Source organism: Maylandia zebra, linkage group LG7 (genome assembly GCF_041146795.1).
Source record: "Maylandia zebra isolate NMK-2024a linkage group LG7, Mzebra_GT3a, whole genome shotgun sequence".
Taxonomy (NCBI): domain Eukaryota; kingdom Metazoa; phylum Chordata; class Actinopteri; order Cichliformes; family Cichlidae; genus Maylandia; species Maylandia zebra.
The window spans coordinates 47,263,991-47,371,252 of NC_135173.1; the positions used below are offsets into that span (position 1 = coordinate 47,263,991).

The window sequence follows — 107,262 nt, forward strand, 5'->3', positions numbered from 1 at the left end:
AGATCACTTAAATTACACAATTGAAAGCATGAAAGCATATGTGTATTGTTTGTGTATTTATACACAGGCACTCGCATATATATATATATATATATATATATATATATTACACACACACACACACACAATTTAAAAAAAAAAAGTTAATTTACCTGTTACTACCACACACCAAATCCGGTCGTTGGTACTTGCTGAAGCTGCACTGAAAAAACACGAACGTGATAATATACATAATTATACAGCTGGCTGCTGTGTCTGTGTTGTCCTTGCCACACTCAAATGCTGAAGTTGAGAGAGTATTCAGCCAGATGAGTGTGGTAAAAAGCAAACTTAGAAATTGGGTGTCTTTGCAGAGCCTTAACTCCATCCTGTGCATCCGATATGGACTGAAGCTGTCTGGTGAGGCTTGCTATGAGGACCAGCTCATAATGTTTTGCAGATTTTGGGAACATCAGCTGCTTACTCATTTAAGTCCACAGGACTTTGCCATGACAAGAGTGCCACAGGGTTCTGTATTAGGTCCCCTCTATTTAACATTTACATAAACAATCTTGGTCTAAATGTGCCAGATGCAAACTTGCACTTCTATGCTGATGATACAGTTTTTTACAGCTGTGGTTCAACTCTTGTTCCTTGCAGAAAGCCTTTTTTGCTGTCCAGCACTCATTAGTTCAGCCTAAACTTGTTGTCAATGCAGACAAAACAAAGCTCATGTTGTTTTTTAAATCAAGGAAATGGGCCCAAACAATCCCATCAGTAACCACTCTTGAAGGTATTGGTTCACACGTATAAATATCTGGGAATCTTGATTGATGACTCACTCACCTTCAAACCACATGTAGAGAATCTTGTGAAAAATCTGAAGTTAAAACTGAGATTTTATTTTCAAAATAAGTTGTGTTTGTCTTTTAATATAAAGAAGCGGCTTGTTGCTGCAACATTTTTGCCTCCAGATACAGGTAGAAAAACTGTGCTGGATTATGGAGATATTCTATATATGAATGCTTCTGCTCAATGTCTTTGAATGGTTGATAATGTGTATCATGCTTCTCTGAGGTTCATCACTAACCGTAAAGCTCAGACTCACCACTGTGAGTTATACTCTCAGGTAGTGTAGGATGGCCTGCTTTGGCAAGTCGGAGGAACTCTCATTTATACAGTTTCATATATAAAGCAATACTTGGGTTGCTGCCTTCTTATACATGTTTCCTGCTTGCAATGAAACATGCTGGTCGGTATTCTGTTTGTTCACATGGTTACTTGTTGCTTTCTGTTCCATTTGCCCAAACTGAATTTGGTAAAAGAGCTTTTGTCCATTTAGCAGCTTTGGCTTGGAAAAACTGCAGAACGAATGGAAAATGACTGAATTCATTTCATTAAGTGCTTTTAAATCTAAACTACGAATCCTTGAGGCCATGTCCATAACATGTAACTGTTTCAATTAGATTGATTGTCATTTTAACTGATTTTTTATTTTTATTTGAGTTTCATTGAATTTTACTGAATTTTATTTATTTATCATTTATTTTTGCATGTGTGTTGTTGCTGCCTGTGTTTAATTGAGTAATTTCTGTAACTGTGAGACACTTACTGCTGCCTATTTTGGCCAGGTCTCCCTTGAAAAGAGGTTTTTAATCTCAATGGGATCTTCCTGGTTAAATAAAGGTTAAATAAAATAAAGTTTTAAAAAAGTCAAGTGCTACAGTTGCTGAACTTGGCATAGAGAATCTTGACGAAAATGAGGATGACCCACTCTTTCTGTGAGCCAGCACAGCCTATGTGTGTGTGGAGGGATGTCCGAAAAAACAATTGTGTTTTAATTGTGGCTTCAATAGCCAGGTTTTGCAAGTGACAAACCTTGAGGGGTTTTTTTTTTAATTTCTAACTTCTTTTTCTTTTTTTTGTTTAATGAAGCATGGACACTTGGTTTTATGGGTTTTTTTTTTTTGGGGGGGGGGGGGGGGGGGGGGGGGGTTGTTGTTTTGTTTTTTTTACTTCAACCCAACTACAGACTAGACAGCCGCCACTCATGGCATGAGCTTCTTCCAGTTGCTGTCATTCAGGGCATTCCAAGTTTTCTCCTAGAGCTGTATTTTTGTAGTTGCCATCTTTGGTACAATAGTAGTCCAAATGTAACAAGGTAGGGGAAAAAGGTAAACCAATTCCCAAAAAAGGAGCTGCCTCATTACCATTGAACAGCGCATAACGAACTGGCGAGAAGTGGCAGGTTGGCCTAGTTTAAGAAGCCCTCCTGCTGATTGCTTGTAGATGAGGCCCAGGTGAGACGCAGGAAGCTCCACCCCTAAGGGGTGGACAAGAGGCTGGCAGATGCAGGTGGAAAAACCCCAGACACTCCCGCGGACCATCACATTTATTTGTTCCCGCATTACCTGTCTTTTACATTGCACCTGTATTTCTAACTGCTCTTTTTCGTCGAGTTCCAAGTTTTCCACTGGTATTCTGCTACATTGCTTTTTCTTAGCAGTCTTTGGTGAGAGTACTGGACATTTTGTGGTTTGCCATGAGCCATGCTTCAATGGCTAATGTTTTGCGCACGAGAAACCTGGATTTTTTTTTCTCTTTAATGTCTATCATTTTTTTTTCTCTTTTTTTTGTGTGAATGTTCACCCGTGGTTAATGAAGCCTGGATGCTTAAAATACTTTAAGTACCTCTCATATATGTGTTGTATATTTTGCGGTTTGTTTGGTTTTCTTACTACTAATTTTTTTTTCAACCCAGCTACAGATTACATGGCTGATGTGAGCTATAGTGGCAGACCTCACTTTTTGAATTTCTATTTTTTGTCTCTTAGTGCTACAATGAGTAGTAGTGCTAATATCTTATACAGCGGTCCCTTGTTTACCGCGGTTGCCTTTCACGGTGCAAAATGTTTCGTCGGCATTGTTGTGTTTGTTAGGGAGAAAACATACAAACATACAGTACAGCACTTCAGAGTCACACTGCTAGTAATCGAAGATTTATGTATTTATTTATTTATGTAAATTTGACAAGACATTCTGTACTGTACAGGAGACATGGCACGAGATTGATTGACAATTGGTCTACAGCCAATCAGGACGCAGAACACAATGCACTGTAAGGGGGGGAAGTATGCAAAAGTGCACCCAAAAAAAATCCATGAAACGGCGAGGCTGCGAAGGGTGAACCGCGTTATAGCCACGGACCACTGTACTTCTAAAAGTTGTTTTGTTTTTCTGAAAAGGCAGTTACTTTTGCGTTACTTGTCAAGTGCCTTCATCATTTCAAATGTTAATAACCAAAGACAGTATTTTGGCTTTTGTGTGGACTCACAACTTAGAAATGAACAAAACGCAATAAGCATACATAAATTTAATTAAAAAAACAAAGTTATTCAAAACTGACGACCACGTCACAGATTTGGGTTGTGAGAGCGTCTGTGTTGAATGGAGAAGTTCACACTAACGCCTCTGTCTTTCTAAACGGAGGGACAGTAACTGCGTGTGTACATGCAAGCATCTAAAAACTGCAGATAGTAAGATTAACAGCCACAGTATTTTATCTATATCTGCAATTGTAGAAATTTATCTCATGTAAACGATAACGTTGCAGACAGCGTGACGTCAAAAAAAGGTGCACACCTTTGACATTGCATGACTAAATCTCCGTTTTCGAAAATCAACACCCTGGCAGGAGCTTTTAAAAACCTCAGTTTTCAGTGATGGAAAATACTGTTTACGTGTGGACGAAAGGCTCAAACGCATAGAAAAAGCTGCGTTTTCAAAAATACCCGTGTACGTGTGGACGCAGCCCAAGTCTTCTGTCAGATCTGTATATTTTGTAGACACTTTCTGTGGTTCTACAATACTCCAAATGTGACTTGCTGCACAGAAGTTTAAGTTACAAATTCAAAATGATGAGGACCATCCATTTCTATGATTTTCCAATTTTAAATCTTTAATAATACATTTAATTGTTGCACATGACCTTCTCAAACATGACCTTCGGTGTTGTGTTGCCAAAATTAGAAATAGAATCTTTTCGCTTGGCGATCAGGATTTTTGAGCGGTGGTTCTTGTGGCGTTGCATGGAATTATCCTGAACCCTCATATCTTCATCCAAAACAACAATACTGTGTTTGCCAATGTGGCCTTTTAAAATGGGTACATTTTTACGTTCTGCTTTTAGATACCGTGGGTTGTGTTGGTTCTCAGTAGGGCTGGGTATTGTCACTGATTTCCAGAATCGGTTCAATTCCAATTCACAAGGTCCTGAATCGATTCAATCCACGATTCGATTCGGGGAAATTTTGCCTCAGACAGTCAGCAATATTATAATTCTGATCACTTATCAATACATATCTATATTTTTATATCTATAAAAAGAAACCTGACACTTGTGAGACTTTATCAAAGGTGTAAGCATTACAGCAGATTCCTTTGTGGCAAAGTAACTTGAGGATAAAACACAGAAAAACATGAAGGCAGTTTTCCTGGTCTGGGTTTTTATAGCAGATGACCTTAAAAATATTGTGCAGTCAACAACGAAGTGAAGCAGAGCAAAGTTACAGAGGTTTGATTAGAGACACCGCGAAGCATTTTGCAGTTTTGCATATTTTAAAAAGTTTTAATTTGTTCAGTATTGAACAGCGGAAATGAGGCTTTCTTGTCGGAAGTAAGAAAAAACGACAACAACAAAAAACAGCTGCCGACACTGTAGACTGGTGGGTAATAAGTAGTGGTGGGTTTTTTATTATCGACTTAGAGAGAGAGAGCGTGCTCTACATGAAGTGTGATTTTATCGTGGTGGAAGCAAACAGCAAAAGTAAGAGGAAATTCGTGATGATGTTTATGATAAGCGCAGTTTGGATCATCTTTTGCTGCTGGTTCAGTCAATATTGTTTGGAGAGAGATAAAAAAAGACGTAAACACAAAGCGTGGACCTGCCGACGCTTTAAAATCAGTGAGCTGTTGGCTTTCAGCCCCGAAGGAGTGTCCCTGTACGTGCTGTCGGGTGAGAAAGGCGACATCTCGCTCATTCAGATGCGTTGGGTCCGCGTTTTGTGTTTACGTCTTTGTGCAGAATCCGTGTACCTGCTCTCATTTACTGTCTTAACTGTTTGGTGGTTCTTGAAATTTTGTGAGATGTCACCAGAGATTCTGGCATTTCGGGCAAAATAAATTTATATTAAAAAAATCAATTCTGGATTTTAATGAATCAATATCACGTTATCCAGACCAGAATCGATTTTACTCAATAAATCGATAATCAAAACCCACCCCTAGTTGTCAGCTTCCTGGTGACGAGATCTTAAAGGCCTTCCTTTTTTTGGGATATTTTCTCAAGGTCAGCAGGTGCATGCTTTTCTTCCCCAACTTCCCCAAATATTTCAGTTACTTAAACTTGTGAAATTTGATTTTATGTACTGTGTAGCCTGTATAATAAATACATAAATAAGTATGTAGCCCAATAAGTATAAAAAATCCAGAAAGCTACACGGTGGGTCATTTACAAACACAAGTCTAACTTAACTTCCACTCTTTTTTTTGTTAGAAAAAAAATGTAATTGTTACATGCTTAAATTTACACAACACATCAGAAATCTGGAGTCATGAACAAAAGCTGAAACCTAAATTTTCAGGATTTGTTGGGTTAACCCTCTGAGGTCCAAAATATAATTGGCCATTTTTCACTACTTTTGATTTTACCTTTGTATTTCATCTTTAAATTGTTTCATTTATGTTGGTTTTTTTTTTTTTTTTTGGGGGGGGGGGGGGGGGGTTGCCTCGCCTTGCTTGGTATCATTCTTTTTAACTCAACTTCACATTTTTTCATTGACATACTGTATTAACACAACTGATTTTAAATCCCACAAAAAACATAAAATCCTAGTACTAGTTATATTTTTTTACTGTAAAAACCACAAACATGTTAATTATTTTCATAAATTGAAATGCAAATATAAATTGTAAATTTTGAAAACTTGCGCACAAATTTTGTAACGGCTAAAGTTATATACAACTATTTATTTAAAAATGCAGCCAATGCATCTGGTGTTTGTTTTTTTTGGGTTTTTTTTTTTTTGTACAACCATTTCAAATTACTACTGAAACTAAAATGACAGAACAAATCGGGTGTCACAAAAAGATGTCCCACAAATTATTTGTTACAGTAAAAAAAAAATGTCCACCACAAGACAGAGGAGACCACCTATGGGCAGAAATCTGTGCCATCAGAAACTGAATTTGAATAAGTTCAATTTGAATTTGAATTGCTCCGATTGAATCTGAATTGTAACTTGAATAAATGCTTTTGAAAACTGAATTTGAATTAGTCTAATTTGAAATTGAATTTATGGTTTGAAAATGATCATCACTAAATTGAAATTGAATTTATTTTTTGAAAATGAATTGATTTGCTTTGAAACTGCATTTTATCCTTTAAAAATTCAGCTCTCGAATAATTTCAGTTTCACTTCTCACCATTCAGTTTCAGTTCTACAATTCAATTTCAGTTCCAAAATTCAGTTTTCTGGAACTTACATCCGGTTCCGGTTCAAGCGCAGATTAATAGAACTACGTTTTACTAGCGGACCGAAAGTGTTACCGACGGGAATCTACAGCGTCTTGAGCTGAATTAAGACTTCAGAAGTCATTCTTCATGTCGAATGACCAGCGGATAAACTCTCAGGTTGGTAATAAATGTATTACATGTATAAGAACAAGCGTCATGTTAACAAAAGATAGCCGTAAGGTAACTGTTATGCTTATTGTAGCTGTTAGCTAAAAACGCTAATTTAGCGTAGTTTGCCCTGAATTCAGCTTTGACAAACAAATATGATCGACTGTTTCTAGTAGAATTCCAAAGTTGTCATCTTGGACCCTCTCAGAGTACCCCCTCTGTATGCTTGCAGAGACCCCTACAGTAGGGAAACATGCAAAACTGTGCCCAAACCTTTGTGTTTTAGCTTTATTTATGTCTTACACAGCATCCCAACTCTTTAGCTAACTTAATAACTTTAGCTAAAGTGAATAGTTAGTCTAATTCATTAGTGCAGCATTACTGGATCACCTCTGTTTGAAGTGATATAATATGATATACAACTATCACTGAAACAGCAAACTTTGTAAATAAACAAACAACACTTCTCATTCTCTAAACGTTTGGCCACAGCTGTAGATTACACTATCAGTACTTGTTCACTCTTGACAATAATTACATTTCTAAATTCTCTTTGTGCATTTACAGGTAAACAATATCTAATATTTTATCTAAATGACTGCTTTGTCTTTGAAAAGGGTGAAGAGCCTGAGGCCGGTGACAGTCCAGTTCTACTCTAAGTACATCCTTACTGTGGCTCACAGGACAAGGCCACATTCCTGTCCTGCCAGAAGAGAAGAGAAACTTCAGAGTCTTCATGCAGTTCAACCACACCTGTCATATTCCATATGACAGGGGTCTCAAACTCCAGTCCTCAAGGGTGGACTGGAGTCATGCAACTTTTCCATGCCCTCGAGGACTGGAGTTTGAGACCCCTGCCGTATGGTGTTCATGCTGTTTTCTACCCCACAGTTACAGCATGTCTGACTGCCTGTTCAGCATATGCAAAAATATATGATGAGTTTAAGCATGTGATGACTAAGGCCTTCCATTATGGTGTTTGTCATCACATGTCACAGACATCTGGATGATCATTTGGAATAAACAAAACTAAAAACTTGTTACTTCATCTTTTATCTTTAGTATTATTATTATTATTATTGTTGTTCTTATTTTACACTTTTCATTGTTAGGCATTAGGTTTATTTGTAGTAGTCCTTTCCAACGTCTTTCCCTCTTCCATGTTACTGTGTCAGCTTGTCAGCATCTATTTGGGTTTGGAAGTGGAACAGAAAGTCAGGAAATCCAAAGTGCCATTAAAACCAGAAGAGGTTCTTATATTTCAGAAGAAGGGATTAATTCAAAAGAAATGACCTCAATGCCATATTTTATTTAGGAACACTAGAGAGCACTTTGCAAAATAACACATTCTTATAATTTCACCCTCAGATGAGCCAAGCTACGACTGTCAGGGAATGTGATGTAGGTACAGAGCATATGAGAGTGGTTAAGTTAATGTCTCTTGTCTAGATGAAGGCACAATAGGGATCAATGGCAAGGCGTAGAGATTCAGTATCTTCAGTCTTCAGTGGACACTCCATTTCTGGCACAAAACACCTGTAAAAGATGGTCGATTTAGGAGGTGACCCGACAACTTCAGCCTGTCAAACATAGTAATGGAGCAGTATGTTTAAAAAATATATCTAATTAAGCATGCACTCAGTACCCTAAGAATTATTATGGTAGTTAAACACAGTGATAGTTGTATATCATATTATATCACTTCAAACAGAGATGATCCAGTAATGCTGCACTAATGAATTAGACTAACTATTCACTTTAGCTAAAGTTATTAAGTTAGCTAAAGAGTTGGGATGCTGTGTAAGACATAAATAAAGCTAAAACACAAAGGTTTGGGCACAGTTTTGCATGTTTCCCTACTGTAGGGGTCTCTGCAAGCATACAGAGGGGTACTCTGAGAGGGTCCAAGATGACAACTTTGGAATTCTACTAGAAACAGTCGATCATATTTGTTTGTCAAAGCTGAATTCAGGGCAAACTACGCTAAATTAGCGTTTTTAGCTAACAGCTACAATAAGCATAACAGTTACCTTACGGCTATCTTTTGTTAACATGACGCTTGTTCTTATACATGTAATACATTTATTACCAACCTGAGAGTTTATCCGCTGGTCATTCGACATGACGAATGACTTCTGAAGTCTTAATTCAGCTCAAGACGCTGTAGATTCCCGTAGGTAACACTTTCGGTCCGCTAGTAAAACGTAGTTCTATTAATCTGCGCTTGAACCGGAACCGGATGTAAGTTCCAAAAAACTGAATTTTGGAACTGAAATTGAATTGTAGAACTGAAACTGAATGGTGAGAAGTGAAACTGAAATTATTCGAGAGCTGAATTTTTAAAGGATAAAATGCAGTTTCAAAGCAAATCAATTCATTTTCAAAAAATAAATTCAATTTCAATTTAGTGATGATCATTTTCAAACCATAAATTCAATTTCAAATTAGACTAATTCAAATTCAGTTTTCAAAAGCATTTATTCAAGTTACAATTCAGATTCAATCGGAGCAATTCAAATTCAAATTGAACTTATTCAAATTCAGTTTCTGATGGCACAGATTTCTGCCCATAACCACCACAGCGATAAAACCTGCAGGTCTGACAGCAGCAAGCGCATCACTTGTCTGGTTTTCCACCTCAAGACCGTGTTTACATTGTGTTCTGCCTTTGTGACATTCATTAGTACCCTCACTGGCATACAAAACAAAACAACGTCTACACAACACACTAACTATACACGCCACACTAAACATCACAAATCTCTCACATCTCAAGTGAGATCATCGCCTAATTTGCATAATTGGTCATGCTAATGTAATTGTAACCTACGTTGCTGGAAAGAGAAATAACCTGCCTGCACCAGTTACCAGTCACTTTGTGGAGCATTGGACTGCCATTACCTCATAAGACTTTGTTGTTACACTTTCTCTTACCGTACATTACTAAATCTCCATTTGCACTATTTGCCTATTTGCACTACTCTGCCTGGTTTACACTCAATGTCACTTACCCATTATATTGTATATTGTATAGCTTTCTTGTTATATGTAAAATTGTATTTATTTAAATTTTTACTTTTTAATTATTTTACTTGCATTTTTAATCACTTTTATATTTAAATATATTTAAATGTTCATTTGCTATTTATCTAGGGATTGAGAGTAACGCAATTTCTATTCTCTGTATGTCTGTAGGAGCAGTGGCTTCGCTCATGCTTGATTCAAACCGTGAAAAAAGCCACAGAAAAATTAAATGAACGATTGCTAGTAAGGGCGTCTTTATATTAGTATTTACGAAGGGTATGTTGTGACTTATCTTCAAAATTACAGTGGTCCCTTTTGCGTAGGGGTGGGTTTTTATAATCGATTCATGGATTAAAATCGATTCATTAAAATCCTGAATCGATTTTTTTAATATAAATTTATTTTGCCTGAAATGCCAGAATCTCTGGTGACATCTCACAAAATTTCAAGAACCACCAAACAGTTAAGACAGTAAATGAGAGCAGGTACACGGATTCTGCACATAGACTTAAACACACAGCCGCGGATCAGAATCAGTTAGATGTCGCCTTTCTCACGGTCGGGGCTGAAAGCAGACAGCTCGCTGATTCTGATCTGTCGGCGGGTCCGCGCCCTTTATGAGCCGATTCTAAAGCTGTTAGTTTGATCTCTCTCCAAACAATATTGACCGAACCAGCAGCAAAAGAAGATCCAAACGCTTCACATAAACATCGTCATGAATTCACTCTGACTTTTACTGTTTTGCTTCCACCGCGATGCACAGCTCTCTCTCTCTCTCTCTGTACTTCAAAAACAGTTTCCCTTTCTTCATTATTTGCTTGCTTGTTACGCACCAGTCTACTGTTGTTTACAGCGCTGTCAGCCGCTGTTTTTTTCTCTTTTACATTCTTCCAAAAAGAAAACCTCATTTCTGCTGTTCAATACTGAACAAATTTAAACTTTTTAAAATTATTCAAAATGCAAAACGCTTAACCGTGTCTCTAATAAAACCGCTGTAACTTCAGAGGTAATGTTCATATGTTGATTAATGGTTTTCTTTCGTTTTTGATGTACTGCAGAATATTTTTATAAAATCCCAGGCCAGGAAAATCACCTTCATGTTTTTCTGTGTTTTATCTTCAGCTACTTTGACACAAAGGCATCTGCTGTGACGCTCACACCTTTGATAAAGTCTTGCGTGTGTCAGCTTCCTTTTTATTGATACAAAAATATGTAAATGTACTGATCTGAATTATAATATTTCTGACTGTCAAAATTTCCCAGATTTAAATCGAATCGAATTAAATCGAATCGTGGATCGAATCGATTCAGGACCTTGTGAATCGGAATTGAATAGATTCTAGAAATCAGTGACGATACCCAGCTCTACTTTTGCGGGGTTTTTTAGTGCAATTTTGCATGCTGTTTTTTTTTTTTTTACACCGCACTGTGTTCTGCATCCTGATCGGCTGTAGACCTTTGTTGATCTCCTCCGTACCATCTCTCCTGTGCCGTACAGAAACGCCAAATCAATTGCTAGCAGTGTGACTCTGAAGTGCTGTACTTTTCTTCCCAACAAAAACAATGTCGACAAAATGTTTTGCACCGTCAAAGGCAGAGGAAGATAACCATCGCACAAAAAGTTGGACTTCTGATTCATTAATGATTCATTGATGTTGAATTCTCTCGCAGCTGCTCTATTCCCGTGTTCTGGACCTGAAAACAGGGTTTGATCTTTGGTTTCATTCTGTAATACTGGACTTATTTTACCTTATTAAGGTTTGAACTTTGAGGGTGTTTAAACTAGAGAGAAAAGTGTGAAAATGTTCATGTCTGTATGAAAAAAGTATGTAGTGAGGGGTTTTACAGTTTTACAGCCTTTATGCGATTTCACCTATCGCAGGTTATTTTTAGAACTTAACACCCGTGACAAACAAGGGACCACTGTATACAAATACTGAGAAATCCTTTCTTTGAATCCTTTCTCTGTTTTGCTCTGAGGCGCGGGGGAAAAATATCGACAAGTTGATGAACATCATCTACAGATATATTTGGTAAATGGCCAAGACATCTTGAGAAATGTAAATCGCCTCTTGATTCATCCATTTGGTTGACTTGTTTTGGAAAACCTGACCATAAACAAAGAGCGAATATCACACTGGAAACGAAGTGCTATACAGGAGTTTCCCCACCGGAAGTAGCATATGCACATAGTTTATTGGTTGATATGGTACATTTTCACCAATCACCAAGAGGGAGCTGAGTGTAAAAGCGAAGCTCTCAATTTACCGGTCGATCTACGTCCCTACCCTCACCTATGGCCACGAGCTGTGGGTAGTGACCGAAAGAACGAGATCACGGATACAAGCGGCAGAAATGAGCTTCCTCCGAAGGGTGGCTGGCCTCTCCCTTAGAGATAGGGTGAGAAGTTCGGCCATCCGGGAGGGGCTCAGAGTAGAGCAGCTGCTGCTCCACATCGAAAGGAGCCAGCTGAGGTGGTTCGGGCATCTGACAAGGATGCCCCCTGGGCGCCTCCTGGGTGAGGTGTTCCAGGCATGTCCCACCAGGAGGAGGCCCCGGGGCAGACCCAGGACACGCTGGAGAGATTATATCTCTCGGCTGGCCTGGGAACGCCTTGGTATTCCCCCGGATAAGCTGGAGGAGGTGGCTGGGGAGAGGGAGGTCTGGGCCTCTTTGCTTAGGCTGCTGCCCCCGCGACCCGGCCCCGGACAAAGCGGATGAAAATGGATGGATGGATGGATGGATGGTACATTTTTCCACCAATAGGAAAGAGGTGGCGTCTTTCTTTTCTTTACTGTTTTTGCGCTGTCCTTAGAAGATGCTTTTTTTTTTAGCTTTCTTCCTGCACAAACGTGACAATAGTATTCAGAAAAAAGCATTGCTTATTTTTTTAAATCATAACTCTGGATTTAGTGGCCTGTTATTACAATTTAGAAACGTGTGTATATTTTCAAGTTCAAACTTTCAACACAAGCGGAAATGGAGACTCAGCATGGCTGCAGCTTTTTGCTGTCAGCTTAAATCGGTCATGTGATTTTGAGGTGCAGCATGTCCCAGAGGGTTAATAACACTCACCTTCATTCCATTTCCAGAGTGTAGCAACCAACTGTCAGCCAACTATCTGTTTTAGTGTAACCTGTTTTATTGTGAAAGGTTTAACAAGGCGTGAACATTGGATAAACCGGCAGCTTGCTAAGGAGAAAAATGGTTTGGGGAGCCTTTTGACAATAAAGTACGAGTTTGAGTTACTCTACAAACTGTTGCTTTAATCCTTAAGCCTCAAAACATGGTGTCAGACGGGGAGCAACGAGCACTAACTGAGCTTCCACCCAGAATCCAGTGGTTCCAACTTAGGCTTATGAGGTACAGTTATACTATCTCACACACTCCAGGCAAAGCACTCCTCACAGCGGACACACTGCGGTTAATGAAGACCCTGATTCTAAGGCTATAGCTGAACTGCTGGATTACACAAATATATATGTGGATGAAATAAGCAAAAGCATGCCTGCTAGCTCGACTTACATCACAAAGTTAGCCCTTTATACCCTATAATATTAAACAGGCTGCCTGGAATTATTTTGTTGTTTTAGCTGTAAAAGTCTCATAACATCTGCTGTAACTGTGTGCCTTTGTCACTTTTTTTCAGGACTACTACTTCTTTCAACATTTGGTAGTTTTTTTGTTTTGTTTTGTTTTACTGTATGCTATCCGGTTGTTCAGTCTGACGTCACTAGCCGTGTCTGGACCTAAACTCCGCTGCAGGTCCATATATCAAACGATCACTGTGGCATTACTGAGAGTTGAAAAACTGTCTAAAGTCTTTCATCTTTAATAAAATGATCAGCGTTCTGCTCTACCAGGTGTAACAATTGAGTTTAACATCCAGGCATCCATAAAAACGGAATTTATGACATTTAACAGAGTTAGAAGTTAGCTCGCTAACTTCTATCTAAATACAATATAGCATGTCCTGACTGCAGGGTTTTGGAAGCAAATTAAAACGTACAGCTCTGTTATCACTTCCAGCATAAATGAAGACAGGAAACTAAACAGCAGTGACGTTTGTAGGTAGAGCTGGGCGATATGAGATTTTTTCATATCACGATATGTTTTTTTCATTTCAGGCGATAACGATATCTATCACGATATAAGCCAAATAACTATATTTGTAAGATTTAAATGTGCCGTTGCTCACAAGTAAAATGTGAAATAATCAGCAGCTTGTTTTTAAATATTTATTTCCCATAATAAGTTCAACAGGGTAGATGTACTTAAGGAACATGAGACTTTTTCAGATAAATAAAGGCAAATATTGCAAACTACACAAAAGGCAGCCGCTAAAGCGTTTAAGTTTCAAAATAGAACAAATGAAACAGACTAAATTGTCAATTCCACTTAGAAACAAAATATTAATTCTAAAAATAAATCTTAGTTTGTTTTACAGAAGAACAGACAAAAATGACTAACTTTTGTCAATATCAAATAAACTGAGAACTAAAAGGAAATTCTCAATCTCTCCTTGTTGTATAGCTTAGCTTTTCAAACAGTTTTAACAGTTACTTTAGTCTGACAAAAGCCGAATGACGAATTAGCGCTTCCAGTCAGAGACTGAGGCTACGTCCACACGTACACGGGTATTTTTGAAAACGGAGATTTTCCGTTTTCGTTTTAAAAAATAATCCCGTCCACACATAAAGGCAGAAATGAAGGAAAACGCTGCTATGAACATGCCAAAGCAGCAGGTGGCGCTAGATTCCTAACCGTGCAGAAATGTTGGCCAATCAGAAGTCTAGAAGCCTCGGTGGGAAAAAGTAAACAAAGCTGCGGCATAGAAGCAGAACCGAGTCGTATGTGTGGAGGGACAGTAACTTTGTGTATATGTAAGCATTTAAACACTGCAGAGAGTAGAATTAACAGTAACAGTATTGTAGAAATTCATTTCACCGAAACAATAACGCGGCGCACAGTGTGACGCATGCACCAGTTTATTGTATTTCCAGACTTGCTTTCGGCACAATTTACAGTGCACGCTACTCTGTTTTTTGTCAGACTTGAAATAGCCGAAATACCTTCACACTACGGAACTTCTATGGCTCTTCCGTTCGACAATCTCTCCGGCATTGGAACCATCATCGGTTTTCTCTTCGGTCACGCTCGGTTGATTTTTCTAGTCGGCACACTCATTTCCTCCATTATGCGCTGGCTGCTTCCCAAACAAACACACGTGCGGCTTGGCACTTGTGCTGTACGTAGCAAGTCACGCGTCGTGACGCTGCGGCTGTGATTGGTTCAGCTCTGCGCTACTGAATTTGGATCGGCTGACCTTTTTTTTTTTTTTTTCTTTTTTCTTAAGAGGACAAGAGCGGCGAGGTCTATCGCGATAGCTTAATTTCTCTATCGAGTAAAAGTTATATCGCGATACATATCGTTATCGTTCTATCGCCCAGCTCTATTTGTAGGGTTACTGAAGTTGGGCTAGCTGGTATATAATGATGTGCTACGTGACCGCTAGCGACACAGCTATGTTAGCATAATATAAACAAGCTAACTTTTTTTCCACTCGATAAAAGTTAACATGAGTGTTCTCGATGGTCAGGAACAAATGTAATCACATGGCAGGATGCTGTAAAAGGACCAAACTTCAGCCAGGAGAACAACTGAGATAATCCATCCACAATACGAGGTAGTCATTCATATACTGCTGCATGGGCTGGGCTGTAGTTACATCCTAAGGTTTTAAAAACTGAGCTTAAATAAATGATTAGCGGTAATAAAAGCCGAGGGAGGTCAACAGTGATCACTGACTGTTTTAGGAGCTTTTTGAGATTAAATAGAAGAAAATACATAAAATTAAACATGTTAACAACACAAAAGCCATATTAAATGCAGACTACTTTAGGCCCGGAAGTAGGATTCGTCACGTCATCACTTAACAATCGGATTGATGTGTAACAAGGGAATAATAACGGGAAAACACAAAAAACGAATTTAAATTCAATCTTACAGATTTTTACTGAATAAGAACTCAAAGTGTACATGAATAAAATATTTAGAATTTGCAATTTAAACTTTAAAACACTAAACAACAACAAATATGTGAACTTTGGGACTATAGTTTGTTTCTGGGGGTCTCTGTTTTCTATGCAAGTCCAGGTATTTTTGGTCCCTGGTGGAACTCGAAAAAGCAGTTCCTCTCAAGCTGCAGGCAAAGGCCTATATTGCACTGTTGGCATTTCCAAGGAGTGCTTCTCTTACAGACAGTGCACTGCTTCCTTCCTATGCTTGCCCTCTGCCTCTTTCCTATATCCACAGTGCTTGTAGGGACAGGAAAGTGTCCTTGACTTGGGGACTCGGGCCTGGTATCCAAGAAAACACCTAGGAGATGTGCAGGGAGCTCCTCCTGGAAGGCCTGGTGAGTCTTGTGCTTCTGTTGCTTGCTGATGCACAACTCTTTGTGAATGATGAAGCTGTTTGTAACTGCAACGTCCAGAAGATGCTGGAAAACTGTCATGTCCCATCTTCTAGTTTTGCGATGGACTAAATTTGTTCCCAGCATCTGGTCTGATGTGTCCACTCCTCCCATGTATTTATTGTACTCAGTCACAGCTGTCGATCTGGGGACAGAAACCCTCTCAAAATGTCCATCTTCCTTTCTCTGCCAGCGTAACACTATGTCCCCACTGGACACAGGGTGAACGGTAGTACAGACAGAGACTTCTCGACCGTCCATCCACTTTACAAATAAAAGCTCACCGTCCCTGATCCACCAAGAGGCCCCCTCTTGGTGATCTTTTATGTAGAGCATTTTCCTGAGTGGATGGAACACCCAGCCTGCCCAGCCTGTATGTACCACAAGCCCCAAAACCCTGCTTATTCAAGTGTTGAAAGAGAGCTGGGCTGGTGTAGAAGTTGTCACAGTAAAAAATGTAACCCGATCCCAGATCGTCAAAAGAGAGTTCTTTCCCTGATGAAAACTTTGATTTCCCTGTATACAGCTTGAAGTCTATTGTGTAGCCATTGACATCAGCAACAACAAATTTTTTTAGCCCCCACTTGGTGGGTTTGGCCTTCATGCATTGCTTGATGGCTAATATTGGCTTTGAAGAAACCATCCTGTCATCAACTGAAATATGCTGCTCTGAGTGGTAATTACTTATGCAACGATTTCTCATCATCTCAAGGAGAGGTCTGACTCGGTGAAGTATGTCATAGTCCTCTGTGCCCTTTTTCTGTCATTGGCCGCATCTTCTTCTGGATCACTGATCCCAAGATTAGAAGTGATGGCCATAAAACAGTCTCTGGACATTACAGTGGCAGGAAAAGGAACATGAAAAATTGTGTTTCTCCTCCAAAAGTCTGACATTTTTGGAAAATTGCAGACTGTAAAGTGTAAAGTAAACAAGCCCAGGTACCTTTGTAGCTCTTCTGGTGTTATTTCATTCCAGTAAAATTTTTCACCCTTTTCGTTATTTTTTGCAGCATTTTTGTTTGTGTTTGCACACAAGCATTTTAGCACTTCATCAACAAAAAACTCTGACAGGTCAACTCCTCCCATGAGGTTGTAATCCTTTACAGCTGATGGTTATGGCACCTCAACTGCTCTGTGTCATCCTTCAACCTTGCAGATCCTTTTCATAGTGTCCCCAGAGATTTTTCTGTCAGAGCGTTAACTTTGGTTTTTGGTACTCCAACTCTTGTGTCCCAAAATGTGCCATATGCTCCAACCCCCAGGCCATGAAGGTGGTGAAAAAGTGCTGGACTGGTATAAAAGTTATTACAATAAATGTGATATCCCGTTCCCAGGTAGTTTTTGTTTATAAGTGCCATCCCAGCAAATGACGGCCCCTTCTCAGTTACCACAGTTGACCCCCCTGTATAAATGTTAGTCCATTGTGTAGCCTGTGTTGTCAGACAGCACAAAAAGTGTTATCCCCCGCTTTGTTGGCTTGATTTTTATGTATTGCTTCAGGAAAACTCTGGCTTGTTATAGACCATGAGCTCACCCACAGAGAGGTTTTGCTGTGGGTAGTATACAGCTTTGCAGGCGACACGCTAACGTCATACAGGGAACGTACTCTGTGCAGGCAGTCATAATCACCAGTGCCTGTTTTTCTGTCATTGAGAGTATCTTCCGCAGGATCACTCATATGAACATTCCAAGTGATGGTGAGGAACCGGTGTCTGGACATGACCTCGGAAAGATATTCCACATGAAAAATCAAATTCACATGCCAAAAATCTCTCATTGTGGGCAGCTTTAGAACCCCCATGTAGAGTGTTAGGCCAAAGTAATGGTACATTTCAGCCTCTGTGAGGAGCTCAGTCCACGTGAAGTTTTTGCCTGCAGCAATATTTTTAGCTGCATTTTTGTTTGTGTTGGCACACAGTGTTTTTTTTATAGCAGCATGGTCAAAGTAAATCTTGAACAGTTCAGATGGAGATGGACTGTCCACACATACTGAAAATGGCGGCTCCACATCTGGCATTCTTTTTGGAAAGAAATTCGGTAGACAGGTTGAGGCAAGTTGTTTGGGTCCTTATCACTCTTCCAGGTAGCTGTGCATCACTGGAGAGTGACTCTGACCTGAAGCTCTTTCCTCTTTTTGCCAGAGGACAACTCATCCGACTCCTTCCTCTACTTCTCTCCGGAGTAGAGGCTGCTTCAGTCGAGCAGGACACTTCAGTTCCGTTCCCTCCTCTTCAATATTATCAACACTATACACAAAAGAATTTAACACCGTGTTCGATTTGTCCAGCACGAAAGTAATATAATGATGTGTAATTCGCACAAAAATGTTTTGCGGTGCGAAATTCCTCTCCGCACGAAATTCTTCTTACTTTTCTCTAACATAAAACTATTTTTTCAAACAATATACATACTTGTTTTGGCAAGGGTCAATCCCTTCGATGAAGTCTGTTTCATCCCCACTGTCGGCAGAATCAGGATCTGACAAATGGCCACCGTCTTCAGGTGGGGCGGTAATGAGATCCGAAGCTTCACGCAAGGTGAAGTGTTTGGCGTGTCCGGATTTTGACTGCATAATAATGTCATGTGTGGAGGTGTAGAAAGTGTGTATTGAGTGTCTGTTGTGTATAGAGTGTAAGTTTCCAAGAAAGCGATTGCAACATTACGAATGAGAGCAAATACTAGTGTAGAGAGAAAAAAAAACAAACATCACTTCCTGTTGTTGGACAGGTCCATGTGATAGGTCACGCTGACAACATGATGAGATATAATCCACCGTAGGAAGTGACAAGAACAGCTGATCAGATCGATAAAGAGTCTGGCTTCGGATCATAGGTGTTTTTTTTTTAGGGTTTTTTTTTGTATTTGTCCACTGTTCCTGCCGGCTGTAGTGAGCCTCGACCTCCCAGTCAGATATCGAGCTGGTGGGTAACAGACATCTGAAAATAACTTTAAAAGTTTATTTTGTGATCCAGAAAGAGTAATATTTAAAAGTTTTTGGTGGCGCTCCTCCACCATTGCCAGATTTGAGTTTTGGACAAAATGCATTCTGGGATATTTGGCTGTACCAAGTCCACACAAGTCACCACTGATGCATGTTTGACAAAATGGGAGGAGCAAGAACACATCCAGGAATTTTTAGCATACTCGGCTTGATGCATACTTTGAATTGGAACAGTACTTGGTCTCCGACTAATGATGTATCACAAGTCCACGAGAACGCAAGTACACACAAGCACGCATACTGAGACATGGCCAGGCTTAAAGTTTGTATTTTTTTTTTATTTATTTAACCTTTATTTAACCAGGAATGTCCCGTTGAGATCAAAAACCTCTTTTTCAAGGGAGTCCTGATTTGTATTGAACAGCTTGCCCTGACACTGACTGGCAAATTAAACATTCATCTGAGCCGATCGCTTTTACAGTGCCTACAGAATAGTGATGGGATTTCCGGCTCTTTTTAGAGAACTGGCTCTTTCGGCTCGGCTCACTAAAAAGATCCAGCTCTTTCGGTTGTTTTGTTGCTTTAATTAATTTATCATTAATAACAATATAAAATTATGTACAAAGGAATTACTAATGTTAAAAAAGAGTGGATTTATTTATATATGTTTATATATAAATATATGCGGTGGCCCCTAGAGACAAAGCACGTACAAACTCCAAAACACATTTCTAGCGTTAACTGAAATCGCTGGCTTGTGTAGCCACTACGTAACAAAAACTCAACACTGCGCCTAGCATTTACATTCTTCTGAGTTTTTACGTGCGTCTGAATTTTTACGTGTTTTGGAGTTTGTACGTGCTTCGGGGTTTGTACGTGTTGTGGAGTTTTTATGTGTTGTGGAGTTTTTACGTGTTTTGGAGTTTTTACGTGCTTCGGGGTTTGTACGTATTGTGGAGTTTTTGCGTGTGGAGTTTGTACGTGTTTTGGAGTTTTTATGTGTTGTGGAGTTTTTACGTGCTTCAGGGTTTGTACGTGCTTCAGAGTTCGGATGTGTTTTGATGTTTGCACGTGCTTTGTCTCTAGGAGCCACCGTAAATATACTTTTATTTATTCACTCCACATAAAATCTAATAAATAAATAAATAATATAATACAAAAGCCAACTATTCACATTTCAACTTTTAACCATTTAGCTTTCAGCTTTTTCCTTTTAAACAAATTTAAAGTGAAACAACACAAAACACTTCAAATCACAACACAATTAAATATAAATTAAAATATGAAAACAAAAAGAACATGCACATTCTCTGTCATGGGCCTGCATGAATAAACGTTCTGAATCCTTTATCATCTGCAACTGAAAATAGTTGTGGATGATCACTATACCTTTCTAATGTGACGTTTTTGTCCCTGGCTCTCTGTCTCTCCCTCCTGCTCTATTCCTGTGCTACTGCGACTGTAACTACCGCCCCTCCCCCCTCCTCCCAGCGCAAGCACAAGGCTCGCATGCAGAGTGAAGCGGAAAAAAAGTGCGAGAGAGAGAGAGAGAGAGAGAGGGTAAGAGCAGAGGCGGAGCCAGACATTGTATACACCCGGGGCTTAGCCCTAAAGGGTAATACGTGCACGGGGGGTTGGAAATGACAAAAAAACCTGCTATGAAGTTGAAGATTTATTAGGCTGTGTTGTAAGCTTTAAAGAAAAAAAAAACTTAATATGAGAAAAAAATATCACATATGTAGCTTAAAAACAGTTTTTTACTTAAACAGCAAGGCAGAACAAAATTAGGGCTGTTTCAAGATACGGGGACTAAACCCCATTTCAACCACACCCAGAACTGATCCGGAATGAAAACAGGACTACTTTAGTAAAGTAAAGTGTGCGTGTTAGTCCCCATAGGGAAATAGTTCCTCTGCATTTAACCCATTCACCCAGTGAAGCAGTGGGCAGCCACCAGTGCAGCGCCCGGGGAGCAGTGTGTAGGGACGGTACCTTGCTCAGGGGTACCTCAGGGTAGCCGTTCAGTGGAGTCGAACCCCCGACCTTCCGATCATGGGGCCACCACTCTACCTACTGAGCTATCCCTGCCCGTTAGGACTTAACCAACAAAGAACCAAAATCAAAACTAGATGACAGTAGCACTGAAAATCATCACAGATCTGCACTACACTGACAACACCTCTTTATTGTGGTAACATGAGATTGTATCTTCGAGGCTTGAGTTTTGCAAACCTATCAATGACATTTTCAGGGTCAACATTATCCAAGTACTCCTTTTCAATAGATAATATGGCCAAATCATTCAGCCTCTCTTGTCCCATGGTTCTCCTTAGCCACATGTGGAGATGACGCAAGGCACTAAAAGAGTGCTCACAGCTGCAGCTACTGACAGGAATGGTTAGTGCAATTCTAAAGATGACCTTCAGAGTTGGGAACATGTCCTCGTCAAGCAAGTGGAAGGCAGTTGTGATGTCGCAAATGTCCTCTTTTTCCATTTTTCTTTTCATGAAGTTTTTTGCCACAACAAGTTCTTCAGGCTTTATCATCACATGGTAGTGTGCCACAATGGGTTTTAAGGAACCTTCGGAAAGGAATGTTGAGGAGGATGGATTGCATGCCTGAATGCCCTCCATTATTTTCTGTCCTGCCCCAGAAAATCTGTCTGCTAGCTCCTGCAACATTCGGTCCAAACAAGGAAAGAATATCTCGTACCTAAACTCTGCTGAGCTTGTGAGATTTGGTGTTGCACCACAGCTGGACTCAAGTACAAATCCTTCAAGTCTTTTCTGTTTGTGTCGTGCCCCCTGAGGAATCTGGATGTTGTAGCTTCCACAAATGTCCATGGCCTTCTCAAATATTTCCTCAGTAGCAGCCTCTGTGCGCAATTTACTTAGTGTATCAACTACCGACATCTTGTACTCCACAGCTTTGCCCATGTCTAGCCTTTCTCCCTGCAGGTAGCGGTGCAGGCCTTCGGTGATCCCAAGCAGCTGTGAGAACATGATTAACATGTACACAGTCTTGGGTTTTGAAAGCTTGGACAAGATCCCTTTAGCAATAGGAGTGTTTGTGGCTTCGAGAGTTGCTAAAACTGCAGAAATGTTGTTGAGAAGGGCTTTGATGGAATTTACTTGGCAGGCCCATCTTGTGTTAGAGAGCTGAACAAGCTCAGATGCAAACAGTCCAAGGTCCTTTTGCAGTTCCTTAAACTTTGTGTGGTTTACCAGGGAGGTGTTAAAAAAATGTGTAGACATTTTCCAAAAGTCCAAAGAAGTCAGAAGCAGCTGGAATAGCCTTGCATGTATGGCAAAGGACAAGGTTGAGCTCATGTGCATAGCAGTGCACATATACTGCTTCAGGGTGTCTCTGTCTGAAACGGGACTGCACACCACCCACAGCACCACTCATAACAGATGCCCCATCATAGGATTGAGCAACACAAAGTAAGTCACTGAGCGTGTGATACTGCAACAGCTCCTCAATAGTGTCTGTAATGCACTGTGCACCAAACCTTTCTAGTTTCCGTAGACCAAGAAAACATTCTTTGACATGGCCTTTACATGACACAAAACGTACACACACTGCAAGCTGTTCCGTGTGCCCATCTCTAGCCTCATCAGCCATAACAGAGTACATCTTAGCTTTCTTCATCTCTTTAACTATATTTCCAGTTATTTCATGTGAAATACTGATTATCATCTCATTTTGTGAAAAATGAGTCAGATAGGTAGCATGTGAGACAGGACTGTAATTTTTCAAAAATGGATCAAATGTTTTCAGCAGCTTCATGCACTCAAGGAAGTTCCCTTGATTATGACTGGTGGATTCCTGCTCATCGTGGCCACGGAATGGTATTCCTTGTTTTCCAAGGAAACTTGTTACAGCTAAGATCCTGTGGAGATATTGTCGTCTCTCTGAAATCTCTGCTGCGCTTGCTGATCTAAGTTGCTCAACAACGTCACCTTGGTTTTTTGTGGTCTTAAAGCTGTGCCAGCAGATCATAGAAGACGAATGGCTGGAACTCTTTTCGTGCTCCCTAAAGGCATTTAAAGCCCTCTTCCAATTGCAGAACCCTGAATGACTGAGGCCATCTTTTTTTAAAGTATTCTGCTTCCCAAAAATGCGACATGAAAAACAGAAAGCCAAGTTCCTCACAACAGAATACTCCAGCCATGTAAACTGTTCAAACCAACTCTTATTAAACGCCCTCTGCTGGCCTCCAAACTGGCTCAGCGGATATTGTGGGAGGACATTTTGTCTTGGACCACTTTCTAGAGTTCCTTCCAGTAAACCTCCTTCAGCTGTCCTTAACGATCCACCTGCTGCTTCCTGCTGTGATGCTGTTGTGTTTTGGTTTTCTCTTGCTTTCCTGATTTCCCCTGACCTCTCTGAATGATCAGAAAGAGAATCATTACTAATTAATGATCCCTCTGTATTTGTCTTTGTGAGTCACAAGTTTGTGCCATATTATTTTTAATTCTACCAAAGTACTCTATTTAGATTCAGAAAAGTTTATATAACTAATTAGCCTTGTGGTGCAAATAAGTTTGCATAACTTAATAAATATAGAATTTGAAAAATAACAAACCTAAAAAGATACACTAGGTACTAGATATGTGTTCTGATGTTTTGGCAAACAACCATTTGACTAACGTCTCACCTGGTTCTTGTTCCATTTCTCTTCTGTCCTCATTCTCCTCTCCATCTCCCTCTCTCACCCTCTCTCTCCCTCTTTGTGCTGACAATCAAACCAAAACCAACATCATCAAATATACAGTTGAAACCAGATATTTACATGCTCTTCAGATAAAAACACAAACACTTATTTAAGGTAAAACCTCAAATTAGACTAAATGTTTAATTTATATTTGTTAAATTTAAGAGTAAAGAGAGAAACTGTCATGGTCCTGGGCCATGTTGGCCCAGTGTTCTTAGTTTTCTTGTATGTTTGTATTTTGTTCCTTATTTAGGCCATGTTTTCTGAGTTGCCCTGTTGTGTTGTTCCCTAAGTGTTTTCCCTTCATGGCTTTACCCCCTGTGTGCCCCTCTGTGTATCTGTGAGCCCTCGTCTCTCCTTATGTTTTATTCCATGTTTCCCCTGCCCATTATGTCCAAGTTCTCCCCGTGCTCTCTCTCTCCCCCCTGTGTGCCCTGTGTATTTATGAGCCCTCGTCTCCCTTTGTGGTTGTTTCATGTTTCCCCAGCCCGTTATGTCTGTGTTTTCCCCGTGCTCTCTCTCCTCCTGTCTGAACCTCTGTGCACTTCCTGTTTACTTTGTGACTCTCACGCCCGTACATGTCATGTTCAGTTCACCCCGCCCTGTCTCGTTATGATTATCAGTGTCACCTGTGTTCCCCGTGTGTTCCCACTTTCCTCGTTTACCCTCTGTGTATTTCTGTCTGCGTCTCCCTCTGTTCGGCGTGACGTCGTCCCTCATGCTGTGTGTGGATCTCCCTGTGAGTTCTTAGTTTATGGTTTCCCAGTTTAGTCTAGTTTGTATGTTTGTTCTCCCAGCAAATAAAGCTGTGTTTTGAGTTCACCTCCCCGAGTCTGTGAGTCCTGCATTTTGGGTCCAACTCCTGCCTGCCGCACAGCGATTCCTGACAGAAACTATCTGTATTTCTTAATTGCAAATGACACCCAAATTGTATTCAAACTTGAGCCACACTTATGGAGCTCCACAATTCTTTTCCTGGTGTTTTGGTTGACATCTCTTGATTTTCCCATTTCAAAGAAACAGGCTCTTTTGCCTTATATGCATCCACAGGTGTGCCACCAGTTTACTCACATGGACTGTACTAACCTATCAGAAGCTTCTTCAGCTCAGAATGGAATCATCTGGAGTTTTCTTATTATTTAACAATAAACTTAGTGTACATGTACTCCTAAATTTGATGAAAGTGATAATAAATAGACCGATCTCTCTCTCTTTATTCTGACGTTTAACTAATTCAGAATATATTTCAATATTTATCTAAAACAAAAGTTTACTCTAAATTGATGTTGTACAGTAAAAATGTTTTATGTTTTCTCCCTAAAGTGTATGTAAATATCTGGTTACAAATGTGAATATCCTGCTGTGTACTGAAATCCCTCTTGTTTTGCATAGAAATATACTGAACAACATACAAAGCATAATATATAAAATAACATTTACCTGAGTTTTTTCTTTGAAAGAACCCTCTAATGTCCATTCTTATATTTCAGTACATAACTGAAACCGAATTAGTCGGGGAGGGTAAGAACTGAAAATATGAAATAAACACACGTAAGCTAAGACTCTCTAAAAAAATAGCATTTGTTCGGCTTTTCATTTCGCCATTTGTTGATTCACTTGAAGAGCAAGTAACGTAATATTGGTCAAGTGATCAGTTTGATATCAATCTTTCGTGATACACCGTCATATTCACATTATTTTTACGGTACGAATGATTTGCTTTGGTACCTGGTCAAACTTAAGCTCTCCTTAGTATGGCTGGCTCCGTTTCTCCAACAGTGCACTCACAGGCAGCAGCTGCCCCACCCTCTCGCTCAGTTGATTAGTGCCTGAGCTCGGATCATACCAATATCAGGGGGGGATTCACGCACAGTCGTAAATTCCCACAGTGTGCACTATGTGCTTCGAATATTGTGTGTACTTTTTGTTTTATACAGTTGTCAGCCAGGCATCTAACTATGAAAAAATTACACTCCAAAATACCCCGGGCTTCTGACAAAACAACCCGGGCTTAAGCCCAGTAAGCCACCCCCACGCTCCGCCCCTGGGTGAGAGAAAGGAAAAAAAACAACAACCCATGGCTTGCGATAAGGAGCCGGCTCGCGTCGTTCATGTCAAAGACCCGGCTCTAAGAGCCATTTCGTTTGCGACCGACACATCACTACTACAGAAGGAATCATCAGCCCTCATTTGTGTTTGGTGTGAACAAGTCATAACCCAATCAAATGATGCAGGTACAGCATCAGTCACCAAACGACAATGACAAAACCTGAAATGTAAATGTAATGAGGCCAAAGGAGAAGGAAGAGGGAGGTCTTTTTTCCATCGGATGGAGAGCAGCTAAAAGAATAAAATAAAGGGGTCAATGCACCCAAGAAATACAAAACTCAAGAGTAGCAGATAACATTTGTCTCAATCATCCAGGCAAGGAAATTCCCCAAAGTTAATTCTGTTCATCTGGACGTAGCGTTTTGTGGGAGAAACGTTTTGTCACTGATCCAAGTGACTTCTTCAGTCTCAGCTGACTGCAGGTTTCCCAGATCTTATAAACAGTACATTTGCATAATGACTGAAACTATCACAACTTAAGTGTACCGGAGGCTGATGCGTACTGGAAACCTATGCATAGGATCAGTATTTAAGGTTTGACTCTCATCATCCACTCAGTCTTGCTATATTTAACGAGTTTTCAGACCCCTTAGCGACTTTTTTTCTAAAAAAAAGTCGCTAAAAAAAGACGTGAAAGCACCTATCGCTTTTACTCTCAACAAGCAGCGGGTGCTGTAACGCAGTCAGTTCTTTTACTCTTTTACTCTTATGCTGTTTTGTGGATCACAAGGTTTAAAACTACTTATAAACACACACACACAAAGTAACTCCACCAGAGGGCCTATTTCGGGTCACTTTTGCCGGTCCAAGCCCGGATAAAGGAGCAGGGTTGGAATTGTGACATTAAAAAAAAACAATAATTGCTAAAAGAAATTTAATTTGTAGTTCTAAATAAACTCTAAATGCATTTAGGACGTTTTATACTCACTTTATGTCTCTTCCACGATGTTATTTCTCTCTCCAACAACATAGGTTACAATTAGATTAGCATGACCAATTATGCAAATTAGGCGATGACGTCATTTAGCGACTTCTAGCGACTTTTAGGACAGCCAATAGCGATTTTCCTTACTGAGGAGTTGGCAACACTGCATCCACTGGAGCATAAATTGGGTGTCATCAGGACGCTACAACACAGAGCAAACACCATCCCCACAGACACACCGGCCAGGGAAGCAGAAGAACATCACATCAAGAAGGCCCTGAGTAAATGTGGTTATCCCAGCTGGACATTTGCCAAAGCTGCAGTATTCATGCTTGTGCCACTTTTGTGCATACTGTGCCACTTTTGTGCATACTCTGTCACTCCTCTCCCAACTGCCCATGCTCTGTGACTCTTCTTGACTGCCCTCACCTCCCATCTTTTATGCATTGTGAACAGGTGTGGAGAATTGCTTTGATTATGGTGTGGGTAGGAAGAAAAAAACCCTTAAAAATAAAAGCATGCAAAATATATATAAACATGCATAAAACCATACTATAACACCAAAACAGTAAAATACAGAATATAATATTAAAACTACTTCTACCCCCGTAACATAAACAAGGACACCCAAGTGGGTTGGTAGATAGCTATGGTCACACATAGTTTCAGGAATGGAAGTTCCCCATTTTCTTCTCCAGCTGGAGAAAGGGACAGCTCAGAAGCAGACAGGGACACAGGCTACGTCCACACGTACCCGGGTATTTTTGAAAACGCAGATTTTTCTATGCGTTTGCACCTTTCGCCCACACGTAAACCGCGTTTTCGGTCACTGAAAACGGAGATTTTTAAAAACTCCTGCCAGGGTGGATATTTTTGAAAACTCAGTTTTTGCATTTACGTGTGGACGAGAAAAACTGAGAAAATGCAGAAAACGCAGCGTCAAAGGTGTGCACCTTTTTTGACGTGACACTGTGCGCCACGTTATTGTTTCGGTGAAATTAATTTCTACAATACTGTTACTGTTAATTGTACTCTCTGCAGTGCTTAAAGGCTTACATATACACACACAGTTACTGTCCCTCCTCACATACGACTCGGTTCTGCTTCTATGCCCCATCTTTATTTACTATTTCCCACCGAGGCTTCTAGACTTCTGATTGGCCAACATTTCTGCACGGTTAGGAATATATCGCCACCTGTTGCTTTGGCATGTTCCTAGCAGCGTTTTCCTTCATTTCTGCGTTTACGTGTGGATGGGATTACTTTTTTAAAACGAAAACTGAAAATCTCTGTTTTCAAAAATACCCGTGTACGTGTGGACGTAGCCACAGTCTCATCCTGTGTTGCCACATTTCCTGATGTGTTTAGTAGCACAGCGGTCCCCAACCTTTTTTGCGCCACGGACCGGTTTATGCCCGACAATATTTTCACGGACCGGCCTTTAAGGTGTCGCGGATAAATACAACAAAATAAAACTAGTACTGGTACCAAAAAAAAGAAGATTTATTCATAACACACGTGAAAAGACCCAGGAAAACCGAGTTAACGATAAAAACGATGACAAAATAACGCTGAAAACCGATAAAAACCCTGAAAACCACACATTTCGGACCTGAGCCTCAACTCTCGCGGGCCGGTACCGGTCCGAAGCCCGGAGGTTGGGGACCGCCGTAGTAGCACACCACACCGCACAATGAGACATTTGAAAGTGGCCTTGAACTGGCCTGGTGAGGGGTTGTTATTCCAGCCCCCTAAAAAAGCATACACACATAAACAACAAACAGATACCAAAAATCCTTTGTTAAGCTCACTCAAATAAGAAACATTGAAGAAAAATAAATGTATTATTTTTGTCTGGTTTGTTCAGTTGGCTAACCTTTATCTAGGTTTTGGACTGGTGTAAAAATCAGAGGGGGAAAGAAGCTGAATGGCTGGATGTCATAATGACAACATAGTTACCATAGAAAAACCCATTGGTGAGTTTAGACCCTTTGGGTATGGAACGCCAGGACTGCCATAATGAATTAATTAAATACACCATTAAATAATTAATTAAATGCGGCAATAATTAATTAAAATTGGAATTAATTAATTAAATAAATAGTTATGACACGTGTAATTAATTAATTATTGACACATTTAATTAATTATTTATGTATTTCACATTTTAATTAATTATTGACACATTTAATTAATTATTGACACATTTAATTAATTATTTAATGATATATTTATTTATTTCATTTTGGCAGTCCTGACGCCTGGCTCTCATCTTGAAATAATTTTATCTGTCAGCCTCACCCATCAAACTCAGGGGGCGGGGTTAACGCTGCCCATGCAGCTTCTCTAACATTTGATTGGTTGCCGTGCAAAGTAAGTCAAAACAGGTCGATCCTAGAAAATCGATTGCTTGTGTAGACTTGGGGCAGCCAGGTATCCCAGAATGCAGATCAAATCACAGGCAGCAATGGTGGTGGTGTAGTTTTAAAATACCCCGTTTTTCTGTCACCAGCTACACTTTTAACAGTGTTTTAGCCGCGAATGTCGCGCCATATGTCTGGTCAGGTTGTCAACATAGAACATGTTTGCAAAAGTGCTCAGATGTTTTCAGAGATTTCACTAGCTCTGCTAACAATTAGCATGCAGAGTGCGCCGAGGGGGTACGTTAACCGGTTTGTTTACATATTCCACTCTCCGTGTTCCACATGTTGCATTCGCAGATTCTCATTTTCACCGAACGATCGTCTCTTTCCGCCTGGTCTTGTGTCTCTGTGCTTCTGTAACATAAAGAACGAGCTGACATTTTTCTCACGAAACCAGCGATCAGCTCAACAGACCCTCAGTTTACCTGCATGCATCCTCCTCCTCATCTGTCAGCTGTTTAACACCTGCTGCTAATTCAAGAAACACGCCTACGTTTCCTGGTGATTGTCACAGTTTAACTGGGCAGCCGGTGCTCGATATAAAGCAATGTCAGCGCATTTTTCTGCACAAGATAAGTAAATATAGTGTTTTCCCCGAGCGCAGAGCTGCTGGAGCTCGTTTCCTTACAGAGCACTTTATAGGCGAAACAGCTTCATCAGCGGCTGATGTCCAATCACCGGCACACAGCTTTGAAACCTCAGCTGAGTTTTAGCTCTCAGTGGTTAAACGCTGGACTTCATTCACTCAGGTTCTGTCTGTCGGGTCACGTTTACTTCGCTGTTTTATTTACAACTGAGCAAATCGGTTTGGCTGAGGTTAAAGTTACGTTTCATAACTGCATAGTTTCACAGACGTTTAATGGTTCACTGGCACATGTGTTAGACTGAACTATTCGCTTTTCTTTATCTGGTGTGTTTTGGATTTAACAGTGAATTTTGAGATTAAACTGACTTTTAAAATGTTTTTATACAAAGAGGAAAGAGAAGGCGCATTTCCACCAAGAGGAGCAGAGTTTGCAACAGCATGCTCATCATGAAGTCTGCAACCTGGACAGAAATATTATATCATCTGTTTTTTAATAGTTATTCAACTGTATTCTAAGCACCAGCTGTCTGTTAGAATGTGATTTTTTTTCTCTCTCTGTTGGCAGAGGTATAAAAATGCGCAGGAAAATCTGACGTGCATGGCAAACTTCACCGACGATTAGGGAGGAATAAACACGCATCAAACATAAATGAACCATTTGCCTGTCTCCATAATTGAGAGCATTTTCTCTTATGTCAACACTCTCTCTCTCTTTTTTTTTTTTTTTTGCTTTTTCGGTCATGTTATGTTTACCTGTCAAAGGCTTGTTACAAACTATGAAACACATCGTGCAGACTTCTGGATGTTAGAAGAAAACTAATACTGCTCATGAAGGAGACTAAAGGCAGGAAGGTGTCCTTTAAAACTAAACATGTTAATAGGACCTCCCTATTTATATCATAGTTTATGATATAGCACGTGTATTTCAGTAATAGCCTGCTGATTTCAGTGTAGTGGTGAACAGTCACACAGCTCACGTAGGCGTTATCTGTGATACTCCTTAACTATAATTTATCCAAGTTAACTTCAGTTAACCATTCAGACAGTTCTTTTGCAATGAAAAACACAAACACCCATGCTGCCGGTAGGTTTTCTCAGTGCCAGCTGTTAACATTATAGCTGCTTATGCAGTAACCATGGTAACCACGGACTCTGAGTGGCTGGATCGACGGAGGTCAGACAACAATTTTACATGTATGATCTTAAAACAGGACACAGCCACTATACGTGCTGGCCTCATATCAAATGTGAAGGCAGACTGAGTCTATGTTTGACGTTTTTTATATCTAATCTTTCTTTTCAAACATTTAAACAGCAGCGAGTCTGCAGCTGAGGGAATACAAACTCAAATTGTCGGAACAGGTTTGCTCGTTTCTTGGATTCATTTGGTGATTTATTAAATGTATAACTGTTATTCTAATCTGCTGCTGAGTCTCTTACACTTTTCTTTATGCTGTATATTTTCACGTCTCTGGAATAGTTGGCAGTTAGATAGTCAGCTGGGAAACTCTGTGTTAACTCATGGAGCTGAGGATATCGTGGATATGCTGACCTCGCTCCGTGGTGTACAGGGCCGTTTACCCTCATGATTAATATTCACAATAAAAATATTAGCCGAACATCATGAAGTCTGTATGTGTTTCATAGTGTCGAACAACCTTTGTACAGTTAAAGCCAGCAGTTACTACATGACGGAAACACCAACGTTATCTCTTTTATGCGTTTATACACAGGTCACGCTGATTACTGAACAAAAACCCAAAGATCAGATGTTAAACAGATTTATTTGCTCTCTCTCCTCCTTAATCACCCCTGTAGATGACTGTTAACCATGTCACACGCTGGTCTAATGCTGAACATTAAACATAATATAAATTATTTTTAAAAAGCTAATTTAAAAACATTGATAGAGGACATTTTTCTGCAGAATAATATTTTTACTTTGATACTTTGTGCACAATTTTACAATTATATAATTTTATGTTTGGTGAGGTGTTTTCATAGTGTTTTATTGCTTCTTTTTGTAAAGGATTGGTTTGAAAAATGTCTCCACGACTTGTAATTGTCAGCCAATAAATAGCAAATAATTTGGTATAAAAACACAGTCACTCACACTAAATGACTGTTCTAAATGTTCATCAGAGTCACAGCCTGTGGAAAGAAACTGTACTTGAAGCTGCTTGTTTTGGTGTACTCTGCAGCGCCTCCCAGAGGAGAGAAGTTGGAACAGGTTGTGCCCAATTTCTGATGCGACAAATGTGGCATCATTTAAGAGGAAAAAACAGACTGTTAAACAGTATAAGAGTTATTGCCAAAAAGCATCGTCACAACAAATAAATAATCGATCACACACAAATTTCCTTATTTTTTTGTGCTAACTTGTAGCTGCTGCATGCTGGGTGTGCTATGTTTTTATGCTTTGTGGTCGTCTCTGTGTAGCCAGAAGATTAGCTATGTTGTTATGTCTGTCCATCACTCAGGTCTCCTGCCTTGGGCTTGCAGATTACAGGGAAATGCCACACATCTGTCTGTTGTCACTGCTAGAATATTTCTTTTACAATTTTCTTTACATTTTTAAAAATTTAGTTAGATATTTTTCTATATTTGCTTATTTTCCAGTCTTAATAGTGTTCATAAAGAGACTAGCAAGAACAATATTAAAGAGCTGTTTCAATAAACAGTGCACAAATGCTGTGATGAAATACTGATGATCAGCTTTTTAAAGCTGTGGAAGTAGTATCGAATCCTAAATTCTATACTTTATACAGATGTCTTTGTGGACCTTTATGGGAGCATTAAATTGTCTAAAATATAGTATCCTATACTTTATATTTATGTTCTATAAGTTGTAACACCACAGTATATGTAGAGTCTATAAAAACAGACTTTTACTGAAAGTACAAATGTTCTGGAGTAAAATATACGTCAAACTCTATATAACTATTGAGTCTTTAAAGTGGGAATACAGTTGGATCTAATTCACTGTAACTGAATCACACCATAATTTATTTGTTGATTTATATTAACCTAAAGAAAGTTCAGTGAATAAATAAATCAAAAATCAATATGAAAGAAGTGTATGTATGTGTGATGTATGTGGTGTGGTCTTATACATAAACCCTGAGAAATCCATTAATACTTCATTTTTGATGCAATTATTTATGTATCCCTGCTCCTAACCTGCTACAGTGTGCAACTTGGCATCTTCATAAACCAGTGCGTGATCTGAAATGACAAAGCCGCTATGAAAAGTGCAGAGAGGTTTGAATATGGACAGGGGTGTGAAACACATCTGAGCCACACACACGAGCGAGTGCCATCAGTCATGTAAACAAGTGACACATGCAAAAAATAAATAAATAAATAAAAATACACAAAAGCAACCTGATATGAGACAGGCCAACACAACCAGAAGCAGATACACACAAAACAGGTCCGAAGAGTAGATCTGTCAGTATGGGTGGGGAATTGGCAGTAATAATGTTGGGTGAAGTCTGAAATGTTATTGTTTGCCAGAGAGCGTCACTGGATTATATTCCAGTGTTTGTTGAGCTGTCTAATTCATCCAGATTTGCTTTCGGCCTTTTCTAATATGAATAAATATATTTCTACAGTCAAATAATGCACAAAGTAAGCACTTTAATGCATAAAGGTCTCCCGAATGCTGTGAAGTCTTGTGAAGTGAAGTCTTTGAAGCTTAAATGTGACGATCAGAATAATATTTCCACAGTATACGATCCCGTTAATTATTTAAAACAACTGTATAGTCCTATAGCGTGTCAAAACCATTTCTTTTGATTGACAGCTAAACCGAGCAATGGTCACGAGCCATGCAACCCAGCGGACCAATGGGAGTGAAGGTGACGGTTCAGTGGGCTGGGTTTAGAGCAACGATGGCCGCCGCCAGCAGCAGCAGTCTCTACAGTGGCTCCAAATTACTGCTCGGTTTTACATGCAAAGGGAAGAAAATGCCTTTGAAATTTCGCTGGACAATCGCTTTTCTGGTTGTTACTCTAAGCCTGTGTTTTGCCGACGATGACCACGAAATGGAGGAGTTCCTGAAGCGGGAGCATTCCCTTTCCAAGCCTTACCAAGGTACCTGTGGTACAGGAGGGGGCGCGGGCTGAGGGGCGAGGACAGATATTTCCAGAATAATGTACTCACTCATGAACTCGTGCACGCACTAGCCGCTTTTCTGAGATGAAATCACTCTATTTCTCACGCAACTCGTCTAGTGGCATTGTCATAGTGACATACTCGGTATATATTTTGTGCTTTCTTATCTTTCATGCGCGTGTCCCCCTCCCACTCACTGACAAAGCACTTTGATCTCAGGCTCAGTGAGCTGTGTTTTGCTGTCATTATAATGGGTGCTGATTGTTTTACCAGGTGTGGGCTCCTCAAGCTCCTCCCACTGGGAGCTGATGGGCGATGCCATGGTAACCACCGAGCAGGTGCGCCTGACACCTGACATGCAGAGCAGACAGGGGGCGATATGGAGCCGCATTGTGAGTAAAGGCTGCACTGTGTACACGTTTGCATACTCCCAGTATACTGCATGAGCAGCAAGTCTGGTGACTGAGTTATTTCCTTGACTTAACTGCTTTAGGTGCTTAAAAAAAAGTTACAATCACTTTTCATCATCTAACTCGATGCTAAGTGTCGGATGCAGTGGTGTAAAGCACGCTGCCACTGGACTCCAGAACAGTGGAGTCTGGTAATCCGATGGTAATCCGATTCTGGGTTTGGCTGTTTCCAGGAGAACGGTGATTGTCGGACTGTATTGGGCCAGGTATAAAGGTTGGTGGAGGGGCGATTATGGTGTGGGGTTGTTTTTCAGGAGTTATTTCCAGTGAAAGGAACTCTTAATGCTTCATCATACCAATCCATTTTGAACTATATCATGCTCCCAGCTTTGTGGGAACGTGACTGCACACCAGTGGATAAAGCGAGGTCCATGAAGACGAACGAGTGTGGTCTGGATGAACTTGACTGGCCTGCGCAGAGTCCTGACCTCAACCCAGTAGATGACCTTTGGGGTGAATTAGAGGGGGAACTGTGAGCCAGGCCTTCTTGTGCAAAAATCAGTGTCTGAGCTCACAAATGAGCTTCTGGACGAATGACCAGAAATTCCCATAAACACTCCTAAACCTTGTAGAAAACCTTCACAGAAGAGTAAAGGCTGTTAAAGCTGCAACAGCTGGGCCGAAATCATATTAAACCCCTATGGATTAAAAATGGGATGTCACCCAAGTTCATATGTGTGTGAAGACAGACGACCCAATACCTTTGGCAATATATTGTGTCGTTTCAGCTGTACTTGTAACAGCAGGTTCAAATAAAAAAGAGTAGAGCTACCTCTGTATTTACATTTACAGTAAGAGCCAGAGACACAAGCTGCAGATGGAGAGGTGAGGGTTAGTTTGAAATCCTGCAGGGTAATTTCCACTGTGTTGCCTGATGAAGTTAAACAGACTCGTGCACTCTGTTTCCTGTTTATAAGGTTTACTTAGCTACAGCAACGCAGGCTAACACCCCAGCCCTGCAGTAAATCCTGATTATTACTACATGGTAAATAAGCAAGATATACTAGGGTTAGAAATGAGAGATGTGTGAGAGCTAATGATTGTCATACTGTCATGCCAATATGCAGATCCATACTTTGTGGTGAAGTAAGGGAGCATCCAAAAGTACCCAGTCATGAAAATGTTTTGCTAGATTTGTCTAAAGCAGGGATGTCAAACTCATTTTACACCAGAGGCCACCTACAGTGCACTGTGATCTTAAGTGGGCCGGACTAGTAAAAATCGCTATATCTCGCTATAAGAAAAAGAAGTGTAATTTCAACATCCGCTCTCACGTATTACTATTATTATTTTATTGTGAAGACATTGTAAAAACATAAATTTCTGTTGTCTATTCTGTTGTTTAATTGTTTTTCTCTTACTTGTGTGTAGTATGAAAGACTTTGGGTGCAGTTTTCATCAGCTGTAAAATTTACGAAAATACAGTTAAATGTATGCCCTCCTTTACATTTTCCAAAGAGTGGGCCAGATTGGAGTCATTGCTGGGCCAATTCTGACCCGTGGGCCTTATGTTTCACACCCCTGCTCCATAGTAAAGCACAAATGTTTCTTCCACTTTCAGTAGTTGCTGCAAGAAACATTGAAGGTTTAGACCTATAGTTATTGTACAAATGCATGCAATGACTGTGTGGTCGTGATAAGAGCTGCTGTACACTGACACGAACTGGCTGATAACCACAGCCTGTCTTCAGTGAGCGAGGCTTTACTACGTTTTCAGTTTAAGTTGTTTTGTTCTGGAACTGTTTTGACTTTAAAAAATGGGCTTTTGACATTGTTATGCTCAGTCACAATATGATGGTAATATTTGGTTTTAAGAATTGGTTAGATGTGGTTCATTACAGTAAGAAGCTTGACTGCTTGCCCACTATCATCTTTACTTTAACCTTGCTGATTTTATCTCACACTGGTAAACAAACATCCTCACCGTCTGCTGCTTGTGACTGTGGTTGGGTTAAAAACCTCATGCAGCTACCTCAATCTTAGTAGACTCGCTAAAATGATGAAGTCTGCTTCTATTTTCCTTTCCTCTTAGCTTGACCTCAACCCATCCTTAAGTGTTGTCCATGCAGTCACCTCACCTACACCTAATAAAGCTCTATATCAAATGTAGCAGGCAGTGAAACATTATTTACTCAAAAGGAAACCAGACTGTGGAACAGTACTAGGCCTACCAAAGACTTTTAACTTATACTTCTGTAGCTTATTGGACTTGTTGTGTTTTAGCCCTGCCATCTGAAGGACTGGGAGGTGCAGGTGCACTTTAAAATTCACGGGCAAGGAAAGAAGAACCTGAACGGTGACGGGTTGGCCATTTGGTACACGAAGGAACGCATGCAGAAAGGTAAGCACTACAGGATGTAATTTAAACCCAACCATGGTGCTAAATAAACTACAAGAACTAGTGTTTATATGTTACCAGCACTGTCTTTAAATCCTTTTCCAGGGCCTGTTTTTGGAAATAAGGACAACTTCACCGGCTTGGGCGTTTTTGTGGACACATACCCCAATGAGGAGAAACACATAGAGGTGCGCTGCTGTGGTTCTGATTACTGTGTGGGTGCACTGTGGGATTAACAGTTTATGTAAAAGGGGCTGTATTTTTCTTCTTTTGTGCACACAATTGGATACAGGCGCAGAAGAAGAGATACACTCCTCGCACACAGGTAACCAGTGTTTTTAACATCTGACCCTCTCCCTATGATCCGGCCTCCACTCTCGTTTAACCTTTTTTCTCCCCTCCCCCCGTGGTTTGTTTGTGGTTACAGCTGGGTCATACTTAATAAAATGTTATGAAATTACACAAAACAATCACATAATAGGAAGTGAGCCTGCATGTCCTAATTGTTCTCCATTTTATTATTTTTTCTTCTCCTTTAGCCCTTTTTCTTTTTCCCAGCTTGCTGCTGTCACTGTAGTCATACTAATGTGGATTCACTCTTGCTAAAATGCCCTGTTCCCTCTCTGCTTTTCCTCCTGTGACCACAAGAGGATCTTCCCCTTCGTCCTGGCAATGGTGGGGAATGGCACCATCAGCTACGACCACGAGCGGGATGGCCGGCCCACAGAGCTGGGTGGCTGCAACGCCATGGTGCGCAACCTCAAGCACGATAGCTTCCTCTTCATCCGATACGTCCGCCGCAGGCTCACGGTGAGAGACACAGCCTTTAAATCATTTTGGCGTGCAGGAAAAAGCAGCTTGTATCATATAAGTTCATTCTAAGTGGTGAACCTTAGAAGTAAATGGAAATGTGTCGCCCAGGTGATGATAGATATCGACGGGCAGCATGAATGGAGGGACTGCCTGGACCTACCTGGCGTGCGGTTGCCACAAGGCTATTATTTTGGCGCTTCAGCAATCACTGGAGATCTCTCAGGTAAACAAGTGCAGAGTAATGCAATGGCTGGTTTTAGCTTTATCTTTTAAAACTGTTGTTGTGTGCTTTAGAGGTCATGTGTGGCGTTGAGCCAACTGCAAGACGCAGAAACAATGGAATGAAGTGAAATCGAGCCTTTATTTAATAAAGGAAAAACATAGGGAGAGACAGACAGAAAAAACTCAGTGAACACTCTGAGAATAATGGATTCAAAAAAGAGACGGAAACACAAAAAAACAGACACCACAGAGGAGGTTAACGGATGCAGTGAAGGCCGACATGCAGAGGGTTGGTGTGTGAGGAGAGGATGGTAGAGATGGAGACAGATCTGCTGTGGTGAACTATAAAGGGAGCAGCTGGAAAAAGAAGAAGTTTAAATGTGAAAATCCACTTCTGCAAAGAATTAGGGAAACATTTGATCATCACAGTCTAACACCAAGTAGCAGACCTGTCAGTTCTCACGCCACCATCATGCAGACAAGAGTATATTTTGTAAAACTGTAGTAAAAATGAGATTAGGAAACGTAAAAATATGAAGAAAAAAGAAACTAGATGCTGTTTATTGTCGTTATCTGGCCTTGTGTAACAGGACACTCTACTCAGATATTAAAACTCTAAATTATGGCCTCAGGGCTGTGAATATTTAGCGCTGCGAGCTGGGATTTTAACCTTTAAGTCAGCAGTTTAGTCGTGAAAATAATGATCTCACCATCGATTCACAACGCCAGCTTCACTTGAGCTGAATTATAGTGCAAGAAGATTCCTAGAACTCCATATTAGCTTCTAATCTCTGGGTTTCTGTTTAACTTTTTCACATTTCCATTTGCTGATTCTTACTTAATAGATAACCATGATATAATTTCTATGAAACTCTACCAACTGACGGTGCTGCGGAGCAAAAAGGAAGAAGAGGAGGAAGAAGACGTAATAACCATACCCAGTGTAGACAACATGGAGCTCATCAGATGTGAGATAACACAGTCACGCATCACTTAGTGGAGTTTCCATCAGAGGGTGTGCTTTTCGCTCACTGCTGTGCTCTCTTTCAGTGGGTCAGAGTGATGAGGGGATGAGCGGAATAGCCATTTTCTTCACCGTGCTCTTCTCCATGCTGGGGTGCATCTTCCTCATCGTTATCGGCCTGGTGGTGTACAGCCACTGGAACGAGAACAGACGCAAGCGCTTCTACTGAGGACAACAACAAAGCAGACAGCGATTGTAAAAGCTATCGTGGTCCGCGGACACAACTGCACTGAAAGTGAGACGCTGCTGTCAGCTGGCACTGGTTTGTTTTTGTTTAGTTTTTTTTAAATCCCGAGGACAACTCAGTTTGACAGGAAGTGGAGTGGATGTATTCCCTGCTACACAAAAAGCCATACTACAACTTTGCCATCAGTAGCCATGAACCAATAGGAGGATCTCAATTCACACTTTGTCGTCGCCCCCCCCCCGTTGACGCGCACCAACTCGGCCTTACCATCTCCACCTCTGTACCTGATACAAAGCAGATGTGCGACACCGTCACTGACTTCTCATGAGCAGCTATTTTTTTGTGTTTTGGTACTGTTTGCTGGATTTGGAGGATATTTTTTTCACTGGTTTTCACATCACTGATGTTGATTTTGCAGCTTTAAGAAATCTACTTAAGTAAGCTGATGTGTTCCTGCTTGCAAGTCCATTAACTACCTGCAGTACAAGGCGCTAACCAAATTAGCAAAAGCCACTGATCCGCTTCTTTGCATTAGAAAAGCCTCTCAGTTTATACTGTGCTGTATTATGTGCTCTTTATTCTTATTGTTGTTTTAGCATGCATGGCGTTTGTGTGGGTTAGTCTGTGATCTGCTTTGTTAACATCATGTGTGAGCTTTTAGCCGTTCTAGCTACACATAGCATGTGTCAATGGCAGCGATCGGTGTGTTTCAGGGAAATTATCAATTTAAGTCAGTTGCTTTGTCACAACGTTTATTTATATTTCATACCTTTACCCTAGTCTGTGTGCGCATTTAAAAAAATGTTTTTTTATTTTCACTACTGCTATTTTATGTTTGTTTTCTTTTATAAGAAGATGGTTCTTTCAGCCACTTCTCTTTTTCTATTTAGCACGTCACACCCTTCCTGACTCCACCCTCTCATTTACACCACACGTCATCATATCTCTTAGGTGGTGCTTTTTATTTATTGTGCAGTCTTTGGAAACTTCATTTGTTTCTGTAACCCAGCGGTCCCCAACCTTTTTTGCGCCACGGACCGGTTTATGCCCGAGAATATTTTCACGGACCGGCCTTTAAGGTGTCGCGGATAAATACAACAAAATAAAACTAGTACCGGTACCGAAAAAAAGATTTATTCATAACACACGTGAAAAGACCCAGGAAAACCGAGTTAACGATAAAAACAATAACAAAATAACGCTGAAAACCGATAAAAACCCTGAAAACCACACATTTCACACCTGAGCTTCAACTCTCGCGGCCCGGTACCAAACGACTCCGAGGCCCGGGGGTTGAGGACCGCTGCTGTAACCACTTTATCCACCGCACTACCTTATTTATGTTTTTTAAATGTTTTTTTATGAAACTGTGCCTCATGTATGCAGTCAGTGACTTAGGATTTACAATAAATTTAGGAGTTTTTATCTTGCTTCTGTGTCCTGAACTGTTTGATGTATTTAATGTCATGGAGGGTAGTGAGCACTGTTACGATGGCTCACTGCATTTTAAGGTTTTTACACATTTATGAATAGAGCCCTACTATTGTCATTGTTTACGGCTATGCCACCCTGAACACGCCCAATCTCAGAAGCTAAATGATAAATGAAGTGGTTCTTGTATAGTGCTTTCTAAGAGCTTTCTAACATTCACACTCCAGTGGATGCATCAGATAGCAGGATACCCAAGGATACTTTGGGACGCGGCACAATTTTCCAGTGTTAGCAGATGACTCGCTGTACCTCCCCAACCAGATTTAGGCCTGGTTTGTACTTTGATGGGAGACTGCCTAGGAGTACCAGGTGCGGTAAGCTTGGGGTGGCTCAGGAGGTGGAGTGTGTCATCAAGTGTGAATGTTAGATAGAAAGCTCTTAGGTCTAGAAAAAGTTCTTATGTGAATGAGGCAAGTTGTATAAAGTGCTTGGAGTGCTCGAGTAAAAAAGCACTATAAAAGAGCCCATCCTTTTACCGTACTATTTACACATGTCTGTAGCTGGGGCACAGAAAACCCATTTTTCCTTTTTTTCTATTTTATTTCTGACTGTAGGAGGGTTTCTTTACACACCAATATTCTCCAGGTATCTAAAAATCAAGGATCATAAACCTTAATGACTACAGACCTTTTGCTGTCATATCTCCCTGACCCCATCTCAGACCCCCTGTAGTTTGCCTATAAAGCCAGCGTGCTGGTAGATGATCTCCATGAGTATGCAGTTAACATGGCACTGCACTTTATTCTCCAGCACCTGAACTTTACAGGAACTCTTTCCAGGTTACTTCATGGACTATTTCCACTTCCAACACCATCATGCAGGACAAGCCGTCCCAGTTGAATGTTCCTGCAGCTGCATCGCTGACTTCCTGCCTGACAGGAGGCAGAAGCATGTGAAACTGCCAGACATATGATGGGCTCTCCGTCTGTCAGCACTGGTTCCCCTTAAGGCTTAATATGGTGATCTGTTGTAAATACAACAACCTGGAGCTTAGTGCTGTCAAAACAGTGGAGGTGATTGTGGATTACTACCAGCGCCTACAGACTTCATCTCTCTATATCGCTGCCCAGTTGACAGTGAAATCTTTCCACTTCCTGGGAACCACCATCTGCCAGAATTTAAATCAGGAGCTAAAAATCAGCTTCCTCATCAAGAATGCACAGCAGAAGATGCACTACAAACGCCAGGGACTAAGGAAGGCTGCAGCGTGTTATCAGTTTTGCCAAAAAGGTGACTGGCTACAATCTGCCTTCTCTATAGAGCTATACACCACCAGGACGCTGAGATGGGTCAAAGTTTATGTCTGTTTAAGTTTATTCCTCCTCATGACACCGATCAATGCAAAAAACTTGAAGGGCAAGTTGCTACGGTATGGGTTACTTTCCAATTCAGAGCTCTGGTATAGAAACTGTATTGGCTTTAATTCATAGTGATTCAGCTATAATTTAATATATAATTTCAAAGTCTGTTCTAAATGATAGAACATCATAACATCAGTGGGGAGGTCTGATGCCTTAATGTGACTGGGGTTTGTTGGCACATGCCGGGATGTCAATTTGGTTGCAAATTTGTGAACTGAATTCATTTCAATGAATCAGTTTCATTCATGAACATATAATTCAGCATTTAGAAACTTTGTGAAACATTTAAAATGATCTTGAAGGTGTCAAAATGGAAATAAATGACTGAAGAAAAATGGCAACAGGACAGACACCAGCACAGTTTATGCTACAGACAGGCATGCAAATGAGGACTTCAACATACCATTCAATACACTAAGCAAATACAGCCAGAGGATCAGACAGGAAGAGCATACACACACACTCACACCACCCTTATACAAATGATTTGGTTAAAATATGCATAAACTGTGTTGAATACTTGCCTGTTCTGCGGTATGAATTAAATATGTAACTTTTGCATTTTCAGTGTGCCGACCCTGTGGTTGGGAACAGACTTTAGTCATGATTACAATAATTTCAGCAATCATGTGTGAATATGAGCTTTATATATCGTTAAAGCTTTCAGTTGGTACTCGTTTGACTATTTTAACTTTAAAGAGTCACAAGTGTGCCAGCTAAACCCTGTTTCACAGTGTTTGAGGCTGGCTGTGCGTTACCCTAACAGCTAAATGACACCCATCAATAATTTAGACTGAATGCCTGAGGTGCATTAACTCAACCATGTGATCATCCTCCAAATTAATATGTGGGTACAAGAGGGGACGGGGAACCTTTTGTAGCCTTTCAGGTTTGTTTGATCCCGAGGAAAAAGGGATTCTGCAAAAAGGACAAACTCAAAGTCGATCAGCAGTGCGCCAATGTTTGTTTTATTAAAAAAATAAAATACAAATGATGACCCAAAGAGTACACAGCAGACTTCTTACAAAACCAAAGCATTTTTTGTCTGTCAGTCAGTGCTTATTGTTTTTCTATGTTACTTATTTTGGCTTTTTTTTCTTTTCTTTTTAAGTTATTAGGAAAACAATGTAGAAAGAGTCAAGTTGCTTTTTTTTTTAAATAGATGCCTTCCCTCTCAAAAGTGGATGATTCCCATTTTGGCAAAAAAAACAAAAAAACAAAACAAAACAGAAAAGACAAATGACACAGCTCAAAGACATGTGCCTCTCATCTGTTTGGTATAATCTATGTTTGAGAAAAAAAAACAGTACAGTTCACAGGTTTGATGGACACAATCACACTGAAATGTTTTCAGTACAGTGTTGAGGGCTCAGCAAAGTATTACTAATAATGGCTGGTCTGATCCACGCTGACTGTGTTCCATGTTGAGGTCTTTCATGTGTATGATATAGATAAAAAACTGTGGTTCTGTATTAACTGGGGATTAAAGGCAATGTTTACATATTTAGCCTGTAATTTCATGAAGATGGAGAATAAAAAGTTGAGGGACAGAAAAGTGTCAAACAGACTAAATAATAATAATAATAATATAATCAACTCTTTCAGCATACTCAACTAAACGTGTTTTATCCATAAGTTTGTAGCAGAAATGTTAGTGGTTGAAGGAAGCAGAGAGAAAAAGCCAAAACAATAAGAGGGGAAATGGTGTATATATTCATATATATATATATATATTTAAAAACTAGAATGGCATTTTAACTCAAGCCCCTCAATAGACACTCCCCACATCACTGTAGTAGCATTACAAGTATTTTTCTTTCTTTTTAAACAGTTTTTCTTAAACAAATAGATAAAACACAGACCAACCGAAGTAGATTACAGTATAGTGCAGTGCCACAAGTACTGAGAGTTATATTGCTTGTACTGGTGCCCACAAACAAAACGACAGAGAGACTGTAAAACAGGAGCGGAGGGGTCGCAGCATATAACAGTAAGTTCATGTTTTTGCATAGCCTAGATCAGTATGTTTCACAGAGATACGTGATGCAGACAAGAAATATCAAGACAGTAATAAAAGCGAAACAGTTGCTTTGGCTTTATGAGACTCGTGGGTGAAAAATGTGTCGATTTCAAACTACAGCGCTGCTCGCTAGAGGTAACCCTGAGAGTACGAAACAGTGATGAGCCGTGAAGCGCGAGGATGGTGAAGGCTTTGGTACGTTTACTCTGTCGATAAGCTGAGGAGCAGTGCAGCTGAGAATAAAACGAGCAGCTACAGTGTTGGCTACACTTTCTGTTATCGAGACGCAGCCTGGTGGAGGTTGGTGGAGTTGCAGCCCATAAACGGCCGACGGAGCAAAACATGCCACTGCTTTGGGGGGGGGCGGAGGAGTGTGTGTGGGGAGGGTGGGGATCGGTCGGTTACGCTGCATCACGGATCTCTGTTGAGGTCGACAAAACAAGAAGGCAAAGTTAAAGCCTATAAAACAAACATATGTGGTCGTATACAATCAGCTATTAGATAAATACGAGCTCCACCGCAACATCACGAGACAGCCAAGTCCAAACGGTGATCACGCGACTCGCTTCTGACCGCTTTCAGGTAGCGGATCTCGGCATCTGTGGCTTTTAAAGAACAACGCAGAACAGATGAATTGCTCGATGAAATGGGTGGACTTGACCAATATAGCCCTTACTCTCAGTAAACATGTGAAAACCAGGGAGGCATAGCAGTTGTTTGGCAATGGGGGAAAACCATGAACCTCCAGTTCACTCCTGCACAGAAGAAACCCCTATTCCCTTATTCATTCCCCACCCCCCACCACCCACCTGCCCTGCTCTGTTATTACCCTAAATATGTATACAAATAAGAAAAGAGCCACCTTAGCAACAAACAAAAAAACTCTTCTGGAGTCAGTTTTTGTCCTTCATATGGAAAACAAGCCATAGAAAACAAGAACGAGGACATTTTCTACTCTTCTCATGCTTTCAACTAAGTATATTTCACTAAATAAACCAACAGCCACCTCAAAGAGAGGAGAAAAAAAAGCTAAAACAGACTGAGCACAAACTACATGGTCTGAACATACTCCGTCAGTGCCACAGCTAACTACACACAGATTTTAAAGTCACTACAACCGCCCCTCCAGTAACAACGCTGTACAGAACAGTTCAAATCTTGTGGCTTTTTAATGTTTACCCACCACATCCTTTTCTAAGACACAAGCACACTTTTCTCAGAAATGTATATTCTAGCTACAGCAACCATGCTTCAAAAACAAATGTTACCACAGGAAAAAAAACCCTGACTATTAGTCTACTTTAATAAGGCAGTATCACATCTGCTTCCGCACAAAGAGGTTATAATTTATATTTTACTGTGCAGCTCCTTAATCATCACATTTGCTCTGTATAAATGCACCAAGGCAGCTCGAGGTGTGTTGGCAAACAAAATGTCTATTATCATTTATGCTAATGGGTGTGCAGCCATGCTCACAGTGTGACTGCTCCTCTGATAAGGTCGCTGTCGTGTTAGTATGGCTTCATGTTAAAGCACCGGCTCGACCGCACAGCACACGGACTGCGAACCTCTAACTAATCTTGTATAACGCCATCGCAGCAAGTTTAAAGACGCCCGTTTAAATGAATATGAAATTTCAGGCAGCTGTGCATTCACATATTTTCATTCTGCTCTCAAACGCCTGACGCAGTGGCCCACTTGTTTTCGTTTTTTTTAGCATGCACAGCCACAACCAGAACATGCTGCTGCTAGCTGGGGGGAAATAACAAAACTGATTCATGAGCCACAGAGCTGCCTAAAATTACATATTTGTGCACAGAACTCAAGTGTTGTGTTCTGCTAACAGGGCCAACAAAGTTCAGTTCAAATGTGTCCTTGTCAGAGTTCATTCAGCACTGAAAATAAAGAAGCCGCATAAATATAACCAGCAAGCTTGAAATGCTAGCCTTTGTTCCCCGCTTTGCCAGATGGAAATGTCTTCTAACTCTATGGTATTTAAAGGAAAAATCAAAACACATGTGAAGATTGTGAAGCAACATCAGACAGACAGAGTGCATGTGAACTATTGTTACCCTTGGTGAAATCATCTAGAACAGAGAGTACTGCACCGCGATGTTAACTGGTGATAAAGGCCAAATGGAAGCAGGACTTGGTGAGTGCATGTGTGAAGCAGACTGACTGACCTGAGTCTCTACACTGTGTCCGTTTGGACACGTGCTATCAGAGCAGACAAAAAGTTATTCACTGTTGTTCCAAAATAAACTCTCAATGAAATATTTACTAACTTATCAGTTACTGCTCATCTTGCAAAGACAAGAATTTCTAAATCTGACTACAACCGGTTTGACTGGCTATGTTCTAAACACAAACTGCACGGTGTGCGGCGCAAGCAGCATGTAGTCAGTCACAATAGAGTTGGCTGTTGTACCAACACCGAATTGACTGCAGAGGACAGCCTGCATCCATCTCAACCTGCTAATGCACCGGGCTCTCTGCTGCCAATGGAAAATACCACTGCAAATCCCCTCACACTGCCAAGAGTTACAGGGGCCAGATAGAGAGCCAAGACAGCCTGAGCTAACAAGCTATCAGCACGACATGGCTCACACGGTCAAAACAACACAAAAATATTAGATCCAGACAGTTAATGTTAAACCTCAGTCCCTTTCTTTCCCCCAACATCGGGGCTCAAACCTGTGCAGTCATTATTACTGCAACAAAATAATAAGCAAAGCAAGTAGCACAAGTACTAGAAAATTCTAAAACGCTACTTTCGGCCATCCCCTTATTCACAAGGGGGTCGCCACAGACGGGTAGCTCCGCATGTTTGATTTAGCTGATGATTTCTTTCTGACAGAAACCCAAAACAGATCCACATCTCCTCCCAGGATACAAATGAGCTCATATATAAACACATAAACCATGCCTCATGCAAAACACCAGTGCTTTTAATAGTAACCTCACCTCAGTCTTTTCAACCAGGCAACACAGCACTTTGAAAGATATACACACAGACACACATCTCAATGTTTCCCTACTGCACTGAAACACCCAAGCACTACAACCGCTACTACGACGCACTCCAGCAGCCCCTGTTTGGAGCTTTGTTGCAATTAAAAGTGACACCTGTGGCATTTACTGAAGCACAGCTGGCTACGAAATGAAAACCGCATTCTTTTATATGAACATCCAAACTACGTACTGAGCACGGCAATACAGAGCCACCGCAAGGCTTTTTTATTAAGTAATAAGTTTGGTGGCATCACTACTATGGATTTAATGCAATCTACAACCAGAGTGAGATTACATGTACACAATCCATAAACCGCTGAAATGCTGAGTATCCCAAATGTCATGGTGACTGTTGGTGACATGGCCGAGGAAACTGCACAAAGGGTGAGGAGAAAGTCGTCTAAAAAGGGGGTTCGTGTGCCATTCAGCATCCTAAGAATGAGCTAAACTCTTTGCTCTTCCACCAGTGAGAGTCCCAAAGTCTTCACACCAGATGCTGGTTATCATGACCTCAGACGTGACATCACTACGCAGCTGTGCCCTGGATTTCACAGCAGAGGCCGCAGTCTTGCACGCACAGAGCTTTGGGGAAAATGAAAAATAATCTGTTGTTGATTTCATCCAGTCTCATCCTACAGTTTCGAAATGTTTGCTGCTGCTTCCTCTGCTTAGTTGTAGCTGGGGGGGCAGATACGAGAGGAATGCAGCTGACTGCGTTGATACGCTCCTGAATAATTGCCTCCACCAGAGATGAAATGTCAGACAGGAAGGATGGTTGGAGATGTTTTGACCAAGGCCTGAAATATGACAGCAGGGCTAAAGGACAGTCACAATGACGTCAATTCTGGTTCACAATCAACTGCTGTCTTCTAACCACCCAATAACTTTCTCATGGTTAGTACTAAATAAAAAACACCTAATGGGGCTACAACATATAATTGCTTGCTCCCCAATTAGAAAAGCAAAGAAAAAAAATTGTCCACACATTACAATAATTTTTCCTAATCTGGAGCTATTACGGATTATTTATCATTATCTTCATCACCTAGATGTCATGTCTAAGTTAGTTAGTTTAGAGAATTAAAACACAAGACGGTCTCCCTGTGGTTGTGGAAGCTGCACCAGTTGGCTGGTTGGTTACGCTGTGGATCACACCACGTGGTCTCCATTGCTGGTGCTAGTCTGGCTAGGCAGCTCTGAGGCGTGCTCCTTCTGTCTTAAGGTTTGCTGTTGGGGGGCGGAGCAGCAGTCCCTCCCGGCGACCTTACACATACGCTGCTCCTCTTCGCTTTCCTCCTCAAGCCCTGAGCCTTCGTCTACGTCAAGCTGGCAAACGCACACCTCAATCCCTGAGTCGCCGGTTACGTGCCGACGCCGAGTCACAAGCTCCTCGTCCTCCTCTGCCGCCTCTACATTCTCCTCTGCCGCACACTGTACTTGGATTGGGAGCGACACCGCCTCCTGGTCTGATGACGAACCGGAGGCCTGAGAGTCCACCCTCGGCTCAGCCTCGGCGAGGGGTTGTGGCACAGAAGAAGCGTCCGGCTGGTTCACTTGTGGAACGACTACAGGGATACACTCAGGAGGGTTTTCAGAGTAAGGAGGAGGAGGTGTCGGAGGGTGGCCAACTACCTCTTCATAGTCAGGAAGCTTGCAGTCATTCCAAAATCCTGAAAATGAGCAGATACAGAAGCTTCAGCTTTGAACCATCATTATAATCAACTAACTTCAACTTTAATCTGCTAACTGGTAATCATAAACTTGTCAGGAAACACTCGCTACAAAACCAAATCTATCAAACTGTTGATTAGACAGGAAAAAAGTTCACTCTCAGTCACTTTTGGGTCTAAACTAACAACCCTGAAAGCACACACTGGGATTCACACTCTGACTCCTTTTTAAGGCTTTCAACTTATATAAATGTGGATCCCACGAATCTATGAATTTACACAGAAATAGTTTCTTATTGTGCCGACACTTATCTGAAGTGAAAAGCAACTACACTACATGTTGCCAGGGTCCCTGTGCAAGTGAGTCACTGTCTAAGTATGCACACAGTTAGAGTTGTGTTCACATTCTTGATATAAAGTCAAGCATGTTTGGAGTGGGCTTCTGGTAAGTGTACACCTTATCCAGCTCCTATTTGTGATATCAGTGGACATATCATGTTCAAGCTGAGGTCCAGTGATCGCTGACATTAGAGCGGCATCTCTGCTGTGGCTCGGCCAGCTTCAGACCATAACTATGTAATACACGCTTTGTATAACAAGATTACCATGATCACCTTCTCCAATTCTAAGATCATGACTTTGAGAAAAAGGCAGCTGCTTAATCTGTTAGGAGGAGGGGAGAACATGGAGTATTGTGTTTTAGGGATAAAGATTCCAAGATGTGCTGCTGCCCCATGGACATATTAGTGGACCTCTGTGGTAGAGAGCAGAGTTCAATGTACCACCTATGAATACAGAGCTTTGAGCAGTGCCCAGAGAAGCTGCAAATATGAAGCCTGTCAGATTTTCATGACTCTGAGAATAGCTAAATATCAGCTCAAGGATGAATTAGAGGTTCACAAACAACATCAGGTTGCAAAACCATAGAAACCTAGACGACTATGTTCAGCATGAGGAGGAAAACTACTCACTTAAATTGAGAGGTGGAGGTGAAATAAAGGAGCTGGAGGCTCCTTGGTAGGCCATGAGGCTGATCTCACGCTGGCGCTGCTCCTGCTGAAGACGCATTTTAACCCTCCGGTGTCGATAGGCACAACAGCAGCTCAGCATGATGATTAAGGTCCATACCAACCAGAACCCTGTGAGAAGGGACAAACTCAAAAGTCACTTCTCCAATGAGGGGATGTGGAGCACATAAGCCTTTTGGAGTTTTTTTAAAAGTTTTTTTTTGTTTATTTTCCTGCAGTGTAGGACTTCAGAGGTGAAGGAAATAATTTTGCAAGAGCTTCAAATACATGGTGGAAGATTCATCACTGCTGATGGTGGTGTCTAAGAAGAAAAAACAGAGTTGACAAGAGTCTCTTTTCTGAGTTTAACCAGTTAGCGCTGAGCTTTGCCTAAATATTTTTAGGGAGCTACCCTAAAATGAGTACTTACGGTATAACTCTTTTTCACTAGTCAACTCAACTCTATTCAGTCTTTAGGGTTTTCCACTAGGTGGTAGTAACTGGTATGAGGCTCTTTTTTAGCCAGGGTTCTGAGCAATCTGAATCGATCCAAAAATGTGATGTCAACAGACTGCATGTCAGACTGCATGTCAGCTGGATAGTAAATGGCATGACTTGATGAATCAAAACCGCCATTTTTGAAACCCAGCAAAATTGCTGGGTTTCAAATGGCTACTCATAAACCAACACCGTGGTCCCAGAGTCTGAAAACTCAATCATAATGGAAAACGAACGAAACCGAGTTGCATTGTATCGTGCTGAGTAGGTACTAGCTATTTGTCTTCCTCAGTGGACCCAAAAGAGACCTTTCAGGTGAGGTTCCTGCTAGAAGAACAGGCACTAAAGCTGCAGTATGACAAAAGTCACAGCCTGATTCTAAACATCTCCACATTTACGATATAAAGCACACCTAAAACATCCACAACAATTAAACATTGTCTTTCTGCACTTAAAATAAATCAGGACATTTTTTTTTTCAGTCACAGGTTTATTTCACTTTTACTTCTCAGTTCACGTAGGTTCATTTCAACACTACATGAAAACTAAAACATTTAACAGCGAAAGTAAAGCCAACTCCAAAAGTTAAGCAGAGTCTGAAGAATTATACATACATATATTTATCTATCTATCTATTTATCTATCTATATATCACACATGGTGCTATGTATCTGAATTAAATGATGAAATGAATGAATAATCAGAAAATAGTAATTATACTTACACCACAGTTCATAGTAGTAAGTGCAGCATTCTGTTTCACCACAGCAGTACCCCATCTCACAGCGGTACTGCTCATTGTTTACCCCAAAACAGAACTCCTTCCCCTTAAATACACAAAGGTAAACAAAGCAAAGGCTTCAGTCAACAATCAATTGCACAAGTTAACAAGAAAATGTACAGCAAACTCTTGAGCAAATGCCCTGTTTCTAGGATTTCTGTTTAACCTGACTCACTCACATTTCTGTGCCAGTTTTCTGTCCTTCGTGTAACCTATATTTAGACATTTGAAAGTACACGCCACTTAAATGCACCCCCTTTATTCTGAATGCCATTGTAAGAGCAGCAGATATAGTGGTAATAGTAAAGTAATAACAATATACGTTATGTACTTATCATTTTCCTTTACGTTACAAAGTGTAACCAATTCAAAGCATTTAAGATAAGAAATAAGGAAAAGCTGAGGCTATAAAGACAACAACTGTTTATCATGAAGAAATAAGATTATGATAAGAGAAACCTTTACAAAAGCAATACAGCAAAATAATACAGATAACACCAGAAATGTAAAATAAACTCGGGGGTGGGCTGGTTGGTTTGTGACAGTAAGACGTCTGGCTATGTCTAATTTCGCTTTCATTTTCATGGTAAACTGTAATAAAATAATGGCATTGGGCTATCAAAAACTAGGCCGAAAAGCATTTCTTAACAAATATATTCACAGCAAATTGCTTAAAAGCTTTAAAAAGTTCAAATCGTTTCAGTTTGTTTGGTCAACATTTAAAATAGCGACTCTGTAAGGGAAGCCAGGCACAAACTGCGGCTGGCTGGCTGCCCCGTCTGTGCTGCTAAAATCAACAACTATGAATAAATACGTCCATTTGCCGGGTATCAGTTAGCAGCGGCTAATGTTAATCTCTACAACCTCGACCCAAACTGAGAAACAGACAAAATTAAATATTTCTCTCAAGCTCCCCCAGCTTCACCAACCCTCAAAACAATTTACTGTCGAAATTTTATCGAAAAACTTTTACTAACTGACGTCATCCCCAGCAATACAGTCGCGAGCCGTGCCCAGTTTCCTTTGTGGAGGAGACAAAAAGGTTCGACAGAAAGCGGCCTTCACCCAGCCCACGAGCAGCGGCCTCGCCTTGAAGCATCCGCCGACCCCGCGAGCTCGAGCGGAGGCTTACCTGCACAAGATAGGTCCCGGTGCAAAGAAGACCAACAATGGATCCCAGTGCTTTCTGTGCCATCTTTCTGGGTTGTCGGCCGTTGTCACGACGGGAATCATATAGCAGTCCGTCGAAGTGACGACTTGTTGCGGTGACAGTAGTCGGCTTTAGCTAGTAACGGTTCAACCTCTCGGACATGTTTTTGTTGTTCTCAATCTGAGGTACCGCGCTGGTACTGAGGCGAAAAGGTGCGCAGCCTTGGACACCAGGGGGCGCTGTGTGTGCGGAACAGAGCCCGTCGCGGTGCAAGAGAAAGCATATGACTTCACAGAATGCGGATTCAAATTCACTGCGGAAAATGACTTCTTTCAAACAAACAGTAAAGTTTTGTTGATCAAATTTTATATATGTATGAGTAATCTCCAGCCAGAAGATAAGACCCCTCCAAGCAGCGATAATCAGCGCTACTCATTCATTATTTATAAGCACTGGGATTTGAAACTTTTTTTTTTCAATCAACATTTTGAGGTCAAAAAAGTTTAACGCAAAGCTTAACAAAAGAAATACCATGAATAAGCACCTATTCATTTCATAAAAGACAACCTTCATACTTACCATGAAAGTAAACTTGTTAAGGACTTTGACTTAAAAAAAAGTTTCCAAAATGAACATTTAATTTAAATAATTAATAGATTTAATTCAGCACTTTAAATCTTCCTACAAAAATAAGATATAGATGCTGATATTCTATAGTTAATTATTTGTACCTGCTTTTTTTCCTTCTTCTTCTTTGTATTTATGGTGAACTGGTTTTGTGCTGCTGGAACGAAATTATGGTCCCTCCCCAAGGGATGAATAAAGTTATATTCTATTCTGCTCTTTTTGTGACATTTGCCCAAAGACCTGATACCATTTATTTTGGTCTTATTTTGTAGCACTGACTTTAGTGAAAAAGACTATAGAGCATTTTACCATATTAGGCTGATGAGATAAAATGGAAGTTCTCAAATTATTCAGTTTAATTTTATTTACATAATGCCAAATCACAACAACAGTCACCTCAAGGTGTTTTATACTGTAAGGTCAGAAGCCTACAATAATAGAGAAAAATCCCAACAGTCATACAACACCTTATGAGCATTTGGCGACAGTGGGAAGGAAAAACTCCCTTTTACCAGGAAGAAACCTCCAGCAGGCATCTAGGGCAGCCATCTGCTGCAACCAGTTGAGGGTAAGAGAAGGGATACAGGACAAAAGACATATAATAACTAATGATTGAATGTAGAATGGTGCATAAACTCATAGTGCGAAAAAAAAAGGTGAGTGAAGATTTATTTAATTTGTATGCTATTTTTTTGTATTCTAATCTTTGAAGTCTGTGGTTCACAATTATTGCTAATAATAATAATAACGATAAAATAATGTAAAATTTTATGAAAGTTAACTCAAAATCAGGTTTGAAGTGATTAACCAGAAAAAAAAGCAAATTAACTATTTATGTTCTTTTTATTTTCTACTTTTATTTTTTAACCTCGCGCCACAGGAGCCCTCTTGCCCAGCGTTCCAGAAGACTGAGCGATCACGTCGTTTACGCTGACGTCACCGTTTCCGTAGCAACAGAGCCTGACAGTCGTTCTGCCAGGAGGCCAACAAGCACGTGTGGTCAGAGAAGATGTTAATCCACTCACACACTGAGCGAGGGCCACAAAACCACCCGAGAAAAACATGGTGAGTTATAATGATTCACGGCCGCAGCGGGTTTTGTTTGCGTTAGGCAAAATGACTTTATTTTGATTTGTTTTATATTTAAAACAAAATTACTGAAATTACTCTTGGCACCTGGTAAACATTGGTGACAATGGTCTAAATACAGTTAAATGATGTGCCACCTTTAGCCAAATACTGAGGGCAGTGTATGTGATACTGGTCATTAAACTGGCCGTTTTATCCCTGAAACTTAATACGCGTTTCACTTCCAGTCGTTGATATAACTCAAACGTTTTGTTTGCCAGTGGCAGGATTAAACTATATTTATTTATTATATCTGTTTATTTAAATTTAGACTTGGACTTTCTTTTTCAACCCAGTTTATTTTTACCTATATATAACTATCACCTTAAGGTACTTATTGTAAGGCAAAGAGTTTAAACCAGGTATGGAGACTATGTTGAAAGGTAAACAGAAACACTTTTATAATTTTATAAAAACTAAATTTATATATGGAGTACTTTTCAAAATTGGAGCTAAAACAGACTTTATAGGGGGAGTAAAGCTGACGTAAAAGAGATGGAGAGGGAAATTTCTGATAACACAAAAATAAAATGCACAAATTACAAAAAAAGTAGTGGCTCTGAAGATGGATTTTAAAAGTGCTATGTGTATTATTTTGTCTTTTCAGAGCAGATTTTGTATGGTGAGGGGTCACTGTTGCCTTAAAAGTAAATAGCATGAGCCAAAGCCTTTCCTTATTTCCCTCCTCTGGACAGAAGCCACTCAGTAACTTACTAACCTCGGCTGGCTAAAGAGGTCTTTAGGGCTGGTACATTTATAGGTCACTGCAGCTAAATCCTCACACTCTAGATGATTCTAGCTGTTGGGTGAGAGTGTAACATGCTGTGTGTACTGTGTCATGTTCCTGTGACAGACTCTGCCAACAGGGTGGTGTACTGTAACTGGTGCGAGCTGAAAATGATTTGGTCCAGCAGCTTATTCAGGCTTTATTTGATAAAACTTAGGCCATGACTCTGGAAAAGCAAGAAAATGCTTGCAGGTTCCTCAGTGTTATGACATCTCGTAAGCTGCTGTTCCTTTAAGACTAATCAGCTCTAATATGTGCTTTGATCCTCCTGCAGGGCCTTTTGTCCATCCTTCGGCGGCTGAAGCAGGCTCCAGAGCAGGAAGTACGCTTGCTGCTGTTAGGGTTGGATAATGCCGGCAAGACCACTGTGCTAAAACAGCTGGCAGCCGAAGACATCAGCCACATCACCCCCACACAAGTACACACATCCACACTCTCTCACATGCACAGAAATGTAGAGTCCTGTCATTTTTAGAGCCTTTGAATTCTCCTGCTGCAGATATTAAGCATCTGCGATACCTTTCTTAAGGGCTTTAACATCAAGAGCGTGCAGTCCGCAGGCTTCAAGCTGAATGTTTGGGACATTGGAGGTCAGCGCAAAATCCGACCATACTGGAGGAATTATTTTGAGAACACAGATGTGCTGGTACATACGTAGTCTTCATAATATCATTTTTTTTCTGTGTTCTGATCAGTTTGTTAATATCTACGACTGTATTGCGTGCAGATCTATGTGATTGACAGCTCAGACAGGAAACGGTTTGAAGAAACAAGTCTGGTGAGCTCCATAAATACTTTTACATTTTAGGGAGGCACAGTAGTCATCTTCTGATAAGGTTGAAGGTTAGAAGGCATTCAGGAGCTGTTGGAATTAGAAGCTGATCAGGGATGATCGGCAGTATGATGTTGTGTTGCTTCTCAACACGTCTCAGTGGTTTTTCTGTTGGCAAATACCATTAGAACAAGTGTATGTGTCTGCACCGTGTTACAGGAGCTAGCTGAGTTGCTGGAGGAGGAAACGCTCGCCACGGTGCCGTTGCTAATCTTCGCCAACAAGCAGGACCTGATGACAGCTGCTCCAGCGTCAGAGCTGGCAGAAAGTCTCCGTCTGCACACAATACGGGATCGCATGTGGCAGGTGCAGGCCTGCTCGGCGCTCACTGCAGAGGGAATTCAGGTAAACATAGAAACGGACACAGTCTGCAAACGCAACATTGCACACACAGCAAGGGTTGGGATAGTTGCCTGCAGCCGCTTTCGGAAGTCAGGGAATGCTGGGATTTATTTTACCTGTCCTGGTCTTAAAAAACGGGCTAGAGGGACTGAAGTTTGTTTAAGTAAATCACGTTACGATGAAATAGAATCATTTAACCGCGTTATGGTAGATTTCTAAACACAACCTATAATACCTTTAGATAGCAAAAATAAAATCAGTACAGTTCAATGGAGTAAAATGACACAAAGGAAGCACAATAAAATAGAAATATGCAGAATAATTAATGAATACAAATCTAAATATAACACAAACTTGGATATATGTTCTTTTTTGTGGCAATGGAGCAGAGACAGATGTTTAAGGAGGTGTTCCACTGCAGAGGGTGGTCTCAATTATCCATGATGGCCTCATATCCTCCTCCCCAACATAGCCACAGTCATTTAGAAGACCTCGGCATCAGCTAATGAAGGAATCCAAAGTGTGCTGAATTCAAACAGGGAAAAGAGGAAAAAGAAGCAGATTACTTAAGCTCCATTATTCCTTTAATTACCATCATAAAACACATGCTTGTATAAGAAGATTTCCCAATCTGGGTGGATCAGTTATGTCATCTTTCTAAAGACTAAAGAAGCTCAGCTGCTTTGTGTTATCATGTGCATTAAAACAGTTTGCTACTGCCAGTCTGCACGTTTCACATCACTGCTTTGCCTCAATTTCATGGGTGGGATGGTGATGTGTGGAGCGTGGAGTTTGCATGCTCTCCCTGTGCATGTTCCTTACACCTAGCACACACATGCTAGGCTAAGTATTTTTTCCAAATTGCCCATCTGCATTGAGTAAAGTCGATTGAGTGCTTGAAGTGTACAGGATGAAGTGCTGTGTGACTGCGTGCTTAAAAATATGACTTGTATTCTTATCAATTTTAGTGGTGGTAAGTAATCAGTAGCACAAAAGTCCTTGTAAGAAATGATGTTAAATGCATAAATAATAAATCACAATGGTTGTCTGGAAAATATGATCAAACAGCAAAAAAATCACACAGTACTTCTGGAGATATATTTTGAATGCTATTTTTAGGTCCACTTCATTTTTACTTCTCTAATTTTCCGCAATTAAAAAAATATATAATTCTGTTTATTTATTTATGTTTTTTTCAGGATGGGATGACCTGGGTTTGCAGAAATATAAAGTTTCGGAAGAAGCCATGAAAAATGGCATCTTACACCTGGAATAGCCAGTGTTTCATGTTCAGGACAGGAGACAACATCATGTGGTAATTCTTAAAGACACTTGTGTCTTTTTTTCCTTATGTGGCATCAAAATAATTAGTCACTATCAGCACAGTTGTCCAACACAACCCTCAGCCCTGTATTACATATCTTAAAATGTACATACTGTAAATAGGCTGTTTTATTTAAACTGTACACACTTTTTTTAAAATAATTAAACCATGTTAACTCAGTGTTTTGTAGACAATGTGTTTTTTTTTTAAATAAGCATTTGGTGTTGTGCAGTGGATTCATGAAAAATGGAGGTTTTGTAAGGCTGTAAGTCTATTCAGTCGAAGCTAGAGGGCGATATGGTGCTAGTCTTGTGTATCAGAGCCTTATGCCAAATTATTACATCTCTTACTTTCTGTCAATGACAAAGCCAGGGGGAGGGCCTTGATGCTGGTGGTGCAGTGTGTGTGTGTTTGGGCAGGTGGGGGATATATAATAAGCTGTAAGGATAAAGTTTTTCATTCATCCTGTCACATTCTAACACAACTCAAGCCACAGGCAAGAATAAACAGCCAAAACGTAACTGAACTGGCCTGTTACTCAGGCACAGGCCGCACAAAAATTAAACCTCCGCCCTGTGACACATCAGGCGCACACACAGTTAATCAAATTAATTATGAAGCCATTAAAAAGTATGCCAGTGATGCGACTACAAAGTCTTTAAAGGCTCAGTAATCAAGACATAGAGTCAGCCTGTTTGCACACAGCTGGCTGGAATCTGTCTGAATATTTTAATCGGCCCAAAAGCCAAATTTGCGCAGCATATAACACAGTCATGTACCCTTCTACAGCAACGGTAGCTGTATGAAAGGTTACCTTCATCAGAATGCGCTGATATAATGCTCCAAATGTGACTTGGTGCTCAAAGGTTTAGGCGATAAAAGCTCATGATGGGCACTGAGGAGATGTTGTTGAAAATGTCTGTGATGGCATTCATCAGGGACCTGTGTGTGAGTCTCTTCTGCGTCATGGTAACCATGTTTTTAACTGCAGCCTGGAAAATGATTACTCAGATGAGGCCAAGAGGGATAATTCCAGGAGTTTTCAGGGGGATGAAACTCCTGTTAGGCTCTTTTTGTCAGCTGCTAGTTAAAAAAAATATATCTTTGTACATTTTTATGATAGCTGATAGCTCACTTTGAAATGCACCAGTTTTAATCTATTAGTGACTTCTGTTTAATGTCATTTGACCATGATGCTAGGTGTTGTTTTTATTATTGTTACCTTTGTTTTACCAGGAAGTCCCACTGAGATCACAATCTCTTTTAAAAGAGAAACCTGGCAAAGACAGCACTCATACAAACTCAGAACAAAAGTCAACAAAATTCTCCTTTACTGGAGCTTATTATGCTTTTAAAGTAATCAATATTTAAAGAAAGAAAGTCATTTTTCTGTGCTTTACTCATTTATTACAATTTCATAATTCAGATATTTGTCAAAGTAAACCAATGACAGCAGGAATAGTGTGTGAAGTGTTTTGACAACTTTATTTTTTTTGCATTAAGGTGGGGGTGCTATGACGTCTGCCTTTTGGAGGTGGTGGGTGGGGCTTCTGCTTCCCACAGCCTTGACCAGTGATGTTGCATCCTTTGCCATGTTTGATTTGTCACTTACATAATTTTTTTTCTTCATGCAATGTTCTACAATTTCAAAGTGTGCTTTAAATGTCTTGTTTTGTCACAGCGCTGCTGCGCTCAGGTACAGACGCTCTACATCATGAGCAAAATGGCCATAAAACACGCACACCTGTGTCTGCACACAGGAAACAGACCTCAACACATCTCTCTTGCATATGCAATAAACCATACAGAAACACCTTGGCCATTCAATTACTCAACTTCTCACCTTGTTCACCATGATTTACCACAAGGCAATTGCATTTTCTGTCTATTTTTCTTTTTTGTCTTCTGCAGCACATTTGCCACAAACCCCACTAATCTGAACTGGATGAGTGCTGCACTGTGGTCCTATAGGGCATTTACATACAAACCTTTTCTAGGACTAATAGCTCTCTCCAATACAATTTGCATTTATATAGCCCCCTTCATACCCAACATGATTTGGCACCTTTGCCCATGATAAAAATAAACCTCCTCCTTTGGCCTTGAGTTACTGCCCTGCTGCCGGTTGTGTGTGTGTGTGCACTTGTGTGTCCCTCAACATATACAGGGTTGGCTGATTTTAATATGCCAAAGCTGCTTGGTCGTCAGATGGAGACTGAAACAAGTGCAAAGCCTTTAAAATGGACCTCATAATGATTTGGTCTCGTTCCCTGTGTGTGTTTTCTGCTATACAGTATGCATGAATTTTGTCGATATAGCAGTGTGGGGCACTAGAACACACTAGAAGACACGAGGTAAATATTAAACCACAACAGATCTTGCTGGATAAACTACAACAGAACACACACAGTACTGACCCCACCCTCATTTATTTATCTTTTGCTTCCAAGAAGCCAGACTTGTCATTTTTTTAAAAGTGGTATTTAGCAATAGTTCTCCAGGCTTTCTGAAGGTCCTTCAAATGTTTTCTTTGGATGTTGGCTGCATTTTCATTCATCTTCAATCTAATCCTTGTTCTTGTTCATGTTGATGTTTTGACTGTTGAACCAATTGAAACTGACCTGTGGACCATTCAAACATAAAAAGTTACCTAACTAAGGAGAAGAACCAGCGCTCTGTCTACAAATAACAGACATTTTAGCAAAGAACCAATTTTAAATTGTGTCTTTAGGCACTTCCCTATCACAAAAGCACTTTTCACCCTCAACCTACCAAAACGACAAAGATAAAACTGTTTATCAGAAATAAAACTGTATTTTTACACCAACAAAGTGACTCCCAAAGAGCTGGTAGCTGAAAACTTGGAAGCTGGACAAGTGGAGGACAGAAGAAAAAGTGGCATGCCTGAAAAAACTACTACTGATGGATCGTATGTGAAAGTCACCTCTTTAATTAATAGGAAAATATCCAACTGATCCATCTACTGTTCACTCCGCTTCTCAGAAAAAATGCTGTTGTGATCCTGTATGAAAAAGTGAGAAGAGAGGCACAATAGTGAGTCGCTACAGAAATCTGTAAAGCAAGTGGAGGCTACGTCATGGTTTGAGCCTACGTTTCAGCTAATTTTGCTGGAGATCTTGTCGAATTAATGGAATTACAACCACAAGAAAGTACCATCAGATTTTCATCCACCATGCCACACCATCTGGAAAGCATCAGACGGTGGCTTAATTTTTTTTACCATGACAGTGATCCCAAATACACTGCCAGTGCCACAGAAGTGGATAGAAAAACATACAGTGGATCATTATCAGTCATGGACAGGCCTCATCAGAGCCTGGACTACAACATTATTGGAGCAGTCTGGGATCGTGTTGACAGAGAACAGAACAAATGCATTGATTAGCATTTAAAGAAATTATGAGAAAGCTTGCTTAAGAGAGGTCAGTGTGTGTTGAAGATGAAAGATGTTATGATAAAATATTGATTTTTTTTCCAGATTTCCCTTAAATACTATATTTTCTTGATGTGTTTACAGGTTTCAATAAATTGCTTCACATATTTCTCATTTCCTACTAAAATATAAAGAAACAAGGGGGGGGGTCAATACTTTATTTTCAGTTAAAAGTTGCTTTCAGTTTCCTGAAATAAATCTATCAACACTAAAAACAAAATGGAAAAACAAGTTGAAAGTCTAACATGTTAGATGATAAAAGACCTCCTTTCTCTCTGCACTGTTTAATCATTAACAGTTTTACCAAGTGATAGTTGTTCACCCTGTAAAACATATACCCAATTATACATATAAGGAATCGGACAAATCTTTCCTGATTTATCTACAAGTTGTCTCAAAATCAGATGGCAAAGGTTGTGGAGTAGCTTTAAATCCCCAAAATTAATAAAACAGAATTTAGCGAATAGGTAATTGGATTGGAGTAACCACTCTTCGTTACCTCTGGCTCTATCATCAGTGAGGTGAGAGGCAGTCAGGCCTGCAAAAGGCCATAAATCACAGGACTTTCCCAGCTTTTCAAGCCGGCACTCCAAGCCTCCCACACAGGGGAAATGAAGGGCAGAGGGTCTAACTGACTCACAGGGCCTGTGAAACCAGGATAGAGCTTCTGTGACTTAATTAAACTGTTGTGTATCTGGCAACTCATGCCCTTTTTTTTAATTCAAAGATATTGAATCCATACAAGAGAGTGACATTTAGAATGGGACGTCCTCTGAACTTATTTAAACCATTCATATTTATATTTTATCTCCATCCTTTGAGTTCTCCAACGGCACTACACTGCTATAATAGTGAAAACTTGCAGTGGTTCAGTCAGTCAATAGCCATACATTAGAAATACCACAAAGGGCAGCTTTTTCAGAAATTAGTGAGCCAATCATAAACTTTTCTGCATCCTCTGGACTTGCTGTGGCACTAAAACACAGGTAATCTATGCACTGGTTGGGTACCATATATACACGAAGTGGTCCCAAAAAAGTGAATCTTTTTGCATACATAGCGTTAAGACTTCGCTTTTACTTTGAGATCCTTTTAGGCCTTTGAACAGAGTGAGATGTAGTTGTATAACAATCAGTAAAATGTAGTAAAAGGCAAGAAAAAAGCAATTCTAGAAATAATGAGTCCGTAATAAAGAGGTGAACATCTAGTTTTATTTCCTCACATATCTGGCTTTGAGCTTTGCACCATTACAGAAAAATACAAACAAATGAACTGCCATACAACTAATAAATTGCCAAACAGCGAGATTCATCAGGGAGTTGGTGTCCTATTCTCAACCATTCTTTATTATCTATATATATATTGATAATATATCATAATGTGTTAACTCCTTAAATAATATTCTGTAAGAAAACCTCCTGCGGCATGTGTTCCTGTTCAACTCAATAAAACAGGGATAAACTCATGTAGACTGGTCACTCAGGCGAGTCTTTACTCTGATAGCAACACTCCATACTTTTCTAGGATTTAATTTTAAACCAAATTGGTGCCTCTCGTAGTCTTTTTTTCTTTTCCTCTTCAAATAAAACTCCCATGCAAGCAGCTATAACCACTATGAATCTGGCACATCCCTCTAGTAGCAATTACTGTGTTGGGAATAGTTTGTTTGGCCAGCGCGGCGTCCATCCTGCCTCATTCCCAGGCCAATCCTTTATGATTAAGCAGATAAGTGGTGGTACTGGATGATAAAGCAAACAACAAATGCCCACATTCCTCTCATAGCTCCTTTGATGTGCGTGTGCCTCTGCAGGGCTCCTACCTCTCCGAGTCCCCTTTGCTATAATCAAACTGCAGAGTCATAAACAGCGAGGGATGAGGTCTATAAAAATCGTGAGTCTCTATCAGCCAGGGGGACAGAAGTTCACACCTCAGAGTGGGTCAGTTTCAAAGCTTGGGAGGGGGGTCAGCTCAGGGGTTAGCCTGGGAGGGGGTCCAGGGCTCTGTTTGATGCACCTGAGACAGAAAGCAGAGGGGTAGAGATTGTGTCAGGATGAACTAAGAAGTTGTGTAGTAATGCAGTGGGTGCTATCAGAAACTTTTGTTGGGCTCCTGGTCGAGATCATGCTTCTGGGCCCCGGTGCTTTTATGAAGATGAGGCATTTCCTCGGGGGGGATAAAAGCATTTTTTTATTATTATTTTTTTACGGCAGTAAAGTCACAACAAACCTCAACAAAGTGACTTTAAGAAGGTGACACTGTATGATTCCAGGAGCTTAAAGAGCTTTTCACAGTTTAAGGAATAATTAGATAAACAGATCTTTACTTGTTTTAATTCACTTTCACAGGAAATCACTAAAACCGTAAACCAGTCTAGTCCAATAGATAATAACATGGGTAAACTGCAGAGCGTGAATCAATAACCCGCTGACCGGTCTCGTTCTCGTCAGTAGTTTGAGGTCAAAGGTTATACTCTTGACCCCTCACTGACCCTTGCACTGGGAGGAAATAACACTTTCCCTCGTCTTCCCCTGATTAACTGATTGCCCTTATCATTTAACGGATCTGGTCCAATTTTCTCTCCGTGTCGTTGCCCTCCCTCCTCCCCTTGCACGCTGTCTTGTCCCTCCCTGGCGTTCATAATTTGACTTTTTATCACCTCCTGCTGAAAGGGAGACCCGGCTCCATCCGTCATTACAGCACACGCTGACAGCTCCTCACACATGCCTGGATTTTTACATTTGACTCAATCCAGGGGCTTACTTTACTGTAACCGATTCAATATTTCTCAAATGAGCCGGCCGATCTGTATACACGCCACAGTGGATGGGATGATCTATGGCATCGCCTTAATAGATTTCCCAGGCCTCATAGCCAGGCTAGTTTAGGGGAAAAAGCCATAATCTGTGCAATAAAAACATGATTATTCATGTGAATTGCTTGATAATTTATGTTACTCGCGTGTTCCCAGACATTAAATTAAAATGTGTGTGTGTGTTTGTGTGCACACACTCATAATTGTCACTGTCTCTAATTTCTTATCCACTAACTAGTTTCATGAAGTGATTAAAACTTTTGAAGTGTATGTTATGAAATTTGCTATGAAATTTCAGCTTATTTTATTTGGATAGCCCAATATCACACTAAGGACTATACATATAGAGTTCAAAGGCACAGGCACAAAAGCATATCAGGAACTGAAGTTCCAGCAACCCATCAGACATATATAAATACACATGCACCCCTAAACACACATTCATATAGTAATAATGCAATCACAACAAAAATAAATATAAATCTTAGAAGTAAGTTATGCATATGGTCTTATCTGCCAGATTACTTAATGTGGCTGAACTCAGATAGTATGGCTGTATTATTATAATTATTAAGCCTAAGCTCTCGTTTAATGTCAGAATAAAAAGGTATGTCGCTACCAAGTTCTTGAAATTATCTGTAAAGTTTGCCTCCTTAATTTTTCAAGGAATGTTGTTCCAGAGATGTTGTTTCCACAAACTAGGAAAGTGGCATCCAAATTTTTTGATCGCTAACAATTTCACAGTGGAGGATCTAAGATAACAAGTTGGGACATAGAGTCACAGACATTCAGAGATATTAGAAGGTTCAAGACCATTAAGGATTTTATATGCAGTATAAATAAGAGTATTTTTTTAAAATCGGTTCTGTATGATACTGGAGGCGAGTATAGCTCTGCTAAAACTGGACTAATGTGTTCTCTGTTATAGCATAGCTGTGCATCATCTGTGTTAATCTGGTAACAAATTTCATGCTGGCTGATAAGATTGCCAAGTGTCAGAATGTTTAAGGACAAACGTAAGAGACCCAGATAGCTTCCCTGGGAGACTCCACAGGAAAAATTATGAGTGCTTGATACCTGATCTCCACAGCTAGTGAAACATTTCCTATCTATGATATACGATCTAAACCATTCAGGAACTTTAGAATTCAACAACTATCAGAAAAGCCAACCCACTGCTTGAGAGGGAGATTAGAGAGTTTATGATCAATTGTGTCAAAAGCTGAATAAAGTTGAATAAAGTAAGGACTGCAACCTTATTAGCATTGAAAGCTGGTCCTAAAAAAGGTTTGACATTAGCCTGTATTCTGTATTTAAGTGTCCAGGCTTGGCTTCTTTAAAAGAGATTTAACTATGTTTGTTTAAAAGGAGAGGGAAAAGTAACCTTGTGCAATCAAATGAAGGGGTAAGCATCATGAAACAAATATGTTTTTGAGGACTAAGAAATAAGTTAAACAGTGGAAAAGTCCTTTCTAAATGTACGCTTTTGTCATTCTTTCACATACATATATATTTTAAAAAATTTGTTAGTGGTATTCACATAATCATCAAGTTAGGCTAACAGTGAGCTAACTGCTATTATTTGGTCAGCAAGCCTAAAGGGTTTTTGGCTAACTTTGACATAAAATTATGATATTTTAGGTATTTTCTATTCAAATTCAAGTAAGTTTTCATTTTTGGCATTTATAAACAGTAAAAGTTACATCTGGCATTTAACTGGTACTGACTAAATACAAAGATGCAGCTAATTTCATTATAGACTAATATCTTTCTTTGCTTACATGAAATAACTTGACTTAGTTATAAATCATGTGCATTTTACTACTTGTTATTATGTTATAGCTAATTGTTGATGAACAGTTTACTCATTGCTTTTGAATGACTTTGGAAGGCCAGCGATCCAGTAACAGCAAAGGAAACAAATATGTTATTCCACAAGCAGGAGGAAGCAGTGCCCTTAACTAGTCTGCTGGGTTTGAGCATGTAAAAGCTACTTCAAGTAGTTGGCTACCTTGTCAAGTGTCATAGCAAAAGACATGTTGACAGTCATTGTAGGATCATCAGAGAGACAGAGTAACTGGATTCTGAATATGTGGAAGAGGAACAATTTATTTTTTGAGGACCAGTAAGGTAAATTATAAAACTAGCAATAAGTTGTGTTTTTTTCTCACAGCAGATGACATTTTTTATTAAAGTTAGCTTGCTAGCGCTAATGGCTGTTACAGGGATAATATCATACTGGCTGATATTTGGCGGTAACGACGAGCTATCTTTACTGCTCTCTCTTCAGTGCCCCCAAAAAAGTTTTTACTGCTCCCTAAAGTGAAAAGTCAACAAATTTGAAATGTAGCTTTGCTGAAGTTTACACTATGAATGCAGTTTGGCCCTCCTGGTGTCTGCAGCAGAGAAATAATTGCAAATAAAGGCAGTAGTCACAGTGATAGCTGCTGAGGTAGCTCTAAATGAAATTTGGTTATTGTAGTAACTTTGGCTGATTAATTGAAGGACGTATTTGACTTTAAGATTTGAAGCTTGAATTAAAATAGAATTCTATAGGTAAATTTTCATGGCTGGTAAGTCACTTCCTTGTTATTATATTCAACTTGCACAGAACAATTCAGCTTAAATGCTCTTGTCAAATATGTAAAGGCATAAAAAGATGTAGTCACATCTTCTGTTTTTGATTTTGTTTTTATTTCTATGTTGATATATTGACCCAAGTATTGTACAGTATTTAAGAATTAAAATTCCCATGTGTACAAGGAGGAACTAACCCATGTAAAGATTGTGTTATCATAAATCTGTGGGTTATTGACTAACTGTTTCCTGTTCTTACATACGTCATGGAGTTTAAACCTCAATTTGAGGTATTATTCTTTTATCTGTAAGACGATGTCATACTCCACCTAAACACCTTAATAAACTTTATACAAATAAATTGTTAAACCTAAATAGATCCAAGAACAGAGGTATATTGAATTGCTGGCATTTATTATTAAAGGACAACAGGCCCTGAAAAACAAAATGGAAAATAAATAAATAAATTCATTTTGGTGCTCACGTCTGTGGAGCTAAGAAGAGACAGATGTAGTTCAATAATATTTCACTGAATTGAGGACAACACCTTATCTTAAATAAATATAACAAAAGCTTCCCAGCAAGTGTTAAACCAAATCATCCTCCTTCTTCTCTCTATCTTACATAAAAGCCCTCTGACTAACATAACAAGATATATAAAAGCAGGAGAGTAAAGGTTAACAAAATATTTGCATTTTTAAGTCATATAAACTCACTTTGACCACAGTTTGCAGTTAGTGGATTATTAACATTCCTTAGTCTTGTACTTGATTTGTGGTTTGTTGTTTTATAAACCAGATGTGACAGCAGTGTGCATCCATTTACTGCGAGGCCTCCCTGGTGATGATCCATCCTACTAATATCTACAACACTGGTACGTTTTTATTAAACGAGGGCACAGAGCTGTGTCGAAATTTGCTTTACGTTTAAGGACATCAACAAACCATTAGATGATGAAATTAATGCAGATTATTTATTATATACACAAAAATTTGGAATAAAGATGGACATCAGCTGGATACCAACTTTTACACATCTTTTGTTTGTTTCGTTTTTTTGTAAAGCACTTCAGGATTTCTGACAGGAGGAGAGACACCAGCACAAAGAGGAGCCGGTAAAGCACTGATTCACAGCTGACCTCGTTCATAGAGAGAAGAGTGATGTAACCTACCTCAGTTACTGGACACAGCTTGATTTATAACAACTGAAATGGTAAAGTAGTACTTAATCACAGCGTTTTCCTGGCTCCTTAATTTCTTTTTAACTTCTTTATATTTCTTTCAAGCTAATAATTGATCATGCCTAACTGCATCTCCCTGTTATGACGTTCTTGTATTTGCAGGTTTGTGACAGTGATGACACCTGGGCACAAGTATCTGATGGAGTGCTGGCTTTCATCGATTAAGCTGTGCCTTTCTGTCCCATCGCCACTTTAATCCAGTGTCTGCTGACGTTATTATCAAGGGAGGTATTTTAACGGTTTCAAGAACTTACCTCAAACTGTTTGGGCTCCTTTACACCTGATCTACCTTGAAAAACACCTTCAGCTTCATTCAGAGGACTCATTCAGACTTAAATCTGATCTCCAAACTTTTATAAATCAAAGCTTTTAGAGTTAGGTGTAACTCTAAGCACACGTGAAGCCAAAGTGTGCTTTCTGACTTTTTAAAATATCTAAACAATTACACCTCTTGCAGGCTAAAGCTGTTTTCAGTACCTTGTGCCTCATGTCTAAATTATGTTACCCCAAAATCTTTTGAAAGCAATCCGTTTGCATGCTTTGACTAAGATTGGCACATTGGAATTTACATTGCAAGATCTAGGTTATTACTGATGCACAAACGATCCCCCAGTAGGAACGCAAACGTTAGCTATAGCTAAGTTGAAATTTAGCAGCAGCCGGTGCAGCCAGTGCTCGATTAAATTTGGCAAAGCGAGAACAAATGGCTTCGTGTAGCATTTTCAAAGATACCTTATCTTTAAATAAGGTATCTTTCTGAAGCGCCTATTATAAAAACATTTCGGAAGAGCGACTAAGGAGAGGTGTGTATTTGTGCTCAGAAGTCTCCTCTGTGTGACAGAGTGAGAGAGAGTGTGTGCCGGAGAGAGGGGAAAGGGAAATATTGTTTGTGTTTTTATTCTGTTTATATCTCGCTGTATTTTTATGTCCTACACTCAAGCTTTGCAAGCAGCAGAGAGGTTGAAAAAAAAAAACGAGGGAGAGTAAGAGAGTATTCTCAATTTCCTTCTAAAAAGAAAATTCATTTGCAGTTGCTAATGTAATGTCATCGTTGTGTTTACTGAGCGTGGATGATGTATAGGGGATGTTGCATTGAGTGAGACTGCTTAATGATGCATAGAATTAAGTCTGTGGCTTTCAGCTGAGCTCCCCTCTCTCCCTCTCTCTTTCTCTTCCTTTCATACACTCCTCTCCCTCTTCCTCCCTCCCCTTCTCTCTCACACACTCACTGACTCCCTGCTTCCTCTTTCCTTCCCTTCCTTTCACCTCTCTTTTCGTTTAATCCCCACCCCCCTCCTCCTCCTCACCAACCTCTCTCTTTCCCTCTCACGCAGGCTGTCTTGGACTGTTGGCCACACGTTGCTCTGTGTACTGTTGCCTAACTCCATCAATCACCACGAAGGGAGAGGAAGAGAGCGTGTGGAGGGAGGGTGATAAAAAGAATAAAAATAAGATATGGCTGGGGAAAAAAAAATGAGCAAGATGAAAACAGACATTGTACAGGAACAGCTTTAGGAAGCTGGAGGGGAAGTGAGTAAACGAGTGGGAAGAACACCTCGATACATTTAATGATCCACCGAGAGCGCCGACAGTCCAAATAACTGCTTGAAAACTGCGAGAATATATGGACGTAATTGTGTTATTTCTGGCTCTCGCTATGATGATCCTCTGCTGGGATCTGAGGCAATAAAGAAAATGATGATTATGATGATCTCATTTCAGCACTTATGTTATTACCTGAGCCAGATGACTACCTGAGTGGGAAGGCCTGCCGCTGTGGAGGAGTGCAAGAAACAGGAATAAAGAGGATTTTTTAGTATTTAAACTGGTGTTTTCCATCTGCTGATATTTACATCGGTTTATTACGATATAGGTGCTCGTTGTATATACAGTAGGGCAAAAAAGTATTTAGTCAGCCACCGATTGTGCAAGTTCCCCCACCTAAAATGATGACAGAGGTCAGTAATTTGCACCAGAGGTACACTTCAACTGTGAGAGACAGAATGTGAAAAAAAAATCCATGAATCCACATGGTAGGATTTGTAAAGAATTTATTCGTAAATCAGGGTGGAAAATAAGTATTTGGTCAATAACAAAAATACAACTCAATACTTTGTAACATAACCTTTGTTGGCAATAACAGAGGTCAAACGTCTACTATAGGTCTTTACCAGGTTTGCACACACAGTAGCTGGTATTTTGGCCCATTCCTCCATGCAGATCTTCTCGAGAGCAGTGATGTTTTGGGGCTGTCGCCGAGCAACACGGACTTTCAACTCCCGCCACAGATTTTCTATGGGGTTGAGGTCTGGAGACTGGCTAGGCCACTCCAGGACTTTCAAATGCTTCTTACGGAGCCACTCCTTTGTTGCCCGGGCGGTGTGTTTTGGATCATTGTCATGTTGGAAGACCCAGCCTCGTTTCATCTTCAAAGTTCTCACTGATGGAAGGAGGTTTTGGCTCAAAATCTCACGATACATGGCCCCATTCATTCTGTCCTTAACACGGATCAGTCGTCCTGTCCCCTTGGCAGAAAAACAGCCCCATAGCATGATGTTTCCACCCCCATGCTTCACAGTAGGTATGGTGTTCTTGGGATGCAACTCAGTATTCTTCGTCCTCCAAACACGACGAGTTGAGTTTATACCAAAAAGTTCTACTTTGGTTTCATCTGACCACATGACATTCTCCCAATCCTCTGCTGTATCATCCATGTGCTCTCTGGCAAACTTCAGACGGGCCTGGACATGCACTGGCTTCAGCAGCGGAACACGTCTGGCACTGCGGGATTTGATTCCCTGCCGTTGTAGTGTGTTACTGATGGTGACCTTTGTTACTTTGGTCCCAGCTCTCTGCAGGTCATTCACCAGGTCCCCCCGTGTGGTTCTGGGATCTTTGCGCACCGTTCTCATGATCATTTTGACCCCACGGGATGAGATCTTGCGTGGAGCCCCAGATCGAGGGAGATTATCAGTGGTCTTGTATTTCTTCCATTTTCTGATGATTGCTCCCACAGTTGATTTTTTCACACCAAGCTGCTTGCCTATTGTAGATTCACTCTTCCCAGTCTGGTGCAGGTCTACAATACTTTTCCTGGTGTCCTTCGAAAGCTCTTTGGTCTTGGCCATGGCGGAGTTTGGAGTCTGACTGTTTGAGGCTGTGGACAGGTGTCTTTTATACAGATGATGAGTTCAAACAGGTGCCATTCATACAGGTAACGAGTGGGGGACAGAAAAGCTTCTTACAGAAGACGTTACAGGTCTGTGAGAGCCAGAGATTTTCCTTGTCTGAGGTGACCAAATACTTATTTTCCACCCTAATTTACGAATAAATTCTTTACAAATCCTACCATGTGGATTCATGGATTTTTTTTTCACATTCTGTCTCTCACAGTTGAAGTGTACCTCTGGTGCAAATTACTGACCTCTGTCATCATTTTAAGTGGGGGAACTTGCACAATCGGTGGCTGACTAAATACTTTTTTGCCCCACTGTATGTTGGAAGTAGCTTTAGTTGAGGATTGCAGATTTAACATCTTTGTATGTTGATCCTGCAGACATCTGTGGCATTTGGAGCTTTGCTCAGATGTCTAGATAACAGGGGTCAGCAGTAGTCACCAAAGTCACCTTTAAGATAAAATGATGAACTTTTTACAAGCAAGTAGACATTTACAGTTAATTTATGAGAATTTTTATATCCTCTGTAGTTTTCAGTGAAAACCCGCAAAAATTTAGATGTGTGTCTTTGGCTTGGCGGTGGAGGGGGAGGTCAGAGATTTAAAACAACAAAGCTACATGTGAGGGCGTGCAAAGCCACCGGATATAATCCAAGAGCAACATAATTTACTGTTTGCTAAGTTTAGGAGCCAAAAATTTTGTATGTGCTTAATCTAACATACAGTAGGTATCTACAAAATGTGAGGTAGTTATAGAAAAACATTTTTTCTTTGGTGGTTGCGATTAAGCTTCACTTTATTTATTAAATTATTTTGTAGTTTCTGGGAGTTATATTTCAACTTGAGTTCAGCTTTTTTCCTTTTATTTGGTTGTCAGAGAATTTATTTTACTTTTCTTTGTCACTGTGGCTTCAGTAATTACTCACCAAGCCCTGTAAAAGGGTCACTACATGTGATCAGATGAAAAGGGAGCAAGAGATAGAGATAATGTTGTTTTCATAGTTGTAGAAACAAAACCTCATGTGAGAGCATGTAGTAGAAGCGCGACAGCAGATGCAGCAGGCCCCTTTTTTGAATTACCCAGGATAAGAAAGAATAACGTCTGTGCACACTGTCTTAAAAAATAAGCATCAGCTCATTCAAACGCTGGCTGCTGTGAGTTTTACTCAGAGATGACTTAAATTGTAGTTTATGGGAAAGAATTACAATAGTTACACTAGTGACAGTGATGAGAAATGAAGTTAAAACAAATATCCAATGAAAGTTTTCAAAGTTTAAATCCTAGAAGCTGTGAAAATGCTGTTTGTAAAAGAGCTGGTGAGAAATGTTAAAACTTTAATGATGTTTTTAAGAGAAAAACGGGATTGTCAAGACTACGGACACTTTTCTGTAGTTTTCTCTGAGTTAACCAGTCATGAGATTACTGTGCAAGAACATTCAGCATGTTTTCAAAAAATATGTGATTTATTTTATTTATTTATTTATTTTTAAAAATGTAATTTTAAATTGAACTCAATTACAGTCACTGGCCACTTCATTAGGTACACCTGTTTAACTGCTTGCTATCTCAAACATTTAATCAGCCAATGGCACACCAGCTATTCCACGCAGACATGGTCAGGATGACACGCTGTAGTTCAAACTGAATGGAGAAACTCACACTTTAAGTGAATTTAAACCTTGGATCGTGGTTGATGCCAGACAAGCTGGTCTGAGTGGTTCACAAACTGTTGGTCCACTGGGATTTCCCCATGCAAACATCTCCCAGGTTCAGTCTGAAAAAGAGAACATATCCAGTGAGCGGCAGTTCTCTGGGTGAAAATGCCTTGATGATACCAGAGGTCAGAGGAAAGACCAGACTGCTTCAAGCTGATAGGAAGGCACACAGCTCAAGTAACCACTCATTACAACCAAGGTATGCAGAAGAGCATCTCTGAATGCACACCACATCCAGCCTAAAGCAGATGGGCTACAGCAGCAGAAGACCACACTGACTGTTGAGCCTGTTAGTTAAGAACAGGAAACTGAGGCTGAAATTCACACAGATGCTACAGAAGATTAAAAAGACATTGCCTGGTCTGATGAGTCTGCAGTGACATTCAGGTGGTAGGAACAAAATTTAGCATATAAAACATCAAAACACGGATCCATCCTGGTTTATATGAGAAGTTCGGGCTGGGACATTTTCTAGGCACACATGGGGCCTCTTAGTACCAACTGGGGATCCGCCACAGTGTACCTGCCGACCATGTTCATCCCTTGATGACCACAGTGTACCCATCTTCTGATTGCTGCTTCCAGTGAAGATCATAGAGAAGATGTGGTGGAACAGGAGCTTCACATCATGTATGTGAAACTGGCAAATCTGCAGTAGCTGTGTTACAATATGGACCAAAATCTCAGAAAAATGTTTCCAGCAACATGTTGAATCTCTGCAATAAGAATTAAGGCAGCTCTGAAGGCAAAAGGACATCTAAGCTGAACTATTTTTATTTAGTACAACATACAATAATAATCAGAGACCTCGATGTGATATGTTGTTATCATCCAATTTTTTGGCAGCATTTTGAGAACTCCTACACTGCAAAGTCAGGTAGAGAGTCGCCCCCACCCACCTTTTCATCCAGCACCTGTGGGATGAATCAGAGCTGTGACTGAGAGACAAACTTCTCTCACAACATCAGTGAGCAGCCCCGCTAATACACTTTTGACAGAGAATGCATTTTTCTTGGGAATTGTTCCCAGGAGGAGACTGAAGCCTGTTAGCGGCACAATCCTGATATGAAGTGTCCAGTATTCAGATATGGGTGTGCTGTCTAGGTCAAATGATCTCATGTCACAAAGTTAGCTTATTACAAAACATATAAAACCTTTTCTTTTTTTGCTTGTTGATTTTGCACTTTCTTACTCACACCGTGCCACTTCATCTCTCTGTTTCTCTTCTCTCTCTCTCCCTCGCTTTCACTCACTCCATTGCTCTACTGTGATCCAGCTGTCCACCCCCATTCATCATCCCGCCACTCTCCCCCACACAGAATTATTATTTCTTTGATGTGTTACCAGTTGAAAACAAATCCATTTTTCTGGCCATCAATTTATCATTTGGAATGGGGAGTCACACTTGAGTTGTAGGGGCAGCCACATTTTCCCAATTCCAACTTGGACTGGAAAGCTATGTGTGTTTGTTTGTGTTCATGATCGAGTGTGTATATATGAACATGAAAGGCATGCATCCTGTTGTAATCAGAGCTGAGATGCAGCATGAGGGAAATCAGAGGTAAATAGAAATGATGGGATGAAATAGAGGAAGTAGCTGTTTGGATAAAAGAGAGAGATGAGAGAGAGAGAAAGAGAGAGAGAGGGGGCTTCCCTCTTCCTGTCGTCCTCCTTCACCTAACGTCTGTGATAATTTATCATTCCTCCTAGCTTGGCTGACAAACTATTTGCAGGAAAATGAGTTTTTCCGCCACGGATTTGTCCTCTGGGAATAGAAAGGGGAGCTGCTGTGGTTTTATTCCATCACACACACACACATATCCAGATGTAGGGTTTTTCATGCACGCACACACTCTCACGCGTGCACTCTGAGGTCTCCAGTATTTATTGGGGGGGGAGGGGGAGGTGGTTAAGATAAATGAGGTAAATTAATAGAGTCACTGAGGGAAAAGATCCGCTTCCACACCAGCAGATCCGCAACTGACACACAAAAGATAAGCTCACGCACCGCCGCTGTCCCACCCTCATATCCTTCCCTCTGTTTCCCCCACCCTCGTACACCTACCAAGCCCCCCCTCCTCCCCAAGTTCCCCCTCACTTGGCTCTCCAGTCCCCCTGATCCCTCGTTTGCCCTCCCACAGATGACAAATGTAACACTCAGACAAACAGCGATCATTGCCATACAGCATAATGTCAGCTTAGATCAACACAGGGACAAAAGCAAATATCACAGCATCAACACTGCATTACAAGCGCCGTGTATGGGTGTGCGTGTATGTGCATGTGTGCGTGCATGTGTGCACGTGCACCGTTATTACAGCAGCTGGCCCGGGTCACTGGATTCCAATCTCACTTTCAACCTCATCAACCAAGATATCGACAGTGTGCTTGACAGAGAATTACACGACAGTAAAGGCCTAATTACATTGCTATTACCCTGGGCTATTCATAATAGTCATACACAACGCATCAGTTGGACATCGCCGCTGTAAATCTACAGGCATACAGTCTGTCTCTCTTAATGCCTGTTAGTATTATGACATTCACTTTTCTTTCACTTTATTGGCAGCTGACAACAGGTAATATACCAAAATCAGAGATGCCAGGATACTGCAGGATGGATATCCCACTTTGCCCCATGTCTACAGTAATTTTTATGTCCTGCTGAACCTGTTTACCATTAAGCCATCATGCTGCGTGGGATTTCTGTCTGCCTGCACTGACAGCACACTTAAACCTCTTATTTTAGCTGCTCACGCTCTGTTCAATATGCCAAACTTATAAGGCATAATCAGCCGACCTAAAGTAGCAAAGCAGCTAAATTGCTAAATAATGTCACAAATTATATATGGATCTACTTCTTTTTAGGTGAGGTGGTTTGGTGTTATGTGTACTCTACAGTGTCCTTTGTCCTTTATCACACCCAACACAGACCAACCAGTGGGAGCCTTCTTCCTGTTAAAACAGAGTTTTTCCTTCCTACTGTTGCCAAGTGCTTGGTCACTGGGTGTCATGTGATTGTTGGGTTTCTTGCTATTACTGTAGGGTCTTTACCTTACAATATAAAGCGCCTTGTGGTGACTGCTGTTGTGAACTGGCACTATATTAATTGAATTGAATTGAATTGAATTGAATTGAATTGAATTGAATTGAATTGAATTGAATTGAATTGAATTGAATTGAATTGAATTGAATTGAGTCATTCCTGTGCCACATCTCGATGGACAAAAGGGATTTAAAACATTTGTGACTCATTAAATTAGTGAGTATTTAAATGTTTCTCCAGTGATTGCTTGAGGTTGGCTACAAATCCAAGTCCCTATGGACTCCCATGCTAAATGAAAACATAATTATGTTTACAGCCTAGTTAAAAAAAACATCAGTTTTCCCTTTAGGATAACAGTAGAGAGGTAAACTTTTTTTTTTTTTTATTAAATTTGCCCATGAAATTGTATATAATAAAGGAAGTGTTTGCTTTGGTGACAGATAGGTGCAATTTTGTCCTGTTCAGCATTTTTTTTTTGTACCCTAGTAAACATTGCTTTTAGGTTTTCTTCTGAGCACATTTTGTTACTGGTGAAAATATGCACAGCCCTTAATGTCATAATTAATAAAAATGATCCTAGACGACCAAGCTGGCTATCCAGATATGTTTAAGTTCCAGTTTAACAAAACCAGGATGACTAGGCTTGTCCAGATACCCTGTGCAGCTGCTCTTACGCGCAGCATCCATGAGTCTAAGGCATGCTCACAGTATACAGCTACGATCCTGTTCACCCAACACGTTCTCACTCCCAACTCGTCAAACGTGTGACGCATGGTCAGGCTCCCTCTGCTGCACTTATGGACGCGCAGGGTACCCCCCTCGCGTCGGGAATTGACGTGAAGGGTCCTCCGATTGAAGAGATTGCCGCGGAAGAGCCTGTTGTCGGTATATTTATATATTTCCGAAATCACTTTGTAGTGACGTATACTGAACACAATAAATTATATAATGTAAACAACTACCTGAAAAACAGGTAGAACGATACTTTTGTATGGTTTATTGCATTTGTGGAGGGAGTGATGTATGCTGGGTAATGGCACAGCTAGCTACTGGGTGACTTTATTCACCCGCTTCGGCTGTTATCAGTCCATACAATGGGCGTTATTAGCACAAATCAGTCCCATAGATATGGGCCATCTCCTGCTAGATTGTTCAGAAGGTTGTTCTCATCCATCCAGATGGAGGATCACTAACAGGAGCGTGGAAGACTCCAGAATCCACTCTGGCTACTATCCGGTGGATATGCAGTGTTTACAGGTAAGACCGTTTAAACGGACAGCATTTATAGAATGACTATTAAAAGTCAGCGAGTGTCAGTAATGTTAATGTGGTTATGTTAGTAATACACAGAGTGCTAATATAACAGCTTTAAGATGCATTTGTAGATGTTATTACGTGTTTTACCGTCTTTATGGTGCTAGCTTAAAGTTACGGTGTAAACGTTAGCTTATATTGGAGGAAAGCTGTTACTGGTTAAACGATGTTAGCACAGAAATATTAGCTTCTGTCATGACTGATGAAGTTACTAGTTAATAAAGTTTCCAGTAAAGTGTTTAATCGCAGCCACAGACTGACAGCAAATATCTCGATTAGCTTCAGTGCATCTATAATAAATATGTGCAAGTTTCAGTGCTTCGTTTAAACTGTATGATACTTATACTGACCCAGGGTCAGTGTAAAATACAATCCCAGCTGTGTGAACAAAGCCTGGCTCCTTTAATCCTGCATGACAAACCTCAGGATGCAGGTTATTATTACGCTTTCCTGCTGGCACACCTGTCACACCTGAGAGTCAGCTAGAAACTTACAGTGACGTGGACATCATGCAAAGACTGCCAGACTCTGTAATACTGCAAATGATCAGTGACTCAGGTTAACACTAAACTTTAAACGGCACCTCTGTGTCTCTGTGTGCTGAACATCTAGGATTGAGTCAGGCTGCATCAGCTGAAGCTGTTATTTGTATATATCAGTATTTTTTATTCAGGTGTGGGGAAAATACGTAAGACTGCAGTGAAGCGATGCACCAGAGTAATCCCTGGCCAAAGGTATCGTACTCAAATCAGACTACTGATCCAGCCACATCAGCCTTTTGTGAGGTCTGTTTAAAGTTGACTAAAAGTCAACTGCAGGTTCCTGAGAGGTGGACTGTGAGCACAGAAACACATGTTCATACATACAGCTGCAGCAAACTTACATTAATTTTAAATAGATTTGTTACTCTGATGTCTGTCTGTGTGTTAGTCCTCTGACAGACTGGTGACCTGTCCAGATGTGCTCTACCTATGACTACTGGGACAGGCTCTAGCTCCTGTAAAAGAAATTTTCTGTTATTCTCATTTGAAGTATTTAAGTGCTTATGCATATGCTTAGTTGTGACACTGTTACTGTTCAGTGAAAGTTTCTAAAACTAGATGAACTTACTTCAGCGTCAGCAGTTTGAGAAAACAACTCCCTTTACAGGTGCTGATAAGGCCAAGGGCACAAAACAGCACAACCATTGATGCGTTAGGTTTCATAGCGAGACATGTGAAGTGTGGTAGGATCAGTTTAACTTCCTCCCTCTTCCTTGGAATGCATAAAGGAGGAGGAGCACAACTTCTGTGGCAGCGCTGACATGACTGAACTGTGATGTTTGATGTGTGTCGGCGCAGTAATAAATAGCTTGATCACAGCTCTTTCTGTGTTGCAGACTTTATTTAAAAAATTCCACGACACCTCCCCCCCCCCCCCCCCCCCCCCCCTCCCACTGTGAACCTGAATTGAATATTCAGAAGACATTTGTTTAAATAGTTCTAGAAATCGGAGCTGTTGGTGTGTCCTTGGATTGTGTGGTAATAATATTAGAGCCTGCAATCTTTCTTACTGAATCTCTACTATGAGTCATGTTACCTGAGATTAATTCTATGTTTACCTGTCAGCCTGGACGAATGTGCTGTGTGAAGGAAATTAAATTAAATCAGATCTGAACTGCGTACATTTAAGGAACCTGTTAATATTTAATTGAAATATGAACCAGTGATTTTTTGATTGCTGATTCCAAGAGAGTCTTTAATTCTCTTCTCTGTTTTCCAGAACAGTTCTCCACAGTCGCTGTCCACATGGGTCAGTGGGACCAAGAAGCACTCTGCTAATGTGGGACTCTGACCAGCAACATCCAGCAGGACCCAGACAGCGTTTTCTATCTCCCAGCTGGAGTTTTTGTTTGTCTGTGACTAGAGAGTCAGATTTTTGTTGAGCTTCACACTTGCAGAGTTAAGTCAGTTTGCAGAGATCCCTCCCACCCTGGCTTTTATGTGCTAGATTTCTTATCTGAAACCACCACAGGTTAACACAGGCTACTGATCCCTGATGGGAGAATCATCAATTTTGGCAACAAAGAAGCCTGGTGGATGTTTGTTTACAGTCTGATGATGGGACATCATGCTCTGCATCTTCAAAGTTTGCCTCCTCATTATTATTCATACCCAGTAATGTGAAGTATGCTCATATCTACTATAACTGAACCAACCTGGTGCTCTTCATTTATGGAGGCTGTTGAGTCTGAATGTTGGATGTTGTGTATCTCGTGTTCTCTGGGCTTTGTTGTCCTCAGTCTTTTCGCAGGATCAGAAAACAAAACCAGGAGGCGCGTAAATGTTTCTTCTCCATGATGTTTCTTCAAATGTTTTTTCTGGATGATGATAAGACTGTGACACGGGATGCCACCTTTGGTCTTGTGATGAAGCAAAGCTCAGGAAGAAGTGTGATTAAATGGTACCCACATGTGTGCTGCTGAGAAGGATGTACAGGGGCACCTGCAGCCAAATCCAAGCCTCAGGTTAGTTGTAGTTGCAGAACGCTATAGACTGAGACAGCTGAGGCATCAAATGTTTGATTAAACGGATGAAAAAGAGAAGTTTCTTCCCTATAAATATCACTTCTTAAAATCTGTAGCAACTTCAAGTCTGTCAGCGTGCTGAGCATGCTCAGAATGTGACAATATATTTTTGTTCAATATTTAATTTCTTTCAGTTGCAATTGATAAATGAAAAAATATATATATTCTTATAATTTAGCAAACTAATTTATCAAAAAAAATATACATATAGCTGTATTAGTTTTAATAAATTAATTTGACAGCTGTATTGAAAATACCATATTGTATTCATACAGAATCAGTTTGGTATCATTGTTTGTCTGATTGCTGAAACTAAGAGCTACTTTGATCTGTTTAGATCTAAAGTATCCAAAGTTGAGCTCTGATGTTTCTTCACCCCTGTGTGTGTGATATGTGATTTCCTACATGCTGGCAGAGCAGAGCAGCAGTTTGTGCTCACAGATGGTGACGGTGTGGAGAGATGGTGGTGTTTCCTCAGAAGAACCAGCAGAGTCACTTGCTGACTGATGTTCGTCTGCACTGCACAGAGGAAATCAACTGACCGAGGTTTGTCCAGTGACGTGTTATGAAATGTATATTTGTTTTATGCTTACAGTTATGTTTTTCTTGACAGAGGCTCTGCAGAGGTTAGACAAAGCAGAGAAAACATGTGCTTTACATTTTACTGTGATTTATTGAGATATTTGTTGCCTGATGTTCAGCAGGAATGGAGAAATAGAATCAAAGGGAGATGTTTTTTATGTTTTTGTAATGATGTAAGTAAATCTTCAATATTATTTATTTGCTTGGTTATATTAGGAGTGTTTCTGAGTGAGGGGGAGAGGAGTCATCATCCAGGTAAAGTGACGTGGATCAGTGGATACACTTGTCTCCCCTTTAAAGGAGACGATCCAAGTCATCCTTAAATGTTAGTGCTTTCAAATACACAAACATTTTTAAAGGACAAAAATGAACATCCAACTTTGACTGTAACACAAAATAAATCTTTGCATGTGTGTTTTCAAACTCTCAGATGGGCAGCATATCAGTCTTGGACTGTCTAACCTGCCGGAGCAGCACTGAATGACCACCACACATGAGCATGTTCCTGCAACATTCAGCATCTGATCCTTCATCTGTGTGCTTCTGCTTTTGGTAAGTAGAGTTACCCAACTCCAGTAACTCTAAACACATGCCATCAATTTCTGACGGCCTGGTTACTTCCTGTCAGTTACTTTAGAAACCATGTGGTCACCTGACCTAACACTGTTTCTTCTTCTTCCCCTTAATGTTCAAGTGTCACATGTCAAACAGCTGGAGAGGAAACTACACCAGTGTACTGGGATGTTTCACCAACACGTGCCAGATGCTGTTCCTTCATGGTGACATCACCAGAGACAGCCCCGCCCACCTCAGGACCTCGCCATTGATCATGATGATTATAATGATGACAGCGAGCGGAACTAAGACTGTAAAAATCCACAACCAGAATGTTTCTTTCTAATTATGAATGAATACTGAGAGCCTCTTTCTGTGTTTTGTCTGTTTTGTTTTTTACCTCATTTGTTTCTAACAAAGTTCACAAACTCACACAGTTTACATTCTGTATGTTTCCATCTTTACCAGCCACTCTAACTGCATTTAAGAAAATAATCCTTAGAAATCGTCATTTTTCTCTTTTGTAATTGATGATAATTCAGTGAATATACTGCGCTGCTTCCTTTTATTGCATCACACATTCCTTTATGTTTTTCAGTGTCCAGTTATTTTTTACTGCTGTTTGAATTCTCTGTATGTTTGACCCTGTAGACAGTTTGATGGACTGCTTGTCTTCCTGTTTGTAACCGCCGCCTGTTTTTTAATAAAGATTTGGATTTCTGACTTCAACACAGCCTCTGTGTGTCCTCCCTTTGTGTCCTCTTCCTCTGTGAATGTGTTGCATGTGTCACAGATTCATTTTATTAACAGCTTTCCCACAGTGAGTTGCATCAGCATTCATTCACAGCACATTGCAGAAGGATTCAGATTAATACAGTGATCTTATGGTCAGAATCATCCTGACAGAGTGCCACTGTAAATGATCTTTCATCAGGTAAATTTTAAAGTTCAGGGGCAGGAGTTATGAAGAATCATACTGACATTAGGACTAATAATATGTACTTACAAAGTCAAAGTTTTTTTAATTATGCTAGAATATTGGAAGACAATCAACTTTTAGTGTTTTCCGCATATTAATTATTCTGAAATAGAGACGGTGACTCTAACTGTACAGAAGCACTAAACAACTGACAATCTAACAGACATCATTGGCCTGAGCTGTCATGCACAGTGAGTCTGATCCTTTGCTGTGAGAGTCTGACAAGCATGTTTCTGGTCAGTTTGGAACAAATAATATCACAATGTTGATCTTTTTTTCAATATTCCTTCTCTTTTACGACATAAACTGTGATCAAAGCTACTTATGTTCACAGCATGTAATAATACTGACAGTCCAGGGCATTGTGGTCTGTTGAGCTAGGGTTAGGGTTAGCAATTCAGACATATGTAATCAATATTAAACGATCTGACGTGGGCCACTGTCCACAGTGTTGGGAAATCCATACCAGGCTGGAACAAGTCAAGGTAGGTGAGCATCCACGAGAAGACACAGCAGATGCATCCTACTAATACTGACAGGACCAGGAGACTCCAGAAACCGAGCATCTTCTCTTCAGTGCCATCCTCTCCTGTCACCCTCTCTACCCGCAGCTCTTTAAGTATGGGTTAGATAAGGGCGCAGAGAAACCCTTATTACTAATTTGTATTATAATTCAATTTTCATGAAATATTCATATTCAGTATCGGTCCTTTTATATTATAACCACGTATCCACCCAGGCTCATGGTGGGGCAGGGCTCTGTCCTGGGATGCTTGAGTACAAGGTAATGTACACCCTGACAGTCTAACTGTAAGCAACAGTCTAAATGTAAAGTGCATTCTACACTCCTCTTCAATAAATCATATGCAAAGAGTCATTCAGGACTGTAAAACGTCAACTACAGAACCCAGAGTCTTCATCATTAAATCTCTGGTTGCTTCATTTTTCTATCCTATATCAGATACTTTAAGGTTAGGTTAGGTAAACTTGCATTCTCATGGTGAGGCAAAGTGCTTTATGTGTGTGTGTGCGTGTCATGAACGGCTATAAAAGGCCTATAATTAAAGAACAAAGCGGGGTTTGAGTTCGAGTTGCGGCAGACTGTCACTACTTGTAAATGGAACGCAGCCTTCCTACGGCGGACAGCTAATAACAGGAATCGGACGCGGTCCAGCCAAGTCCACAGCAACCACCATAGCAACCGCCTAGCATGACCTTAAAAACATTTTCTGTCTTCATAACTATCAAAAACGTGAAATGATTTGCAAAGTGTGAAAGTGTTACAGCTGCAGAGAGCTATGGCGGTATCTTTGGAAGCTGTTTACATAGCTAATAATATACGATGTAACCATGGAGACAGTCAGTCACGTGAGCTAGCGGTGCATGTTTACTACAGTGAATAAGGTGATTGCGTGCACAGCGTCCACACGCTGCAGAGGGTAAAGACATTACTTCAATATTGTTTTATATTGATATATATTTGCCTTCTGTTGACCATCACCTCAGGTTCACCATCACAGTTTCAGCATACAGATGCACACTGTGTAAATATGAACACATTCAAAAACTCATGTCTCAGAAATAAGCACGGCTGTTCATGTTTGTCATTAGAGTTTTATTTGTAAGAAAATTATGAGCTTCATATTGTGCATCAAATAAAAGAACATTTCACAACTGAGTCAACAGAAACAGGAAACAGAAATGTCTCTAATGTAGACGTGTACAGTGTAGTGTAAGCATTAAAAGATCACAAAGGAAACACTAACATTTATGTGAAACTAATTGTAATAAAAAAAATGAACAGGTAGTTTATAGATGTAAAAGAAAGAATCTGAAAACAACACTTTTTTGGTCTAAGTGATCAAAGTAGAAAACAGAAGTGATGTTCAAGAACAAACCGTAGCTGCACTAATATTACACATCTCCATTGATGTGGTGAACAGACATGTTGCTTTTAAAACCACATGCAGTGTGTGACCGTGACTGTTCACTGAGACCATGAACGCCACTTCGCTGAAGCCTTCGCCTTCTTCTTCTTCTTCTTCTTCTAAATTGGAAGCAGAAGGAGCACGAGCTGCTTTGATCTACTGAAAGGAAAAAGCAGAACATCTGAGCTGAAACCATTAAGACAGGAACAATCATTCAATGCAGTGTCTCACGTATCTTAGCCTGTTACAACTGTTGATACAAGCTAAATACGGTTAACACACAGTGTCAGGGAGCTCCAGTGTGGGAACTAGTGGCTTTAGGTTTGTAGTCATTTAACTTTCATCCATTCATTCATTTAATTCAGGAGGAAGAAATGTCAGGTGGGTGCAGGCTGGTTACATGCATTTGGTCCCATGCTGTCTTTAACTAAATGACTTGGTTCATTTTATGGCTGGGCTGTATGTGGGGTTATATCATGTTATTTGGGCAGGAGTACCTGTCCCCTGTTAGACTTAGAAAGTTTCTCCATAAGTAGAGTTTCTAACTCTGCTAGCACATCTGTGGCTGACAGCTTTTTGGTGGCTCTTTTTACCCCACACTGGTTGTGAGTGTGTAAATAGCCCCACTAGTTCTTTTGGGTTGCAGTTAACTTGGGAGGAAGGGGTAGGTCTGCCATGACTAGATGAATAACAATTATCTGGGATACATAAATTTCATAATGCATGCATATATCTCTATAAACCTGCCTGTGGGCTGCCATTTTTACATTCAGTTATTTCTTTGTTGAATCTAAATAATGAATGTGTTACAGTTAAAGTGACACTGGTCAGTGTAAATGGCTCATTGGGACACAGAAACCTTTAAATTAAACACTATCACCTGATATCGAGTGTCAAACAATATCAAAGCTGTAAATGCTGTTTACAGTCAGAATTTATAAAACTATGATTGTAAATAAATTCAAACAAGTGAGCTTTTCTCTTTGTGCTGAATATCAACACTGTGGTTTCTTAGACTGTAAGCTTTACTTCAGCACAACCAGTTGTAGAAGCTGCCACTCCAAATGTCTTTGATAACAAGACAAAAATACCTTTTCAGTCCACGGCCTGAAGTTCTTCTCCGACATCTTCTGACATCGGCTTTGTCTGCTGGTTTGAAGACAATAAACCACAAAAAGATGATTTAGTCACTTTGTCTGCGTCATGCAGCTCGAATGTGTCGTGTAACGATGTTGAATAGCCGTCGTTATCCCTCTGCTGTGTCAGTAGGATTGTACTGTACAGCATCTCATTGATATGTGAAAAATGCTAATGTAACACGATAACAGACTTACATCATTAAAACATAAAGGGCAGGAGATATTTAGATATTTTTATATTTATATTACATTTTATAGCTGACGGATATTACTAAATAGATAGAATTTACTAAATAGCTGGATGAACATGAAAAATATGTCTATAAAAACAAATGACCATGAGAGCCAGTAGAATTAATTCAACTGGACACTCAAAAGATGTCCTTAAATGCTCTTTAAGTGGCAGAACAGATGAACAAACAGTTAATCGCTTACTTGAGATGAAATCTGCTGAGCTACTTTGAAAACAGCTTCTAACTGGTTCCTCCTTTAACAGGATGACGGCTCAGGGGTAAGGCCATCATGCAGTCCAGCAACCTTTATGGTTCTGCTTTGATTCACCAGGAACTATTAGGGAAACCTTCCAGCGCCTCCTGTGAAAGACACAGGCATAAACACACAAACATTTATTAACATGTTCCACAGTCTTCCAGTTTGATTTTCTCATCCTGTGGACAACAACGTACATGGATGCAGGTTTATTGTTAACTTTTGTAAGGTTTATTTACTGAACATATCCAGCTGCAGCTCCACTGTGATCCTGAACTGGATAAGCACTTAAGAAAATGTGTGAATAAATGGACAAACATCAACTTACTATATTTATCCAAACAGACGGGACCAATAATGCTTCACTGAGTTAGAGACTTTAACGTCTCTTCTATGTAAGACAACAAAGGTTTTTCAGACTGCATGTAGCTGTCCTCTATGTCAGCTCACACATTTACATTCATGTCACACTTATTTCTGCTTTCCCATTTTATAATTATTACTTACATTTTGATTAGATACCTTGAGTTTGTAAATGATCAGATTACATAATTGGAATACAATGTATCCAATTCAGGGTTGCGGGAGGATGAAGCCTATCCCAGCTGATACAGGACAAAGACAGGCTGCCAGTTTATTGCAGGGCTAACACGATATGTGTAACAGAAAATCCACTTAAATGTTTGATATTTCTTATAATAATCATAATTATGACTATTATTTAAAGGTTTCTTTATAAATACATTTTGATTTTTATAACCTCTAAAATATAAACCTGAGCCGTTTCAGATTCTGACCTCTGACCTCACTGCAGCTCCCTCTTGGAAGTACGTCTGCTTCTTGTCTACCCCCAGTGTTGACCGCCTGCCCTTGATATCACGTACTGTACCCGAGGAACAGAAAAGGACAAACACTTGCCTTCATTTAAGAAGTACATTCATACAGAGGTAATCTATGGAAACACACTAGTTCACCCTTTGGGAGAAATCAGTTCCTGTGAAACATTTCTGTAAATGAACATCATGTGGAGAATGAATGAAATGAGTTCTTCAGGTGACTCAGCAGTCCCACACTGACAAATGAAATCTAGTTAAACTATTAAGCATCTTTGCTCTTCTGAAATCTGTGTTAAACAACAACAAACATAAGTTAGTAACAAAAATACAGCTGAGTAGAGGCTTTCCAAACCACCAGCAGCCATAATGCTAAATTTTAATCTTCAAATGTTTCTGAGCCGTCTTCAACCTGCTTTTAACACATTAAAGTCCCACAGTCAATGCAGCCTGACTCAATCCTAGATGTTCAGCACACAGAGACACAGAGGTGCCGTTTAAAGTTTAGTGTTAACCTGAGTCACTGATCATTTGCAGTATTACAGAGTCTGGCAGTCTTTGCATGATGTCCACGTCACTGTAAGTTTCTAGCTGACTCTCAGGTGTGACAGGTGTGCCAGCAGGAAAGCGTAATAATAACCTGCATCCTGAGGTTTGTCATGCAGGATTAAAGGAGCCAGGCTTTGTTCACACAGCTGGGATTGTATTTTACACTGACCCTGGGTCAGTATAAGTATCATACAGTTTAAACGAAGCACTGAAACTTGCACATATTTATTATAGATGCACTGAAGCTAATCGAGATATTTGCTGTCAGTCTGTGGCTGCGATTAAACACTTTACTGGAAACTTTATTAACTAGTAACTTCATCAGTCATGACAGAAGCTAATATTTCTGTGCTAACATCGTTTAACCAGTAACAGCTTTCCTCCCATATAAGCTAACGTTTACACCGTAACTTTAAGCTAGCACCATAAAGACGGTAAAACACGTAATAACATCTACAAATGCATCTTAAAGCTGTTATATTAGCACTCTGTGTATTACTAACATAACCACATTAACATTACTGACACTCGCTGACTTTTAATAGTCATTCTATAAATGCTGTCCGTTTAAACGGTCCTACCTGTAAACACTGCATATCCACCGGATTCCAGCCAGAGTGGATTCTGGAGTCTTCCACGCTCCTGTTAGTGATCCTCCATCTGGATGGATGAGAACAACCTTCTGAACAATCTAGCAGGAGATGGCCCATATCTATGGGACTGATTTGTGCTAATAACGCCCATTGTATGGACTGATAACAGCCGAAGCGGGTGAATAAAGTCACCCAGTAGCTAGCTGTGCCATTACCCAGCATACATCACTCCCTCCACAAATGCAATAAACCATACAAAAGTATCGTTCTACCTGTTTTTCAGGTAGTTGTTTACATTATATAATTTATTGTGTTCAGTATACGTCACTACAAAGTGATTTCGGAAATATATAAATATACCGACAACAGGCTCTTCCGCGGCAATCTCTTCAATCGGAGGACCCTTCACGTCAATTCCCGACGCGAGGGGGGTACCCTGCGCGTCCATAAGTGCAGCAGAGGGAGCCTGACCATGCGTCACACGTTTGACGAGTTGGGAGTGAGAACGTGTTGGTTCACCATGTGCATCATTTTTAGTTTAGCTTGGTAACATGCTAGCATTTCCTAATCAGCCATGAACATGAAACTCAGCTGAGGCTGGAAGAATCTGAAACTGACACCGTGATGGACGGTGCTGCACGAATGTGGAGAGCAGATCGCCAAAGTTAATACAATTCATGCTGAGAGGCAACATCGTGTCTGCTTCAAATCCACACACAAATGGTAACCTTAAACGTCCCGTATAACACTCCTTTGTAATTCATTCGTGACAGGCAGGTTGTATTTGTCGAAACCTAGCAACTTAACTGGAGCTATAAAATCACTCTCCAAGGACACTTCACAGCGATACTATTGGGTTAAAAAGGAAACTAGGAAACTAACTTTTTCTCCTTGGCAGTTTTGCACAGCATAAGTTCTTCTCTTAAGTGACCCCAATGTGCTGTGTTCCTGTTGTCACGTCTCTTCAGCAAGTTCATCAGAAGCAGGAAGTAATAAGGCACTAATCCAGAGGATGACACAAAGTGCTCTGTTTTTCTTTATTTTTTCATTTGCTTCACATTCTTTGATATTTTCTGCATTATGGCTACATACCACTCCGAGGATAATGAGGCTCTTTTACTTTACGTACGATCAGCTCTGCGGTCTCACTCTTTTTTTCTTGCAAGGAGAGCACCTGAGTTCCCCTGAGGACACTCGGCTCCACACCCCTTCAACTGTTGCAGCCAATTGCAAGCTTTGTGATGCACGTCTCCTTGGTAATCTCTTCTGAGTGACAGGTATGAAGACAAGGTCCACCAGCTGCTCTGATCAAAGTCTCCTTCTTTTACCCAGAGAGTGCTGTTGTCAGTTTGTGGCCTGTATCACCCACCCTCCTGCTTTGTGTAAATTATTAAGGAAATAACTGCACGTTTTAATAAGTTCCTCCACTTTTATGTTGTTTTAGGGGGGGAAGAAAGAAAAATACTGGAGAAAAAGACTCAGAGGAAATTAAAAACTTGATGGTGATCGGTCATGAAAGTGAAAGTTCCTATCTGACCACCGGTCCAAGTTGCATGTGGGCTAAACACAGCTCAACATTACGTCCGAGCCAAGCCCCTCTGCTGCTAATGGCTATTACTGCCAGCACGCCATTGTACGTCTCACAATAGCAATCATGCTGGGATTTTGTGTGGAGCTTGCTGGCAACAGTTATTAGCCCTCCGAAAGAAACTTAAAAGGGGAATCAGTGAAGAGAAGAACAAGAAGATTTGGGGTCCCAAGTTGTGTGGGGTGATGGCGGCGGAGGTGGTGGTGATGGAGGGGGTCAGCAGGGTGGAAGGGGGTGAGGTCAGAGGGTAACAGCAAAGCGGAAATGGGGAGGAACAAGGGAGAACAATGGACAGGGATGAACTAAGACAGACAAAGCTGGAGGGAGGGTGGACAGTGCACAAAACACAGGAAGATGGGAAGAAAAAGATGAAGGGACAGAATGGAGGGGAGCTACAACAGATGGTAAAGGCTGGTTGGAGAGAGAGAGAGAGGAGGCACTGAAAAGCTGCTGGCAACACATGCATCACGAGAGTAACAGCAAGGAAGGAAGGCTTGACACCTAAACATGTCTGGATGCCATATGGTAACATATACGCTACACTGTAGATCACTAAGGTTCACATGTCTGGAGCTTTGTGGGCAAAGTGTGAATCAAACTCCCCCCAATGAATGTGTACTTCTATGAACCCTCTCATGGCCCCAGTGACACACCTGAGGAGCTTCAGCTTAACAGAATAAGCCATCAAGTCCGAATTTGAGTGAATAAACATTCATTATAACAGAAATACTTGATATGTAAGCAGCAGTTATATTTTCCTCAAGCGTTTGTCAGTGTGAGAAGCCCCTTGTAGATAAGATTAGGATAGAAAATGTATGTTTTAGAAGTTGTGCGCTAAAATCGTTGCCCTAATGGGATCATCAATACTGAGATGTTTCTCCAGCTATTATGGCCTAATTATGTGGCTCATCTCGACTCGCTGACCACAAAGAGACAAGCGCCCACAAGGCTTAGATTTATTAAAGTTGTCATTAAGTGGATGTTTTTTTTTTTCTTCCTCTCCCATTTATCTTTACGGGAGCGCGCAGAAGCACAGAAGGCGATTTCTAGGCGCGTGCACAATGAGACGGACACCCGCACACTTCTGCTTAATCTGAGTGAGAGAGTCTGAGCTGTTAAATATTTGTGGAAACTTTGTTGTGTGTGCGCGCGCGTGCGCGTGTATTTTGACGAAATGACGAAATCGAGCTCGTGCCCAGGCGGACTGTGCGTCCTTGGCATTCGGCGGCTCCTTGCACACCTGATTTATCCCGTGCTACCCACCCACCCTCCTTTTCATGACATATTTTAGCTTTGAGACCAGGTTTATCACCTGAATAACCTGGAGATCGTTTCCAGGTCCAATTTTCTTCACAAACTCTAGGATATAAAGGAAATATAAAGAGGATAGTTGAGGATGATTTCCTATCTCTGGAGTCGGAAATGCTCGCTCTGGCTGACCTTTTACCCCCAACTTTTGTTGCCACCTGTAGCCGCAGGTCACAGGTTTCTTACAGGGACACACACTTTGCTCGGGGAAATCAGTCCGGAGATACACAACAAACACGACACACCCGGAGAAAAATAAAATAGTCCTATAAGTGGAATTTTTCTTTTGTCCTGAGTGCGCCTTTTAATTTTTAACCCAAACAGACCGAGCTGCTCTTGAGTCCCCTCCACCCCCACCCCCCCTGCGTGTGCCCCACTGAACATTTTCTGCACGTTTCAGAGACTTCCCACAGTTATCGCTCAGGGTAAATAAGTACACTTTTTCTAAATTGGCCGGCAGAGCAATCAAGAGGGAAGACGATGAGTTCCAAAGACATGAAAACTGAACGAGGAAGCAGAGAGTGGCTTAAAAGTCTGCCAACAAGCCTTTAGCGAGTCTTTATGAGGAACGATTTAACATTTGCTCACTTTGGGGATATATGAGGAGTGATGTTCATACAAGTGCACATCTTGTCTGGCGAGGATTGCATTTGGATAGCCTTGCAGTTATAACACTTATTCAAAATGAACACAGTAAATCCAGCCTAATGCGCCAGTCTGCGTGTAAATAGAGTTTTAGCAGTGATCTTGTTTTATCTTGTAAACACACTGGATTTAGTACGTTAATTACACAAATACAACCTTATGATGAGCTGTTTATAAAGTAAAGCCAAATCTTCTTCTTGTACAATAAAGTATATTCTATTTTTTCTATAATATTTTTACACCTAAATGCGCAATAATTCAAACTGAATTTATAGTTTAAGAGAAAACATTTGGATTGTAAATCTTGGACCATGGTATTCATTTCTCTCCTCTTACATCTTCCGTGCGAATTTATGTTTTTCAGTAATTTATGTTTTCAAATAAAACGCAAACCTTTTTGTGTTTTTATGCTTTTTAATGATATCTTACAGCCTCAACTCTGACATTCTCCAGCTGGGGAAAAATTAAGGTTAAGAAACTTTTGACATATTTAACAGTAACTTCTTCATGTCGGTCTTCCTGCGTTCGGAGAGGCCGGTGGATTTTGGGGCGTGTATGAATTTCGCCCCTTGGCAAATGGAGTCGTATAATTAAAGGCTATTTTAATTCAGAGTATGATCGCGATAGATACCAATCGTTGAGTTTTAATCCCTTGTTAAACTCTCGGTAACCTCTCTGTCCCTCTCTCCCTCTCTTCTCTGCCACCTCTCCCTTCAGGCACTTGTCATTTTCTCTGCGCTCCGATCACTTTACAGAGGACTGTTTCTGCTTCCAGCTAATACTACGATTCCTTTAATGTGCTGGCGTTTGTGTTTATTTTAAAACACTCGACCCTTTGTCCAGCAACGGCTCTGACCTGACCATGTGCAGTGGCAGAGCTTTTCAAAGACGACGAATGAACGATTTCCAGAGCGCAAAGTTGATTCTTTCTTTCTTTATTTCCCAGATCGTATTCTTTTAAGTCCATATGGCCGAGTAAAGCCACTTGAATTTGAGACAGACGACACGGTGCCATTGGTGTCTGTTATTAGAGGTGTTGTGTTTGTTTTACAGGCTCATGAGAACAACGTTTAACAGCGTCTTAAACTCACCGGGATCCTGACACCCTGCTGTCACATCACGCACACGCAGGGGCCTGCTGCAAGTACGGTGCAGAAAGTCAAACCAAGAACTACTTTTTTTTTCAACTACACAAAACCACTACGTGGACACACTGAAGCACGGATGCGTTCTTTACATAAAAGCTGGAAAAAGCTCAAATGCAAAAAAAAATCCTTTAGTGTCTTGCAGCTTATTTCAGAAGCCCCTCTGTCTCCTGTGTGAGCCAAAAACTTTTTATTTTTTCTCGTCATATTTAGTTGTTTTTTTGTTTTTATTCTAATGCTGTATGCAACCAGTAAAAGGTTTACCTTGTATCGTTTTTTAAAGACATGCAGGCTAATTTTTGTTGTTAAATATGAAGGAAGAGAGCAACATTTAAAAATAAGATATAGATGAAGTACAACAAAAATTATAGGACCAGAGGTTAATTTAATTTTCGTGTTTTTATTTATTATCTATTTATTTATTATTCGCGGAGTATTTTATTTTGGTAAAGACTAATTATTTGAATTGTTATTACTTTTATTTTTTGGTTAAACTATATTTATATAAATAACGTGATTCCTCATTGGTTGCGAAGATTAATTTGTTTCCCCCGATTTAATTTGGACATAAGAGTCTCTCCTGCTGACCTGAGAGTATTTTCCACCTTTCATTTTCTGCTCTTTGTTCAGTTAAAAAAAAAAAGTTTTGCAAAACATTTTTCAGTGGGACTCAGTGGGATCCTCCAGAGTCGCCTGTCAGGGAGGCATCGCAGCAAATCGTGTGGAAGTCGGGCCCGGTGTCACACGCCGGTTCACCATCTAATCAAAGCGGGCTGTCGCTGGAGGTGAATAGAAACAAGCCGCCTCCTGACAAGTGTTTCCGTACAGTCACTCAGGGGGTGTGATGCCATCAGAGCCCGCGGTCAGTCATCCTGTCCCACTTTTTCCCCTCTCCTCCTCAAAAAAACCCAAAAAACCCCAAAACCAACCCAAAACACACCTCCTCCATCCTCCTCGTCCAATGGCTGCAGTGCTCCATCCTCTGCGCAGCCCTGCTGGATAAAACCTGAGTCAGTGCCGACTGCGCACACACGACGCAACACAACGCAGCACAACAGCGGTCCATCCTCCTCCAACGCGGCTCGGACGCACACCACCAGAGATCGTTTGGATAATATCAGAATATTTGCTGTGGAACATTTTTTATGATTATTGCTGTTATTTCGAGCTCCTGCGTGGAAAGGTAAGCCCTCTTCTAAAGTGAACATGTTTTCTGTGTGATCTGTCATGTCTGAATGAGAACGTTAGACAATCCTGACAACACGGAGAGAAATCACCGGGCAAAATGCTGCGAGACAGAGCTCAGGGTTAAACGCTGTTTAACAAGACGTTATCTAAAGAATTTAATTAAAGTTGAAAAATGTGCGCAGAAAAAAACAAAGAGTGTGTCTGTTTTGTGTCTTTAAGTGACATAATTCGAGTGACCTTATAGGCACGGGTCCTCGCGCAAAAACAGATGAATAATTCTTATTAATTTTCCAAAGTGCATTGATTTCTTAAAATAAATAAATAAATAGTTCCTCCTAAAATAAAAAGCACCCCCATCACAGTCAATGATACATTCATTAACGCAAACTGTCTTGTTTTTATGCTAAATTTGGAATTGTGAGCAAAACAGCGAGGCCTTCAATTTCTGCTGGAAATCACGTTTTACACTGAACATTTATAACCGTCGTTAATACAAGCGATCGAAAACAGCGGGCAGCTTATTAAATTAATAATTACACAGTTTTAGCCATGATACATTCACGTCCAAACGTAAAAGTTAGCCCGCCGTGGATCATCTGTGTACCGGCTCTTTATTTGGCCTGATCGAAGTAAATTAAATAAAACACACTTGATTTAATTTTACATTAGAGTCATGTCATATTAGTTTAAATGCTTTTAAATTTTTCTTCACCAGCTACCTCCAATTTCCATTATTAATAATCATCTAGAAGTTCGATTATTTTTCAAGACTATCACACATGTTTCAGGTTTCAAAATATTACATATTTCTAATTGCTAACAAAAATAAGTCAAATAAAGTCAAATAAAGTAAGTACTTACCAAAAAAAAGTAGATAACTGTCATTGGATTGTTCAGCGAGATTAAAAGTGTGTTTCAGTTAATAATAAATGAATTAGTATCAGGTAAATTAGACCTGGGCATGCGCTGTATGGATTATTAGTACCTGCGATGTTAAAGTTATTGCAGGTAAACTGAACTGAATCAGGCCGTCCAGGTGTCCTGTCCGTCATTTAAAACTGCCTCCCAGCAGGTCATGACAACATTTTGAACATTTAGAGAAACCAGCAGCGGCTTTATTGACTTTTGATCCACTTCTGCTTACCTGCTTTTTTAGGACGGGCGTCATATCGTTTCTTTTTTTCTTTCTTCCCTCGTTACTCATAAATTACCACTTGATGTTTTTGCTCATTTTCGTGAGAATTTCCCAGAGCTGAAAAGTCCTTCAGTGTACAGCAGCTGAACAGATGAAGCCTGTAGACAAGACACACACACACACACACACACACACACACACACACACACACACACACACACACACACACACACACACACACACACACACACACACACACACACACACACAGCCAAAAACAATGGATCTAATCATTATACAGACCTGGGTGTCCTTAAACCGAGAAATGATAACACATTGTTATTTTTCATCTCTCTAGCTGGCCTCTCACTTTAACACATCCAACGTGAAGTCCTGTCATTTCAGCTCCATGTCTCGTAGAGACTGCTGCCATGATGTTTACCTCGGCTTTCATTCGGTACTGACTGAATATACATAAATGTATCGCTATAATAAACAAATCATCGCTATAATAAGACAAATCAAATACAGTCTTTATAATGCCATAAAGATTATGGCCTAAATCTCCTGCAGACTGTTCAATCATCACACCGTAGCCCACTAGCACAAGCAGGTGGGCCACAGGTAGACCTAACGGTGTGAGATGAACGCGCAGGGAGGAAACGTTTGTTTAGTAGGAGTTCAGAGGCCGCACAGATATGACCAGCAGCCAGTTTCACAAACACCTTGATGTCCTGCAGCTCGAAGTTGGTGGGAGAACACTCATGCCAGACCAGGCAGGGGTAGGAGTATAAACACACTTTAACCGGGTCGGCGTGGAGGAGGAGAGCGTCACGTTCAGCTGGTGGAGCAACAAGCACAAACTCAGGGATATGTCCAGTAACACCGGGAGAGGTAAATACTGAGATGTGTTCTTCTATGAAGACCGTGGATTATCTATCTATCTATCTATCTATCTATCTATCTATCTATCTATCTATCTATCTATCTATCTATCTATCTATCTATCTATCTATCTATCTATCTATCTATCTATCTATCTATCTATCTATCTATCTATCTATCTATCTATCTATCTATCTATCTATCTATCTATTAACCCATGCTTTGTTTTTCTGTGTGTGCGTGGTGTCAGTGCGCCGTGCGCGTTCACGCACTACCCCCCTGTCCGCCTCGGGGCCGCTCCGCTTTAATATCCTGCAGGTTGATGAAGCTTGGCAGGGAGATTTTTTTCCACACTCGGCTGGCAGCGTTAATAGAGGCTGCCCTCCCTCCATGCCTCGGCCTCGTCCGGCCGCTGTTTGATGTGGAAATGAAAGCTGGGGGGAAAAAGAGAAAAGGCTGAGAGAAACGAGCGACTCAATGGGGTTAAATTAAAAGCAATGGTGTTCTTGCAGAGTCACCACCGTGCAAGCCTTTAGAGAAGACATGGAGGATATGCCGGGGCGAAGCAGGGGAGCACTTTGTGCCTAATTTGTAGTAAATGCGCGCAGAAAATCAGCTTCATGTGCATTAAAAATGAAAAAAAAAATCACGTTATTGTAGAACACCAGTCACATTTCTGTAGTGTAAAAAATACATATACATATTTTTTATATGTGCCAGAGAACAGATATTAAACTTTAATAATTCATGTGAACAGATGCTTCTCAAAAACAGGCTGGAAACGCATAAAATAATAAAAACTGAGTATAGACAATCCGATTTTTTTCTTTTTTTTACTTGAACTTCACAGTTTAAAATGTTACCCCACCCCCACCCCCCTCCACCTCGCCCCTTCACTGAGTGACATGTTCTCCTGAAATGTAAAATAACATTAGTCACTGTCACTGAAGCCAACTGAGCCTCAAATTAGCGGCCTATAAATGGGAACTGTGAGGAGAAAAGCCTGAAGGTGTTATTTATAAGGAGGCGATTAGCCAGTGGGATCATCAAAGAACCATTAGTTTTTCCAGAATGCGCATTTCTGTTTGTTGCCAGTGTTAAACACAAAAGCAATTTCACACCCAAAATAACTGAAGTTTTGATCAATATCAGCTTTTTTCCTATTTATAAAACTTTTAAACACACAAAAAGCTTCCAGAAAAGACTGACGCTAACCACATCCAAGTATCAAAAGGTCTCACTAACCTCCACGACTCACTGTCATCTTGTTTATTATCTAAATCTAAAACATCAGTCTTGCTTTAGGGATAAATTCTGTTTACTTTAGATAAATTAAATATGCCCGGTTCTGCAAAATATAGCACTAATATGTAATCATTAGTATTTTTTTTATTTCTTTTAATTATTTTTATGTTATATTTTAAATAAAATATAAATAGATTAAAACACTGAGTAAAGTTCTGGTATGAATCTGTAAAATCTGTGTGTGTGAACTTTTAGATCATTTCTTTCCATGCAAACAGCTTTTATAGAGTTAACCTGGATAAATGATGTGTGAATCAGCAGGTGTGATTGAATCAACATGCATGTGTGCGTGTGTGCAGACAGGTGCACGTGAGTTCCATGACATTTATAAGTGTTCATCCCCCCTCCTCCCCCAGGTCATGGGGGTCTTAACCAACTAGGTGGAATGTTTGTTAATGGACGCCCGCTTCCGGAGGTGATCCGGCAACGCATTGTGGACATGGCCCATCAGGGGGTTCGGCCTTGTGACATCTCCCGGCAGCTTCGAGTCAGCCACGGCTGCGTCAGCAAGATCCTGGGACGGTGAGTCCTCAACTTCCTGTTAATTGTTCCTGTTAATGAGAGTCTCGAGAGCTGAGAGGTTGCTTAATCATCAGGAGCACTTTTATGTCCCGTCTAAACTTTCCACTTACAAAATCATCTTTCCCTTCCAGCTACTATGAAACAGGCAGCATCAAGCCCGGTGTGATTGGCGGCTCCAAGCCCAAAGTGGCCACTCCTAAGGTTGTGGAGAAGATCGCTGAGTACAAGAGGCAGAATCCCACCATGTTTGCCTGGGAAATCAGAGACCGGCTGCTGGCGGAGGGAGTGTGTGACAGTGATACAGTGCCCAGCGTGAGCTCCATTAACAGGTGCCAAACTGAATTATGAATGAAATCGTGTAAGCCGGGGTTCAGGTGGTTAAGCAGCATTTAGCTGTGACTGGCTGAGTTCGGCTGAGCTGAATGGCTGAGACTGAGTGTGCTGCCTTTGTGTGTGTGTGTGTGTGTGTGTGTGTGTGGTATAATTAGTGGGAATGCTTTAATCCATTAAAAATTGTTGTTTTTGTTCCAGAATAATCCGAACGAAGGTCCAGCAGCCGTTTAACCTTCCTCTGGATGGAAAAGGCCTGAGTCCAGGGCAAACTTTGAGTAAGTCTGCACCACTTATGAACACATGCACGACAACAAGGGATGCAGGAAAGGATTAGGATTAAATACATTGCTCTGCGAGATTAAACTCGGGCCTCTCGTCACATCAGCAGCAAAGAGCTGCGCAGTATCGTTGTCTCAGATCTGTCTTTGTTGTTCTCTCTTTCTCTCGCTCTCAGTCCCCAGTTCTGCGGTCACCCCTCCAGAATCCCCGCAGTCGGACTCTCTGGGTTCAACTTACTCCATCAGTGGCTTGCTGGGTATTCCTCAACCCAACGGCGAAGGCAAAAGGAGCCACGATGACAGTAAGAAATCAATCTAGCAAACAAAACACCGCAATCTGAAGCTTATTCATAAGAAAGACTGGGTTACTGCCCACTATCCTTAACAATACTGAGAAAACAAAGGCAAATATGGCTGGAAAAACTTGTTTCTAGGTCTTCTGCAGGCATGCACTCTAAAACTTTTAAAGATGAAAACAAGTATGGCTCTCCCAGCTGCTTTATTTAATCATTAATCTGACCTTGTTTCCTGTAAGAACACTTTCCTGTTGCAAGGGTAAAACAGGCCAAAAGTTGTCCCTCGAACGGAAATTCAGCTTTACTTTATTAAGGTTTGCAAGGTCCTGTGCACGACAGGGCACGCTTAACACCAATCACTGTGACACAGCAGCTTCTGTCCTGTTCTTCAGCATTTAGACAGATCTCAGTTTTTCCTCCAATAACTAAAAAGCTGACGTCTGTCAGGGACGCAGGCAATCAAGTCGTTGATATCAGTGTAATCATTTGTTAGCGGTGATTTATGGCCTGCTTTAGTTTTATTAATGTTGTGATTTCTAATAAATTCAAAGAAGTAGTAAGAGAGCGCAAACTTGGGATGGAGCTCTGAGGGACGCAGATGGCCACAAAGAACTACAAACCAGTTAATTAAGATTAGAGCCACTTAGGAACTGTGCCAAAGAGACAAGCTCTTTAGCTCTTTAGTTTTCAAATAATTGAAGGGGCCAAAATCTTCTCAGAGGACATTTAAAGACCTTCAGGATAAAATTACTGTTTGCCAGTTTAACACGAAGCTTTCCTCCTCCTCTATCCTCCTCGTTGCCTCTCACAGGTGATCAGGAGAGCTGTCGGCACAGCGTGGACTCTCAGGGCAGCGGAGGCATCCCGAGGAAACAGATGAGAGTGGAACACTTCCCCCCCGCCTCGCAACATCTGGACTGCGGCTTCGATCGTCATCACTATCCTCCGGATTCATTCGGATCAGCAGCAAACAGCAAAACCGAGCAGGTACCGACTGTTTGGACTGAAAAGCCTCATTTCATTTTTTTACTTGTACACTTGTAACAGCAGCCTTTATCATCCTCAGACTCTGTACCCGCTGTCCCTCATCAACGGTAGCCTAGACGAAGCCAAGACCAGCCTCTCATCATCCAGCTCTGCCATTGGACGAAATCTGTCGGCACACCAGAGCTACACCATGGTGACTGGTGAGACTCTTAATGCTGGATTATGCTCTTTAACCTCCATTAACCACAGGGCCCAGAACCCTCCACATGCTGCCGCTCACTCTTTGTTCAGTTTTGGCATTTCACACAGTTCTTTTAGTCCTGCGTGTTTTTTCTTTTTTCACTTCCACCCATGTTCACCATTTGTTTTTGCTTTGTTTTGTTTTTTTATTTCCTTACCCACGCGCTGCACACTGGCTCTCGCCACCTCAGAGCCCGTACAGACCCTGCCACTTTGTCTAAAACAGGAAATGTCCCCAGAAGTGACCAGCACAACCCCCTCCCCAAACATGGCAGCCTGTAACCTGGCTTTTGTGGAGCTGCACGCGCTGCAGAAACCCATTTCTGTCAGCGGCAGCAGCTGCAGTGGCAGCAGCAGCAGCAGTTCCAACCATTTCCCCAACGCCTTCAACTCATTCTCCCATCATGCACCAGTGTATGGGCAATTCAGCAGTCAGTCTGTCATCTCAGGTAACGCAGCCATCCATCTCATCTCTGTTTACTTTTTGCTCATTCGTTTATTTTTCGGCATTTGAATGCTGCAGAAAGTTAAATGATAAACTGATCCTATCGTTTCAGCTTCAATTCAGTCTTTGCATCTTACACGTTTGTCCAGCACAAAACACCAATCTAAACATCCACCTCGGTGTTAAAGATGTGCGGCTTTTTTGTGTGCTTTCAGGGCGCGACATGGTGAGCTCCACCCTCCCTGGCTACCCACCTCACATCCCCTCCCCTGCTCAGACGGGATACTCTTCCTCTGCAATCACGGGAATGGTAGCAGGTAAGGAGCTGACCCGAAGGAATACGTTTTTGTTTTAAAAATGGAAAAATGGAAAGACAAGTAGAAAGAAAGAGAGAGAAAGAGGAGGAAGGAAAGGAAACAGAAAGAAGGAGCAGGGCAGGATGGCGGCTTGTAGATTAACCAGGAGACGGGCTGAGTTAATGAGTAGTCTTGCCAGGGTGAACGAGCGCAGGGGTGCACGTGAGCCCGATGGGGAGGGGTACAGGGAACTGGCTGGGGTTCCACCCTGCTGCCCACACCCCCTCACCCAGACACCTCTTACCACACATCGCCATGGGAACCAGGGGGCCCAGGAGGGAGATGCAATGGTTGTGGGTGGATGGGGCGTAAAGCTGGGAAGAGTAGAAGGTTTTTTTGTTGTTGTTTTTTACAGGGTGTGTGTGTGTGTGTGTGTGTGTGTGTGTGTGTGTGTGTGTGTGTGTGTGTGTGTGTCAAGATGCCTGCATGTGAGCATAGAGAGAGAGAGAGAGTGTGTATGTGCATGTATGTGTGCGATCTGCCTTTTTTTTTTTTTATTTGAAGTCTGCCCTCCGAAGCGCGAAATGAGAGGGTCTGATTTATTATTTTTTCTGGTGGGCTCGCTGTGAGGAAGCGTTGATACACAATTACCGAGTAGGGGGGGGGGGGCAGAAAAGGAGGAGGAGGTGGGGAGCTCAGGGATTCATTCCAGCCAACATAATTACCAATTAGATATTGGAATGTTTAAAAAAAAAAAAGAAGAAGAAGAAGAAAAGAAAAATGAAAGAAAGAGGAGTTGCCAGACAGGAAGTGCAGGATGGAGAGAGGAGGAGGACATTTCAGAGGGCAGAGGCTGAACGATGGAAGGGGCCTAAGCGCTGGAGAAAGAGGGCGTAAAGGCTAGCTGTGTGCACGCACCACTGGGCCGAGGGATTTTACCCTCAGCCATCCACCTGCACCACAGATTAATGGTTTACAGGCCGCACTAACTGTCGGTGAATTATGAGCTAAGGCTGAACAGATGCTGGCACTCAGACAAACAACCTGCCGAGCTCCTTGCAATGCTCCAGCTTTGCATTTTAATAAAAAACGTCTCCTCGCGTGTTTCAGCTCGGAGCGTTTGGACTGTTTGCTCAACTTTATTTTTAAAATGTTCTTTTCCTTCTCTGCAGCAGGTGCAGACTACTCGGGTCAGTCCTACAGCCACTCGCCCTACACCTCGTACAGCGAAGCCTGGAGGTTCACCAACTCCAGCTTGCTGGGTGAGTAACTGAGCACACGTAAGCCCAACCCCGTGCATATTTGTTACTAAGGCGGCGAACGTGTCCCCTGCGGAGCTTCTCCAGAATTCACAAACGGTTTACGAGAATTTTCTCTCTGACCTTATGATTCAGAAACATTTCACTCTGACTAGAATTTAATAGACGGCCTACCAGGAAGTGGCGCGCGTGACACCTAATGCACTTTTTGACCCCCCTACCTTTCTTTAACATATTCATTTATCTTGGTAAAAATTTTGCTGTATTAAAAGCCACATCTGGGCTGCAGACAAAACAATATAACATCAGACAACTGGTAAAACAACTTTTCATTAACTAATGAGCAAAAAGTCATCTAAACCTTTAACATTTCCATTTCTCGACACTGAAATGTACAGTAGCTTGAAATGTATTCATTTTTACCTCAAAGACAGCAGTGTATGCAGTATTGTTGTATTGTTACTGCAGTTTTGTGGAGTGCAGGCAGGCATCTTGTAGTCTAATTGCTGGAGAAACTCGCTTTGTATTCTCATCTCATCACCAAATTTTATTAATTGACAGAGAGGTGGAGGTTTGATGGCTGATTTTCTGCTTGAAACATACCCCAGCATCACTCATGCTTTTAGGGTTTCCGGGTCCCTCATTACGTGCAGGTCGCGATGGGCCTTCAGCCTCAAAACACTCAGAGCCAAAGCTGTGACCACCAGCATCATCCAGCTCCATCTGTGTCTCCCCCCGCAGGCTCGCCCTATTACTACAGCTCGGCCTCCCGCACGGGCCCGCCATCTGCAGCCGCCTACGACCACCTCTAGTCCTCGCTGCTCGCCTCAGTCCTGATGGGCCTCCACGCCACGGTAAAGACTGGAGACCTTACCATCAGCTGATCTGATGTGGACCGAGACACGCAGCTCTAAACTGGAAGTGAACTCGAGACTTCTACTGATGACCCAGCAACACATTTTTTCTCTCCTTCTCGTCCTCTCATGGTCATCCTAAGCCTGCTCCTGTATTTATTTGCAGTCACAGACAGCGTTTCCCAGGGTAGCTGTGACTCATGCACGTTTACACATTGCTAACCACGACCTCCTCCAGGGCTTGTTTCCACAGACTCCATGGGAGCATATTTTCAGTATGAATCCATTCAGCGCTGTTTTGGCCAAAGACTGTTTTCTTTCTTCTTCTTTTCTTTTCCTGGCACATCTGCAACTTGACTCCACTGATCCAGTGAATAAGGGATATGCAACTTCTTTGTACTGAACTATGCCTGCTTTGTTTACAACCTTTATTTGTTTTTCTTTGTTTTTAAGAAGAGGGGAAAGAACTGAATCCTATCCTATCACCACAAATCAATTTCTATTCTCAATCTACTTGTATGCTTGCCTGCAAATTCAGTTTGTGATTATTATTATTTTATTTTTTGTTACTGTAAATTCTGATTTTACTGTTGGGGGGGAAAAAAATCACAGTTACAGAAGAAAAGCCTCCATACGCCCCTCAAAGACAATTACATATCTGTCCAGCAATATGTACATAATGTAAATGAAGAATTACTTTATGGGGGAAGTGATGCAGTTTCACTAAGAGGGGAGGGGGTGATGATGATTTGGCCACTAAAAACCAACAAGGCTTGAAATACGTTTGTTTTTGCTTCAGTTAAATTGAGTTTGTTGTCATGCTGATGTTCTGATGTTTGGTAAAAACTGTGACTATTTTTTCTTATACTGTTATTAATATTATTGCAGATGTACATAATGAATTTCTAAAGAATTATTTTAATTAAAGCATGACAAATTTATGTGCTTTTTCCCTGTTTGCTTTCTCAATTCTCCAGAGCTCAATATAGCAGGGAAATTGTGATACGTTAAATCGGTTATTATTATTATTATTATTATTATTATTATTATTATTATTATTATTATTGGTGACGTCATCGTTGACGCTATTTCGGTGAGCTGACCCCCCCTCCCCCCCAAAAAACAACAACAACAGAAAAAAAAACCTGAAATGCTTTTTTTTTTTTTTCTACTCAGCATTTTTTAAAGGACACAGTCAATGATCCCGAAAAACACGCGCATCTGTCTAATTTCTTTTTTTATTTTCTGCATCATGTACTTTTATTTGCAATTATTTCTTTCCTCATTATAGAGCCGCCGTAACGAGGCCACGGTTCGGCGGTGCCGCGGCCCACCTGGTGCCACCACCACCTCCACCTACCGCGAGATTAATGGCGAGAGGTCGGGACGATTTTTTCCTTTTTAAAAAAAATACATTTCTTTTTAAATTTTTTGATAATTTAGAAAAAACAAAACAAAAACACAATATAAAAAATAATGAGACCGATAAAATAAATACATTTTCATTTTATTATTATTATGAAAATAAATGCGATAATAATGGGTTTTTTTAATCTAACTTTTTTTTGTTGTTGTTTTATTTGTAACTTAATATCAGAGTATTTATTTGAAACCTGCACTTGAACCTGATTGAACTCCTGTGTTGGATCTTCTGAGCTGCTCTTTACTCTCATTAGACCACCGCGATCGCTGTAGTCGTTTTTTAGTTCACGAACTTCTGCACAGTTCATGGCCTAATTCATCTTTAAAGAAACCCTCAAGTCTAATTATGTAACTCCTCAATCAGACTGCATGAAGGGTTTTCTCTGAGACAATCACCTGAAGTCCTCAGTCAGAGGATCTGCTGATGAAGATCAGCCCTGACACGTTTCTGTTTACAGTATGCGCTCCTCTTTCTTTTTCTTTCCCCCCTCAAGTCTTCCATCTCCTCACATTTCACCATTTCCTGACTCACTCCTTTACACCCCCTGCTTCCTCTCGCTCCTCCAGCCAAACCACTGTAGACACACACACACGCGCACACACACACACACACGCACACACACACACACACACTGCTCTGTAAACTTTAAACAACACCAGAATTTCATCCCATTGTTGTCCAAGTGGCCTGGTCCACCCCAGACAGCCCATCAACCACCCAGACGCTCATTGGTTGCAAGTCCCTTGCTCAAGCATGCAGAGACATGATACACATCCATATACGCTCGTTCGCGTTCATGTGCCTCGCTGGAATGAGGAAAATCTTTTAAGTGAAACCCTTTTTTTCAGCTTCTCCAGCCAGCTGAGGACCAGCCAGAGAAATAACAGCAGCGAGCGTTAAACATTAACAGTCCTGCTGCCAAAAAACCCCACACATTACAACTGCTCCACAGACGACACAACAGAAATAACTCCTCTCTGTCTCTCCCCGGGCCTATTAGTGAGGAGGTTTCGGGCCACAGTGCTTCTGGTAATGAGCCCGGCAGCACAATACGGGCACCGGGCCGGAACAGCTGAGGGCAGACAAAGCTGGCAGGATGGGGCGACAGGGACTTACTACATTTAACAGAGAAACCGTACTAACACTGTGCCCCTGAGTGTGTGTGTGCGAGAGACGGACAGACAGAGTGAGAGTGTGTGCTTGTGTGATATAACATTGTGTGTGGCGGTGAAGGCATGTGTCCCATTATCATTACTGGGACAAAGTGAAAGGCAGAATGGAGGGGGGCCCGGCAGAAATTGCTGCCAAAAAGGCAACAGAGGAGTGTGTGGCAATCAGTGGAATGACGGGCTGGGGTTGTCCTGCTCCAGTCATCTGGAAAGTTCTCCACTTATCTCTGGGCCCGAGATACTGGCCCACCAATTCAGCCTGACGAATACGTATAATGTAGGCTGGCAGAGTTTGTCCACCCAAATGAGCTGCAGGACACGCCGCTGTTTTTAACTGTGAATGGCAGCGCTGCCAGGCGGGCCCCGCCCGGGTCAACCTCTTTGTGACCCTTGATTAGACCCAGATTGTGTGAGTGAACCCATTACCTTATCACTAATTACTCTGAATGATTATTCTGAACTTCTCCTTCTTTAACAGAGCTAAAGGGGCAGAAGTGTGTTACAGGGAAATGTGCAACCCCATGGATGCATTTAAGAGAAGAACATGTGACGAGAAAATGATGAGTACGAGTGTGATGACGTTGGCAGCTGTAGTGTTGGTTCTGTGCAGCTCTGTGATACAGCAACTACTTCCCACAGTAGGGTAGCGTAAAGGCTAATGGAAGTGAGATTCATCGTACAGGTATTTAGCCTGTTTACTCAGTCCAGACCACTATCCAGCAATCTTATGTGCCAATATAACAGGAACCACAGCGGTGGTTTGGGAGGACTTATTGAACATTTAGCTGTGTTGTATGAAATGTATGATCTGCCTCAGTTCATATATTTCCATAGATTTCACAGGCTGACTCTCTAACTGTTACCCATGCAGAAGCAGGGAAACATCACACGCCATGTCAGAAGCTTATTGCACTCGTCACTGTGTGTCTCTGAATGAATGAACTGAGGTTGTTAAACTCACCTTTTCTATATAATCACCGGTGAAGTTGATCAGAAAATGTCCAACCAGTCTGCTGCTGCACTGCAATGGCTGACTGATACCACGGGTGTGGTGAAGGCTCTCCACTGACGTTGCATTGAAAAAAAAACCCAGTATCATGTGGATGCTATACTTGTGCCTTCTTGTTGTTATTTCCACTACTACTGATAAACTAATTATTATTATCCAGCATTTCTGAGCCCTCGCTATTCAAAACCCCAATACCAGCGATAACATTGACGGGACAAAGAAGGTAACAGAGCTTCTAAGTGTACATTTTGTAGACAGCAGCTTGGTTTCATTTGTGGGGAGGGAGAGGAGGTTTTTTTCTACGGCCAGCTTTGAGGATCAATATCATGGGGTAGTTTCAATAATAAAACTAATTTCATGTTCATGATGTCGTGATTTTCTTTTCAGTCCAATCCTTGCACCTGACCATTTTCAGAGGAATGTTTTTATTAATATCATCATTGTTTTGTTAAGCCACTTAACACTCAAACAAGCATAAAAAGTTCTTAACTTAAGGGATGAACCTGTGCAGTGTGTACACATAACAGAGCAACAGACAATAGCAAGTAACCCATTTTAAATTGTATCTGCCTGTTGCACAAACACATCATTTGTTCCCATTTAATTGTTTTATGCATCAACAAGGTGATTCGCAAAGAGCTATTAGCTGAAAACTTGGTATATCTATGTATAGTGTGCAGCGTGGAGGACAAAAGAAGAAGCAGCCGTTCTGAAAAACTATCCACAGCAGTATTAACAGTATCTAAAAATGATCTCCTTAAGAAGCAGGCTGAGGTATGCCATATTAGACAAAAACTGCCCATATGGAAGAGATATATATAAATCTTATAAAGTTTGTATCTGTCTTGTGTGAAACTTGTATGAAAAGCACACAAGAGTGAAAACAGATATAAGATCCCTTGAAAAATTATATAAATGAAACTTGTATGTTTTGGATACTTACTAAAACAATGTATGAAAGTAATGAGAAAGTGGCCACTTTCATGAGTAAATCATATAAGTTATTACTATTTCTTTTCCATGTGGGTGGACTGAAAATCAGTGGCAACAGGTCTGGTGGAGTAATAAAACCATCAGATTTTGATCTGCTATGCGATACCATTTGGAAAGGCTCTGATTGGCAACAGCTTTGTTGTTCAGCCTGATAATGATGAAAGCATACCTGGAACACTGTCAGCCATGGATTGGCCTCCCCAAAGCCCAGACCGCAACATTATTGAAGCAGTGTGGGATCAATTTGACCGAGAACAGATCAAAAGGCTGCCAGCATCCATTACACGTATTTCAATAACTTGCTGCACGCATTTCCCATGTTCCTCAAAAAAAAAAAAAAGAAAAAAAAAGAAAGAAGGAGTGGCTCAAGATTTTTGCACAGTACTGTATATTGTGGTTATGACCTTTATCTAGTTCAAGGTGGAGGACCAAACCACCTACTGCAATCATCATCTAAATTTCACTGTAAGTCAATTTGCTCTCATAGGCCCGAAAAGAGGCCTCAGAACACCTGAGCAGACTTCAAATGATATCACCTCTCTCAAATTTCAAGAAGTTATCTAATCTCCTCCATCTTTAACTCTAATGCAGCTGGAACAAATGTGCCAGTCAAACAGAGCAAAGTGGCCAAACAGAGGCTGTTTCTGTGTCGGAGCAGGTAGAGGGAGGAAACACAGGTGCCCTGTGTCATACCGGCCTATTAAACAACACTCAGACCCCGAAGGCAGGAAGCTACTATTGACCAGGAGACATCAAGAAAAACGCACCTTTCAAAGCACACACACACATGCAGCACTATACACACACGACGGAGGTGGATAAAATCTTCCAGGTATCAGGTCCTGCCCCGAGGGAGAGGACTGACCTGCAGAGGCCAGTGCAGTCAAACACCCGGCCGACAAACACCTCATTCAACGTCACACAGACATGCTGATTGTGCTGATTTATCCTCCACCCGCACACAGAAGATCAAAGATTACCAAGCAAAGGAAGAACACAAATATTCCTAGAACTGCTTCGAAAACTTATTCTTGTACGGGCTAAAAGATGAAACGAGATAAAGAAGTTAAACATTCCCGATCCGCTCTGCGTGCCGCATTGACCCTCTGTTTGTCCTGCATCTAAAAAAACCACAGTCTGCGCCTGAGGAGTACTGTCAGACTCTTGAGTGTGTGTGTGTGTGTGTGTGTGTGTGTGTGTGTGGGTGGACGATGAAGGGTAAAAAGAGGTCATGCATTAAAATGCCCTCAAGCAAGGCACTTGGCTTAACTCTTTTCAACAAGAGAGGCTCCTTTGCTGCTAAAAGGAAAAGGAGCTCTACTTCTTTGGACTGGGTCTGATTGGCAAATAAAAT

General features: G+C 40.9%; 4 protein-coding genes and 2 long non-coding RNA genes across 22 annotated transcripts; 4 read left to right on the plus strand and 2 right to left on the minus strand.

The window, feature by feature from the left end:
- Positions 1–33,752: 33,752 nt before the first annotated feature.
- lman2la (lectin, mannose-binding 2-like a) lies at positions 33,753–40,458 on the plus strand. Of its 2 annotated transcripts, XM_004538043.5 has the most exons (9): positions 33,753–33,953; positions 34,248–34,366; positions 36,668–36,785; positions 36,888–36,970; positions 37,075–37,107; positions 37,431–37,592; positions 37,704–37,818; positions 38,663–38,785; positions 38,868–40,458. In XM_004538043.5, exons 1-9 carry the CDS (start codon positions 33,827–33,829, stop codon positions 39,008–39,010), a joined length of 1,023 nt encoding a protein of 340 aa, XP_004538100.1. In that variant the 5' UTR covers positions 33,753–33,826; the 3' UTR covers positions 39,011–40,458. The 2 variants fall into 2 exon arrangements, with proteins under 2 accessions (XP_004538100.1, XP_004538101.1); XM_004538044.5 differs by lacking the exon at positions 37,075–37,107.
- A 2,369-nt stretch (positions 40,459–42,827) lies between these two features.
- On the minus strand, positions 42,828–52,257 carry wbp1 (WW domain binding protein 1). The gene is made up of 4 exons (XM_004538042.5): positions 52,001–52,257; positions 50,812–50,914; positions 49,554–49,721; positions 42,828–48,582 (listed from the first exon to the last, which is right to left on the minus strand). The coding sequence occupies exons 1-4, from the start codon at positions 52,061–52,063 to the stop codon at positions 48,062–48,064; spliced, it is 855 nt and encodes a 284-aa protein (XP_004538099.1). The 5' UTR covers positions 52,064–52,257; the 3' UTR covers positions 42,828–48,061.
- A 1,096-nt stretch (positions 52,258–53,353) lies between these two features.
- On the plus strand, positions 53,354–67,675 carry LOC101471988 (ADP-ribosylation factor-like protein 3). Of its 4 annotated transcripts, XR_013099514.1 has the most exons (9): positions 53,446–53,710; positions 54,835–54,978; positions 55,090–55,206; positions 55,288–55,338; positions 55,552–55,737; positions 56,934–57,049; positions 66,700–66,775; positions 66,966–67,113; positions 67,244–67,675. XR_013099514.1 is itself a non-coding variant. In XM_076886523.1 (6 exons), exons 1-6 carry the CDS (start codon positions 53,708–53,710, stop codon positions 56,238–56,240), a joined length of 618 nt encoding a protein of 205 aa, XP_076742638.1. In that variant the 5' UTR covers positions 53,372–53,707; the 3' UTR covers positions 56,241–56,254. The 4 variants fall into 4 exon arrangements, 3 of the variants coding, with proteins under 3 accessions (XP_076742639.1, XP_076742638.1, XP_004538098.1); XM_076886523.1 differs by lacking the exons at positions 56,934–57,049; positions 66,700–66,775; positions 66,966–67,113; positions 67,244–67,675 and adding an exon at positions 56,124–56,254 and having other exon boundaries at positions 53,372–53,710; XM_004538041.3 differs by lacking the exons at positions 66,700–66,775; positions 66,966–67,113; positions 67,244–67,675 and having other exon boundaries at positions 53,447–53,710; positions 56,934–57,238.
- Positions 67,676–75,815: 8,140 nt separating this feature from the next.
- On the plus strand, positions 75,816–80,828 carry LOC112433173 (uncharacterized). Of its 7 annotated transcripts, none has more exons than XR_013099505.1 (7): positions 75,816–75,963; positions 76,257–76,335; positions 78,154–78,898; positions 79,374–79,504; positions 79,757–79,865; positions 79,971–80,092; positions 80,235–80,828. It is a non-coding gene; the product is annotated as an uncharacterized LOC112433173 (long non-coding RNA). The 7 variants fall into 7 exon arrangements; XR_013099510.1 differs by having other exon boundaries at positions 79,757–79,795; XR_013099506.1 differs by having other exon boundaries at positions 79,379–79,504.
- A 1,840-nt stretch (positions 80,829–82,668) lies between these two features.
- LOC112433472 (uncharacterized) lies at positions 82,669–87,115 on the minus strand. Of its 3 annotated transcripts, none has more exons than XR_013099513.1 (6): positions 86,966–87,115; positions 86,594–86,672; positions 85,428–85,513; positions 84,577–84,734; positions 84,094–84,148; positions 82,669–83,161 (listed from the first exon to the last, which is right to left on the minus strand). It is a non-coding gene; the product is annotated as an uncharacterized LOC112433472 (long non-coding RNA). The 3 variants fall into 3 exon arrangements; XR_013099512.1 differs by having other exon boundaries at positions 82,669–83,158; positions 84,094–84,151; XR_013099511.1 differs by having other exon boundaries at positions 84,094–84,151.
- A 5,217-nt stretch (positions 87,116–92,332) lies between these two features.
- Positions 92,333–102,361, plus strand: pax8 (paired box 8). Of its 5 annotated transcripts, none has more exons than XM_004538040.5 (12): positions 92,333–92,474; positions 94,355–94,508; positions 96,161–96,326; positions 96,458–96,655; positions 96,858–96,934; positions 97,114–97,239; positions 98,045–98,220; positions 98,300–98,420; positions 98,652–98,909; positions 99,121–99,222; positions 100,374–100,463; positions 101,202–102,361. In XM_004538040.5, the coding sequence occupies exons 2-12, from the start codon at positions 94,487–94,489 to the stop codon at positions 101,270–101,272; spliced, it is 1,407 nt and encodes a 468-aa protein (XP_004538097.1). In that variant the 5' UTR covers positions 92,333–92,474; positions 94,355–94,486; the 3' UTR covers positions 101,273–102,361. The 5 variants fall into 5 exon arrangements, with proteins under 5 accessions (XP_004538097.1, XP_012772244.1, XP_076742640.1 ...); XM_012916790.4 differs by having other exon boundaries at positions 96,185–96,326; XM_076886525.1 differs by lacking the exon at positions 98,652–98,909.
- The last annotated feature ends 4,901 nt before the right edge of the window (positions 102,362–107,262 follow it).

Excerpts from the sequence above, each read along its gene's own strand:
- wbp1 (XM_004538042.5), bottom strand. The coding sequence starts at position 52,063 with ATGGCACAGAAAGCACTGGGATCCATTGTTGGTCTTCTTTGCACCGGG. Across the intron at positions 50,915-52,000 it reads CCGGGACCTATCTTGTGCAG|GGGAAGGAGTTCTGTTTTGG; the intron begins GTAAGCCTCCGC and ends TGTGTATTTAAG. Across the intron at positions 48,583-49,553 it reads ACCTCCACCTCTCAATTTAA|GATTTTGGAATGACTGCAAG; the intron begins GTGAGTAGTTTT and ends GCTCATTTTCAG.
- pax8 (XM_004538040.5), top strand. The coding sequence starts at position 94,487 with ATGTCCAGTAACACCGGGAGAG. Across the intron at positions 96,327-96,457 it reads GTCAGCAAGATCCTGGGACG|CTACTATGAAACAGGCAGCA; the intron begins GTGAGTCCTCAA and ends TTTCCCTTCCAG. Across the intron at positions 98,421-98,651 it reads GAGCTACACCATGGTGACTG|AGCCCGTACAGACCCTGCCA; the intron begins GTGAGACTCTTA and ends TCGCCACCTCAG.
- LOC101471988 (XM_076886523.1), top strand. Across the intron at positions 55,207-55,287 it reads TTGAGAACACAGATGTGCTG|ATCTATGTGATTGACAGCTC; the intron begins GTACATACGTAG and ends TATTGCGTGCAG. Across the intron at positions 55,738-56,123 it reads TCACTGCAGAGGGAATTCAG|AGACAGATGTTTAAGGAGGT; the intron begins GTAAACATAGAA and ends GCAATGGAGCAG.
- lman2la (XM_004538043.5), top strand. The coding sequence starts at position 33,827 with ATGCCTTTGAAATTTCGCTGGACAATCGCTTTTCTGGTTGTTACTCTA. Across the intron at positions 37,108-37,430 it reads GATACACTCCTCGCACACAG|AGGATCTTCCCCTTCGTCCT; the intron begins GTAACCAGTGTT and ends TGTGACCACAAG. Across the intron at positions 37,819-38,662 it reads AATCACTGGAGATCTCTCAG|ATAACCATGATATAATTTCT; the intron begins GTAAACAAGTGC and ends CTTACTTAATAG.